Source organism: Dermacentor silvarum, chromosome 4 (assembly GCF_013339745.2).
Source record: "Dermacentor silvarum isolate Dsil-2018 chromosome 4, BIME_Dsil_1.4, whole genome shotgun sequence".
Taxonomy (NCBI): Eukaryota; Metazoa; Arthropoda; class Arachnida; order Ixodida; family Ixodidae; genus Dermacentor; species Dermacentor silvarum.
The window spans coordinates 103,488,721-103,632,899 of record NC_051157.2 but is presented as its reverse complement, the minus strand read 5'-3'; positions in this window follow the sequence as shown (position 1 = coordinate 103,632,899).

The following is a 144,179-nucleotide window of genomic DNA, read 5'->3' as shown; positions in this document are numbered from 1 at the left end:
TATTCAAAGAGCTGAGAAGTCTTTATATAAGGGGTGATTCATTGGCACTCTTAATTTAATCTGCTGCATCAGTGTCTGCAAGTCCAACATGTGGCGGTATCCACTGCAACTTGAGAATGAAATGCCTATTGCTGAGCTCCTTAGCTAACATCAATGACTGTCGGCCGAACTTGCTGCCATACAATACACGGGATAATTGTTGGAGCACCGCTGGCAAATCCGAAAGGATGATAGCGTGCTTAGTTTACGAAGCGCTGCAGTAATGGCGGCTCTTTCCACATTTTCAATAAGACCAACTGATCCAGAGGGCCAGATCACGCAGATCTAATGAAGCGAATCTAATAAAGCTTGCACTTAAGAGGAAGCTTTCGCTCGGGCCCAACTCCGATGCCGCCCATTCAAATACATGTAAAATGCAGAAACGATTTCCTGAGATAACCACTGGGCCGATTTTACTTCAATTTGTTGCACATGAGAGACAAAGGTAAATTCTAGGGACTGTCGGACGCGAAATGTCGATTTCTGGCCTGCATTGTTTAACTGTAATTTTTAAGAATTGGCAAGTTTGAAAAAAATAGAAGCACGAAGTTTACAAATTCGTAGCTCTGCACCTATATAAATGATATCGCAGACCTGTGAACGGCATCTATTAGAGCATTCAAAGCAGACAAATTTGATATGCCAATTTGATTCTTACGTGAATTTGTTACATAGTTTACAAGGTATTTGCACAAGTTCTACACACAAAATAGTAGTCTATTTTAAAGCCATGTAGAATATAGCAATGTTGTACACTTTAGACTTTCTATTCGGTACAGTTTACAAGATTGTGATATCATGTTTCATTGCTGAGTTAGAGTTGTAAACTTGATAGTTTCGTTTTGTGAGGCTCTGCTATTTTGTCAATTTTAGTAAATAGTTGACGACATAAATAAAAAAATCGCAACCAACAGCCACTAGAGTTTCACTTTTCTTTTAACTGCAACAAACGTCATCAAATGTGGTGCAGTGGTTGCAGAGAAAAACGAATTCTCGTTTTACATGTATTTAGATAGGAGCACCCAAGCTAAAGCTTCCTCTTAAGGCGGCGGCCAAACCGCCAGCAACTTTCAACGTATTTCGCTTTACCACCTGTTTGCCACCGCCTCCCACGGACCCACTCCCCATTCTGCTACACTCTACCAACTCGTTCAAAAGAGACGATTTTCAGAAGAGATCTGAAAGCACTAACAAAATATGGGCGCGAATGATGACCCAGTAGCACAATTTACGTCAGAAAGTTAGGCATTCGAGAACTGCGGGCTTGCAATCCTAATACTAGTTTACCAAAACTGCCCTTGTGTCGCAATCATGGCCAAGTTTAGGCAAGTCAGAGGCTAATGGACGTTCTTTTTACCCCGATGTCCCTATTTCTTAGCACCTTGCTGCATCCCAGCGAAGCTCTCATTTCTACCACATATATTGCATTAAAAACAAAATAATGCAAGATGTTTTTTAATGTTCTTTTTCCAGTGTCTGTGGACAGCTGTTTACGAAATTTTGAGAAAAATTAAGGATGGTTTTTTTTTATTTTGATTTTTAAATAGTGCTCATTTTTGTGAATACTTCACATTTGAGGCAAACTGTAAAAATGGAAATTTGTGCTACAGCAACAATATTCAGCACAATCGTTAAACAGGTTAAAGTCTCATAGCTCACCAAATTTTAAAAGGCTACATTAATTAATTTAGTAGATAAAAATTCGTAAATATAGCAATTTTCGAAAAGTGTAGCAAATTAAGAATTTTTTTTTAAGCACTTCCGTTTTGCACAGAAGCCTCGAACAACTCTTGCTGACTCTTCTTTACGTATACGTTTTACACAAGAAAATGCATTCTTTGTAGCCGTAATATTTTGTATTTGACATTGTTGTGAATTTGGGAGAATGCCCGGTGCATGTAAATGGCGCCTGCCACCTGAAGAATTTCGATAATTTTTTTCTCCTAAAGTATCCATTTCTCAAAGAATGCAAGTTCACTTTCGTACTACCGAGTGATATGCCCACAAAATATAAAATATTGAATGAAATCTAAAATATGAATTTTTGGACCCATGTTGATCTCTCGTGGAATCACCCACGAACAACTTCGAGGAGAGTGGACCTGGAGACATTTTGACCATGACTATGCAAACTATATGTGTGGTTTCAGTAATTCGGCATGCGCTGTCAAATCACCCATTTTTCGAAATGGAGCAGGGCAACATTAAAGCCAATTCGCTTTTCTAAAGAGATGCAAAGATGCTTAAATTGTGTGTTTGCGTGAGCCTATACCTAACTTAAGTTGTACGCCTCCCAGAAAAAAAATTGTATTTACTGTATATTGAGGTGAATGTTTTGAGGTAGGTAGCTGGAGCCCAGACCCGGTATTCACATAAAGGTCTCCCTCTAGACTCGTTTGTAAGAGGAGATGCCAGCCATTCGCCAACGGCAAGCAGCACTTACGAAGAAAAAGCTTTCTGAATCCTGTCCTCAGGATTTTAACAGCGGAGTTGTTCAAGCCGGCCGTAATGTGTGCTGCCTGCGACTGCGTTGCCTAGCAACCACTTCGCGGAACGTCGCACGCTATGCTTGAGAGAGAGAGAGAGAAAAACAAATTGTAGCAGCACCGACAAGGCAACGCGCAGAGGTGCTGCCGACGCCATCCACCCTTCTCCGTTTCCCCGCATTAGCGCCGAACGCTCGCGGTGTTCGTGACTGCAGTAGGCGCCTCTGGCGGCGGCTCGGCCGAGCTCCCACCACCTGCGCGCTACAGCGCATGCGCGGTGACGTCTTCCCGGCGTGTGGTCTGCTGAGCGTGCCCGTACACTGTGCATAGCTTTTGCCCCACTTCCCCTACGCGTGCGCGGACTGCAAGTGCTTCGCGAGGCATTCCCCGATGCCACGGACCACGAGGAAATGCTTATACACTTCGTATACCTTAGCATCACTTCGTATAGCCAGGACCAGCTAGGAACCGATGAGCTCCACTGTATCTTTAGCCTTAATTGCGCCACTAGTGCAAGCTACCTCGATTTTTTATTCCGCTTTTTATTTTGCTTGACTTTCAAAAACGTTTCGTTTACTATCAAGCTGTTTATGGCTAGGCTTCCGTGCTTTTTTCGTGGGCGTATGCAAAAGTGTGGGCCGATCCTGGTGATTGCGCAGAAAGGGTCAAAGTGCAATGGCACACGCCCCTGTGGACTCCGGGTGGTGGGCTCTGGGACCTGTAACACGTCCTTGATCTACCCCTGTCACACCTGGGACCTAAAGAAGTCCCAGAGCGAGGGTAACAACAGTACTATGATCAGATTTTAGCCCAAAAGCCGACCCGGGTCGGCCATGTCTACATTCGCATTGCCTTCTCTTTGTCGGTGTTGCAACCACTTGCGCGCCTAGTTTCCTGCCACTCTCCCGGGGAGGCGAAACCGTCAGCGCGTGTACATAAGACAGGGTGCCGTTCTCCATTTTGAATTTTACTTCTCTCGTCGTAATGGGGAGGCCGCATGTAGTACTCACTCCCGACGACGATTGCATTCTTGTCTCTGTTCCTGCCATTGCTCTGCGTAGGCACGTTGCTCCTCGGTAGTCCCGACCATACGCGGCCTCCCCATTCTGTGTCACATCTGTGTCGTGTGCTAAACAGCGTGTGCTAAACCTTCAGAGTGGAATGGCTGATGATTTTTTAAATTCTTTTATTTCGAACACGTGTAGCGTGGTTTTTCCTCTAGTAAAGTTGATCATTGGTGACGGTGGTACGTTGGTGACTTAGTAACTGCTCAGAAGGCGGACGCCTAAGATCCTCCACTAAGTAGATGAATTCGCTGCAGTATAAGAAAATAAACTTAGTTTTTTTCTTTCTTACACAATACAATGAATCCGCTAGGAAAACACATAAATGCCACGGGGTATGACAAATGGTTCAAAGAAAATACTGCTGCTGGTAGGTGCAAACAGTAAACACATAAAATATTTGCCTTCATAGGTTCAGAGACCACAAGATGATGACGTGTAGTCAAAAAAGGCGCAGTTTCGCCCGAAAGGCGAAGCATCGATTGCGATAGCAAACTAGTGGACAGCTGTACGAAGTAAGGATACTAGTTTTGTCGGCCGTGTAAACTTGTAAACATAGGTATACTAACTAAATTAACAAGTATGATGTCACGCTCACACAAGCAAACATGAACGCATCTCACTCGATGACCGCAGAAACTCGCTGTCAAAACGCTGGAGTGAGTAAGCGCGGCTGAGCAGCGAGGGAAATGACCTTCGTGCTTCCGCTCGCATCAACGCGAATTAAGCCACGAAAACACATCGCACGGCGCACTGTGCCCCCGACGCAGATGGCTTTCAAGATACAGAGGCCCAGGCGGGAGCGCGAGGCGTAGTTCGCGTGGCGTAGCCGCCCCCCTCCTTCCTACCCTACCCTCCGGAGCGTTGCGCGCGATCGGAAGACGCGGCGCGCTTCCTTCCCGTTTCCCGCCCTTGTGTGCGCGACATTAAGCCGCGAATGCCGGCTCACCCTCGCACGCTTTCACTCGCACATAGAGTATACGGCACGCGGCGACGATGTTATCGCCCGTGGACTTAATACAGAACCTCACGGCCACGGCGACGACGACGACCATGACGGCGACGCCCACAGCAGAAATGCGCCTGGAGTGTCCATATAATTGCCATCGCAATAAAATCGATTTTGTATAACAACAAATTTAAAGAAATGAGCAATAAAAGTGTACCTTGCTCGCATTTCAAACTATTTTCTTGTGTACTAGAAAAACACAAAGGACGACGTACTTTTAAAAAGACGCCTTGTTATCTTCGAATTATAGGATATTATACGCTAGTGAGGTAAGACCACTGTAGTGCCAAGCATGACGTTTTCTGCTTGTAAACGGAGGGACTATTCCGGCAACAATTTCCGCTTCGGGTCGAACGGAAACGAAAAGATGTTGCGAAAGAAAACGGAGGGTGAAACAGACAGCCTGGAGATAAAACTAGCTTTTTCTCAGTGCTATGTGCTTATCTATTCTGCTTTTAGTTTTCCCTGAAGTGTAGCCTCGAGCGTTCCGACAGGATATTTTTTTTCATGCATTTGCCTTATTCCTACACTATTCTTTCTGTCTTTCATTTCCCCTTACCCTTCCTCCAGCGCAGCGTACTAAACTAAAAGCTGTTCCAAATAACCTCCCTGCCTTTTACAAACTGTTTATCTCTCTCTCTCTCTACGTTGTCCTTGATGCGCAGCCCTTGTGGCTTCGTGCATACTGGGCATTCTCAAAACCTGCTATGAATGTACGTGCTGTTCTACCGCCCTCTTCAGCGCAGTTCATTCTCTTTTCTTTGCTTGCTCTGATCGTGGAATTTTCTTTTCTCCTTCAAATTTTTAGTTTCCTTCGAGTCTCGGTGCCTGTTTTGAAAATGAGCTTCTAAAGTAACGAACTATCTAGCTGTGGGCGTTTACAGAGTAAAATAGAAAAAAAAAACCAACAAGAACAAAATAAAGATGATTCTGATGGCGAATAGCAGCAAGTATGAATATATCGGTAAAAACAGAAAGTGGAAGGAGACGAGAGTGAGGAGAAAATGGGTGTGGCTAACCATTTCCTTCACGCCCGCAAGGCATGACCAAAAGAGAGCGTCCACAGAAAAGTATACATAGAACGTAAAAAAGGGGCAGCGTCAGAAGTGAACTAAGCTAGTGTCTATCCAAGGAACATGAACGTAGAACTAACATTGACTCGCTCAAAAAATATCTAACTAGAGGGGACGCTTTGTTAACACAACTTAGACGGATTGCCGCTCCAACGTGGAAGTCGCCGCATTGTGCTCTGAGAAAGGTGGGTGTTGCTCGTTTCTTTCTTCTATGTAATAGAATTTCCGCGATTTTCTATGCTGCACTGGCGGTGTTGTGCCTGAGCGTAGCTTAACAGGGCAAGTTTACGATGGAAAGGGACAAGTAAAAAAAAAAAAAAAACCTTTCTTCTTTGGCTTTAACTTGAGTCCTTCTTCGGGCTGTAGAAAAAGAACTAGTGGTTCTCATGGTTATGGAAAGTGGTTTTTCCGCCTGGGGGCTTCTTATGTGCTTGCTTTTTTTCGCACCAGCCCAGTTACTGCAGACGCGAAACAACTTGCAAGTGCCGCTTTCAAATATAAGTATGATGTTTGTCGCAAGCGATCTCCACAGAGAGAGCTAAAAGGTAGTCGCTGAAATCGAAGTCACTCTAGTCCTCCGTAAGGTCGTTAGCATTGCAGTCAATACGTCGCGAGAATGCCGTTCTTCTCTTTCTGGTGTACAACAAATTTGATTTTGTTTTTGAAGAGAGGATGAGAGTAGTATTGTTGCTTTCGTGGCAGTAAGCAACACATATGCGGTGAAGAATGTTTTCTAGAGAGTTCTCTTAGTGTCATTTAATACGAATATCGTAAGGCATGATTGTAAACTGCAGAAAGTTCTGCAAAGTACAATCACAAATGTTTAGGCCAACAATGAAAGGTCATGGTTATAACATAAATCGTAAAGACAGAGTCGAAAAGATACATGACACAGGCATTATGACCGCCTTTCAACTAGTCCATTTTTGTGACTATTCAGCTGTGCACAACTTTACGAGCCTGCCTAGCTATATCGCTCCTGAAGTGAACTAAAGTAGGAACACGAAATACTAGAAAAAAAGAAGAGTGGTAAAGAACTATACGCAGAAATGAACACAATGGGCACACTGCCTTTAGACAAGATAAGAGTACACACTACAAGTGTGCTCAACGAAATACTATTGCTGTTATGGTGTTCCTTCCTTACCCACTGCGAAAGAATATTACAAGCTCGGCGGAATAAATGTCCCCTGAAGGCGCGTTAACAAACTTGTAATCATGCCAAGCTTGCATCACGACGGCTTCCAGCAATTTCTTCAATGTGCTAAAACAACGGGAGAAAGTTTCGTGATATTTGTATAGGTTAGCTTTGTGACAGGCCGGGCCCCTGGGCTACGATAGCACACTCGCAAAGTAGTCCGAGGAACCGCACGCGGTGTAATTTGTGGTAGCTAGTTACAACTATAATTATGTAGGAAGAATGCCGTGTACTCATGGAACTTATCGTTAAGGGCCTTGTAGCCTTGTCCATTGTTGCACCGATGGGGATAGAAACATTGATTACTTAAACTCCTTAAAAAAAGGAAAACATTGTTGTTGGTTAATAAAAGAGCACTGCGTTCCCGCGCGGTCCTACGTTATTCCTCATGCTCCTTTACTTTGGTAATACTTGTTTCACTTGTAATTAATACTTGTTTTGTGTATACTTTTGTCACTAGTACTTCCTTATTTTCATTTCTCTTTACCTCTTTCTGGCAGGATGCCAACATTTTCTTTTTCTCAATTCGTTTATTTACTCATGTTGCGCTTTGGAGCCCAAAGAGAAGAGGTAAAAATATAAATAATTGCAGTATACTCCACTTCTTGTTAATTAACACACACTCGTCGCATAATATGCAAGCAGTGTACATGCTTAGCGCCTTTTTAAAATGATGTATAATACAATATTGTGTGCGCAGAAATAAGGATTTCCAGAAATAATACAGCTTCTTCGACTGTAACATATTCCTAATTACTTTTTTCTTATTACTTCATATTGCTTATATGAAATGCACACTCTCCCATATGCTCCTGCTGAACACCTATCAGAGCTGTTGCATTTTTGTAATAGAGCATAGCCTGAAATAAATATGATAGTGGTGTTCGAATGCTCCAGTATCTGCGGGTAATTCGCAAAGGCAAATAACTTTTTTTTAACAAGAGAAAATAAACGTATTCTGTTCTGCGAGTATTGTGTAGCATATATCCTATAATATTTTCGTCCCTCATTTCTTTTTCTCGCAGTTCGTTTGGAAACACGTTGTAATGCTTAGTACACAATGCTTTCGTGATAAATAAAACAAAACTAAAAAAAAAACATCTCGCTGTTTCTGCTACGAAGTAAACACACAATCTACTGTTCTCTGTGAAAACGGGCCACATCAAAGGTGTTTATTGGAGTTCTTTAAATCCCAATGTTCAGCTTGCAGTGACAGTCTGAGGATGACACCGGTTTCAAAATATCCACAGTCAAACTTGCGGTAAAAATGCACTGTCGTTCCACCTAATTTGTTAAGAAAATGATGTTTATGCATTGAAGCACAAAAGTTACTGGAACGCCAATGCATTTCGATCGGACATATTGAAAGTAATATCTCCCACCTGGCCTAGTATTGAGAAATAGTTCTAAGGTGATATGCCTTGCGTGCTCGCTAGCTGTAATTTGTTGACTGAAATATGTGCCCTAAAGTAAATAATCAAAAAGCTTATTCGCCTAATTATGTTGATTTTCAATTACACAATTTCATTTCTCGTAGAATGTAATGGCCGCCTCATCGAGGAGTTCAGATAAGGATTAGAATCGTGCTATCGTACAAAGGGAATTTTTTCGGAAATTTGGTGCAGCTAAGGAAAAACAAAAACACTTTGTGTAAAGAAGGTAAAGATTGCCTCTTTACAAAGAATCTGGCTTTCGAAAATGACTCCTACGAGGCACGTCGAAAGGGAAGTAAATTGGTGCGTAGTGGCTTGCAGTCTCTCAATGATTAATCGATAGATTTCCTAGCTTAAAAATAGATTCTTACGTTGGTGAGATCGTAATAGGTGCAAGCATTCTTCTACACTCCGGACACGAGTTCGGGCGTCAAACGAAGAAAATTAAACGTAGTTCAGTTCGTAAACGTATGCATGCAGCGTCCAACGGAGAGATCGTTCTTCATATGTGCTTACCAGTTTACGTGCATAAAATAATTTGATCACAATACGCGCACTGACACACCTCTTATTGGGATGCGGTTAATGGCCGCGTTGCACGCTTCCTCGTTTATCCGTATACCGTTTTCGTCGGCACGGCCGTGGTGGTGTCGCCTTGGTGTCGTCACGCGCAGTGGTTGCAGCAGGGGCAACGGCAACAGGCCCTCACACAAAACAACGCGGGACTGCGCTGGGGCTAATTAACGAGCGTGGTCCTACGCTGTTAATGAAGCTGGAACACGGCTGGTCGCCTCGCCCCGTCGAGCTGGTGGATAGACCTCACTTGTGAGTGCTGGCCTTTCATAGAAATGTAGCACATTGGGCTTCCCGTAGTTGTATGAGCTATGGGGTATTAGGGTCTGGAAGCTTGCCTCACACGTGACGCCTATTCGTTTGTGTGAGTGGATGTGTTTTGTAATTCTGTGTTGACGGCCTTTACACGCTCGTGTGCCACCTTGTGCTTTAGTGCACCTTTGACAGGAATGAATCGCGTATGTACGGCGATTTGTTCAAAGCAGGCTTGCTTTGTCCAAGAGGCGGCACTACACTCGAGCTCAACAAGATGAAAACTCGCGTTGACGTTCAGTTGCCTCCCGCGCTGACGACAACAGTCATTGAGCTTCGCGGCGCACACCATTTAAAAGGGCAGGAAAGAAAAACTTAGAATCGGGCCCCGAAATAATGCGAATATTTTATTTCTACTATACTCCTGTTCATATTTGGCCATCGTCATGAGCGACGCCTGGCTTGAGTCGTCACCAAAGCTATCTGTTCTGGAGCAGCAGAATAGAAGAATGATATCAACAGAGGCGAAAAGCATTCTTTCTATTTATCAGACTAGTATAGCAGCTTCCCTTCCAACCACCTCAATGGCATTGTGGGTAGGTGTTTTGAGCTGAGCACTGGGTTAGGGGTTCAATTCACGTCCGTTGAGGCCTGCGTTACGCTGGATGATGAATGCAAGAAAAGCCATTGTGTACCAAGCACTGCGCCAATGTTAATTAGGCTAATCCAAAGCCTTCCACTATGGCGTATTTAACAATTTATCCGTTGTTTTGGTACTTTAAGTCTTATTGTCCTAATCAAAAACCCAAGTTCACGTCGCACAGTATACGCGCACGAGGCTATCTGCAAACTTTGTCCAGGGTAACGTGGTCTTCTTCCAGCGGAGAAAACCTAAAAGCGCTGACCGGCTGTCTAGCGTATGTAAAATGATCTTCGTGGGCGGCGTTCGTATTCATAGCTTCTGACACATCGCAATGACATTATACGGAGGTACCGTACCAGCGTTCTCGATGTTTTTTACGGCGAAGCGTTTATAGGCTAGGTTCCGGGAGATTGCGTCCGTAGAAAACCCGAAGTGTTGTGTACAACCATTTTAGGCACGTCACGCCACCTCGTGGAGTCGTATGAAAACGCCGGGTTAGCGGCGTTTTTAAACTTATGACTGTAAAAAAGTGTGTGTATTATACCACGGTTTGCGCCGGATCTTACGTTTGCTTCTTCATTACGTGACGTGGGTCACCCTGACGACCACGTGAGTGCGTTAGCGGCGCTTGTGTGCGTGCCGCGATTGGCGAAGCCGTCTTTAATAAAACGCTTTGACGGTACGGTGATCTCGACTGCGTACGTTCCCCCTGCAACGCCTACGAAAGACGTCGAAACGTTCGTGATAGATATGTTCGGTTGGGTGCATGACGCCCAACGACGATACGCCCATTCTATTCGTGGGGGCAATATTCACTACAGCAGTCCCACCATAGTCGCAGCTTCACTGGCTTCCATTTTTGCAGCAGTGGAAGGGCTCTGAATTTTTGGGCCAAGTTCATTCAACGAGATTTCGGGCAAACTAGTAGTGTTAGACTTCACTCAGAGGACATGGCTCCTAGAAGCGGAGTGTGGGGCTACAGCCCCTGTTAGAGAGTTCTCCTGCAGTACAATGGGTGATGTTACTATAAGTGACGCAAGACTAAAAGATCTGTAGTGTTGGTGGTAATGGGAGGGAGGCAAAAACTGTTTGCTTTTTCCGTTGCCGCTTCCACTGATCCCCAGCGAAGTTCTCCCTTTGAAAGTGCGAAGTTTCAGATGTTTAAAATCATGATGGCACTTTCTCGCGATTTACCTGTTCTTAGTCTTTGAATTCCCACATGCGCATGTCATTTGTTTCTCTGCTATTGCAATATTGTGCTCGGGCAAATAATAAGTACGCAGTGCGACAGCTTTAAGAGGGAATCAAACTTCGGACCTCTCCGATTCATCAGCAGCCAAGACGAAGGCAGGAGTTGCGCACATTCTGAATGTTTACAAAACATGTCATTACAATTCGTTTGAGATATTACGATTAGAGGTCGAAATTATTTAAATGCCAGTCAGCAAGGGCATGAGTTTCGCGGGAGGTTGGTGGAGGAAGATATGAACAATGAGCGTGTCTGAATTAGAAACGCCTGCCACCACGAAAGCACACCTACATTATTTTCTTTATTATTTGGAATGCAAACTAATGATGGCGACCATACTGAAAGATGGAATATGAAGCCGCTGAGTGACAACACCCACCAAAAAGGGAAGTACGCATACAGAATGTGAATGCGATGCTGGGAGTGCGGAAAGACAGAAAACATAAGCGAAGGAAGAAAACTGCAATTATGTTCTTTTTTTTTTGGTTGCTGGGCTAGTGGGTGCGTACTAAAATGCATGATGTAGGCGCAGAGGCACAGCCACAAGGAAGAGACACGCAGAACACAAAGAACACGTCACCGGCGCGTCATGACGCCTGTGACGCGTTTTATGTCTCTCTTCTCTGGGGTTGTGACCTTGCGCTACATCACGTCTTGAAGGAAGTAAGCGTGACAAAATAGAACGAAACCACCTACCGACGTACTGCAGACACTACTAAACCGCTTATTTCTTGATATTGGGAAACTGCAGCAGTATACCAAATTGTTCACTCCTCCAACTCATGTCAACATCTCATTACTGCGATGATATACGCCAGACGTTTCTGTTTCCTCAGCAGGTGATCTACATTAAGTGCACGTAAGCGTGTCTTCCCGTTGCTTGGTGGACTGCCTCGTCTCGCAAAAGTGGCGTAGCCCAAAATGACCTATGATTTTGTCTGTCTTGCGTTGTTATGCAGCAATGCCGCAACGTATTTAACACCAAGTGCGTGGTCATGTGGGCGACCTTTTACCGAAGCCTCAATGATGCCCACAACAGGAAAACGTTGTGTTTGAAGGTCCGGTTACGAAGTTGAGTTACTCCTTATAGCTACGTATTTTAAACTCACAAACGCTGATAAAGGGCTCCACACTATGATACAACTGTTTAACGTTTATTTCGCAGCGAAGCTTGTACTACGAAAACATACTTGTTTTCTACTGCAATAAGTCGAAGATTGAAATGTCACTTTTGAAAGCTGAATTTAGCCCCTTTACTCAGGGGTGTATGAGGTCTAGGTAAGCTCCCCGAATGTTATTGATTGCCACGACTAAATCCCCGGGAAACCCGAGGACACACGGTCGATTAGAAGTTTTAGGCAGCTATAGCAAGGAGCAGGGATCTTCTAGAAGTGTGCTTGGTGACGCCTGCTACGGGTTTTACGTCGAACAGGCGCACATGACCCACACGCTTGATTTAGACCCATCGCGGAACCGAGGGTGCTGTCGACAAGAAAACGCACTTTCAATCTGATAAACTCTGCGCCGCGCAGAAGCAATTGTGCGAGGACGTGCGCGTTAATGGCAGAGTGCGGATCCACGACCACGCCCTACACTTCAAGCACCCCATTCGTTCTCGGCTCCTGGCTTTCTGCTACCTTACCCCAGTCTCGCGCTCTCGACGGGTACTTCGCGCTTTGGCGAGAGTACGGCAATGCGGATGGACTCCCGTGAGGCTATTCATCACTGGCAAAAATTTAGAAGACGAAAGCCACGATCTTTATCTTTCATTGCTTGCCACCCATTGCGTGTTTCGTATTCGCGAACAATCATCGTTGCAAATCACTAAAATCATGAATCACCTTCTTGAAAAATCCCATTCTTGTCGTTAATAAATAGCCCTAGTGAAAGCCGGACAATCACAAATTGCCGTGTATGGCAAGCACAGCGGCCGCTTGCCTTCTTGCTTAGCCGGTCATTAAGTGTAATGCTCGTACGTTTCAAAGACGCGCCGATACAGCTGGTTTCATTTTGCTGAAGGGAACATGTTACCTTCTCTGTGAGCAGGCCTGTGTCTAACCGAACCCGAACTCGAATTGAAAACCATACCTGAACCATAACTTTAGCAGGAACCGAACTAAAACAGACATTCTTAGAACGTGCCTGAACCCGAACCGAATCTTAACCGGAAAAATAATAAAGGTTACTGATTTAGCACGAAATAATTCAAGCACATAGGGCGCTCAAGGGATAAGCGATCATTCGAAATATTTACTTTTTCAATCGGCACACCCCACAAGCAGATTAGCACGGGTCACTAGTGGCGTTGTGTGTGAAAATTATTATTATTATTATTATTATTATTATTATTATTATTATTATTATTATTATTATTATTATTATTATTATTATTATTATTATTATTATTTGGTTTGTACACATATAGACACAAGGACACGAAGGAAACAGGGAGGGAGCAAGCTGACAACTGCCACAGAGAGGGGCACAACATCTGCCTACTGATTCAGGAGGAGGGAATAGAGGAAATGAATACAGGAGGACAGAAAAGAGAAAATAAAGAAATGACGGAGACACAGACAGAACAAAACAAAAACACAAATAATGCCTATAAATGAAAGGCCAAGGCAGTATTCTTCAGAAATATTAGCAGGGCTTGATGGGCCTGGTCACATCGAGCAGCGCACGCCCTTGGAAACAGGCAATCGTCAAGGGTCGCACATTGCAGTTAAATAAGTCTATATTCTTTAATTAGTAATGCGCGCTGCGCAACAAATGCGGGACACTCTAAAACGAGATGTTCAAGTGTCTCACAGGAGCCACAAAACGTACACGACGGGCTGTCCACACGTCCTTGTCGGTATAGGCGTTCACGCACTAAATAAGATCCAACGCTTAACTTGTATAACAGTGCTCTAGCACGACGGGGCAAGCCTCGCTCACGAACACGGGGAGGGAACGATCCGTCTGCAACACGCTTGTCTGGGTTCTGCTTTACGAGGTGTCGGCGTACCAGATGACGAGCGTTTTCAAACATACAAGAAATGTCAGGGCAGTCACATTCGTGGTGTACACAACTTGAAGCGAGGCGATCAGCCTCCATTTCCAGCAATGCCCACGTGCGACGGTATCCACTGGGCTATGAGGGACACTCCACACGAAGTAATTTTGCCGGCAGATTCTTTGATACTGCATAAAATTGGGCTATCGGCATACTGTAAGAAAGACGACCTTCAATACTTTTAATTATTCGTGTACGTACTTCCGAGCAACATTAATCACTGCCAGTTCTGCAGTTGCTGATGAGGTTGGATGAAGTATTCTAAGCACCCGGCTGATGTCAGTCGAAGGGCAGAAGAAAGCCGGAGAAGCGCCTTGGGCGTCGCTGCGTACAGATGCGTCCGTGAATACTTTATTTGTCAAATAGGTGGGACTGGACCAATTGGAATAGTGCGGAAACAGGGCCGGCTAGACTTTTTGGGTATTTCGGGAATTGACAGACAAATGGCGAAGGAACATTTGTTGTGCTTTTTCAGAGTTGAGAAGGAAGTAGTGTCTTCTGAACAGTGAGTAATGTCCACAAACAATGCCGTCATTTCTCCCGTGCGAGAGAAAGGGCGCTGAATCAGCCGATTAATGAGTGCTTGGCCGTCTGATGCTCGGTGCAAACGCTCCATATGGTGTAGCGCTCTATGGTCTGCTTGCAAGCTCAGGGGCAGCTGGTGCGCTTCTGTGAGTAGTGGAAAAGATTGCGCCTCACGAGGTAAGCCAAGCATGACTCGGAGGGCAACCCGGTGGCCCCTTTCCAATTGAGACATCGCGTTTGGCGGCACGTTCAAGACTGGCAAGGCATACATCACGACAGAGAGCACAGATGATTGATATACCTGAAGTGCTGTCGTCTGGTCGCAGCCAGCGCCCCTAGCAGTCGAGGCGGCCACACACTTGAGCAGTGACCGGGATTTGCACCGCGCAGAGGTAATGGCAGTACGCCAAGAGAGGCGATCATCGGTGATTACGCCCAGGTGTTGTGCCCATTCTACTGCACGGTGTCTCTCCGAGGTACAGCCGGCTCATGCTTCCACGAGCGCGTTGCTTTGGATGATACGTGACTGCCGCTGACTTAGCTGGTGAAATCGGCAGACCTGCTTCCTCCAAGTACTCCGAAGTCGTATTCATAGTTCTCTGCAAGATTCCACGAAGACGTGGACCGTGGTGCGAAGGACCGCTGATCCACAGTGCAATGTCATCAGCAGAGATTGCTATGCACATTGGAAAGTCCCGTTCCTTAGGCAATCGGGTTGGAAGTCCAGTGAGTACGCTGCACAAAAAGCACACACAGTTGCACTTTTGAATCCAACCTTGCCAGTCCTGTCACACCGCCGAAACTTTGTTTCAGGGGATCCGCGGAATTACCTTTTGTGTTGACGCTCCGAATTCGGTGCAAAGGGCATCTTGCTATCATTACTAGATAGGCCGTAAAACGCACACACCAGGATACATGGATAGCAAAAATGATTGTGTTCTCGAGAAGAGAAAATAGGAAAACTTACGAGTTCCGAAGTATGGCTTTTGGTAACAATAACATTGAGGTCGCTAATATGAATGCCATAACCTTCTCAGTGTGTAGAAACAACGGCGTCTAACAGCACGGGAAATTATATTTTTGTTACTTGTTTTGATTCAATGTAAGCTTGGCATCTCCGCGCAGATTAGAACGCTCTGCGACTTCTGAAATCTTTTACCGGGGAAAAAGGTGGAATTTTGTGTGCGCTGTTAGCGCAAGAGTCTTCGCCACATGCAACTGCATAAGGAGGAACGTTGTAGTATTTAGCGCAACCTGTCAGTGTTTATCGCTCCGAAACTTCAATTTCCTCACCTACCTTTATTTAGGAAATAATAATAATAATAATAATAATAATAATAATAATAATAATAATAATAATAATAATAATAATATACTAATAAAACAAGAAAAAAACAAAACATCTATTGCTAGCTTCTTTATTGGCGACAGACTACAACTTCGAAGTCGGGATTTATGTAAGATAGTGCGAAGATACTCTCTCTGACAAACAAAACGCACAAAAAATGTAGTGCCCTTCCACTCTGTGAAGAAGGACTACCAGCGAAGCTGTTATGTGTTCTAATAAAATGACGAAATTATATATATATGTACGATTATATATATGCAAAAACGCATTAGTACAAAGACACCCTAATCCATCTTAATCCTCCTTAATCCACCTAATCTACCCTAATCTTCCTTAATACACCTTAATACACCTTATCGACCTTAATACACCTTAATCGACCTTAATACACCTTAATCGACCTTAATCCACCTCAATCTATCCTAGTCCTCCTTCATCCACCTTAATAGACCTCAATCCACCTTAATGCACCCTAGTCCCCCATCATAATCAACCTATATTTTGGTCCACTGCAGGACGAAGGTCTCTCCCTGCGATTTCCACTTACCCCTGTCTTGCGCTAGCTGATTCCAACTTGCGCCTGCAAATTTTCTAACTTCATCACGTCACCTAGATTTCTGCCGTCCTCGACTGCGCTTCCCTTCTCTTGGTATCCATTCTGTAACTCTAATGGTTCACCGGTTATCCATTCTACGCATTGCATGGCCTGCCCAGCTCCGATTTTATTACCTTAATGTTGATTAGAATATATGTGATCCCCGTGTGCTCTCTGATCCACACTGCTCTATTCCTGTCTCTTAACATTAGGCCTAACATTTTTCGTTCCATCGCTATAGTTCTCGAGCTTCTTTGTTAACCTCCAAATTTCTGCCCCATATGTTAGCACCGGTAGAATGCAATGATTGTGCACTTTTCTTTCAATTATAGTCAGGATTTGTCAATGCCTGCCGTTTGCAGTCCCTCAGATTTTTATTATTCTGTAAATTTCCTTCTCATGATCAGGGTCCCCTGTGAGTAATTGACCTAGATAAACGTACTCCTTTACACACTCTAGAGGCTGACTGGCGATCCTGAATTCTAGTTCCCCTGCCAGGCTATTGAACATTATCTTTGTCTTCTGCATATTCATCCTCAACCCAATTCTTACACTTTCTCGATTAAGGTCCTCAATCATTTGTTGTAATTCGTCTCCATCGTTGCTGAATAGGACAATGTCATCTGCAAACCGAAGGTTGCTGAGATATTCGCCGTTGATCCTCACTCCTAAGCCTTCCCAGTCTTAAGCGTTCTAAGCATGCTGTGAATAGCATTGGAGAGATTGTGTCTCCTTGCCTGACCCCTTCCTTGATAGGTAACTTTCTACTTTTCTTGTGGAGAACCAAGGTAGCTGTGGAATTTTTGTAGATATTTGCTAAGATATTCACGTTTGTCTCCTGTACTTCTTGATTACGCAATGCGTCTATAACTGCTGGTATCTCTATTTAATCAAATGCCTTTTCATAATCTCTGGACGCCATATAGAGTGGTTGATTGTACTCCGCAGATTACTCGATTACCTGATTGATGACATGGATATGATCCATCGTAGAATATCCCTTCCTGAAGCCAGCCTGTTCTTTTCGTTGATTGAAGTCAAGTGTTGCCCTGCTTCTTTCTCAAGTTAGCTTGGTGAATATTTTATACAATACTGAAATCAAGCTATTCGGTCTATAATTCTTCAATTCTATAACGTCTCCATTCTTATGGATTAGTATAATGTTGGCGTTCTTCCAGCTCTCTGGTCAACTTGAAGTTGTGAGGCATTGCGTATATAGGGCCGCAAGTTATTCAAGCATCATATCTCCTTTGACCTGCTTAATCCACCTTAATCCTCCTTCATCCACCTAATCGAACTTGACCCACCTTAATCGAACTTGACCCACCTTAGTCGACCTCATTCAGACATAATCCACCCTAATCCACCCTAATCCACGTTAATCCTCCTTCATTCACCTTAATCGGTGGATTGGTGCGTAGACTGTGACGTAATGGTCATCCATCACCGGTTTTCATACGTGTGTTAAGGAACCTACACATATAGGCTACTGTGGATTCAATTTTGTCGAGAGGACTTTTTAACGCGAGAGCGTTAAGGCCCCCTGTCGCAGAAAATCCAGTGTCGGCGTCAGGGGCGTTGCCCGGCCAAGGAAATCATCGCGAACCACCGCAACCACCCAGTCCCTCCGTGTGGTGCAAGACGTTTGTGAACAAAATTGAATTTCTCAAAGTAATATTTGTCAGAAAATCGTAAATAACGACTTAACCATAACCTGCAGACATGGTAGCGACGGTTTGTAATTTGAATGTATGCGAAAACATATTTCTGTTACCGGAAACTCAAACACAAACCAATTTTCCAGCATTTCTAGCATACAACAGCGGCGCCCCCGGTTAAGTTACTTGTTAAAACATCATCCAAATGGCGCTCGCGTCCTCAGCAGGTCAAACTGGGACTTAGCCAGCCTATTGCGTTTTGGACATGCAGGCGCCTCGGGGCGACAGCAAACAGATAATGAAAGAATAAGGTCCTAGGGCCTTCACATTTTGATATAAGACGGCGTATATTGCCCCTGAAAAAGTGTCTTCCCAGCAATGCATTTGTGTTTAAAAATTAAGCTGACTTTAAGGGAATCGGCGTAAGCTTGGTCTTTGTAAGCTGGCTTTCCATGTTGTGTGTTGCAGTGGAGCTTGCTCATAAAGAAAACTGCGATGCGAACAGGGCCCGATAACGCTGTCGCGTTCCACACTCAAAGGCAAAGCTTAAGCATCCTCCAATTTTTTCTACACACCCTGTCGAAGCACGCACTTTTAGTCAGAACCTAGCCATATACAGCTTCGCTATAAAAGTGCACAAAAATACCCTGCATGAAACCACACAGCTGCTGCTGGCGTTGTTGGTGTGTCAACGCCCAGAGCTACGCTGCATCTTCACGGCCAATTCTTATAGTTTCATTGTAATACTATAAGGGACCACGGCGGCCGCATTTGATGGGAGCGAAATTGGAAAACTGCCGTGTACTCAGGTTTAGGTGAACGTCAAAGAGCCCCAGGTCGCCCAAATTACTCCGGAGTCCCCCACTGCGGCGTGCCGAATAATCAGTACATGGTTTTGTCACGTAAAACCCTATAATTTAATTTAAATTTTACTATAAAGGACAAAAACAGTTCTAACAGTATATATGGGAAAAGACTGATACAAATGGAAAGTCATCTGAATGAGTCTGGTTTGGAAGGACCATAGTTTTGTTGCGCAGATGGTTGAGTTCCCGAGGAAACAAAGGAGGAGGTAAATTACGCACAATAATGATACTTCTGCTGTGTGACACGTGCTGCCACCTCTGAGAAACTCGGGGACTTGGTTTCTTTCTTTTTTTGTTATTTTTCTTTAATATGTGTTCTTTAGTGCTCTCGTGTTTGTAGAATCAGGACGATGCTTTTATGGTGGATCCACACGATGGACTAAATCCGTCTTTTCCGAGACGGACGGTGCATCACGTGACTACGCGTCACGGATTCATGCCGTCCGCGCGTCGTCCGCGATCCCCACGGACGGAAAATGCCGAGCTATTTTTGGCATCTGGATTCCGGCAGTCGTATGCTGCGGATTTAGCCTACGATGCTCTAATAAGTCTGGCAACAAGCGCAACTTACAGCCTCTGAGATCTGCCTGGGCCGTCGCAACGTCTTCGAGGCCATGTTCAGCCAATACAGCCACTCTAAGTTTACACGCGAATAACTTGAGCATGGCTCTGGGAAACAGTGCCCAATTGTCACGAATACTTAGCGGTAGAAACTTCTGGACACAAATTTAAAGCAAATACAAGGCGTCAGTTTGAAAATTACAGGCCACATAGAGAACGACGACGACTTGATAGGTTCGAGGCGGACGGCAGCAACTTCGGGCGGTGCCGCCATGTTTATTTTTCCGGTGCGGTTGTCTGCTCGCCCCGTCCGTCGTCAGGATGCGTTTTGCGGCCGGACGGGATTCCGTCCGCGCAACAGATTTTCGCGGAGCCGTCAGTCGTGTGGATCTAAGAGGGGATCATTGACACATGTGCTGATTTATCCTTTTCTCAGGGACTGAATTTCTCCCGCTAACAAGTTACCGCCCAGCGCCAGACGCGCCTGCATAATTTGAAGCTTACTCGAAGGTTATTGCTAATTCTATCTGTTGTGTCTGTTGTCACCGAAGCTCGTGTAATCTGATTGTATACGCAACGCGATTGTGTACTACTTACTGGAAGGCAAGCGGGAACCAGCGATTACGCTGGCATCTTTGACGAATCATGTATAAAATACGACTGGCTTGACCCGCAGAACAGATTTTCGATGATCAGCCGACTGCGCTCGCCGCGGTTGTTGTCCTTGACTTTTACTTGTTTTTCTGGGCACTGGTTCAGCCCAATAATAAGTTAGCCTCGGGATTCGCAGTTCGGTGTTCTTCACCGTCACCAGAAAGGGACAATTGTTACCAGGCCGTAGAGTAAGCATGTCTCGTCTAATGTATTCTATGAATTCGCTATATTAATTTATACAAAGCAAGTTATTATTGTGCAGTGATAAATATGCACGGCCAGCAAACGACGTGAAAGAAGGCGTGCTGTTGAGGGTCGCCCTGCTTGGCCGTTGACCGAACCGCTATTGTGTCACTTGATTATTGTGATTACTGATGCCTTGACCTCAACGTGTACTTGCATTTGGTGGAGGTTTCTGGTTTCTCTCTTCAACCAGTCGATTAATTCCCAACTCTCCTATAATTCTCTAGTTCACTTCTCTTAAACTTCAACATCCACCATCACTCACCACACCGACACCGGCACCCGTGACATTCTGCGCCAGCGCCAGGATCGAGTCTCACACGCAGAACGCCGTGTCATTGATGAACAGTTGAACGATATACTTCACCGTGGTGTGATACAGCCCTCACACAGCCCTTGGGTCTCCGAAGTTGTACTGGGGAAGAAAAAGGACGGTAGCATCAGGTTCTGTGTGGACTATCAGCGCCTTAAAGGGTCCATAAAGAACCCAGAGGTCGAAATGTAGTTGTGATGTTGCAGTTATGCACGAGTCTGCAGCGAACACATAGCCACGAGAATTTTTCAAAATGGTGTCGTAATAGCGGAGTTACACGCGTTTGATGATCGAAACACGGCCCCCGCTCGTTTCGGTCTTTCCTTCGCTACTCTCCGTTCGTCAGCTCGTCTCTCCTCCTCGCCGAGGGCTCCTCGAAATGTCACGTAACATACGTCATTGCCAAGGCGCTTTTCAAGACACTGTTCACTTCCGTTTAACGCACGTCCACGTTAGCGGCAAACATGTGCCGTAGAACGTCTGCCGCGCGAGAGGTGTCCAAAGTAGACGGTAGTTCGGCCGGCGCGCCACCCGTGCATGACTGACGGGCCAATCGACGACCGTGAAGCAGGGCACCTCCACCGACGCAGACATCGGCTGCAGCTTCTGTTCCAAGCAAAATACTTTCAGCTAGATAAAGTGATGCGTAAATTGTACATTTTATGAAAAACGATATCAATTGTCAGACATTAAACACGAACGAGAGCTCCGATACTTGTAGAGCTCAGCAGCAGTGCACGGCTAGCGACTGCAGACGACCGGCTCGGCTGTGCTCGCATTGCAGCCGACGGCACCGCTAATATCGGCGTATTTTCTTCTTTGTGTACAATTATCGCGAAGAGCGACAACAACGGTAAGAAAATATTGCGGCTTGTGAGCGTCGGTGATTCATTCCAAACCGGAGTCCACTTTAGCTTTGAAGTGAACCACCGAAAGCCTAGCGGCGATATCGGCGCCGTCGAGCGGTCACTGGCGGTGAGGCTGCTAGCGGTGCCAGACTGACCATTCGTTGGTCGCTGATTGGCCATTTCGCTGTAAGGCTGCCGCACAAATGGGTCCCGGTCCTATCCTCTCAACGGCAAGAAAATCTCGCCGTTCGTGAGCAAATCCACCGTCGAACGGCGGCCCGCGAATTGAAAACGGCGTGCGGCGAGTTGCCCGACCGCCGATCAGTACGTGGACGGGCCTCAGCCGCGACTCCGCGCTTCTCGGCTACTCGCTATTACTGCCGTGTCGGCCCGTGCTCATGCAAAGCGTGTCGCTATGAACCGTGTGTTGCGCGCACATCTACAAAGACCAACGCAGTCGGACTCTGTTCGCGCAGCTAATCAGACCACTAAGCACTATGCTGGAATGCGAGCGATCAGGCACTTACGTTGCGGGCCGTAGTTACTGCTTGGCAAGTGCGCACAAGTGAGCAACATGACGAGGAAGAGCAGGGAACGCGCATACCTGCTAGCAGACTAACCGGAAGTCGTTGGTTCTTGTTCGACCAATCGACTGCGTCTGCTCCTGGTGACATCGCCAGATTCATGCTGGCGACGTCACGATGACCGCTGGGGATACCGCAAAGCCACAGAGAGGAGCACGGGATTGTTTTTAAATGCGAAGCATTTCTTGCCGGCGGCTCTGTCCATCCCTCCCGCGTCCCACACTCCTACAGCGCATGCGCTTCCCCTCCCCCTCTCTCCTCTCCTACGCTCCCCCTTTCTCTCCTCTAGGAATCCTGTACGGAGCGGCGCCCGCGTGCCACATCCCCACAGCGCATTCGCGTCCCCTCCCCCTTTCTCTCCTCTAGGAATCTGGAGCGGCGCTTGTTTCTTTCATCTACCATCACCTACCCTGTTCTTCACCTTCACACCCTCTTGACATGATATATTTCACATACTAGCTAGCCGAGGAGAAACTGAAGTTTTTTTTTTCTTCACAGGCTAAGGCCAAAGTCCTGTACACACAAGGTGTTTATTATTGCAACTGTCCGCCGCCGCTGTCCAGTCTGCCAGGCACCGGCAGCCGCGGCGCTCTCACTTATACAGCCGAGATTTACAGCGTCGTAAAGCGAGTCCATTGCCGGGAGCAACAGACAGAGGCTCAGAGCGGTATTGAAGAGACAGTCTGGCCTAGTTCCTTTAGCTATGGGACACTTGGGACGTGCCGGCCCGTTTGCCTTCTCTCTTCTCAGCTCGATCTGCCACTGATACTCGCAATTCTGATAGAAACTACACGCATGGTGTTTGCAACATCGAGGGACTGGCCGTGCGAGAAACACGTAGGCCGTCAAAGGAAACCGCATGGCGGTGCTTGTAGTAGGTATCCCGTACCGCTGGCTTCTGTCGGCTTCCCGTAACCCGGAAATCAATATCGGCTAGCGCTGGTGTGAACAATGAAGAGTAACGGCCTCACTGGGGTTCACTGAAGTAGCGAGCCTAGATAGAGGGAGCCCACCTCGGCGTATATTTCGTTCTCTTGATTTTGCTTGAACCCATTTATTCTCCTGAACAGAAGAAAACTGATGACAGTGTAGTTGTAGCAGCCAGAATCAGCAACAAAAAACTTTGTGTGGCTTTTCATAAACATTTAGTTTTCATATGGTTATTATTGTATTCAACAACTGCAGGGGAACGCCCAGGAGTCAAGCGGAGACCTTTCACATGCATATACTTTAGGCGTTCTTGTTGGCTCTCGGTTGCGCACAGGCAGCCTCAAACAAGAAAGCTATATACGAGGCTTATTCTCTACATCTATGTTTCCTGGTCTCTGAAACGCTGCTGACCGAAATTATCTGACTAGGCGAGTCTTTTCCCAGAAAAAAAAACATTCTCAGAAGACTCAGCGCCAGGCATCGTTCCCACTTTTACGCTGCAATAAATCCTCTAGGAGTCCTCGACCTGAAGAGTCAAATATCATTAAATTCTCCAGGACTCCTCAGTCTCAATTAAGAGTCCGAAACGAAGGCAACAAACGGATGCACCCTGGATGCTTGGGGGCGCTATTTTCGAGCTTAATATTCCAGGGTAGCAGCACAAGAGGCCCACTGTCTGGTTCTCGAGCACTCGCACGCAGATTATGCCAACCGCCTCCATGTCTACACGAACGGATTGGTCAGCGTAGCTTCTGATAGCAGTACCGCGACAAATTGGATACCGTTTCTCGCTACTGCATCGTGTGGCCGTTTGGACCACCAAGTCCCTTCGACTAAAGCAGAGAGCATGGCTACTGCTACTGCCCTTCACAAACTGCAGAATGAACCCATCCAGAAAGATGTACAAAATGGGAAGAGAGGTTCCTAAAACCAACGTATCCAACACTTAGTCTTCCCGGAAACACCACGCACAATGCGGAAGGAAGTGTGGCGCATTCTAATCGCATTTCTGCGAGAGACACGAATGATTGACAATGGCCGACATATTGACCTTAAAAAAAGATGCTCAGGTGGAGCAATTGCCGGCCAGGTCCGCCAGGGCTACCCTGTCTGTAGCAACATCACCACCACCCCCACCTATTCTAAGACTGAAGTTTCGAGTCTTCTAATCCAATCCTTTTGTTCACTACCGCGGGGAAATGGTTTTGGTTCCGTCCGTCCGTCCGTCCGTCCGTCCGTCCGTCCCGTCCGTCCGTCCGTCCGTCCGTCCGTCCGTCCGTCCGTCCGTCCGTCCGTCCGTCCGTCCGTCCGTCCGTCCGTCCGTCCGTCCGTCCGTCCGTCCGTCCGTCCGTCCGTCCGTCCGTCCGTCCGTCCGTCCGTCCGTCCGTCCGTCCGTCCGTCCGTCCGTCCGTCCGTCCGTCCGTCCGTCCGTCCGTCCATCCATCCATCCATCCATCCATCCATCCATCCATCCATCCATCCATCCATCCATCCATCCATCCATCCATCCATCCATCCATCCATCCATCCATCCATCCATCCATCCATCCATCCATCCATCCATCCATCTATCTATTGCACAGCAAGTCAGTCAGCTTAACCGTGTACAGTTAACACTCACTGGCAGTATAATTCTCGCACTACGGGGGTACCTCTCGAAGATAATCCACATCAACCATGACGCATCCCACTCCACATTAGAGAAATCAGCTGTGTCAAGCATCCCCTACCAAATGCACCCAGAATACAATAAAGAACGATGCCACAAAAGAGCCATACACCTACAGCCCCAACTATAACGACATGACACATCACTGACGTGCGCTACATGGACGCCGCGAAATACTTGCAACACAACAGCTACACCGACAGTGTAGTCGACGCCCACAGTATAGAGATCACGGCAGTATCCATTGGTGCCCGCAACACCAAGGCAGCGGAATGACCACCGGCACTGAATCAGTCGCAACAGTCTGCCGCAATTACCAGAAGGGTGTCCTCAGCAGCGCCACACTACAAGTAATCATCTCACATCACCAACCGCTACAAGACACGCACATCATCTGGACGCCTGGACACGTGATGATACATAGGGACCAAGCGGTCAATGCCGCAGCTTGTGGCCCCCCCCCCCCCCCCTCACCCCGTCTGTCTGACGCCGGCAACCAAATAGCCAACACCCATACCGAGATCTCCTCGAACACCAACCAAACGAATGGCTGGAACGCCGGTACCACACCACAAGCTCGATCACGAACGCCCCCTCGCACCGCTTACAGACCAACACATGCCATCACGACACTCTACTGCATGCAATAGATCCCGGAGCCTACCAGCAGCATTTTCAATACTGTCAAGATCAGCTGAATACTCGATGGCACATGGTGGTGGACCATTCTCTCAGGCGTAAACCAGCTCCATGCCCTTTACCATCACCATTACCATCCTGGCAGGCCCTTCTCTCTACCCCGACCCTGCAGGTCCAGCTCTGGCCAACCAACAGAGCGATGGAGGCAGCTGACGACCACGGCTTCCTGTACAGAGGAAGCCAGTCAGTACAAATGCAACAACCACTTCAATAAACGTTTATTCAATCAACCAACCTGGTAGCTTGCTGCTTCCTCGTATTTCTTGTCTAATTCAAATGAGCCTTTTCTTCAGTGTGCTGTTAGAATGATCTGTATCCGCAACGACGAGTTCTGATTTGATTACACGAGCGGAAATCTTCTGCAATCCCCCGTTGGAGCGATCCGATAATCAGTCGTTCGGAATAATTTTCGTTTAGTTCCATCATCTCTCTTGAGTCTTTACAACTTTATTTCATTGCATTACTTTTGGAAGAGCTGCAAATGCTAGCTCAGCCCGCATGAGTTCTCAGTAAAAAAATCATTCGCCGGCCTCCTTCATCCCGCAGTGGCAATCTAATTGAAGCAGTCACTGCCACGATGTGTCACAAGCACAGGCCTCGGAACGTAGTGCCTCGCGGGTCTCTGGATTCAGAGCACGCCTCGACCCCGCCTACTGGGATCACATTTACGTTGCCCCTGGGCACCGAAACGAACGCCCAACGCAAAGCCTGCAGTAATGAGGTTGTTCGATTGAAAAATGGTCGACGCATACCCTTTTATTACTCTCCTTTTTCTTTCTAATCCCAGCGTACACGTAGCACTTCCGCCATAGGCTGGAAGCATTCCTCGTTAACCCAGGCAGAAGCAGGGCTGAGATTCCCCCACAAGCGGAGGCGACAAGGGTCGCGGTGGGGCAGGGTTATATGGCGAGAGAGATTGCTTATCTTGTTGTTGCGGCAGTAATGAGAAAATATCTTTTTCTTTGTTGCGGCCTTCGTAAACACTGTCATTTCGCTGACTTTCTAGTTCTTTTTGTTTATCGGGCGTTCGCAGCACTTCGTTTTGCCTCTTAAAGGGCCCCTCAGCAGGTCCGGTCATTTTGAACTGAAAAGCGCAGTGCTTACAATGCGCGCTAACGATCGTGCCTGCAAATTATTACACCGCTAATAGCCGCGCAAAGAGCTGAAATTTTAAACCAAACGCCTTGTACCCTTCTGCTCGCCTGCGCCACGCTCCCAGCCGGAGAATCGACATCAATCGCACAGGTGCGCCAACATAGTATGCAGTGCTGAGGCGTCACTCAAAGTGACACGTGACTTCTAGAATGATTCACGGCAACAGCAGTTATTTGTTTGATCTGTTGACTCAATAACCGAATTAAAGTTGAACGAATAAAGTCGCAGTTTCGCCCTTAAAGGCGAAGCATCGATTTCGATAGCAAATTAGTGGACAGCTTTACAAAGTAAGAATAGTAGTTTCATCAGCCATATAACATAGCATACTAGCTAAATTAACAAGCATGATGTCACGCGTGCGCAATCAATCATGAACGCATCCCACTCGATGACCGCGGAAACTCGCTGCCAGAACGCCGGAGTGAGTCAGCGCGGCAGCAGCAGCTAGCGGATTGAGCTTCGGGCCGGCGCTCGCATCAACACGATCTGAGCCGCGAAAACACAGGAAGGTTGAACTCTACTCTTGCCGCAGATGGCTCTCAAGACACAGCCACGATCGCGGTGAACCCCCTCCCCACCTCCCCCCGGAGCTTTCCAGCCCGGCGGGAGCGCGTGGCCGCAGCAGGGGGGTGGATCTTCCTATACCTCCTATTGGTTCTGATATATAGCAGACGCTCAGCCACGCTAGCGCCAAGGCGCACTTCAGTTAGGCCCTAGCGGATGGATGACGGTACTACGGTGGCGAAAAAAAAAAGAAAAAAAAAAAGCGGCGAGATTTTTTTACCCGCCCCCTTTCGCTATAACACTTTTTTTTCTTCCGTTTTTTTATGATAACGTTGTTCCGCTCGTTTCTCCTTTCCCTCTTGACTTTCACATCCCCCTGCCATGCCTCGCCTCACCCTCCCCTCATGCCTCGCACAATGCTCTTTTGTTATGTCTTTAGCCTTCCGCGGCGCACTCTTCTTCGTTTTTTTTTTTTTTTTTTTTTTTTTGTCGCAGGCGTTATCAGACGACGCACCGCCGGACCGGAGCGCGCGCTCCTTCCTGTCCGGCCGTGCCATTCGTGCATTCGTGCTGCATGCTTGTGCGCAGTGGATTCTTTTTGTGTTTCCATGCACGCAGTCGCGTTCATTCTTACAATCAAGCATGGGCCCAAATTGTATTAAAATATAATTGCATTTACAACACAACAGTTCTTTGGACTCACTTTATTGTGTTCGTTTGCGAAAACCAGAATTGGAGCAGACAGTGCAACCCACTACAGAACGGACCAAAACGCGGTTGGTGTTTCATGTACGCACATGTAAGAAACATTTGTTGTAATTGCTCTAATGGCCAATGCGCAGAATAGCTTCTCACAGCCTGCTTCTCGCTCGGCCCATAAAATCCACCTCCGTGAAGTGCGCCGAGCATATTCTGCGGTTGTTGACCTTGTCTCTGGACAAACCCATTAGGTCCATCCTTCCAGCGTAGATTAACAGTGAACAGTGAAGATCATAAATTATAACATCGCAGTTGGAACATACAAAACTGAGCTCGTTTCGCGTCGCGGCAGAGTACTAGTTGTGATACGTCAACCTAAGAAACGCATTTTTAAACGATGGCGACCCATTAGCTAGAAATAAGTTCAAAGCGCACACCTACACACGTGTTCCTTGCGATACGCACAGGTGGTACTATATTTATAAGGAGCTTTAGGTTTGCTGCGTGTTGACATAACGATTTACTGCATCGTTGTGGTGTTTCCAAATCAGCTAGGTGCTGCCTCACCACCGGACAGCCATGTACGAGTGCGCACAATTACTACCACAAATAAAAACCGGGTAGTAAACTGCACAGTGCTCACCTGTTGTCTTCGATGCGTACTGAATTTCACGCCGCATGGCTCACTTCGTCTTGATGTGCTCGCACACTATTGAACACCACACGAACAGCAACAGCTGTGAGACATTGCGGGGGAAAGCCGACAAAAGTGCAGCGGTAGGGTACCACATGGACCACACTGCTAGCGTGGAAGGCGAAAACCGCAAAACTGACCGCATAATGCCCGAAAAAAAATTGCTGCCGTTTTGGCCGTTATCAGCACGGCCGACGACGAGCGCGGGCCGCGCAGCCGCGCCGCCGATAGTTGAAGGCGAGAGAGAAACGACAAAGTTGAGAGAGGGTTCACAAGAGAAAAAAAAAGGAAAAGCGATTTTGGTTTCGCATCCATCTCATGGATGGCGCTGCAATTCGCGTGGACAAAAAACCAGTGGAGTTTCCGAGGCCTGGCCGCAGTACAGCGCGGCTGTTCCACCTCCCTACCCTCCCTCCGAAGCCTTGAGCGCGATTGGAAGAGTGCTCGCTTCCTTCCCTTCTGCTTCGATCTTCTGTAGACAAAGGTGTGTGATTACACCTTACGTAATCATTTTCTTAAACGACAAATTGGAAGCATACAACAGGTTGACCACGTTACGTGTTTCAGCACTGTTGTAAGCAAAAAAAATTAGAAACACAGAAGCACAAAAGATATAGACATTCAAAAGTGCACTTTTCTTATTCCACTGAGCTACAAGCGTGTCGTACTCTAATTAGTACAAATTTTAACAATGTGATGATCTGTTCTAATGCTTAATCTGTGATGTCAACAGTCAAATACCGATCGCCATAATATATATCACTTTTTTCGAAACTCCGCACATGCAGCGCCGAATCCTTGAATGTCACGAGCATCAGTTCCACGCATGACAACAAATGAACGACTAAGTCAACATCACGTGACGACATGACAATGATGGTGTGGCAATCACGGCACGACGACAACAGAGACACAACGACGGTGGGACGATGACGGTATAAGGACGACGCATTGACCAAAAAGGGGTGACGTCAACAGCATGATGCCGATGAAATGACTACTAAATGATTACGACGACGTAGAATGGGCATGAAGTCCGACTGTATGATAAGGACGGCGGGTCGAAGACGTCACGATGACATTGAATTGACGACGACTGAATAGCAACCAAGGAATGATGACAAGGTAGATGATTGTGCACGTGTGACCCCATGGTTGTTAATTTAGTTAGTGTACTATGTTATACGGCCCATAAAACTACTATCCTTACTTTGTAAAGCTGTCCACTAATTTGCTATTGAATTCGATGCTTCTCCTTTGGGCGACTAGGGGATGACGACGACGGTGTGTTTTGCGTTTGAGGTCACCTCTGCGCTTACATATATCACGTAATTCGTGGGCGGCCTTATTGGTTCGCATGATATCCGGTGCCGGATTACACTAAGTCCGGGACCGGGTTATTGCGCAAGGCTGCTGCCGCCACCACTCAAACTTTTTTTTTGGGGGGGGGGGAAGGGGGGGGGAGAGGCAAATAACTTGAAGTAATTGCTACGCCTCATCACGTTTTATATATATATATATATATATATATATAACATTGGCGTTTTGCTTTGGTCTTCACGCCGTTCGCTCGAACGACTTAATCAAAGACTGGACCATATTTGCATTCGCCTCACCCACTATTCTAGAACATATTGTTGAACATATTGTTGAACATGAACATGTTGTTGCATTTCGCGCTTGTGCCTCTACAAAGATTTGGAATATATTCACAAAACGAAATTTTCCTGCGCAAAAATGGTAATGATAAAGATCTGTATCTATTTTTATTGCGATAGCAATTTTTGGACACTCCGATAGGCGATTTCTGCCGTCGGCGTCATCGTCGCCGTCGCCGTGAGGTTGCGTATGACGTCAACGGCGATGAAATCGTCGCCGCGCTCCGGACGCTCTATGTGTGAGTGAAAGGGCACGAGGGACGCGCGCTTTCACGGGAAGCGAACGCACGTCGCAGAGGAAACGCGCGTTCTGCGCCGTGCTCCCTGAAGGGCTGCAGAATTAAGGGTCTCTTTCCTCCTTTACAATCACCATATATGGAGTGCAAATGCAACTTCTTCTTTCGCGCGAAAGGCGGTGGGGGGACCAGAGGGAGGGAGGGGAGGCGACGTTTAGCTACGGCACCAAATGCGTATTTATATAAAAAAGACACCGCATATCCACGAAGTGAATGAAGATGAGTGGGCGAAGCACCGGGGGATCATTCGGGTAACCGTGAATCCCCCGACGCCAGCAAGCGGACCCAGAGGTGGCGAGAGCGCGGGAAGCGTTCTCTACCTGAGGTTGGTGGCGCCGATGCTCGGTTCAAGCACGATGCCGGCAAGCGGACCCAGAGGCGGCGAGAGCGTGGGAAGCGGTGGCAAAACGCCGGAAGCGTTCTCTACCTGAGGTTGGTAGCGCCGATTCTCGATTCAAGGGCGAGCTTCGCGAGCCCTCAGCTCCGGGTCCGCTTGCCGGCGTTGCCGTACTGCTGCAGCTTCCCGCACCCTAGACTCCGGGTCCCCTTGTTGTCTGCGCCGCCGTGCTGCAGCAGCTTTGCGATCCCTCGACTCCGCTTGCAGTTGAACCGCCACTCTCTCCTTTTCATCAATAGCGGGAGCGCCGTTATCAGAAGCGACCGTTATCATCCATAGCTGAAGAGAGAAAGAGAGCGCGCGTCGGGAACGAACGCCCTTGTGCACCGCAGCGCCCCTAGCGGACTCCATGCAAACCAGAGCTACGGACGACGAGGGAGGGACAAGGCTCGGCCCTAAGGTGCTTCGCCCCTAAAACGTTGCGAGGCGAGAAAGTGGGTAAGATTTCCGACGCTGCTCGACAAGTGTCCCATTCTGATCTCGTCGAAAACCTCCGAGCCGCCCCCAGAGGCATCGGCAACAGTCACCAACGCCGCGCGCGTTCGGTGCGAACGCGGGCAAACCGCCGACGGCGTCGACAACAGTTCTGCGCGTTGCTGGTACTGCTGCATGTCCAAGTTTATACAGCTGATAAAACTACTATCATTACTCCGTATAGCTGTCGACTAATTTGCTATCGCAATTGATGCTTCGGCTTTCGGGTGAAACTGCGACAAATCTTTTTAAAAGCCACTCGCTTCTTGTGATGGTTTTTGAAAGCGCCCTTTGTTATTTTCGTAATTACACGATAAATGCAAAATGTATTTTTTTGAGCCAATTCTTTTTTCTTTGTTGGTTTGAACGATACCTTAACGAACGCACTCACCAGTAAACCGATAGCTTCGCGCATTACAGCGCCCCTCCCCCCTCAATGAAGAAGCTATAAAATATAATTTCCGCCATTTCTTTCTTTGCGTGTTTTTCGGTCTCTTTATTTACTTCCTTTTTTCTTGTTTCAATAGATGATCTGTTCGGGAAAATGCCCAATATATCAGCCTAAATTTCTGTCAATACTTGGTGATAGAAATTAGTGGCTTGGGCCAGAGGCGCACAGAGAACGTTCCAGACAAGCAGCAGGCGTAGTGTCGTTTAATGCACACGCCCATAGCCTTACAAATATATCCGGCAATTGCTACACCCAAGCGCCACTTATTCAATGATGCAGGGCCTGAAAGCCGTCACATTCCATATGGCAACATAACAGCAGTTGGTAACGCATTCAGCATGAAACGGAGTGCAAGAGAAAAACATGTGAATGTTTGCGCCCTTCATATTCCTAAGTATGTGCGTGTAAAGAACATTTTGTTGTTACCGAGGCGTATGCCTTAAACCTTGCCATTCCTATAAACCTTCAATGGGGGTAAAGCTTACGAAGCTGCAGGGTCGGCCTGAGGAGCGCCGTTGTGTACTTCGTAGACAAATTCACTGTACGCATTGTACAGGGTGTTTCAGTTAACTTGGACCAAATTTTAAAAATATGTAAACGGCCATGTAACTGGACAGAACCAAAGTAATGTTGTTTGCCATCGTTTGGAGATACTCGGACAATTTTTTTCCATTCCACCTAATTAGGTATTAGTCATAATTAATTAATCAACCTTACAAATATTACAATTTGATGAAAAGTGTCAATGCGAAAATTGTAGAGCGACATGAGAAACTCCCGATACAGCTTTCTGTTGCTCAATACGTGCTATATAAAAGTGTTTTTACGAGCGCGAAAGAAGCCCGCGAATGCATGCAAAATTGCCGCGCGACTGGCCGCTTGAGGCACTTCGCGTGTATTCGCAGGCATCTTTCACGCTCGGAAAAACACTTTTATGCAGCATGTATTGAGGGACAGAAAGCTGTATCGGGGAGTTTCTCATGTCGCTGTACAATTTTCTCATTGATACTTTTCATCTACTTATAATATTTGTGAAGTTGGTTATTAATATGATTATTATGTAATTAGACGGACTGCAAAAATAGTCTGAGTATCTCCAAGCGACGGCAAACAACATCACCTTGGTTCTGTCCAGTTACGTGGCCATATACATAGTTTTAAACTTTGGCCCAAGTTAACTGAAACACCCTGTATAGGTGCATTATGTAGACGCATCAGCCAGCAACCACTGCAAAGAAGCAGCACGTGTGGTAGGGTCCTACTAAGGTGCGAAGGAACACTTCAATACCATTGCGAACTGTACTTGGTTTTCACAGAAGGAATGTTTTGGAATGGATATTGGTATCAACATATTTTTGTGAAGAACATCCTTTCGAATCAAACAAACACGCACACAGACGCAAGCACGCACACTTGTATAACAATGATTCAGCAAAGTGCCGAGCATATAAGCAGGTGCAAAAACCTTACATTATAGGGAAAGAAATAAAAAAAATCAAGAAATTGGAACTTAAAGTTCCAAAGCAAGGAAATCCAAATCTGTTTGTCAAATTTCCGACACTGCCTCTGACACCAGCCAGAAAGCAAGCCCCAAAATTATGCGAGATAGCACGGAGGGCAGTTTTATGTATGTTTGTTAGATAAAATGTCTTAATAAGCAGTCATCATTAATGCCGGTCATAGGTGGTACTGCATGGCCGAAGCTTTTGGATTCCTTGATGATTAGGGATATTACCGCTTGGAAGATGGGTACCGGTAGGTTTTCGCAACGTACCTGCGAGAAGAAGAAACTCCTGTAGACACCTGACAAACTTAGGCATGGCGAGTAGCGCAACACCACAACGTTCAGCAAGTCTGAACAGCAAAATAATTGTCTCGTTAGCGTTTCCCTATGCGCAATTTAGTGCCTTGCTTTTCGTTTATTTTTGTACTTTGTTTTTACTGAAGTGGAAGGCAATGCTCGATGACGCACTGGGTATCAGGATATGGGAATTCAAATTATGCGCACTTAAAGCACAATATCTGCGGGTGGTGGCAAATCTGAGTATTTGACCTCGGTCCTGGCGGTTATAGGCGAGGAAGTTTCGGCTTCAGGTTTTAAGTGATGCTGACGTTTTGCTCAGCGCGAGTAGACGTATGCATTGAATGATTCAAATGTTCGTGGTGATGATGTATCTAAGAAGCACAAATGACTCCGCATCCAGCCAGTCAAAGCGTGACTGTAGGTTCGGGCACAACCTGAAGGTTTTCATCAAATCTCCCTCTGGCTTTCACTGCCTGACTTTGGCCTATTCCAGCACTCAGACACATGCAGTGAGTAAATATGTGGGTCAAACATAATCCATAAACGTTCCCTTTTTGGGAACACTCGAAGATCGAACGGAGACCAGATCCCCTTTCAGAGGATGGTTTTGAGTCTGTGCATTGTTTGGGTGTTGTACGCTGATAATGCGCCTCTGGCGCTTACTTCGTAGTATCTGGTACTTTCTCGTGCGCTGTTTTCATTTAACGGCGGTTTAGTTTGCTGCAATATGTGCCTGCCACCGGCATGAAGCGTCAGGCGGCTCTGGCGAGATAGGAGATGGGGACACCAGGGCCAACATGGAGATCAGCAACGAATGAAGTGGGAAGAAACAAGGGAATTTGGAATACAGAATACGCCGCGGGCCTGGGGATGGCTTGTCCTTACTGATGATGGATGCGAAGGCAATGCGCTGTTTCCTTGGGGGTCGACGCTATCCGTCCTCCACGCACCATTTCTTCTTTATTTCTGCCTTGTAAACGATGACTGCGAAATGCGCCGCTTTTTTTTTTTTTTTTGCTTGATGTTCCCTTTTTATAGATTAAATCCGGTCTATATGAAAGAAAGGGTTACAACAAGGAAGTACAGAAAGTAAATGACAATAACGCTTACTCGATATTAACTAGACATTTTTTTATCAATATATGTGTTTATTCATTTGCAGTAGTAAAAAAAAAACTAATATAAAAGTGTACCGTGGTACCTATGACTATCCATCTTCATGACTTTGGGTTTGCATGCCCTTGGCTGCTATCCAGTTTTTGGAGTGATCTGACAACCTCACAGCGCAGCAATTTTTTTTCTTCGTTTTTGCTGTGCTTCGGCAACGCATGCGCGCATGCATTACTTGCGCCGTGAAGTGCGTCATAACGGGTATAGTATTTCAGGCGCTGCATTACTTTCTATCAGTCTCTATCAATCCTACATGAGCGACAGTACCTGCGCGAAAGCATTATACGTGTCAGGATGACAGCTTATCGACTTCTTGCGTTGACAGTTAACTAAAGTACGCGTTAGGAAGACAGGGATCAGGAAGCGATTCTTGCACGTCCTGATGTTTTTTTTCCTCGTTGGCGATCCCGTCTTTTTGTCTGTACTGGCTGATTTGAATTCTTTTTCTCGTAATATGTAGATATACAGGGCTGCTCTTGAGTTATTGCAAAAACATTTCGCTTTTCTTCTGCTTCTTGTCGTATTTGGTGGGAGCTTCACAGCACTATTCCATAATGACTTTTTAATCACTCTTGCCAAAGTCATCATCCTTCTTTCGTAACGACAGAGAGCTGCCGTTTCAGGAAGAAAATATTATTGCTAGCACTTATCATACAAGAATAAAATTATTAGCAGCACCACGTGTGCACGAGATCGAACGGGCGACTTCAAGAGAATATGAAAAAAAATTGAAAATGAAGGCAACATCGTTGGTGGTGTCACTGCGGCAAACTATAACATGAAAAATTAAGAACGAAACTACGTGCTGCTATCGCAGGTGGCCGCAGGGTACTGAGAACATGTACGTTTGTTCATCATCATAGACCATGGAACTAATGGCAACGGGGGGAATGGACTACCCCAGTTTCATAGTGGAATCTGTGTCTCATCGTTTCATTACGCCATATTCTTTATTTTCTCTAACGACCCCATCGTTTGGATTGTTGTCCGACGAGACCAGATTTTCCTCTTTTTTTTTTCTTCCATGTTTTTTTTTGTAAACGGAAGTGTTTGATAGGTCGCGATTGAATTGTATGATGCTTGATCATTTCCTGCACGCCACTGCTGAGAAGCTGCTGTCAATTTGCGTCTTAGACTCCATTTGACTTTGACTTTTACAGTTGGCTCCTAATATCTTGCTTTCTAGCTGAAAGCATTAATCGGTGCTCTCAGACAGAGAGCAATCATTTTACTGCCTGTGTACCTTTACATGTGTGCAATGCCTTGCTGACGCTCGTTTTCTGTAGTGACGTGAATACTTTTGAGTTTATTTGAAGTCTCATAAAATAACTGATGCTGGCTTTCCTTTGAAACCTTTTATTTACATGGACTTCATTTAAATATGCAAACACCGTTTATTAAATAACGTACATCCTAAGTAATGTCGGATGAGTATAAGAACTATCACAAAATCAAGTTGCTTTGCATGCGGCATCGTTTCCCAAAGAATGCGGGGAAACGTTGGCAGAAGAAATAGAAAATAGGGGGAGGGATGAAAGCCTCACCAGTCGGTTCTTTTATCACAGCCCTGCTTGCACGGCGATGTTCTCTTCACGTTGGGACCTGTCTTTGAAAAAGTAGCCGCAGTTGGGGGAGAGGGTCGTGTGGGAACACAATTTGCCGCGACCTAGTGCTTACTGAAAGAAGCCGGACTAAAACACGCAAAAGTCGCCTTCAAACTCCACTTCTTTATGAATTGGATATACAGTGTTGTCTATTGCTAAATAAAGCACTTCACTAGAATACCAGCACCAGCTACTCCTCACATTAGCTAAGATGACGTCGGCAGGGATCTTTTACCAATTTTCGTCGACCTAATGCGTCATATCAGCTGGCGAATTTCTTAAAAATGAGAAGTCTTCTTCAATTGATTGCAAATTGGTGTTCTCTTTACAAGTGGGCTGTACTGATCATTTAGAGCAAGCGTTCGTTATTCATTATAGGGTTTCGAACAAGAGTTCTGTATGCACGAAATTGTTTTTTTTTCGTACAACATTCACGAGATATTGGCACGTTTAGGTGGCGCTTACTTCTTTAAACATACGAATACATTTAATCAAAGGCTCAAGAAAGCAAAAAAATAAATGTCACTAAAAGCTTACTAAACTTGAAATCGAACCCATATGAAAAATAGACACTCACTTATTTTTAAAGTCAAGTAACATAGGTGAATGAAGTGCACTCATTCTTGAAGTCATCAACCAATTACGCTATGGACCGAGAATTAAAAATTTTTTAGGGGAGCTATACTGAGCGACAGATTTTTTTTTGAAAGTTCGCCTAACGGCATAAACTATTAAATATAGAAATGTAGGCCGGTTTCGGCGATGAACATCAATAGTGCTCGATGGTTGTTTCCATAGAGCACTATCGACTGAAACATTATGCCACCAAAGCAGAGCACGAAAATATCCTGGTAAAGCTCGTCAAGTCAACCGGCTAACCTTGGTTATATTGCTTTGTTGTATTACGCGTTACCTTTTATCCTCAATTTATATGTCCGACATTTTTTTTCATTCTTTGTTTCAATAGGTTTGCGTTTCACTAGGTTTCAATAGTTAGGACTACGGACGCCACCGTCAATAAACGTATAAGTATTTTTCTGGCCTGGAACTTGATTGCGGTCATTTTAGTTTCACTACACGCCCGTTGGTTCGCTATTCATTCTCCCACGGCTTCATCGTCCCTGAAGGATGCACCAAATCTGGCTCTCATTAATGGCGTTCCGGTAGGACGTTGTAGGAAGGAATAGCGGCTCGGTGGCCTCTTTTTCACGCACGTGGCTTTCCTTCACTTATTGCCCCTATCGTCGTGTTCTTGGAGAGCAGTTCTGGCGCGTTTTCTTCTATTTGCTGCTTTTTTTTGTTAAAGGAAACGATGCCTGTCTTTTTTTTTTCTTTCTTTTGTTCCTTGTGACGCCACACACGCATCCCGTTCCGGTCACTACGTGCCCACACTGGCGGTGTAGGTAATCAAGCAAAGTCGGCTTACTGCCATAGATCATGGTCCAAATGGCTGCGTACGTGACTGTCCCCATGGCTTTGCTGCCAGCATCTCGGAAGTAGCATCATTATCTAGCCGAACCAAAGCGTGGCCTGTGCATGTAATTATAGAAATAATAATAAAAAACTGTGGCCCACATAACGACATTTTTCTTTTGTCTCGCAATGCTGGAACATAAATGGAAAAAAGCGACAAAGAAAACGCTCTCTTTCTCTTTGGATATATATATACATGGTTATACAATGATATGGGGTTTATTAGCGTTTAATCCCAGTCACGTTAGGTCCATCGCAAAGAGCAGCCGAGCAGTTCGAGCCAAACGCCAGCGCGAGGAAACCAGCGACACCGATCCTTTTATCTTTGTCTTCCTCCCTTCAGGAGTCATGAAACCACAGCGATTCTTGTGCTATCTTCGTTCTTCGTCATTACAATGGCCCCACGAGAGAAGACTAGCCATCCTGGCGACTCACGGTGACGACACAATAGAGAGATCATAATACGGTTTAAGCCGGCTGACGTGTACGGTGTCGCGACCACGACGCCGCAGATCGTCAGACGGCGTCAGAGGTTCGACAACATAGTTCACAGCAGATGTACAGGCGATGATCCGATAGGGTGCGTGGTATTGAGTCAGCAGCTTAGACGAAATACCGAGAACGTGAGGCGGAATCCACAGCCAAACGAGGGAGCCGACACGGAAAGTGGTAGTGCTCAGGTCGGTGTCATGTCGATTCCGCTGGTGAGCTTGACCTTCAGTCGTGAAGGTACGGGCAAGTTGGCGGCATTCTTCAGCGTACCTGGCTACTTCTGATATGGGTCGATATTCAGAGGCGTCAGGTTGGTATGGCAATACTGTATCGAGCGTGCACGAGGGTTCTCGTCCATACAATAAAAAGAATGGCGAAAAACCTGTGGTCACTTGAGTCGCGGTATTGTAAGCGTAGGTTACAAAGGGGAGAACCGTGTCCCAGTTGGAGTGGTCCGACGCGACGTATGTAGTGAACATGCCGCCAAGAGTGCGATTGAAGCGTTCAGTTAATCCACTGATTTGAGGATGGTACGTGGTTTATGTACGGTGGACGACATGGTACTCAGCAAGCAGGGCTTCATCCACTTGGGAAAGAAAAGCACGTCTTCTGTCACTGAGGAGTTCTCGAGGAGCACCATGACGAAGCACGAAATTGCGCAGGATGAAGAATGCAATCTCGCTTGCTGTAGTGGCAGGAAGGGCGGCAATCTCAGCATATCGGGTGAGATGGTCAACACCAACGATTATCCACCGGCTTCCAGACGTAGTGCACGGGAGTGGGCCGTAAAGGTCGATGCCAACCCGATCGAAAGTCCGCACAAGGCAAGATAGAGGCTGAAGAGCGCCGGTCGAGCATTGCGGAGGAATCTTGCGTGGTTGGCATGCTTCAAAAGCACGGATATACTTGAGGACAAAGCTGCACATACCGCGCCAGTAGAAGCGTTGGCGCAACCTTGCGTGAGTTTTCAGCGTGCCTGCGTGAGCACTCCGTGGGTCGGCATGAAAAGCAGCGCAGATGTCCGGAGCGCATGTGACGAGGTATTACGAGAAGCCACTTGCGACCATCCGGTATATAGTTGTGGCGGTCGAGCAGGTTGTCTCGCACGGTAAAATGAGAAGCTTGACGGCGGAGCGCGCGGGAGGGTGGATTGGCGGTGGAATTCGACAGAAAGTCGAGACGGTCAACAATCCACGGATCATTCCGTTGCTCCGAATGCATGGACTCGACGTTGAGCACTGAGATAGCGGTGTACTGCACCGAGAGAGACGCTGTATCGTGGGGTAGAGGAGGGCGAGAAAGGGCGTCCGCGTCGAAGTGCTTGCGGCCAGACCTGTACACCACTTGGATATCATACTCTTGTAGGCGGAGGGCCCACCGACCGAGGCGGCCCGAGGAATCTTTCAAAGTCGACAACCAGCAAAGAGCGTGGTGGTCCGTAACGACGTAAAACGGGTGGCCATAAAGGTAGGGTCGGAACTTGGCAAGAGCCCAGACTATAGCCAGACACAATTTCTCAGTGGTTGAATAGTTGGTCTCGGCCTTTGTGAGGGTTCGGCTCGCTAGGCGACGACACTACTCGTTATAGCCAGGCTTAAAGTGCGCAAGCACCGCACCAAGGCCCATGTCGCTTGCATCAGTGTGTACCTCCGTAGGCGCCCAGGGATCGTAGTGCCGGAGAATCGGAGGAGATGTGAGCAGCTGGCGTAGCGTCAGGAATGCGTCATCACATTCCGGAGACCAGTTAGAAATGTCGGTGCCAACGGTGAGAAGTCGCGTCAAAGGTGCGATAACGGTCGCGAAATTGAGCACAAAGCGACGAAAATAAGAACAAAGGCCGATGAAGCTCCGGAGGGTCTTCAGTGTAGTCGGCTTAGGGAAGTCTGCGACAGCTCGAAGTTTTGCAGGATAAGGGAGGACGCCATGTTTGGACACAACGTGGCCCAAGATGGTCAAGGTGCAAGCTGCAAAGCGACACTTTTTGATATTCAGCTGAAGACCAGCGTTCTCAAGACATGTCAAAACTTGGTGGAGACGTGAGAAGTGCGTCGAGAAGTCTGAAGGAAACACGACGATGTCATCAAGGTAGCATAGACAAATGTTCCAGTTGAGACAGCGAAGTATGTCATCCATCATGCGCTCTAAAGTTGCGGGCGCATTGCAGAGCCGAATGGCTTGACGCTAAATTTATATAGCCATCAGGGGTGACAAACGCTGTCTTCGGTCAATCGCATGCGGCCATGAGAACCTGCCAGTAGCCAGATCGTAGGTCCGATGACGAGAAGTACTCAGCGCCTTGTAAACAATCGAGTGCATTGTCAATTCGGGGTAAAGCGTAGACGTCCTTCCGTGTGACTTTGTTCGGGCTGCGGTAATCGACACAGAAACGAATAGAACCGTCTTTTTTTCGCACTAGCACAACTGGAGAAGACCACGGACCCTGCGATGATTGAACGATGCCACGCTCGAGCATGTCATTCACTTGGTCGTTGATTATACGACGTTTCGCCGCTGAAATGCGATAGGGGCGTTGTCTGAGGAGAGGCTGGGACCCGGTGTCGAGGCGGTGGGAATCACTGTTCGTATGACCCAAAACGTGTTCCGTACAGTCGAACGAAGAACGTAAAGTATGTAGGAGAGACAGGAGTTGCTCGCGGTGCTCGAGGGAAAGTTTGGCTTCAACGCACGAATCAAAGACTTTGATAGTCAATCGAGAGCTTTTCGGAAACGGTGTCATAGCTTCGAGCGAAAGACCAGAACAGGAACCAGGCACGTCCAAACACTCAGACATGTCAACAGGCTCGACACAGCCGAGGCACTCGTCACGGAGCACAGTCAGCGGGTATGCGAACGGATTGTCCACTAGCATAATTGTTGCACCAGCGGCTACATCAAGAATGGCGAAGGAAAGTGGTAGAGGTTTGCGGTGAAGAAAAACATATGAAGCCGTGAACAGTATATCGAGGCGTCGGGCGCAGATGGACACAACAAAGCGACTGGTGTTGAAGTGTTTGGCGGCAGATCAGTATCGGCGGCGACAATAATCTTTAATGGGGCGGGAGAGGCGGCCGGTAGATTGGTGTTAACGACAGACAGAGCAACTTCGGCACGGGCGCAGTCAATGACGGCACTGTGGCGCGAGAGAAAGTCCCATCCCAGGATGACATCATGGGAGCATGAAGGCAGAACAAGGAACTAAATTGTGTAAAGTACGTCCTGAATAACGATCCTAACGGTGCATGCGGCTTAAGGTTCGATGGGCTCCGTGGTGGCAGTACGAAGTACAAGGCCAGAAAGTGATGTGGTGACCTTTTTAATCTTATGGCAAAGAGTCTCACGTATGACGGAAACTGCAGCGCCCGTGTCGACGAGTGCGAATACTCCTTCAACCTGTATTTCTATGATTTTTTGCGGTGATAGCGGTGGTCTTGGGCATTTGGACAAGCGTGTAGCTCTTGCCTCCAAAGCTGCAGCATTTAGTTTCCCTCGTTGGAAGGCGGGTGACGACGCATCGGTGATATGGAATGGTAACGCGCTGATGGTGAACGATGGCTGCTGAAGTTCTGACGACCGGACCAGAAGTTCGGCGACGGGTTCGAATCAGCATTCTGGTGGGCTGCAGGTACATGTGACTCAACGACGACGTCCGGACGCGGCAGGTAACGACGACAAAAGCGCGCCACATGTCCCGCGATACCGCAGAAGCCTATTGGCCGATTGTCCCACGTGCGCCAAGGATCTTGCGGCCGGAAGTACTGAGGGCGCATTTGAGGGACAGGAAGAAGCGCTGGGCGCGGTGGCGGCTTCGATTAGGGGAGTGTCGTTGGTCTAGGACGCGACACGACTTCAGCGTGCGTCAATGGTGCAGCAATCTGAGCCTGCTGGTGGGCTGGTGTTAGAGCCTCTGCAACCTGCTGCATGACCTGCTGCACGGCCGAGGACAAAGGTTGGACAGGCTCCTGTGTGAGAGGGAGCAGCAAGAGCTGGCTGGCCACCTCTTCACGAATGGAGGCTTTGATCTGAGGCAGCAGAGATCAGTCATCAGCCTATCCGTGAGCAGTCAAGAAACTGGAAAGGGAGGCCACGTGAGGAACAGTTTGGCGGGCGAGCGCTCGTTGCCGGCGTAATTCATCGAAGCTTTCGCATTATGTGACTACGGCTGCAACGGTGGTAGGATTCTTGGCCATGAGAATTTGAAAAGCGTCGTCGTCAATGCCCTTGAGGATTTTCTTAATCTTATCTTCCTCAGTCATCGTTCGGCTCACGCGGTTGGAGAGATCGATGACGTCCTCGATGTAACTAGTGAAAGTCTCGCCCGGCTGTTGCGCTCGTTGGCGAAGGCGCTGTTTGGCGTGAAGCTTTCGCACGGCAGGACGGCCAAATACCTCCACGAATGCAGTCTCAAAGTCATTCCCTGTCACAACAGTTGCTTCATGGTTGCGGAACCAGATGTGGGCGACATCCGCAAGGTAAAAAATAACGTTGGTGAGCTTTGTCCGATCGTCACATTTGTTGTGGTTGCTCACTCGTTCGTACGACAAAAGCCAGTAGTAGACGTGAGCATCAGCGGTGCCACTGAACACAGCTGGGTCTCGTTGACGAATGGCACCGCAGGTGACTGGCCTAGTTGACGAAGTGGGTCGCTCACTGGCGTCGTCTGGCATGGTCGGGGGGGGGTAGCGGTGAGCTGAGTGCGGCTCCCGAGTTCCAGGGCGAGTCGTTAGGATACCCAGCACTTCCACGAAATGATATGGGTTTTATTGGCGTTTAACCCCAGTCACGTTAGGTCCCGCGCAAAGAGCATCCGAGCAGTTCCAGCCAAACGCCAGCGCGAAGAAACCAGCGACACAGATCCTTTTGTCTTTGTCTTCCTCCCTTCAGGAGCCATGCGACCACAGCGACGCTTGTGTTATATTCGTCATTACAATATATATTCAAAGAGAGAGAAAGAGAGAGTTTTCGAGAAGCACGAGGAGGTCAGTAGGAGGCCTCCGAAATCTTGCAGCTATGATCAGGGCTGATGTACGGAGGATTTGAATGACTGGGCTGACTGGCCTGGCTGGGCCAACTATCGACCAGGGCGCCAGGTTTGTTCCATTAAACTTCATCTGAGAGCTGGCGACTCCACCTTCGAAGAAGAGACGTAGGTCGCACAGAATTCGATCTATTCGATAGCACTGATACCCGGCGACAACTTTCTGTGGTAGCGCAACGAAAACCACGCAGCCGAAGCACACAATTTTTACGGTGCATTTGCACGCAGTGCGCGCATGTAAGTAACTGGAAGCTACGTAGCGTAAAACAACCGTAATTATTATTATTTTCATTTTTCTTCAAGATTGATTTCATTACAATATTTTGCACATTATATGCTTCAAATAGCTTACCGTGGACGTCTAGAGAAATCTGGCGATATGGCTGGGGCAGTCAACTACATCCGGGTACTTCGTCTGAAGAAGAAATAAGGCAACCTATACCCTTTTATGCCATGCTGCTCATCGCGTAGTGGTAAATACCTTGCTTTTATTGCGATACCAATTATATGGACACTCCAAGCGCATTTTTGCCGCCGCCGTCACCATCGTCATCGTCGTGAGGTTCCGTATAAAGTTCGATGGCGACAAAATCGTCGCCGCGTGCCGTATGCTGTGTGTGCGAGTGAAAGCGTGCTAGGGTGAGTCGGCAACCGCCGCTTAATCTCGCGCACGCGAGAGAGGAAGGCGGCCGGAAGCGCGCGCGCTCTTCGTTCGCGTGCGTGGCACGTGGAGGAGGCGACGGAGATGGTGGGGGGTGGAAGGAGGGTGCGTTCTGCTTTTGCGGCTGCTTCTCACGGAGCTGCTGCGCGGGCATCTATCTTGAAAGCGATGTGGCCAAAGTGTGCGCCCGTGGGGGCCTCGTCTTCAAACGATCTGATATGGGTAAAAAGTGCATGCGCCGAGTGCCGGTAGGTTCGTATGCGCTGTGCTTTCGACGGTTCGTTCGAGTTGAAGCCAGAGCCAGCGCGAAGGTCAATTGGCTCGCTGCTGCTGGCGCGTTCCCTCACTCCAGTGTTTTGACAAGTTTCCGCAGGCATTGAGCGAGATGTGTTCATGTTTACCTGTGCGCGCGTGACACCATGGTGGTTTATTTAGTTAGTAAACGAATATTTACAACTGTATACGGCCGATAAAGCTACTAACCTTACTTCGCATAGCTTGTCTACTAATTTGGTATCGCAATCGATGTTTCGCCTTTCGGGCGAAACTGCGACTTTTTATATTAGAATGGCTGCGGCTTAGCTCAGCTTCCCCTGGATATGCAAAGCGATAGCTTGGTTTAGCCTGGGTATGTCTTGGTTTCACTTGGTTAACCTTTGATTTAGCTTTAATATTATGCTTAGTTATACGCTCACTGTTAAGCCAGTTATAAATTATAAGCCGACAAGTCCAAGCGTTTTGCGAGCCGAACGGCTCGCTCTTCCTCAGTCTCCGACGCTAGCTTCGCGGGCTTGGCATTCCGGACCCTCTCCAGTGAAGCAGTTCACCGGGCGATATCCGCAGGGTGGTCAGACGCCGCTTGCTGACGACGGCTAAAAGCCTCCCGCTCCCGCGCAACGCTCAAAGACGGCCCGGCCTCACTCTCATCCGTGGCGAGCGCTGCGTTCCTTTTATCCAGGCGCGCGGCGAGTCACGTGGTCAGGCAGCCCCCAGCTGCGGAGAGCGCATGTGACAAGCCGGCAGTGGCGGCGGCAGCGGCGGAACTCGGCGCGGCGAGTCACGTGATGCGTTGCCAAGGCTACGGTGCAGCTGCGGTCAAATGAAGGTCAAATTGCTGGCGACGGCGAAACTCCGCTCGACTAGCTAGGTTAGTAAAGCTTTTGCTTTAAAAGGAATTGTCTGCTACCCACTAGTACAGCAATCTTTCAGGAGGGGAGAAAGAGGCACACAACTTCATTTGAGAACGGCTTACGGGAGAATGCCGTCATGCCGTTCATGACACGCACCAATGACTCTGAAGTTCGGTGGGTCACTCTAGCTCCTGGTTAATTTAGCGACAGCTGGGGCCCATGTAGAAATGAGGTATTGCGCCGCGAGGGTAATAATGCGGTCCTGCCAAGATTGCCCCAACGGTGTGCGGTAGCATGCGTTTGCACCGTCTAATGCAGTTTGTTGGTGAACGCTATTTCCTTCTAAGGAAGCGTGAGGCAAGACCAGCAACCTTGTGTGCGTGTTTCTCATGACATTCTTCAGCGCTTTCGAACCTAATATTTACATGCTATTATTTTGTTCCGGACTGCGACCTTCATTGCATTCAATATATATTTACATCCCTACTAAAATTATCTAACGCACATATTCATTCATTCAGTACTTGAAGTTGTGTCGGCGTTCTTTCTCAAATGTCATTTATTGCGCAAGAATCATGACAAAAATATAGTGATAGTTGCTGTAGTTAGTCTTACACAGTGAATGAAAGCGCACACCGGGAATCGAGTACACGCCCCACCCATGAAAGGCCGGCAAAGAATCATAGGTGAAAGAATGAAAACAACCCGAGGGGAGGCATTGCAGCGGAGCCCAAACTATATTCTCCACTGACGTGACGCAGAAAGCACCGGTCCGCTAGTCCAACATGCTTTTACTACCTACTTCTGGCCACTCCGTTGTTCCCTCGTTTCCACGAAGGGAATACGTATACAAACAGCCTTCCTTATCTCGTTACCCCCATAACGCAAATAAACGTCCGTCTATTCAGCTGCAGTGGCGGCGCGATAGAGATCGCAGAGAAAGGTCGGGAAGCGAGTGTGCGAAGAGCAAAGGACGAACGAAGGCAAAGGCAGCTTTCTTACGATGTTTAACTTTGTTTGGTAGCTCTTGATTGGAAGCTTTTCGCAATCCATGTGCCTCTGGCGCTGCTATAACGCGTGCAAACGTCAGCGCCTCATTGGTTGGATGTTTACCTTGCTCTCCGGATGTGTGTGCTGTGGAGGCAGTGGTGTTCTATACTGATCCTCGTAAGCTCCTTTTGGGACTCGGCATAAAGCAAAAATCATCCAACTGCACATGTCCTGGGAGAAGGTAATAAGAAAAAAAAAACTAAACAGAGAAGACAGAAGATTCGGTAAGGAGGAGGCTTCTTCTTACTGATAACGAATGCGATGGGGAGTAGTATGACTCTGTATTGCTCTACTTTCGGCGCCTTAGCGCACTTCCACTTTGGTTGCCTAGTCGGGATCATCTGCGATGCCACCAAGTTGGCTCTGTTACCCAGTGGTCCTTCTTGCTGTAAGACTAAGCTCGGATGTTATTCATAAAAAAACTTCTATATAATTAATCTATCAAAGTAAAATGAGACGAAAAGACAGCAACGTATTGCTTGATGCAATAGCTAAAGAAATTACCATTACTGATTTTTGGCTGTCTAAACATAATAATTACGTCTCTTTTTTATTTAATTGTTGGACATCAAAAGAAAGATTTTGTGCAGTCATTCCTTCAATAACGGTAGAAGAAAAAAAAAAGGAAAACGAGAAACGCTTTACTGATGCCAGTGCGAATCACGGACCCGTATTCACGTGAATGAATCTAAGCTAGGACAGTTCTTAAGATCATATGCTAGCCAGTCGTGCTGACGAACACATAGTTAACGAAGGGGACCAACCAGTGCGAGATAGCACTTACGAACTAAAAGAATCGTGAGGTAAGCGCCAAATACGATATTCACAAGAATATTCTTACTCAATATGCATTCACGATTGACCACCTTCGCAGGGATCGAATCATCTTGTCAGGAGGCCGAGAACGTGAGAGACGTTGTGTGAATAGAGGCACACATATCCATTATGATACTAATGTGTAAATTAGGTTCGATAATATTGTACAGCTTCTTTGGTTGTTCGGCTTCATACCTGGTAACTTTTTCAACGGTCATTCATGTTCCATCCTCAAGGCTACTGTTGTCTTTTGTTGTTGTTTCCATTCGTTGCGCCAGGAGTTGTAGTCTTTGCGTGCATAATAGATTGGAGCCCTTGTGTTTTTGTTAGTAGAATAATTGAATCATGTCTTCTTCGTTTATTAGTTACTGTTTATACACTTTGTATAAGTTGAGCCTCTCCGAATTTTCGTGCGCGTTGTCCTGTCCGCGTTTGCTGTAGCATTGTTTTAAACGAAGTACACTAGTGGTGCTCGAAGTATTGAATGCGAATTGCATAGTTTGTGCTATTCGATTCGTATTCGAATCGAGAGTTCACTTTTGCAAGTTGGCGAATTTTTTCCGTTCGAATACTACAAAAGACAGCCACAATTTTCGCAGCCTGTAGGCAGAATGTGGATAGTCTTACGTACGACTCTGCTGTAGGAAAACCACGGATGTTGTGCAGGTGAACCATTTCCTCGGTGAACGCACGTACAAGATCAGTTGTGGACAATAGTTTACAGTCGTAAAATGAGCATGTCTCGCCTTAGGTAGCACACGAGTTAGGGGTTCTGATTTAGCGAAATCAATTTATTATTTAGCCAATAGCATCACACGTAACTTAGACAGACTTAGACACTTTACTGCCTGCATCTGATGACGAGCTTTTCTTTTTTTTATTACTGTCATTCTCAGCGTAAATGCAGGCAATTGCCTATTAAACCCTGAAATACCACCTTCTGGCATCAAGATTGCCAAATTCGACGCCTTCGCTATGCAATTAGCGAATGCAATAGGGTGATTCGCAGGGTTCGTTCTTTTGGGTGTGTGCGTGTGTGTGTGTGTGTTCGTCGCAGTCATACGACGAGGTAGACAATGAAACGAGACAGCGCATATAGGAAGTTATTTCTTAGGTTTAATTTAAATGCATTAATCATATGCTGATTATAGAGAAATGAGGTGGACGAAAATACAACTTTACCCCAGGTGCCGACAGAACGATCATCCGCATTACATGGAGGATGTGAGTTTACGTGGGATATTTCAACATTTCAATTAACATATCGCAAATAACAGTTCCTATAATTTATCTGGTTTCTTTCGAGTAAAAAAATCGAGAACCTCGGATCTCCCTTATTCATCTCGCACCTACAAAAAAAAAAGCTTCATTTGCCATTTGAATAGCGAGAGAAAGTGCACAAATGCTCTCTCAAGCTTTCGGTGATATAAAACGTGCGCACTCATGCCGACGATCCACGCCGCCTTCCGAAAATGAATACTTCAAATAAGAACTCAGGTTCAAGGACCCTTATCTATGGAGGTTATGTAATTGGATTCGTGACTTTCTCTAGCGAAGAGCGGCACGCAACCCAGGTTTCCAATCGCCTACCCCAATATATCGCCCACGTCTCAGCCATCTACTTCTCATGGGAGTAAATGAATTTCTTCTGCCCATTCCAGTCTTGTTTGTTCAAAAAGAAAGTAGCTGTTGGAAGCGCGAAGCGAAATCTTCTACGATGAACTAATAACGTCTGTCGCCAAGATAGAAGTGCATACCGTGCTTTTCAGGCAGTGAGGTCTGACGTATATAGCCGGGCGCTCGAGTATGCTTCTCTACAGCTCTTCGGGGGAGATTAGATAAAGGGTCCTAGCTTTCTGTTGGTGGCAAGGTACGTTAGCGGCCGTGGCGGAGAACGGTTGCGCTTGGCACAACCATTCTGCGCTAGAGTTCTGCGTGCCGGTCGGGGGCTACTGCGGCGATAGCGAGGATAATGACGGCGGCCTATCAAGCGGTGAGCACGCGGTAGTACATGATTCCCTCCGGAATTGAAATTACCGGCCCCATCTGAATCGATCGCTCCCGGGAACCGCTTCTCTCTAGCGCATAAGAGGAGGCTAGCCTAGCACGCATGAAGGCGGTGCTCGGGGATCTCTTCGGGGTGCGCTGGGACTCGAAGAGGTGACCGCAGGTATACCGGTGTAGACGAGAGAACCTAACTCTGGCCTTAAGAAATGCGGTAGTCTGTGGTTGCTTAATCCGCAGCAGATTCGGTGCAAGGCTTTCGCGGAACGAGTAGCTATAGTGTTGGAGGCGCTCCAGATCCCAACTTCTAAGTTGTATATGAGTTTCGATGCATGCAACGGTCTCTACGGTCATACAACGCATGATTGTACAAAATAGGAAAAAAAGAAAACAAAAAGCTACAAGAACTGAAATTCGGTTGAGTTCGTAAGAATTATTACTTGACTCAGAGCGAAACGAGGACACAAGGAGGAGAAGCAGACAGGACGAGCGCTTTTCCGGCGCCGAGATAGGACAACCGTCCTGGTTGTAGAGGCTTTCTACATTAAAGAAAAGTGGTTCCACGTGTGTCCCCCGGACCACACGGAGTCATGCTACAGAGCGATGAAGAAAGAGAGGGACCGAGAGAAGAAAGAAGACGACGCTGAGATAAGGCGACGATCAAAAACACGCCCATGTGCGCTAAGACTTTAGTCAGCCATCTTGACTCTATCCGTATATAGCTTGCAAATACAACTCACATATATTTATGTGAGTTTTCACTTAAATTCTACACCATTTCTAAAATAAATTTGTATTTGAGCAATCTCTATATTAAGGCCACAACCGAGGAGGCTGTTGCGCTTTTAAAGGCTTCATGCTTTAAAGGCTTGACGACTCGTTTTGAAGGCCCCTCCTGGTACTTTCGAATAGGTACCGAGTTCAAACCTTCTACTACAACTGATGACACGAGCGAAACGACGCAGCGCCGCCTATGACATTTGAGCGCTTTCATTTTCTTTGAACATTTCAGTGCTATTATAGGGAGCTCTCGGCATCTATGAATAATATGATCTACTGTTTAAGCTGCTAGGCGGCGTCGCTGGGGCGTTGATGTAGGCTTTGACGTTATCGATGCTTTCGAAGTTGTTTCCCACCAACCATTTTTTCGGCACTGCTTCTCTGTGGGTATGTGCCATTTTTGAGTATTATAACCATCATCATTGTCACAAACGCATTTTTTATGCCACCGAAGTTGTTTTCATGAGCGTGACAACAATGAAATGCATGGCACCGCCATTTTGTCAAGGACAATTTTTAAGCGATGCAGATAATGTAATCTTCTCTGCTACAGTATATCCCGTTCTCGCCTTCGAAATGAATGAATAAATGCCGCTGCTCTCAGAGTCTGTGTGGAGCGCAATATCTTGCACCAATTGCCTGGAAATGTTGTTCCTGGGGAGCTGAGTGGTTACCGCGCTCTACTCCCAAATAAACATTGCTTCAGCTGAAATGCAGTGGAGGCCGTTGTGGAGAAATTTTAGTTTTGTTCACGCTGTGGCAATCGCGAAGATGGTGATGACGAGGTGGCCTGACAACGAAAAATAATTCGCTGATTTTCGTCGACGACGGTGACAGTGGGCGTCATCAGCGTAACCGAATAGATGGACGGACGGACAAGGCACTTCGAGCACTCATGTGCTGTCGCAGTAAAATGTATACTGATGGGAAAGAAAATTTCGTAATGAAAGCAATTGAAAGCAATCTAAATGCAGGCCGAAATGCAATAGGCTTATTGTTACTGTAGCACAGTAAATCGGGAACAATGAAGTCGAAGACGAAGAACCGAGCCATCCTCCTCAAAGTACAAACGACGATGACTTTAAATATCGCTCCAAGCGCACGTCGCACAGAAAGCGCGATGCTTAGGCCACGGCCGCACTTTGAGCCCGGTGCTTCCTACCACGTCTAGCGCATGCGTGCATTGAGAAAGGCGCGACCTAAATGCTTGAACTCTGCTGCCGAAACGCGATAGCGCGCCAGTGCGCACCTATTTAAAGGAGCGCCACCGATGCCGCCAAAGGAACATTCAGCGCTTGGCAGCATGGAGAACTGCACGGCGAGGCAGTCGAAGCTAAATAAGTTCAAAAAAGAAAAGGTTGCTGCCAGAACAGTTTAGGAAAAATAGAAAAGGCAAAATAGCATGCGAATCGCAGGTGCCTCGTTGCCACTACCGGCGCTGCCTGCAAAGCGATACTAGAAGTACGCTTCGCAGGCTTGAGAGGAGAATGTCGGAGAAAAAGGCACCGAAATTCCTGGAATTCGCGTGTTCCACGTTGATAACTTCTTTCGCCGTCTTTGTTCTCACCCTTCTTTTAATCCTGCCAGCCAGCTCCGCCTTTCCCTGCGTTTCTACGGCGGAACAAAGGCGCCTCAAGAGGAAGAGCGAAGAACGCCGACGCACTTGGCATTCGGCTTTGCCGCGCGCCCTTCAGCTTGGCTCGCCTGGTTTTCTGATAGCATGAGCTCACACCTTGCCGTCAAGGTGTAATGCGCGCCGCATGGGTATGGCAGGTAATGCGGCTTATCGCGCTAACATTCTCGCGTCTTCTAACGTCTTGTTTTGTAAATGTTTTCTTTTTTTTCTCTCCTTTCCCACAACACATTGAACGCTGTGCAAGCGCATAGCTCGAAATGCGCATAGCACGTCCTCAAAAGACAAAAAAAAGTCTTTTAATGCTTCTTGACGGACCAACGCATTTGCAGTTTCCAGTTTTTATTACTGAACTAGGATTCTTTGCATTTTTAGTAAGTGGCCTTTCTTTCATTAGGGCATAATGCATTGCTGTCAAGTTGAGTTTTCTGGAAATGAAGCAATCACGGCTTTGCAAGAAATTGAAAGGGAAGGCTATAGTTTGCTTGTTTGAGATAGGTTAGTATTTGCCATACCTATTTTTCTTTTTTCTGTACTATGTTATCGTTTTGCTGTCGATCATTCAAGTGAGAACGTATTACCGTAAGAACAAAACCATAAATAGTAGCAGGATGACTGGTTCCGAAGGCCAGCAAAATTCATGGCTTTCTTGAGCAACCTTCATCACCTAGCTCTAGAATCAGTGCAGGCCGCTTGTCGGCTTCGTGTGCGAATTATTAAATAAAATGAAATAGGAAGAATAGCTTTCATTGATTCTAGCAGTCAGTGACTATAAAGAACTGCACACTGGTAAGCTCCTTGCGGAACAACCTCCCTCGACGTTCCCCATGCCAATAATGTCCTCTTCGGTGTACTTCATTACTGACGCATACAGGGCAAATTGATGATGGCATGTGCATTAATGATGCAAATACAGTCATTATTTACACGGCTGCCAATGGAGAACGTTGTTTATAGTGGCATAGAGTTGCACATAAGCAACCCTGTAACCAATGGTTTATTTTACAATCATTCTGAGGGCATGCGCTTAATTATTTGGTTAAAATGTAGGCAAGTAACAACAAGAATGCAGTCTTGACTGTGGGAGAAGGCTGCTGTTGCTGTAAATGAGTTCAGAGTTGAACGGTATGGTATCTTTTTATTTTTTTTATTTGGCTGCTCTGAACGAATAAATGACAAACCAACATAATAGGCCCACGCTTTCGCTCTGAAGGTAGTTTTCTCCACAATAAAATAGAAAATAAGAAGGCAGCTCTTTAGTACGTACTGGTCGAAGGAAAAGCGCGAAGCCGGAATCGCTGGCATGCCTGAAAGCTTACCGAACGCAATTTATGCTTCAGGATAGACGCGCACGAGGTCGCGGGATCGAATCCCGGCCACGGCGGCCGCATTTCGATGAGGGCGAAATGCGAAAACACTCGTGTACTTAGATTTAGGTGCACGTTAAAGAACCCCAGGTGGTCCAAATTTCCTGAGTCCCCCACTACGGCATGCCTCATAATCAGAACTGGTTTTGGCACGTAAAACCCCATAACTTTTTTTCAGGATAGACGCTGATTTTTCCTCACTCCATCTATTTCGACGAAAATGTATTTGAAGGAATGTTTCATGCACCTATAAATGGAGGCGTCATAGCTTTAATTTTTAATCGAGTCAGCAATTGAGTACTCAAAACTGGGCTTGTTTTGTGCGCCCGCTGGTCCGTTTATTTCAATACGCTGGTGGCAAATAATTTCGTCATCGACTTCACTTTGTCGTTGTTAGGTCACCCTTGTCACCATTTCCGCCATGATTTGAAGTGGCAGCACACCGGCTTATATAAAACGGCGTTTTGACCCACCCACAGGTGTCACTTAGTACATATCTGTTTTGTGTAATGAAACCACAAATCATTACATAATACTGAATAACATGTAGTTGACTCATTGGTTCCTCTAAGGTACACAGACCTGCTAATATAACACCACCTAATTTGGTGCTATACAAGAGGGCCTACCCAAACCTGCACAAAACGCATGGCGATAGGGAAATAACCGCTTAAAACGAAAACTATTACTGTCACTGCCACAGAGATTCGAACTCATGTCGTTGCAGTAATGAGAACTTACTACTGGCCTTTTCACTGGACGCACTGACCACTGTGTTACTGCGCAAGAATAACGCTTGGTAATTTGTGCAAGATTTTCGGTTCCTTGCAGACGCTGTTAGGTGGCCCTAGTGCATGTATTTCGCAGGTGACAACAAATAATACTTTATGGAACGTGGATCGCATTGTGTGCATCGCATTCTATGCATCTCATAGAAGCTGTTCTTTTGAAGATGGCGCCGCGTTGATGGAAATATTTCGGAGAGCAGAATTGTGAGAACGAAGCTGCCGGCAAGAACGGTGCATGGATGACAATGGTGTTCCTAGTTCAACATTGTCTTATGTGCTTGCGCAATGTAATGTTCTGCTTCGTACCTTACTCTGTACAAATGAAGAAATAAAAAAAATGGCGATGACCCGACCCCAGCAATTACATACCCTGAATAGAAAATGCGTCAAGAATCAGATGTTTGGCAGAAAGAAACGTCGATAGCATAGATGAAGTTACGATGATACAACTATGAAGAAGCAAGAAATAAGCATGATGCACTAGTAATACATGAGTCAGTTATTATTTTTTAAAATTCAATGCATATCTGTGCAAGGTAGTCTGTGCATCTACTTGCGATTCTGTATCACAACATACAAGCCCATCACAACATCGCAATACCATATCATAGAGCAACAAAGTTTTGGACTCTACGAAGACTTGAGCGTGGTTTATCCAAACGACACTTTACTTTCTCTATCACAAAACGTGTACCTGTACTTTAACTACTATTTCAAATATTTCATTTCCTAATATTTTTGTGTTAATTAGTACATTATTCTTCAACCGCTCCCTGCCCCTTCCAATCACTCTATAACCGCCGTAAGCGGCAACTAAACGGCATCCCAACACCGAGAAAACTCACGAAGAACAGCGCCGCCATTCTGGTGTAATGGGTGATCGCAGTTACCTGAGGACCAAGCAAACAATATGGCAGTCTCCACTGAGCTGCTGTCCCAGTAATTGAGTTCAGAGTCAAATGATTGTGTGAAGTCCGCTTGTCTTTTTTTCCCGCTTTGATGATTATACTTCGTTCGTAATTGAGTAACGGTAGTTGGTACTCTATATAGCATTGCCAACTCATTGCCACTCATTTTTTATCTATATCTTGGCGTGTTGAACTCTGTGCGCTTCTAGCTGGTGTAACTGTATCACGCAGTGCGGTTCCCATTTTAATTAATTTGTTTGTTTCTTGATGATAACCAGCTCCTGCGACAACTTCGAAGCCGTGTGTGAGTGATATACGCAGAAGCCTGATATTTAGGAGCCGGTAGCTTGCTCACTGCTCGTGACGAGTGACTGTTGGGAAGATTAATTAAAAAATTCCTGCAAAGGCTAAACGTTTGTGTCTACTTTATAATAGTGTTTCTGCCAGGATGGTGGCCTAACGTAAACACGAGTCAGAACAATATTCCATTGTCAATAATTTTAAGTAAACGCTGACACGGGAAAAAACATGGCTGAATAGGGTGCATGTTTCCCTTCCTTCTCCTCTTTTTGCACATGTGTACTGATTGCTGAACTTAATTATTGTACTATCATGAGCAGCCTGGCGTATACCATTCGCCTGGCACAGATTTATTTTATTTTTATGAATCCTTAAGAAAGCGCGGGGCGGTTTGATCCGTTTTTATAAATGGTCGCGTGCCTTGAGCCTCTGTATAGTTCGTCAAGAGGGACGCAGTGAACGCTTTTGCTATTGGTTTCGAAAATGCGTTGCTGCGCTTGTTACCTTATATAGTATTAAACTGGTTGTCAATTGAAAATTAAAAAAAAAAGACACATCATAAATTCATGCCACCATAAAATGTTTCTAGTAAATTAAACATGTCATGGGCTTTGTAAGAAAGCTTGCCGCTGGCGTAATTGCGGCACACAGCCCGGCACAATGACCACCTCCTCCGCTTCCGTCATGGGTGTATGTCGTACCATGCTCGGCAGCAATTTCCGGTCCTTTACCATATATGACGCGCCTAACATGTGCAGAAATCGGAGTCATGGCAGCGGTATCCACGTAGAGGGTATTTGAGAGTCAAAGTTCTCACCCTAGCGTGTCTTTGACAAGCATGTTGAATGAGATGCCCATTTTTTGAAATGGCTGGGACACGCATTTAACTGCTGAGATCAAGTACAGTCATGAGCAGGGCTTGAGGGTTGTGTAGGGGATGCTTGAGATGTTGAAAAATGTATAGTGTTGTGGTAGACCATTGCAGTTCTTCCTGTTCATTAAGAAGGGGCTTCGATAAGTTCTTGGGTTGCATTGTCAATTCCAAGTGTTTCCTGCCGGAGCTTTTGCCAGTTTCGGGATAGCCGTACAGGGATTCGCTTATAGACACTTTCGGAAGAGTCGATCTGCTCTCCTCAGTGGGAGACAGGGGACGAAATATACAAGGTCACTGATGATGAGTGCTTGCAATAGATGCAGGGTGTCTTCCCTCTTTGGGCCAAGCTTCCTTTTGGTGATGCGACTGACCATACAAAAGACCTGCATGGTGGAGTGCTGTATGCGTTGGCGAACATGGCGCGTTACAATATTCGTTTGAAGGCGCGGATTGAGGGTACGGAGTTTGCTCACCCGAGGGATTTCGTTGGTGCCCATGCGGAGTGTAATATTGGTCAGAATCGGGATCGCTTTCCACACGCTTTGTGCATTAGGATCAAGAGCTCCAATTTTTAGGGTGCGCAGTGAAGTACACTGCGTGTAGCGTAGTTTTGTACCTTGCTGACAGCATGCTGTAGGGCGTCTTTTTGTGCAGCTATGGAGCCACCCGCTGTTCATATGGGGATGTCAACCACATATAAGGCTTGCTTGATGCCGGGGATGGCGTTAAGTTGCGGTGAGAGTCCCATCAAAGCGATGTAGAGAAAGTCTGCTGAGAGCACTGCCCCTTCTGTTGTGCCCTTGTTGGGTGTGCAGAGCAATGGCATCCGCAAGTCGTCGATTGACTGTGGCCATGAGTGATCCACCGTTGGTGCTGCTTAGAGTCTGGAGAATGGTATAGTGATTCTCGAGAACTTTGTCAAATGCCAAGGCTTATGCCTTCGCTGTTTCATCGCAGCGGGTGGTCTCGTCTTTCTAAAACATTTTTCTAGGATATCATAAAAATGCATGTAAATTACATGCTTGGAAAAAGAAAATAATGTAGTGCTTTTACGCAGATCATCCTCAAAGCGGCGCAACGGCCGACTACTTCCTCTTGGAAAGATGTCGGATATTACCACCACATTATTTGACCCCTCAGTACTATTGAGTTGTCAGTGCGAGATTCAGTTTTTTCTGATGCACACACTGCAGCACAAATGATAACAAAAGTGGAGGAACCTGGACTGGCGTCCAAAATAGGAGGCCATAGTGTAACCTAGAATTAATGAAATATCAATTATGCTGCATCCTTCGTTGCAGCGTTGTTGCTACAGCGTCTCAATGATTGAACTTAAGGACATTCCTCAATAAAGTTTTCACACAGTTATTGAAATGGCGGTTGCAGATTTGCCGGATGTGCTGTTGGCTTCTAAAGCCGTTTTGATAACTACATTGCTTAAACGTAAAACAAAATAGCGAAGCTCGTATTAAGTACGAAGAAAGAAATAAAGAAATATTCATTAAATAATCGTTTGTCGCTGAGTCATTGTCATTTTTGCCGAGTCATGGGCATGACTATGACTTATACCACCCTACTTTAGTGTTTTCTTCACTTAGTACACACGTCTGAACCCATTTCAGTGGTTTTTGAGTGGTAATCTTTTTTTCACTGAGTCATTGTCATTTTCGTTGAGTCATGCGTATGACTATGAATTCTACCAACATCCTTAGTGTTTCCTTCACTTAGTGCCCACGTACCAACAAATTTCAGTTGTTTTTGAGTGTTAATATTTTCGCTGAGTCATTGTCATTTTTACTGAGTCATGGTCATGACTATAACTTCTACCATCCTCCTTTAGTGTTTCCTTCACTTAGTAGCCACGTCCGAACCCATTTCAGTGGTTTTTGAGCGTTGCTTACACAGCTCGCTGCGTTGCCGCTAATCATTCCAGCGTAGAATTTCACTTCTCTTCTGTCGTCGTAAGGGCGAAGCGTGTGGTATGAGCCATTGCTTAAGAGTGTATGAGCCATTCTGAGCAAAGTGAATTCATGAGCATGAGTGGCTGCGGTGCCAGTTCCTATAGACACTCTATCTAAATGTAACATTTTTTTAAAAATCACCCATGGTTTCTTAGATGCACCTCAAGAGATGTACCATTCCAGGACAGTGGCCTTGGTAAACTCGGCGGTAATGCAGTTTCACTGAACGTGAAAGCAGGGGAAGTGCGAAGCAGTGATTCGTCGGTGTTTTCTTTGTGTTTTCCTTGTGTTTATCTTGTTTTATCCTGTGTTTATCTTGTGTTCAGCAATTCATCATTGGTGTTGACACCTGTGTTAAGGCACAACTGCTGGGAAACCGCTACGCACATGGAGCCAAAGCCTTTGCGGCGCGTGACCACGACGACATGAGATCACATTACAAGATTTGCACAATTTTCATGAGTTTCTGCTAATAATGCGCTTAATGCTTGATTATTCATATCTTTTAAATTATTCTGAATTATGTAGTTTATTTTGAACCGGTTTGATCAATTCTGCACTTGTTTTGACCATGTTTTTGCGCGTGACCACGACATGAGATCACATTAGACGGACACAGCCCAGGCCCCTAAAGTGCTTCGCACTTAAAATACGAGAGCCAGCACACCAACGAAGTCTGAGTATTCACGCACAGGCTTGGGCGAAAAACGCGTGCTCACCTTTGGTGCTGCAGTGTCCTAGGATCAAATCAAGATATGTTGCTATCTGACACCAAATGTGCGTCCACGAACTGGTGGGAGTAAAAAATAAAAATGAAAAGTGGTATAGCACTAAAGAACACACAGTCAAACAACGTGTTCACATAAATGTGTTCTTTTCGTGGAATTAATTACACGCAAATTGAGATTAGCTCATTGCGCAAATACTACGACCACACACATCGACCACCTGGAGGACGCAAAACTTCTTGTGAATCGCACTTAAAAACATTATGCAGACACGATGGACAATGACTGGCAATGTAAGTGAGTAGCCCGAACGAACAGACGAGTCCCCCCCTCCCCTCCCCCTCCTTGCCGCCCATCCCAGCAACTTGGAGGCCAGAGAGCAGGAGCCGTTTCCCTAAGCTCTTTTCCTCGCCTCCTACGAGTTCCGCTTTGACAGACGTGGAAGGTGCAAACGCGTTCCCTTCTTGCTCTTCACAGCTTGTCGGCATGAATGCCGTCAGCGTCCGACGAAGGGTTCACCTGCATCTGCGTTGCGAACATTCGTGGGCGAGCATCCGCTGTGGACTCGACTGCTCCCTCCCCCCTAACCCTCTCGTCTTTCCCAGCGCCCCTCTTCGAAACTTTCTCGCCCGAGAGCGCACGTCCTTTCACTCGGTGCGTTTCCACGCCTTCCCTCGCCCGAGTCCGACCACCATCGTACCACCGACCTACCACGAAAAGTGCCGAAAACACCGAAGAAAACTATTCGATTTAAAGAACTAAACAGATAACTAAGGGGTTCCTCAAAGACAGCGTTGATGCCGGAGGCATCATCCTCAATTATGTCCATTCGAGTAACAGCTCCTCTGCGTGAAGGCGTCGAGGGCGTCAACTTAGCGACAGTGGGGAAGGGTCGAACAATGTTTGCTCAATTACTGTGGCATCTTTCAGAAATACACGAAATTTAAGAAAACCGCGAAGCCAGGAAAGAAAGAATAAAACGAGTGGTGCTGAAAACAGTGCCTGTAGTACCACCATTACCCCACATCCAAGCCGTCTTCCTCTTTTCATTGTATACGACAGCGGGTGAGTTTAATAAGCCCTCAAAGATAATGAGCTCACTCCGTACCAACCTCCCTCGAAGCAACCTCTTCCACCCATTCCTGCCCTCGGGCTTTCACAAAGCTTTTCGCTAGCCCCCTTCTAAGAATTAAAAAAAAAAACCTGAAGGAAGCAAGAACCGCTATGCGCACATCAAATGAATTCTTGAGTCGCTCCTGCTCTTTCATGAAATCTGCCAAGGGATATTAAAAACCGTATCCTCGACGACCCTGCGAAGGGAGCAAGCTGAGCGAAAGTGCATGCCTTACAAAAAATAAAATAAAAGGAAATGTCGACTAAGTGTCAGTGCATGAAAACGTCATGAAAAAGATATGCGTTTACTACCTTGCTTCTAAAGCGCCGATATTTTAGCGTGCTTCTTACTCTGTTCCTGGTCGCTTGACATATCTCTTAATCTTCTCTCGTTTTAAGGCGTCGGTAATTAAGTCAGCCGCCGGAACGCTAGGCCTCTATTTTGGGAGCTGTACACAAGACGGAGCGGAGGCATATCGCCTCTTATTTTCCCCCGAATGATGCACAGGAAAGAGGTCGCTTGCAAGTTTTCTGCTTTCGCGCCTAATGCCATTTTGCATATTCGGTCTCGATGAAGTGCCACGGATATGAATACAAGATGATAGAGTAGGCGCACTGCACTCCAGTCTGACAGCTAACAATAGAAAATATACAAATGTTTTATTTCCCGCAGTTCACAGCACCTCCTCTTGTCGCTCTTTATTTTTTTGTTGTCGAATGTGTGTGCCAGATTATTGCATCATCGAGTAAGAAATTTCATTAATTTCTCCCTGTCTTATGTGTGTGAACTTTTGTCTCACGCCTAATGTTGTGAAATGTGTCTAATGTCTTTGGAACGCAACCGACAAAAGGAAATAGACACTTTAGCAAATTTTGAATATGAACAGACTACTAACATTACAAAGCTGAAATAATGAGCGCATAAGTTGGCATTGTGATCTACAAGGATTCTGGTGCACATCCACATAGTGTCTAAATTCTTCCTTCTATTGGTTATCATACCTACAAGATACACAAGCTCCAGAGTAGTAGTTTTCTGCTTTAGCTGTGCTTAGCGCCGATATAATGAAATTCAGATGTCAATACATGGAGACACATATTACATCGTGACTGGGACACCAAATAATTTCATACAACCATAAGTGTACGCTATGGCTCACTATGAGACAAATCTAACTATAACAGTTCCCCAAGCTGATTCGAGGGAATTAATGGTGTGTGAAGACACATTACGTAAACACTCATGCGCAATAAAGTATGCTGTAGGCCTTATTATCATCGGTCAACTGTAACTGTTAGTGGAAGACAAACTGAACGTTTCGCTCAAAAGAAAACCAGACTGTACATTTAGTGACGAAGATTTGATTGATTACTCTGACAAGTGCCAGAGAACCGTCTCTAGTAGTTACCGATCAGGGTCTCCCATGAAGCACGTATGACATGTGCCAGTTGAAATGAGCCAGTTATCTCATTAGCGAATCATGCTAAGTAGAAGGGGGGCCAGCCAGCTCCGTTCTTGCCGTGGTGAATCAATTGTTCGCCGTGTACTTTAGTTTGTTCCAGAACTGCTTGCAGTAGAACTCCCTAGGCAACTCTTCATCAACCAAAAAACTAAGCGTTTTAAAGTCTTGCATCAGAAGTAGGGAACTCCGTAATGCGCGGTGTAAATATGAGGAGACGAAGTAACTAAGAAGCCCGGAAAGTCTATGTGTGCCGATGACATTTGTACCTATATAACAAAATTAGTCATTATGGCCCATTTGAGTGCAGAAAGTACCAGATAAGGTTTTCTCCGTTATAACTGTACACACTCACGAATGTTCATTTGTAAACAATCATGCCGCACTGTGAGCACTAAAAACTTGCTTTGTACCACCCTACCTACCCTGACAACCGAACACCTATAATGGATGCAACGCTTGGGCAAACTATTTTCTAGCGAGCCACTGAGTCAAGTGTAGCGGCAATCAAAAGCTGGCGAACTTTGTGACCTCAGCTCAGACATCAATGTCGTTGTGTTCGCTTTTGTCTGCTCGTTCCACGCATGTGTGTCTGCATTTTTCGCGCGTAAAACCCCTCGCGCCACGATGCGCAATGTCACGCTAACATAATCTTCCACCGGCTTTCCTACCTACTCTCGTAACAACGCCTCATATGTAAATTGTCTGCAAGGCAGTTTGGTCGCTCAACTTCATAATCCAGCTCGCTCGGTCCGCAAACGGCGACCACTCCATTAAAATCAACCAAACACAATTAGTCGGCCGCCGCCTCTACTGTCCACGCTTAACTCCCGACCTCACTTTACCCTACCCTCTCTGACGCCTGCGATAATGTGGCTTGCTTTGAGCTCATTGGCGAAACGCACGTTGTGCTCCTACGAAATGTAAGCGCACCGCTTTCTGGTTAGAATTTGGTAGATGGATGAGCGCGCAGCCACCACGTCAGTGGCTACAGAAGATTACGACTCGACGAGTTAGAGAGAGAGAGAAAGGGTGCGGGGAAGGAAACTTGTAGGATAGCTAGGGATGTGTGCTGTGTGTTGACAAAATAGCTTCACCGCGAGAGGGCTTAAAAGCCAAATTTGTTATCGCGCAGACTAAGATGGGAGACTGCTCAAGATTAGGATGATCACGGGGAGTTTTTAAATGTTGTAGCCTCGTATCTGCTCGGTTATTCACCCTTGAAGGGTCGCTGCAACTCATGACGAGAACTAATCTATGCCTAATATTTCATGACACTATAGTTCTTTTTGTTATGAAACATATTGGCCTATTTTGAGCCCTTTTGGCTGTACTTGAACAGCCTAAATCTAGAGCTGTTTCATCTCGCGCTCTTTGGCTCCAAGAAGCGTTAATGTATGCCGCTGTGTGTCAGCAGACATGCTTATTTTTTCAAAAAGCAAGTAGCTCTTTTTGTTGGACTCGGCACTGATCTCTTCCACCTTTTGTCGATGGTCCAAGAAACCGTGACCCTTGGCTCTCGTCACGCTTAAGAACACAGAGAGGCATGAAGGCTCATCCATGTTTCGCCGGACTGCGCCACGGCACACTAGACAGTTCTAACAACAACGCCAAAGAACTGAAGCATAACTGTCATAAGCAATACTTGGGCGGTACGCTGTGTATATTGCACAGTTTGCTGAAGTTAGGCCTATGTAAAGTAAAACGCTTTTATAACGAAATACTTCGCACCTACAAAATTCATTACACATGTCACTTCGTTGTAAAGATCACGCACTCACACTAGAGCGGGTTAAGGACGTTAAACTAGATGATGATGATGATAACATGTTTAGCTATACGATTAGCATTTCAGGACACTTCGCGCACTTTCCAAGGGCTATCTATCTATCTATCTATCTATCTATCTATCTATCTATCTATCTATCTATCTATCTATCTATCTATCTATCTATCTATCTATCTATCTATCTATCTATCTATCTATCTATCTATCTATCTATCTATCTATCTATCTATCTATCTATCCAAAACAACGCCATTTTATTCCTTTGGATACAAACATACATACACACATACATACATACTCATATTTGGCTGATCCGCCTAAGCCCAATGCGCTTGTTTGGCAGATCAGGCGGCTCGTAGTTTTAGAGCGAACAGTTCAAGTTTACACGCTGTCAATGAAATAATAAAAATAAATTATAAGCCCTTCCACTACTGTGAAGATGGAAGCCATCGAAGCTGTGACTATGGTGGGTCTGCTGTAGTGAATAATGCCCCCAAGATGAGAATGGGCGTATCGTCGTTGGGCATCACCCAACCGAACATGTTCTGGTTGTTCTGGTTTGTTCTGGTTGAGAAACTCGCGTTGAAACGTGGCCGTTGCACGGAGGAAGTGGGTGCTAGCGTTGCAGAGGCGTGCCCCACGTTGTTGGGTTCCAGGAGGGCAAGACGGCGCTGGCGTTTGGCCTCAACATCGCACTCCCGCAAGTCGGGGTCGGTGGCTCTTCACTGACATTTGGCCTCAACATCGTGGTCCCGCAACTTGCAGTCCGCGGCTCTTCGCTGACGTTTCGCCTGGACTTCGGAAGCCGTCATGATAGAATCGGCACGTTGATGACGAGCCCTTTCCGAGCACGTTCGCGGCGGCGTTGCTCAAACGCGTTACGACACGTCGTCAGTTGCTCATGAATGGCTCATCAAATACTAAGCAATGGCTCATACCTCCGTAAACACGGCCTTCCCATTACGCCGACAGAAGAGAAGCGACATTCTACGCTGGAATGATTAGCAGCAATGCCGCCAGCTGCCGAAAACGACGACGACGAGAAACGCGGGAGCAGTGGCACGAGCGCGTACTCGGCACGGCATCCAATGGCACGAGCGCAAACCGAGGGGCGCCAGCAAGTCAGCTGTGGAAGAAGACGACGACGCTTGAGTCAATGCTGATGATGATAGTTTTTTTCTACGCGTGGACACGATGCTGGCGGAGCTAGCCCTTAACAGATTCGCTGTAAAAAATACTTCGCGCACCATACGTAGCGCAAGCATATAGAAATAAATACAGAGCATACAGAATTTATATGGAACAAGAAAAGCACCACAGATTTTGCCATTTCTGGAAGAAGTTCCGGTAATTTACCCAAAAACAAAACTTGACGCACACCAGTTTTTAATAGTTTTCAACATTTTGTTTTCACCATTAATACAGCAGAGGTCATAATTAAGTTCGGCAAATACAGCTAGAACATAGAAGCTTTGCCTATATATACCGCTTTGCGTAAACAAAAGAAAAAAAAGAGAAAAAAAAAACGCGCTTTGATGTAGCGCTTGGTCTTTCGTAGTGTGACGTCCTTGTTCACTGGGATCTTCTAACTATTGTAGCAATCACGCGTAATTACCGTGACGCGGAAAAGCTCACCTATGGCCAACACTCACAGCACGCTCAGTTTATCTTCTATGGTGGCTGATTGCAAATAAGTGCAATAAGATATTTTGTTAACTATTCTATTTATCACGAAATTCAAAGCCTGAACCTTATAATCCTGGAAATTTCCGTATAGTGTAATTCTATACGTAAGAAGAGGCTCTGCCAATGATTTATAAATTAAAAACCTAAGGTAAAGCGTGGATTTTGCTTTAAGACGGTACATCATTGACGCCATGGCTCTTGCTGTTTTAGAAAGCTGACTAACGCGGTGGTTGCACGTCAAGTGCTGATTCCAGAAAATACCGAGGTACTATTAACTGGTTCCTCTGGCAGACAAACGCAACTACAAAAGTAACAGTTCGGTGAGTGCAAGAATGACTTTAGAGAACGAAATTGCTTATGGGGATTTTTAAAACATGTGTGGTTTGTCTTCTTGATGTCACCAGTTCGAAATATTCGATTTAAATCGTTTAACAGAAGATTTTTCAACACATCGAAGTTACAATGCAAGTTTCTCGCGGTAATTTGTACAAGTTTTCGTAAAAGCTTCATTTGTTGCAATATTTTCAACAATGAAACTTCGGATAATGGTGGTAAGTAAGCCTTATGTGAGCTGGTCCGCTGCGCCTTGTAAGCACCATCATTATCAGCTGTCGTGCTTCGCATCTGCCGAAAGTGTTATTGAATTTATCACACATTTTCTTCGTGCTTGAACCAGGAAAGTTTCTTTGTATCGAGGTGTCCATAGGTGCCTTATTCCTTCTACCTATTAGATCATTCTTCAATTCCCAGGTTTTCTTGCCATAGTGCTTACTAAAGGAAAATCCCCGCATTAAGTAGGATGTTTTCGACTGTCCCATCTTCGACTGTCGTTTCGTAACTGAACAAAGCCTCTGGCTATACCAGTGTTGCGTTCAAGGAGCTGGGGAATGTTTGCATCTGCATTGCCTTCGGCGTCCTCCTTCCCATTGCATTGGACGATAGTCAGCACGTTACTCTTTGGAGGCAACGAGAGGCGATCGTCAGCTACGCGAAGAGCAATGTCACAGTCGTTGTCATTACTTTTCGCTATAGCTTACGTAGTAGCGATGGTCACACTAGACTGTTGCTGGTTGATGATTGCACCGTTCGCCTGAAGGAAATTCATGCCTAGTATAAGGTCCTTTGAGCACTATGGAAGAATAATGAAGTCGCCGATATACGTGAAGCCCCGAATGTGGGCTCGTGCCGGCCACCTAGCAGTGGGAGTTATGAAGTGCCCTCCTGCAGTACTCTGAAATGTAATAATGTCAATTCATATAGCGGAAAAACAAACGTAAAAGTTACATGGAAGAATATCCCTATGAGAAGACATTGAGCCGTCAGCTTTAATAGCTATACTAATTTTGCGACCAATGTAGCAGTTGCAAGTATCTCTCTTTGTGGAGGTCACTGCAAGTAATATTTCACATGTGTTTTCGGATGTAGATATCGCATAGTTTTCAAGCCACGAGGTTTACTGGTGTCTGTGTTATTATTTTGATTCTGCTATTTATGTAATGTTTCTTTATTATAATATTTTTTATCATACGACGTTAGGAGATGTTCACGCCTTTAATTGGCGTCGGCTACTCTTCTTCCCATAGAGATGCGCAAATAATAAAATCCACAAATGTCCAAAAGAAATCACTTAAAATTACAAAGTTCAGTAAAAGCCACACTAAACCAAAAGTGTAGTCCGTAACACAAAGTCCAGTCAAATAAATGCACTAAAGTCAGCACAAAGTTAGGTCACATAACTACACTACAGTCAGGGCACATAAGAAAGCACGGAATAATGTCCCATCAATATCCTTGATGCTCCGGCCAGTTTCCACGCCGAAGATATTGAGGCATGGATGCTTATCACCCTGCTCAAAAGTTGGTGTTCATGAACCGGTGTTACAATATGCTTCGTAAGTTTGGTCGTCGTCTGCACTTTCTTGAAACTTAGGAGTGCCACGGCTGGTAGTGCGTGTATAGGGCGGCTGGTTACGTTTTCGCAACGTTCATTTTCACGCCTCAAAGGCGAGAAGGTTGAGGGGATGGTACCACTTGCTTTGTGTAACCCTTCTGCAACAATAAAAGCAGGACGGAAATTGGCGCTGAAGTTTTTCGTAAACTAGCATGAATATAGAAGCACGAAGAGATAAGAACTGGAGTTGTGCAGACCCAGCCATGGGAGCCTCAAATGATGCTGCATTTCCAACATGTTAGTCGACGATGACTCCAGGCGTACCCGGGCCTTGTAACTGTGTACAATAACTACCGTTTATTCATGCCAGCATGTCTAACTGTGATGCCACAATAAGCCGCGATACGTGGCCGCTTTCTGTATGGGTTCGTAGATGACTGCTAAATTTTCATTCCTCTTCTTCGAGTATAATAACTTTCGTTAAGGTTATTATTCGGCGTAGTTCCTAAAAGCGTGGTGCCCCTGAGTTTCAGTATAGAGCTCACAGCTTATGTCAAATATTTATTAATTGGTGTACAGCTCTGCACGCTTCATTGCACTTCTAAATGTGTTCCCGCGTGTGGCTCGTAACCTAAGAAAAATATTTTCGTGTGTTCAATTGGTCTTTTGTGAGTGAAAGTACGCGAATCGTAAAACGTACACGTGTTCAATTCTTAAAATAACTTTGCAGACGTACGCGCATACTGAACTGCTTTACCATCAAAGAATTCTTCTGTCGCATTCTTTCGTGGTGCTGGATAGGAAATAAATAAATGGAATGCAAAGGAGGGAGGGGGGGGGCGGTATGGGCTCACTGGAAGCGGAAAGAAGAGACCCATTGTTTACAAAGAGACGCACGCACGTAGTTTTGAAGCATGCCGATGCGTCGAGATTTCTGCAAATATTTTGGTACCTGGTACGGATGCCGTCGACGATCGCCTAACGGTATTGCCGGAATTCCGAGCGAAGGAGTCCTCAGTGTGCAGTAATGAAAGAGACACTAGGATCGGCGGCGAAGAAGCGCAGAACAATGCCAAGTATTCACGTGGAACAAAACAATGGTGACAGTCCTGGCTTCCTGTTCGCCCATTGGGGGGACAATTTTCTTTTTCTTCTTCAGTTCTGTATTTTCAAACTAAGAATTCCGCTTCAAAGATAAAAGACAGTTCCTTCATGACTGTCGTAGTGACTGTCCTTAAAACGTTTGTTCGCCTTCTTAACAATTACTGATTCCGAATTCTTCATTACAAGAAAACTTCTCACAGTAAAGTTTCATCGAAGCCAAGAGTTCTTTCTCGAATTTGGAACTCTGTTCGGCGCATTCTTTCACCTGCGCTGCTGTAGTGTCTTGGCCCAATAACACGTACTGAGCAATAAATTATTATAGGAAGTAATGCGGCGAAAACGGCTTTGAAGGCGACAGAAAGCATAACTACAAAAGACCTGCCGCGTTGCAATGAACAGCAATCTCTAGTTATGCATGCCATAAACATTGCCTCCGGTTCATGGCCAAGAAAACTAATTAACTATGCCATAAAGAACATAGCCTCCAGTTCATGTCCACCCAAATTCGAATACAGGAATATTATAGGTTTCACGTGTTTGGCCTGCTTTAAGCCGAGCATGTTGTGAACGATCGAATAATGGCAAGAGATTTATATCTGACCACGAGGAGTGTTGGATTTCTGTGGCCATAGTCACACTATTTTAATTGTAAGGAGTGTTCTGTATTGGACGACAGCATTCGGGCGTGGGGGGGGGGGGGGGAGGGGGCAGTGGCGGCAATAGATACTTCATGACTCACAATTGGTCTGCGACTGTTTTTACGAAGTACCCTAGCGTAGATTGTAGATTAACACACACACACACACACACACACACACACACACACACACACACACACACACACACACACACACACACACACACACACACACACACACACACACACACGCACACGCACACGCACACGCACACGCACACGCACACGCACACACACGCACACACACACATACACACACAATTAGCCGAATATGCATTTCGATTTTTTGAGCAAGTAATGTCCGCCTCTTCGAGTAGACCAGCTCATTAACTAGAATTGTCATTAACTAGAAACTAGAGCCAACGGGGTGGCAAAAGCGAAAGAGGCTTCACTCGTGTTAGCACGAGTCTTTAACGCGGCGCATCAGGCGTGGGGTTATGTGAGACACTCCCCTAAAGGAAGAAATCTACTTCAAGCGGTCCCACGGTTGCGACGTGCATCGGTAATTCGGTGTCGCGGGACACCATACCGGATCTGGCCTCTGTTAAGAACTCCACCAGCGTTAGTTGGCACAATAAGCAAGACAACTTGGGAGGTGAAAACTTTATTGTGGAAATTTCTCTGGAAGTTAGGGCAGCTCCCCTTTGGGCGTTCAGCATATACTAGACTGGGACGCCTTCCGTAAACGCCGGGGCGAGGACTCGGAGCAGTACGAATCCTTCGAAGACCTCTTAAAGAGACTCAATGAGGAGATCAAGGCTGTTACTAAAACAGTCCAAACGGACTTAAAGGTCAACAGGATAGATGCGAACTTGGCGAGCCTGGCAGAGGTCAAAAACTCCTTACGCGCCAGATGGAAAACGCGGAGGCTCACTCGGAGGCTCTGCGTAAAAAAGTAGCGATATTAAATCGTGAAATCGAAGAGTATTGCCAAAAATTGAGCAAGTAGCAATACAATAAGTTTTCCTCGGCAGTCGATGGACAGATGCATAAGGAAGGCAAATGGAACCTCCTGAAGCAACTGTTAGACGACTCACAATCCAAAAGCAGTCAGTGCCTAGCTATTGATAGAATAATCCACGATCTTAAAGGAGAGTGTCTAACAGAAGAAGACATACTTCAGAGCCTAGCAGACAGGTATCTCCCCGTAGGCCCCTCGGGGCACGAGGGCTACCCAGAGTATAAAGGTGAAACCATAAAGGAGCTCGACGCCCCGGTCACTAAAGCAGAAGTCAGAAACATGCTACAGCAGCTAAACGGGCTCGCGGCGCCCGGGACGGATGGCATCTCCAACAGACTTCTGCGCAATCTCGATGAGAAATCATTCGAAAAGCTTACGGGGGAGATCAACCGCACGTGGGAAACTGGCTGGCTTTAGAGGCCTGGAAAACGGCCTCTGTGGTCCTTATCCCGAAACCGGGTAAAGCACTCACACCCGAGAACCTCAGACCAATCTCGCAAGTCTTGCGTGGGCAAGGTGCCTGAGCACGTATGCCACGACAGAGTAACGATATACATCGAGAAACGAGAACTATTCCCGTATAACATGGTAGGATTCAGGCCCTCTCTATCCACGCAGGACGTCATGCTGCTCATCAAAAGGCAGATCATCGACGTGAACACCAGGGATGTCAGAGGTATGTTGGCATTAGATCTCGCCAAAGCCTTTGACAACACCACACAGAGTCATTCTGGAATCCATGTCGGACCTAAACACGGGGAAACGCTTTACCGCGCACGTCAGCTCTTTTTTAAGGAACCATAAGTCCAATGTTAAAATAGGTCAACTAAGATCCAAAGAGTTCAAGTTAGGGGCTAAGGGAACTCAGCAGGGCGCGGTAATCTCACTCCTTGTTTTCAACATAGCGATGAAAGGCCTCTCGGAATGGCTAGCTAGGGTAGAGGGCACGAACCGTGCCCTCTTGACGGACGACATCGCCGTTTGGTGCGGTGGGCCGTCCGACGGAGCCATGGAGCATGCCTTTCAGGAGGATCTGGATGTTACCGAAGAGTACTTAAAAGGGACGGGACTCTGTCTGTCACCGTCAAAATCAGAACTACTGCTTTACAGACGAGATCGCGGGGTCAAGAGACACTCTACCCATGTCGACCAGATTCCCATTAACCTATACGCGAAATCTGGTCAGATGATCCCCAGATTCGAATCGGTCAGGATTCTAGGTCTGATACTAAATGCGAAGGGAAGCAACAATCAAACTCTTGAACACGTCAAGGCAAAGACGGAGAACACGCTCCGATTAATCGCAAGAGTCTCGAACCGCAGAGGCGGCGTCAGTGAGCAATCTCCTTAGGCTGTATCATGCGTTCCTCATGAGCCACATATAAACCACGTTGCATCGGTGGTCAACTGGTCCCGGTTAGAGGAGGCCGAAATTGATGCGCTGATGAGAAAAAGCATCATACGCATACTGGGAATTGCCACTAGCACTAGCACAGAGGAGCTCCTAGAATTAGGGGTTCACAATACCCTCACGGAGGTAATCGGAGCGCAAAAAACGGGGCAAACCGTCCGCCTCTCGTCTTCGAAGGCAGGCAGAAGCCTATTAATGTCCGCAGGTCTAGCCCCCTTGGCCATCGACGAGAATGCCACCATGCTCTCTCACACCATTAGGGAGACCTTTCAGGTTAGCCCTTTACCAAGGAATGTACACCCCCAATATAACGTGGCTAGACTCAAGGCACGAGCCCGCTCTCTCATTGACTTTACGCGCAAAAACCTGCAACTAACTACCCATGTAGATGCTAGCTGCGCGGTATGGGCGCCCATATTCATTTGTCGCAGTTGTAGCTGATCCTCACTGCAAAATCCTAATGCAGCTTTGGTAAGACAGACCACGGTAGCGGCGGCTGAACAGGCTGCCATCACGCTAGCTATGAACGACCCCTCGCGGCCTTACATCTACACTGACTTGACATCAGCCATACACGAGCCTTTCTATCTGACCTCATCTCGAAAGAGGCGGCGACAATAATCAAGCAAAGACCGCCTGATGCTTTTCACACTAATGTATGGTTCCCGGAGCATATGGAAACAAATGTACATCCCAGCAAACCCAACCCGAATGAGCTAGCGCATTACCAAGCGCGAGGTCTAACATTCCGCGAAGGTCCTGATACGCTATACAGTCCGGATTGTGAGCATAACTCTGACCCATTACTCTCTTTTCATGAAATCGTGAAACACTATCAGCTTCGGCGCGCAGGCAATTCCCGCTCCCCCACCCAAAGCTAACTAGACCTTCTACATTGAGAATATTACAAACGGGATCTTTACCGTCGAGAGGAAAGTTTAGCCGCTTTGCTCCGGACATCGACTCACACTGCCCTGAGTGTAATGAAGAGTACTGCTTATCAGCACACATGCTCTGGCCTGTGTGGCTTCTGCGTTACGAAACGCCTCTTTTAATAAATAAGAGGGCTGGGAGGAAGCCCTTAAAAGCAACGATCTCTGGGACCAACTAAGGGCTGTCCAAAGGGCCCGCGAACGGGCGAGGATCATGGTCTTCCAGCCGAAACGTTGGAGCGGCCCGCAACTAAGACTTAGTAGTTCCTTAGGTCCTTAATAAAGTTTGTTGACTGACTGATTGATTTGCCACAGGCAACCTTTAAAAATTTTTTGAAAGTGTTCGCTGAAACACCCGGTATATTGTGTTTGTGCATGGTGTTCACAGTGGAAATTGAAAAAAAAAATCCTGGAGGATGAAAATACAGATTAAGTAGCCGACGGTGGTTCTTCTAATGCGCTCGTCCCCCTATTATGATTTGCAGAAATAAAGCGAAAGAGTGAATTAAAAGCCGTGCACGTCCGCGCCAACAATGATGCAGAAAGCTTCAAGCCATAATAAAATTTTAAGTGAAAAGGTAGAAGCAACTCAAAAGAAACCTCAAATAATGTGGGGAACAGAACCTTGGCAATGTGGTACCTTAACACTTTAGGAGGGGTGGGGGTGGAGGCTTCGGCATCCCCGGGAGGGGGGGGGGGTGCTCTGCCTTTCCCGGATAACTCCGGAGGGGGATCGGGTCACGGAGCCCCCTCATAGTTGGTGACTATGCGTTAGAGTATGCCGTAGTAAGAGGTGGAAGCCAAGAGCCATAGCGACAATTTTAGCGAAGTAGGTAGCGAAGCATGAGCAATTCGTACTAACAAAGGACTTCATTTCCATGACCCTTCATCAATGGATTCAAGAGAAAAAGTTTCGACTGCTCACGAAGTGTGTACTCAATGGTGAAGGAAAGCGCAAATATCGTCTACAGCATCCTTATTAATCAGGCACTTGTTACCGCACCGTTCATACCTTCCGGCCAATTGTACACATTATTTACCAAAATTGTGCTGATCATTTTGTTGGAAGCTCTGCAGGATTACTTGGACCATTCATTACAGCGCACGTGAAGCACCGCCATTCAGCTTCTTCGAAATACAACCTTGAAAGCGCCTTTCGCTACGTTCTGCGTTCATACGCAAACGTATGATGCCGATAGATTTTCATCGAGCAGGGCCTGAGGCCAAAGTATGAAAGGATTACGCGCCACCTCGCCTGCTATCTTCCTACAGTAGAAACACATATTTCTCTATGCTTCATAACTTAAGCACGAAGGCGCACATTTAAACCCACTGCTCGACTACGTCAATCAATTCTCGTGCCGCTGTGAATACACTGACACGAGAAATAACATTGCGATTGGTCAAGCAATCAAACTTTCAGTTGTTAGTCAGCGCTCGAGTGGTACACATTACTCGTCCCTCATATGTGGCACGCTGCACATACACGGAAGAAAGCGATTCAAGACGTCACATGTCCCTATGTCTACGGCAGCTGCACTCACGGCTCTGTGCCGTGCACTTAGATTCATAGACGCAGAGTCCTTGTAATTGAGCTTGGTTTCCCAACACAAAATCGCCTTTGCAGTGTATGCAGTTCTCAGACGGAGAGGCCCCGAACAGCTAACGCACAATATCGCCTTTCTTCCATTGGTGAAAATGATTACGCAGAAAAAGCTGTTCAAGCGCGAAATCTAGAACACCACAGCGATCCCAGTCCTGTTTCCAGGACAGACGCTTCAATGCAGCTTCGCCGCCTGGCACGCACGCTCTCGTTAGCAGAGTGGAACACCCCAAATAAGAGGCGCACCAGGCTACACGAAATAAACCCTTCGCTGCCACTCCGACTACCACCCGGGCTGCATCGATGTGAGACATCGCGTCTGTGTCGACTGTGTTTTGGTGCTGCCTCCAGGAACACTTACACTATAGTAATTGGAATGACTGCGTGCGATCTCTGCGGCAGCGAAGAAAACATCGAACATTTCTTATGCTACTGTTCTCGATATAAACACAAAGACGCACACTTTTCAATGCATTTCTGTCATTGGAATGTCGGCCGCTGTCCATGCCGGCACTCCTATAACACCATGCACATCGCTCATCGGCCCACATGGCACTGAAGGCACTTTTTTGCTGCTTCATGAGGGCGGCTGGCCAGTGTAAACGTCATTCCATTAATGGTGCATTGGACTTTGTAGAACTGCGACTTTCCGCCCCCCTCTCCCATCCCTCTCTTCTTTCTATTCGCCTAGTTTCTTCCCCCCCCCCCCCCCCAAATCGTAGCCAGCCAGATGCTTTTTTGGTTCACATCCCTGCATTCTCTCCCTTATTTCTGGTCCTAAATCGCTAGTATACTACGCGCGTAGCGCAACACAAATGCAACAGTAACATGTTGACGAGGAAAATATGTCGTATACTGACACGTTCTTGGGTAAGCAGAGAAAACGCGATTAGCTATCGATGGCTTGACAAAATAATGATGACTTGGACGTGTATAAATACACGCGAAATAATACCATTAATTACCAATGTTATGAAGACAGCAATAAGAAGTAAAAAAAAGTTTCACAAGGATATACGAAATGGATCACGCGTCTATCGCAGATGCGTAATCTCCATGTTCACTTATACTGCACTTTAGACCATTAGAAATTGTGCATCAGAGGCATGTGCGTTGTGCATCACTTAGGGAAACGTTCAGGGCCCTTGCTCGCGCTGACCAAAATTACCAAATGCTTGTTTGCGTCCTCTAAACGAGTACGTGATCCTTTAGTGACTGGACGCAGAGATTCCACAGAGTAGTGGACTAGCCAATATCGGCTCATAGGAGCCCTAGGGCCACCCGGTGACCTCCGAAACTCGCGTAATAGAAGTTACCACAAAATAATGTCTCGTGACACTCCTGCTGCACAGAGCAGTTCTGTTGGAGACTTAATATATACCGATTTTCACTGAAACGTACGTAGAATCTAGAAGAATGCGGCAGAAGATGCATTCCTCTTTGAGCAAACTTCAGATTTATTTTCGCCATTACCTGTTTGGGGCAATGGCATACTCGACCGGCGCTTGGCGCGCCGTAAATTTCATGTGCACAGATATACTATATTGCGTGAGACCGGAATATGTTGACATAAAAATGAACAACTTCCGCATCCCCGCACTTTTCTGTGTAGATATGCACAGACGTACTGCGGCAATACAGCACAGCATTCTCATCTCCATACATGGTTATTCATCATGCAGCTTAGCTGTGGTAAAACAAAACCTGTGATAGTCGTACAGGGGGAGGGGGGTGGGGTACACTCATTATGCGACAGCAACACACAGGCGTTCCGCTTGTTCTAGCTTCCCTGTCTTCCGTACGCTTTGAATGTCTTTCTGTTCTATGCATTTGTCGGGTTCTAGCGCGAAACAAGGGCATGTGTGGCTTTGTGCGTTTCTGTACCTTCCCATGTCTACATAACCGCTTCCAGCAATGGACCTTTCAATCGGGTCATACACGTGTAGGCGGTGGTATTGTAGCCCACTGCTTGGTATGCTTGTAGACAAGGTAAAGAGAGAGAGAAAAAAGACAAGTTTTGCATCAGTGCTGCGGCTACCTTGAAGTAGTAAAATGCATTACTTTGCCCACTGGAAGTATGGTGCACTGCTTAATTTCTCCCCGGTGAAAAAGTTAAGGCGGTTACCACCTCCTATGGCTTGTCAGGCATGGTTGATGCACTGGCATTACACTGCACGTATCTCGCGGTTATTCATACAAGACAAGTTTTTTAGAATAAGTGTGTTCAGAGCGAGCCTGTGAACAATAGTGGTAAAGCGAAAACGACTCTAATCTGTGCTCTCTTGACACTGTTCGCTTTAGATCTCTCTACCTTTCGCTTTCACTTTTCAGTGCAGGCCACAGAGATCATACGCTACAATTTGTGACTAAACTGACACCGTCGAAAGAGAAAAAGCTGCGCCTTGATTCGACGCCAAGTATAAGTTTCCTTCCATTCTAGAGCCCACGAAGCCGTATGAGTTCATGAAAAACGAGACAGTTGTCTCTGCTGTCACTATAGTCTACAAATACTGAGCTTCTTTTTGATCCAACCGGTCACCTCGTGTAATACGCTACCATAATCAGTGGCTTCGGGCCCTTCGACTTCTTCTAAAGCGAGCAGATTTATCTGACTTTCTCGCCCGTTTTCACGGTGGTCGGCGGCCGGTGCAGAGGCCGCGCTCTCGCGCATTACCTGAGTTTATCGCGCGTTCATCGCCTGACGCTAACTATCTCCTTGAGATGCACGTGCTGTTGTGCGAGAACTTGATGGCGTATGAATGTTCGCTATACTGTGGTCGGTGTTGGCACTCTGTCGCGTTGCTGCGCCGCCTGGGGTGACGGTTACGGAGGCGCAGTCATCGCCAAAGTCCTCTGCGCGTCTCTTAAAGGCCAACTGCAGCGAAATTCCGAACCGTGTAAACCGCATAAGTTAAGATAGTGGTGATAAGAGGAACCTACATGCAAAATTTGTCGTTTTATATACGAGTGGCAGTGTCCCGAAAAGCTCGCGAACATATCTGTTATTGATAGCGAAACTGAAAAAAAGGAAAAAAAAAAACAAAAAAAAAAACGTCACTAGCGAACGCTGGAAGTTACGTATGACATAGAACGCGCGGCTCCTCAGCATGAATTCCGAGAAAAGGCTGCTCCCGCGGCTGGGGCTTGCGGTGCGCTGAAAAATCTTGTTGGCGACATGCTGGGACTTAAATTAAAAATGAGAGATCCATACAATCCTAGGTATTGCTACAAAGGAAACACATACGGGTTCCTCGAAAGAAAAGCTTTGCAGATGAAGAAAAATTCGTCCTGGTCCGGGAGTCGAACCCTAGACCACCGCCTGTGCGGGGAAGCCGCTCTACCATCTGAGCTAACCAGGCGGCGAGCAGATGGCAAGGCGAATTCGAATTTATCAACAACTCGAAGCAAAGGCAAGTAAGTGTTCGACGGAATAGTTCAGCGGAAACCCGCTAGGTGGAGAGAAGTAATTAAATGGAAAATGAGACATCCACCCGATGGTAGCAATTGCTACAAAGGAAACCCATACGGGTTCCTCGAAGGGAAAGCCTCGCAGTTGAAAAACACTCGCCCTGGTCCGGGACTAGCACCGGGGACCACTACCTTTCCGGGGCTGCCCAGTGTGCCTTGCATTTGCTTCGAGTTTTTGATAAATTTGACTGCGCCCTGCCATCAGCTAGCCGCCTGGTTAGCTCAGATGGCAGAGCGGCTGCCCGGAAAGGCGTTGGTCCCTGGTTTGAGTCCCGGACCAGGACAAATTTTTCTTCAACTGCGAGGCTTTTCTTTCGAGGAACCCATATGGGGTTTCCTTTGTAGCAATTGCTACGATTGGGTGGATGTCTCATTTTCCATTCAATTACGTCTTTCCTGCTAGCGGGTTTCCGTTGAACTATCACGTCAAACACATACTGGGACTTATAGCTGCCAACCACCAACTGCACGCGTTGGGGGATTAGTGCTGTTTAAAGGCGGCTGACAAGAAAATTATACCATTACAAGCCCGGCGGTTTTGCCAAGAATGCTTCAGTGCTTTATATGCTACTCGTTTAAAGCCAATTTAGTCAAAGTCAAAGTTCGTTGCAGTTGGCCTATGACGAGATGCGCCGTTTCATCTCGCCGTATCACCACCGCTTGACTTAGACTAAATCTCGCAGTGGGCGGAATCCGCATAATCTCAAAGCGAATGATTTGAGGATTATATGACCTCCGGGGAAATAAACTAGCGGAGGAAAAAGCGCAGGAGCACATGGAGCTGTTGTCTTGCCATTGTCACGCTGTCGCGGTTCCTTTGTCATCGTGCCGTCTTGGTTACGATGGCCTAGTCGTCGCGCTGTTGTCTCCGTCGTCATCATTCCATCATCGTCAATTCGTCGTTTTCGTGCCGCCGCTGTTGTTGTTGTTACGCTCTCAAGCCGTCTGCCAAGACTTGTCGACGATAAGTTGTGCCACCGTCATTAAACAGACTTACCGACGCAAATAGTGTTCCTCGGAGGTATCGATACTATGTCGATCTGACTTCTGAAATCTGCACAAGCTTCTTGCTCACTTTGGCAATTAAACTCGATGGTTTCTGCAACAATGTATCGCTCCTGTCTCACTACGAATTGTTCTTATAGCACAGTTCTTTTCTTTTTGTAGGAACAAAAAAGGGACTGTTCGTACGAATACCGCACGCACGAAGAATTAATCAGTAGATAGACTAGCAGAAAGTGCCGAGTGACCATGGGGAGGAGTTTACGAATTGGAAATCGGTCGAGCAACCTGAATTTGACAAACCACGTATGGTCGAAGTAGGGTCACTATATATATATATATATATATATATATATATATATATATATTTACATGACTATTTGATATATCCTCTTAATTTATTTACGTAGCCATAATTAAGCCTGCGCCCTTCCTTATGTTCGGCTTTTATATATTTAGTTCGTAATGATTGCGAAGGGATTGTTCTTTGTGGTGGAAGTATTACTAAATGTCGGTACTATCACGACATGAGTGTATTTAGAATAATTACGTGGTATATATATTATGGACTTTGATCCAAGAGTACATTAGGTGTCATTTGCTGAATGGAGTGAACAAACTGGCGAATCAATATTACATTGTCAAAAACCTTGCTTCAAATTCTGTGCTACTGTAGAACAACGTATGCTACGGACAGCTTTCCCAGTGAACACGTGCGATCAAGAGCTTTGACTTCATCGTGCAACGTAAAGGTTAAACTTCACATTCACTCATGAAAGAGTTGTGGAAATAATGTGAAGCATCTGAAAATATAAAAATAGGCACATATATTTACAAGGAACGCGGCAGAACACGGTGAATCTCCGCATCATAAATATCAGTAGGCCGACGATGAAAAAATCTGGAAAACGTGGCAGCAAAGAATGAAATCGTAGTGTGGTGACTATAAATTCACATGCAGCCTCTCTGCCACAGCCAGCGCTGACACTTTGGGACCTTTACCATACTATATCATATTATGATATAGTATTTTAGCATGTTTCTTTATAATATTCCTTATCATATTTCTTTGCACATTGAGTTTCCGCAGTGGCAGTTTTAGATACAGGTCGACCAACATGTTTTCGCAGGTGTCAGGGAAAGGCGTCAAGAAAGCCAGACAGTGTTTGTTTAGTAACACAAACAATCGTATGAAAGGAACCATTCCATGGAAATACTGTAAGACTAGCAGGAGATTGCTTTTACAGTTTTGAGGTCTGTGCGTGGGCCTCGCTGGGGCGTTTGCATGTCTAGTTTGTAGGGTCACAACGACCTTGAAAAAAAAACTTTACTAGTTTCGCCTGAAGGCTGAAGCTTCGACCGCGATGGCAAAGTTTACCGTTCCGTTTAAACTCCTCAGACGGTGCACTACGTATATGGAAGGATGGGGATATGTAGTTGCATTGTAGCTGACAACGGGACTGCTGCTGGGCAGAATGAACACTGCACTGGCTGCTAGCAGACATCTCACATCGCTGACAATAAGAGAATCGCCGCTAGTGGCGTTGCAGCCGTTGGGCATCGATGGTGCAAGGACAGCCGTGACTGGTTTTAGAGCCTAGTCATATTACTTTAGCGTTACGTTGGCTGTTAGTTCCGCTCACACCTTAGCTCAGCAGGAACACTGGTGGGCTTATAATGTGCGTGCGCACAACGTTCCTGCCAGCAGCGGAAAGCTGTAACGCTGCCCTGGCAACCCTGGCTCCGCCATCGAGGCGACTAAGTAAAGCGAGACAGTCCGTCAAATTGGCTTAGTTCCTATTCCTGACAAACAAACTGCAAATTCGCACCGATGGTACTGGTGCATGTGCTTGCTTTCGATAAACCGCACCGGTATGGGGACTAGAAGCGTAGGCGTGCCGAGAGAGCGTAGTTCACCTACTTCTCCGCATCATGGCGCAAAAATGGCGCTGCTGTCAGTAGAACGGTGCTCCAGCGTGCATCGTAGTCTGTAAGCAGCGTAAACAAGAGATGTATTTGAGAACATCACCTGTTTTCAGCTATGAGATATGCTTTAAAATTAGTTTTGAGCAGTGAGGCCAAAGCTGGATAGGGAATTCTGTTACTGCCTGAAAAGACGAAACACCGGATTTATTTCTCTAGCTTATATGAAGAAGTTGGTACTTCAGACATAACGGCGTTGAACAAGTGCGGAATTATTTTGGAATTTTAGGCTGTGAACTAGTATGTAGTTCTATTCGTGGATTCGCTGCGCGAAAGTATAGTTTGAATGAAATGAATAATGCTATACGACTTCCAGAGGCAATTTAATACCCAGCTAGGCTACAACAGACGGCGCAGTGGGGCACTCCAGCTTTCATTTTGAACAACTGCGGTTCTTTAATTAGCATGTTAACTTAAGCAAATTACCGTTTATTCCGAATGCAGTTACCACGGCAGGTAAGTGAATCTGTGACCTCATCCTTAGCGGCAAAATAATAACCACTTAGCCATTAAGGCGGGTAAGAACAGTTTGAAACATGCATGTTGAACTGAATTTGGAGCTGAATTATATTGCTCCCATATAATTAAAGGCCCACTGCAACGAAATTTCACCATGGCTAAATTGCCTATATTGCTTAGTATGTACTATGAATGTATTCTTGACAAAGCCCCAGTGCTGGTAATTGTCTACTTTTCTTATTAGCAGGATTTAAACAGCGCTTAAGCAGACGAATCGTGCACCTGGCGGTGAGTGGTAGTGATGCGGATATGGCGAAAGTCCCAGAACCTTGAACGACTGCTCATTCCTCAATTGCGCTCGTTCGCTCGGTTACGGTGGCAACGCCGATGCTCGACGTAGGGACGGGCGTCCAAGAGCTGCCCTTTAAATTAGGCGGAGTGTTGCTGATCAATCCCAGCCGGCATTCCGAGCAGCGTGGGGCGCGTACGATGCGAACCGGCTGACATTTGACATGGAGATGGCAAGGTAGCTACTATACATAGAACCACCTTGCAATACTACCTTCAGACAGGTGTCAAGCATCGTTCTCTAAAACTATCGTCAAGTACAACGACAAACTTCCCTCGGGCTTCACCACTGCATCTAAACCATCCATACCCCCTTGCTGTCTTGTTAGTCCCACAGTACATCCCAGGAATCAGGAAAAAAACTGAGGTGTCTTCCGCCTTTGCTGAAACACCTGTTTCTGCTTCTTTTGCACGAGAGGTATGCGGACAATGTACATATCTATACTGATGGTTTCCACAAACATCCAGTGTTCGTCCGGTGCTGTGTTTGTCCCAGCAAGAGCTATTACCATCAGCTTTAGGACTGACCATCCAACGACATCGACAACTCCGGAACTAGCTGCTCTAGCGTGATGCACTTTGTTTAATTCAAGCGGGAACCACCTCGACAATGGTCAATCTTCAGTGACTCAAAGGCAGCCCTACAATGTGTGCTATCAGCTCTGCGTCGCGCGCCATACGAGCAGCTCAGTATTCGATATTAGATGCCTACTCCATACATCACATGAGAAAGGACACCACGTGACGTTTCAGTGGCTGCCAAGTCACTGCGGCGTCATAGAGAACGAAGACGCCGATAATGCCGCTCGGACAGCTCTTGAAGACACGCAGCAAGAGACCATACCACTTTCACGGTCCGACGCAGCCAGCAGAATTCGAGTGCTTGCACTGGAGATCACGCTCTCTCTATGGTGCACACCAAGCAGCCAGACCAACTGGAGCATTCGTCAATATCCACCTGCACTCTTTGATGCATCTCTGTATGCCAACTGGACTTCGCTGAAGAGAGGACACTCTGCTTTATCGCTTATGACTAGGGGTGGCATTCACGAATCTTATTCATTTCTCATCGCAATTACCGACAACGCTCTTTGCAATGGTGGTCATTGCGAGGAGACGCTAGAACACATTCTATGCGACTGTCCTGAATATAATGTTCAGAGACAGTCCCTGGCGTCCGTTCTAGCCCACCTTGACATTAGACCAATGTCACTTGAAACGATTCTCACATATCGTGGACAGAAGACATCGCAGCTGAAGGCGACGAAGGGACTACTTAGGTTTTTGAAAGAAACGGGCTTGGACAAGCGGCTGTGAAAGTGATGTCACGTACCATGCAAGAGTGTCGTACTGTGACGATGTGTATGCTGTGCTACGTGCTCTCTCTCTCTCTCCTCGCCATCTTTCATTCTCCTCCATCCCACTCCCGTGTGTAGGGTAGCAAACCGGTTGTGCTAAACTGGTTAACCTACCTTCCTTTCCTTCTCCACTCTTTCCTTCCTTCCTTCATATGCGTCTTTGTGAAGTTCCTCCAGCAACGGTGGGGATGAATAATTGATGGATTTAGCCGGCACGTACCGCTGTAAGGAACGTCCGAAAACGAACGATCTTGTAGGAGTCAAGGTCTTTGTTGACATCGTCGTGAGTCATCATTCCAGCCAGCGCTGTGTTACCGTTTAAATGGGGTGCAGAATCGTCTCTGGCATTTGTGACAGCATTTTAGAGCTTCAGGAGATTAGTCGATAATATTATAACCAACTGCAAACTCGCGATCCTAAATCAGGTTAGCATGACGCCTGAAGAAAACTACAGACGGAAGAAGAAAATTTGAGCTCGTTTGCAGGAAATAAAAGCACCGAAAGGACCTTCGCCATGCTGTTCCGGCAAGTCCAAAAGTGCCTTTAGCTACACCGCATCATCGGACTACTCGCATGTGGAGCTCAGCAGCATTCACGGTTCAAACTATACTACGGGGCGCTAGCAGTGCGCACGGGAGCAGACCAATTTTGGCCTCGGATTTGTTGCCGGTCGCCGCTGCCCCATCTCGGCGTGTCTTTCTCTCCGCCGGTCTTGTACTGAGTGCGGGACGAATTTGCTGAGGATACCATGCGCCAAACTCCATCGACACCAGGGCAATTGGGGCGTCCGTATAATTGCTATCACAGTAAACGGAACAGTCGTGCCTATAGGACAGAGAAAAATGACAAAATCATATGCATGTAACAAGGTCGTGATCGGGCATCTGCCATGTTTAAAATGCTGATGGCATGGAGAGTGTGACTGCTCGGCAAAAACACAGGTAAGCTAGCACCCAGAATGTCCCCTTAAGTCAATCTCACCCGGAATTTTCAGAGCGCACCTCATATGTGCCCGTTCCTGCGGCGAGTATCGGCGTCGACGTCGGCGCCCTCGGCGTAACCGAGCCGACGAGCACACTGGAGGATGAAAGAGCGAAAGTGGAGCGCAGCGGGAGATGAAAGACGGCGATAGCGAGGAGAGCGCGAAGAGGCAAGCGGAGGAGTGGTGTATAGCGAAAGCGCGAGAACAAAGGCGTAGTGCCGCGCAAGACGGGCACTGTGACGACGATGGGTACGAGATGGTGCCAGATTAGCGCGCGTCGTCTGTATGGAAAGAAAAGCGCTGCATGAGCGGAGGTCAGTCTGGCGGCGCGTGCTGTGAATTGAACCCACGCATCACCCACGTGCTTCCTGTCGCGATCTCCCGATTAGCGACGCAGTCGCGCCACACTTCGCTCCGTTTGCAATGTGCCGCACGAGAAAGATTGTCCGCGCCAGCCAATATACTGCGAAATGAAATCACGCATAAAGGAGCGCTCAAATTTCGCGTTAGGGACTGTTGTAATCGTGGGAGGAGGAGGAGGAATAAACATTTATTGCGGAAGTAGCACTTTAAGATGGCCGGGCCTAAGCCTCCCATGAGGGGACGTCGAGGGCTTGCCTCGCCGCCGCCTCACGGGTAATCGTGGGTGAATTTTTAGGGGCGAAGCTCCTTAGGGTGTGGGTCTGTCCCTCCGTTGTAGTATGTAGTAGTAGTAGGTAGCCACGTCTACTTCTATGAAAAAAAAATTCCGAAAGTTGTGTCCGTAGCACGGAATCGAACCAGAGACCCCCCGCTTCCGAACGCGCGGCGCTAACCACTACGCCACGAAGCGCACATGGACACACGCACCACGATGACAATAAATACCCAACATTAACGAAAGACTGCGCGTTTCTAACGCGTTTGTGCTAGCGCGTTACGGCCCGTGTAAGAAGCTGGCGTAAGACGCTGTGGCCTCTCCGCCTTACCCCCGTATTCATAAACGCTCCTCGACTTGAACTTGACTTGCCACCGCCTTGGGCAGCGCGTTCGAAACGTGTTGAAGGCGGTGGCAAGTCAAGTTCAAGTCGAGGAGCGTTTATGAATACGGGGGTTATACTCTCTCAGCAGTCATGTGATGGCGTCGGCAAACGCGCTGCACGTTCCGGCATGTGTAAACGGCTGCGTAAGACGCTGTGGCCTCTCCCCCTTACTAGAGAGTACTGCACGTTTCTAACGCGTTTGTGCTAGCGTCCCCTTAAGCGGGAGATGGTGCAATTATAATGAAGGGCGCTGTTATAAAATAGGAATGACGTCACATATGGCGCGTGTCATTGGTGGAAGTAAATCGTTCGATTTAGTGCGGCGAGACTGGGCGAATTACACGGAAGATTCACGGTTGACCGATGATTCCCTCCGGAGCTTCGCCTACTCATCATCATTCACCCTGTGGATATGCGGTGCTTTTTTATTGCGATAGCAATTATATGGACACTTCAACCGGATTTCTGTCGTCGCCGTCACCGTCGCCGTGAGGTTCCCTATAGATAAAATCTTCGCCGCGCGCCGTATGCCCGAGCGGCAGCGTGAGGGGACGCGCGCTATCACGGAGAGCGAACGCACTCAATCTCTCACGCGCAAGCAAGGAAGCGGGAAGCCAGCGCCGGAGGGAGCGCAGGGGGGGGGGGGCGCACTTCCTCTCTGCCAACAACCGCGCTCGTCGCTCGCTCGCACCGTCGCTTATCTCCACACGGCTCTGACCTTTATGCGCCGTGCATTTGCCGCTCAGTTTCCGTTGAAGCGATAGACAGCACGTACCTTCGCCCGTTGGTGCGGCGTATGCGCTTGTTGCCAGCGTTTTGACAGTCGTTGTCTGTAGTCATTCAGTGTGATCTATTCATGTTTGTTTGTGCGCGCTGACACCACGCTTGTTCAATCAGTTAGTAATAGTCGGGCCACATTTTCCAACGCACGCTACACATGCAATGCTGCCCGGGTCGGCAGTGCAGCGCTACAGGTGTGTCCCTTCGCACGCGCTGCCCACGGGAAGCGCTTCTCATCAACACCACCGTTTCCCACGCGCCTTCTCGTGGTCATCGAGTCTCTCTTCATGTCAGTCTACTTACGCCGCAGCACACCTGCTTACTTAATCAGCTCATGTTTACTACAATTCATATTGCTACCAAAGCCGCTCACCTTACTTCGTATGACATTGCTGTGTTGCTATCACATTCATTGCTTCGCCCTTAGGGCGAAACTGTGACATTTTTTAATTGCGAAGCAATTCTTGTCGGCGGCTCTGTCTGTTGTCACGCGTCCGCACCCCCACAGCGCATGCGCGGTCCCTCCCCCTCTCTCTCTTCTCCTACGCTCCCCCTTTCTGTCCTCTAGGAATCCGGAGCGGCGCGCTCGACAGGTGGTGTGACAGCTGCATACTCCGCTGGGGGCGCCACGGTAGTTCCGCGGTATGAAAGTGACGGAGCGCGCGCGCCTCATTCTCTCTCCTGTGGAGCGCCGCGATGAGTGCTCGGGCCGCTGCCGCGAAACCATCTCCCGCTCAAGCTAACCATCTCCTCGCTGCTTCGCATCCTCACACGGTTCCCTTTAGCGGGAGATGAAGTAATTTTTTTTATTCACACCCTTTTTCTCAGATTCTTGTAGGCTAAAGAAAGAAGAAGAACTTAAAAAAACTATGGGCGAGCTGTGCGACGGCGTCTGTTAGCTCCTTCCCTTCGTCTTGGCTAAACCGCATGGGAACTGAGCCATCTGCTAGCGGAAATATGCAATAACCAAAACATATACTGCGTGCCAGTTGAAAAAATGTTTTTGTTCTGAGAAAAGATTGGTGCTTGAATGCTTTTTAATTTTGTGGCGAAAGAGTTTGAATGGCGTCCTGATTGGCTGCTATTTGACATCCCGACATGGCAGACAGACCAATCTCCTAGGCAAATAAATTTTGCTAATGAAAACACTGTTTTATTGCGATAGCAATTATATGGACACTCCAAAGCAGATTTCTGCCGTCGGCGTCGCCGTCGCCGTTGCCGTCGCCGTCGCCGTCGCCGTGAGGTTCCGTATGACGTCAATGGAGATGAAATCGTCGCCGCGCGCCGCCGAACACTGTATGTGCGAGTGAAAGGGCACGAGGGACGCGCGCTTTCACGGGGAGTGAACGCACGGCGGAGAACAAACGCGCGTTCTGTGCCGTGCTCCCTTAAGGGCTGCAGAAGTAGGCGTCTCTTTCCTCCTTTACAATCACCATATACGTATGTAGAGCAAACGCGCCTTCTTCTGACGCACGAAAGGCCGTGGGGGGGAGGGGGAGGGAAGGGAGACGACGTTTAGCTGCGGCACCAAGTGCCTATTTATATCAGAGGCTCCGGCAACAGCCACCAACGCCGCACGCATTTTGTGCGAACGCGGGCAAAACGCCGACGGTGTCGACAACAGTGCTGTGTGTTGCCGGTGCTGCTGCATGTCCAAGTTTGTACAGCGGATAAAACTACTATTCTTACTCCGTATAGCTATCTACTAAGTTGCTATCGCAAGTGATGCTTCGACTTTCGGGTGAAACTGCGACAACTTTTTTTTTCTTCTACAGAGTGCCAGCGCAGCAACCCCGTCCAGCTATGATTATAAGCGTAAACGCTGCTTGAGAGAGTTTCATTTCCAATCCCAAACCACTATCTTCATGTAGATGACACCGCGAGTCTTAAACATATATCTTTAAAAAAAAGTCCGCCTTCCATTTGGACAGGCACTTCGTTAATTTTGGCATGCTTCAATGCCTCGGGCCATGCTCCATTTTACGTCGAGGCTTCATTCAAATTGCATTGACCATAAGTGTTGGAAATAACGCGGTACATTTTATCATTACACGTGCTTGCAATCTATCTTAGAGCTGCTTTTTTTTTAGCTCTGCTTAGCAAGGAGGAGCTGAGTACTTTTTTGTGCAAGAAACGTTTGCCTCATTTCTATCTCTACTGCCGTTATTCTTGACCTTTCTTGACTGAGAGCTTGGCAAAGTAAACTGCTAGTCGTGAGTGTTTCCAGAACGAGCGACTTGCACGCACATCGCTTAAGCTACTGAGCGGACGCAAATACGTGCCGTTCGTATGGAATCTAAGCGACTGCAGCTTTTGTTTTCCCTTGCCTGTTAATGTTCTCAAAGCATCGTAAGAGTTTACGGCTTCCTCGGCACAGCTGTTCGCGTGTTACAACGTACGAAAGAAACGCGAAGAAAATGGAGCAACAGCTGCGCCAGTTTTTTCGTTTCAGGAACAGCTTCTTACATCTTTCGCTTCATCCTGCTGCCTATTTGTCTAACGACGAGGCCGATACACTTAGCTTAACGGCCACTCAAAGCTGAGCGAACAAGGCTCAGGTCATAAACTTCTGTTCTACAAGGATTCTTACAGAAATGACGACGACGGCGAAAGTTTTAAAGCTTTGAGAATTTTCCCACGATTACGACGCCATCGTTGCCGGCTATTTGTAGCAAAGCTCGCGCAGCCGGCAGAAGCAAGATAATCGTTTCTTTTTCTGCCCGAAGGCATTGAAATGAACGCATAATCTCACTGTTTCAAAGCTAAAGGGTTCACTTTATTTTCACTTCTGTGTTACATGTTTCGTTTATTCTACCACGAACATTCTCCACGTTCCTGCAAGTTCGCCGTGACTTAGCGGAGGGAGCAAAAGCACTGGTTGTTCGAGCAGCCATTAAGCTCGTACTCACATGGGAGCCACTTTCCCTAAAATGCATGAAAGCTGCGACAATGCGTTGGGACTGTGACTTCGTTCGCGCAGTTTCTCGCATTCGTGCCACGCAAATGTTTTGGCGGAAGCAGGTATCAATGATTAGTAGCAGAAGCTGCTTTCTTCCACCTCACATCAAGTTAGACGTGCAGGAGCCCGGCGGCTGCCTCGTCGAAGTGGAAGGAATATTGCTGCACTTTTGTTAGTCTTCTATAGCACATTCTACGCCTCATTAGGCTCACTCTGAGCGCATTATTCCTAATTAAATCAGCTGCTCCTAATTACGAACTCCGCTTAAGCAAAACACGAAAGCATGGCAGGCATGATCATTGGGCCTCACCTCTTTTTCGGCACGCACACATTAGATGCGCGATAATCAAGGGCAGTCCTTAGTATTTATAGCACTCATTCCTTCTTTAGCTCTTATTCTCTAGATGTAACTGCCCACTGCTTTGCGCTAAAACAACTGTCAGGTAAACGACCGCATCGTCATTTAAACACCTACTTGCTCCCGGCCGCTGAATCGAAAGCTCGTAGTTTTCAGACAGCGTCCTGCATAGGCAGATATAGTAACAAGGTGGTTTTCGTCAGGTGTGCCAAAACCTTAACTGCAGTTAATAATTAGGGTTCTGCGTTTTCGGATAAATCCGAAAAACTCCTAGACACACGTGCCGGTAAAAATTTTCGGAATTTGGATGTATTCGAAAAACTCAGATATCGAGGGCACATAGCCCTAAAATACTCGAAGGTTGCTTTTGTTCATTGAGCTGGCAAATGCACTACACTGCAAAACCGCAAGCATGACAACTTTATGACAATTGAAATATGCATGTCATAGGCACAAAATTAGAAAAGCTGAAAATTGCCCCGAGAACGATTGGCTGTGCGCACGAGCTGGTCGTAAAGCTAAGATTCTTTAAAAAAATTATCTAACGAATTGTTGACCATTAAAAGCTCATTGAGGAGGAGTCGACTTTGGTCCACCAAGTCTAATCTGTGCTTCCCGTGCGCCTGAACGCTTTGTTCACTGGAGCGATCACACACTAATGAGCTTCGGGGAGTAAGTTAATCAACTTCCTCCCCGAAGCTTGGCGTTGGCGTGCTTAAGCATGGCGTGCTTGATGTTGCTGAGCAGTAAAAGTGGTCTGACGGAGCCGGTTCTTTTAGGAAGTACTACTACAAAGTGGTTGAGAAGTGTAACCGTATACGGCCAAAGAAACATTTCCAGGGAACTGTAGCATAACCGCAATTTATTGCGTGGCTGGGTGCAGATTATAGACCCGTATACGCTAAGACCAATTTTCCCCGGCCATTCGAGGATTACTTGCCATTGTGTGCACTTGTGCTAGATAAGAATGATATCCCCTTATATGCTGGATACAGAAATTTGTATCATCGGGCATATGATGTGAAAAAATTATTCAGCCGATCGTGTTCTAGCGCATGCATGCCCACGAATGGACTCTCCTTTTGCATTGTGATCTGTGTCTCCTATAGCCTTCCTCTACTGCGGACTTCATCTAGTGCGAACACCGAAATGTTGTTCTTTATGTGCCGTGTCCTCAACAACAAGGAGCGTACTACAGTTGCAGGTGCAAACATTGGAATGTATGCTTATTTAAACTAAATATTAACACCAGCGACAAATATTTTGGTACGAGTTGCTCACTAAATCTATTCTAGCATTGACATTGTGTTCTTATCTTCGAGAACAGTTGCCGAAATTTTTAAGCAAATGAATAAAACTGAAAGACTGATTTTGGGGCATGTAACCAAGTGTTAAATTGAAACACCCCGGAACTTCGTTTTTCGTTAAAAAATTAACGACGAGAAACACACTCCAAATTTGCCCTGAAAGAGACTGCAAAAACGCAGAGCCCTAGTAATAATTTATTATTAAGAGCAATTTTTGTATGTCCATATATTTGGTTTTTCACAGCTACTGATTGTGTGTGATGGCGTAAAATAATACTCCCAACGGGTGGATTCAAGACGTTAACTGCGCCCAGCCGAACCTGTGCCCAGCAAAACAAGTAAAACTCAAGCAGAACGATAGCGGCAAGCAATGTCGGCGATCATCGAAATCTGCTCTACGGGTCAAACGCGTCGGCTTTTATACATGACTCGTCGGAGGTTCCAACGTAATCGCTGGTGTCCGCGTGCCTTCCAGAAAGTACTACATAATTCGCGTCGCGCATACAATCAGATTGCACAATGTTCGGTGACAACAGACACAAGATAGAGAATCAACGATAACCTTCGAGTAAGTTCAAAATCATGCAGGTGCGTTTTGCGCTGAGCGATAACATTGAAGTTGTTAGCGGGTGAAATACAGTCCCCTGAAAAAAGGATAAATAAGTACACGTTCTAATATATGCATTACCTTTTTGCAGGTCGCCATGAGGCATCGAGAAGTAGTGTAGCCTGGAGGGCAATGGTGGAACAGGTAAGTTTCAGCCCGCAAACTTTGTGCGACTTGAAACTACGGTCGTTAACCTAATAAAAGGGACCGCTCACTTTTCTGTGTGTGTTTTTTTTCGACAGTTAACTTTGAAGCGGATAATAAACTGCTGGAACCGGCAAAGAGCCAGAGCGTATAAAAGTTGAAATTGCTGTCTCAAGTTGTAGCCCAACGTAACACTACATACATTCGTTCATTATCATCATCATCATCACCATCATATAATTATTATCATCATCATCCTATAATAATGTCCACTGCAGGACGAAGGCCTCTCCCGGCGATCTCCAATTTCCCCTGTCTGGCGCTAGCTGATTCCAACTTGCGCCTGCAAATTTCCTAACTCCATCACCCCACCTAGCTTTCTGCCGTCCTTGACTGCGCTTCCCTTCTCTTGGTATCCATTCTGTAACCCTAATTATCCACCGGTTATCCATCTTACGCATTACGTGGCCTGCCCAGCTCCATTTCTTCCTCTTAATGTCAATTAGAATATCGGCTATCCCCATTTGCTCTCTGATCCACACCGCTCTCTCCTGTCTCTTAACGTTAGGCCTAACAGTTTTCGTTCCATCGCTCTTTGTGCGGTTCTTACCTTTTTCTCGACATTCTTTGTTAACCTCCAAGTTTCTGCCCCATATGTTAGCACCGGTAGAATACAATGATTGTACACTTTTCTTATTAACGACAGTGGTAAGCTCCCTGTCAGGATTTGGTAATGCCTGCCGTATGCAATCCAACCCAATTGTATTCTTCTGTATGTTTCCTTCTCATGATCAGGGTCCTCTGTGAGTAATTGACGTACTCCTTTACAGACTCTAGAGGCTCACTGGCAATCCTGAATTCTTGTTCCCGTACCAGGCTATTGAAGATTATCGTTGTCTTTTTTATATGAATCTTCAACCTCACTCTTACACTTTCTCGGTTAAGGTACGCAATCATTTGTTGTAATTCGTCCCAATGTTTCTGAATAGGACAATGTCATCTGCAAACCGAAGGTTGCTTAGATATTCGCCGTTGATCCTCACTCCTAAGCCTTCCCAGTCTAAGAGCTTGAATACTTCTTCTAAGCTTGCAGTGAATAGCATTGGAGAGATTGTGTCTCCTTGCCTGACCCCTTTCTTTATTGGTGACTTTCTACTTTTCTTGTGGAGAACCAAGGTAGCTGTGGAATACTTGTAGATATTTGCCAAGATATTCACGTATGCCTCCTGTATTCTTTGATGATGCCATCCCTCTATGACTGCTAGTATCTCTTCTGAATCAAATGCCTTTTCATAATCTATGAAAGCCATCTAGAGAGGTTGATTGTACTCCGCAGATTACTCGATTACCTGATTGATGGCATGGACATGATTCATCGATGAATATCCCTTCCTGAAGCCAGCCTGTTCTCTTGGTTGAGTGAAGTCAAGTGTTGCCCTGATTCTACTGTAAATTATCTTGGGGAATATTTTATACAATACTGAAAGCAAGCTAATGGGTCTAACAATTCTTCAATTCTTTAGCGTCTCCCTTCTTATGAATTAGTATAATGTTGGCGTTCTTTCAGCTCTCTGGTACAGTTGAAGTCGTGAGGCATTGCGTATAGAGGGCTGCAAGTTTTTCAAGCATGATATCTCCTCCATCTTTGATTAAATCGACTGTTATTCTTAGTCATAGTCATAGTCGGTTATTCTTAGTCATACCTCCCTCTTAAGTGGCGTGCATTCAACCATCCAGTATTGCTTCGCTGCCCAACTACACGCGGAAATGCAAGTAGTGGGGCAAAGGTCATAGTAATGTGTACGATTCAGAAACGAAACTACGTAGTGAACTTTAAAAAAAAGAAAGAAAAAGAAAACGTGGGCAGCTTGCACTAGTGGTGCAAGGCTGGAGTAAACAGCGGAGCAGGAGATCGATCAAGATTCTTCCAGGTTTTACTCGGCTTGGCTACTTCTTGCTAGGCAATGCTAAGTGCTGCTAGGCATGGTTTTCCAAATTGGCTCGCCGCCGACGCGCCGATTCTCGCTTGGCCCCGCGACGCGCTTCAAGAGCAGTGGCTTCTTCTTCGGGTGTCCGGATCTTTGGTCGGCGCATGTCAAGGCTACATGTACTTGCCACAGAGTGAATGGGAGTTCTGCCGCCGTAGCGGCGGCTCCAAGCTTCATGCCCCGGTGACGTCACGGCCAAGCTGCGCCTCCACACTTGCCGGGGCGTGGCTTGGCGAAAGCTGCCGAGCCGCCGCCAGAGGCGCCTGCTGCAGTCACGGACATGGCGCGCGTTCGGCGCGAACGCGAAGAAATGGGGAAACGCGGAGGGCGTCAGCAGCAGCTCTGCGTATTTTTTAAATTTCGAAAGCTCGCCCTTAGGCATAATACGAAGCATATCAAAAATACACGAACAGACTTGACTCATGCAAAAAAAAAAATCACAGCATATCCACGGGGTGAATGATGATGAGTGGGGCGAAGCTCCTGAGGGGAAATAATCGGTAAAACCGTGACTCTTCAGTGAAAGTTCGCCCATTACATCATCAACAGCGCTGGAGAACGGCAATGGCATTGGCGCGAGCCTGGTCGAGCCTGGTCGTTCTTGATGGAAGATATTGTGACTAGACTGTTTGAGAACCACAATCTGTCGCACACACCACAACTATGGCCGAACGAAACGTCTAGAAAGTCTCGCTTAAACCGCGCGTCGGCACCTTCGGGCTGAGCTCGCCTGATGCGTTTTGCAGACGCCTCACGAGCTCTCACTGCATCGGGGTCTGCCTGCCGATACGCGCGCTTTCTCGCTGCTTCCCGTTCTCTGACGTTCTGCAGATCCTGTTCACGCCGCAGCCGTGCCGCTGCGGCCTCTCTCTCACGTACGGCAGGATCTTGGCGGCGGCGTCGAGCAGCTTCACGGAGCGCTTCTGCCTCGCGGGCTCGCACATCGGGATTCTGTCTGCGAGCGCGCGCTGCCGCTGCCTTGCGCGCTCGCCGCTCTGCAGCCTTGTCCATCCGGCGACTCCGATGATGATGATGATGATTTATTGGCATCCCCTTTGAAACGGGGTGGCGACAAATAGTCACCTAGCCTGCTTGATTTAATCAGGTATACTACAGATGTTCTTTATCTAGCATTTTTGTATACCCCCCCCCCCTCTCATTATCTTTCTTTTTCAAAACTTTAGCTTGTACCGCTGCCTATGATTTTATAAGATCAGGTCGTATCCATCTTTTCGTTGCTTTTTTTCCACCAGTACTCTAATCGTCTCTTGCTGATCTCTACGGCTGATCTGTTTATGTTTCCTTCCACTTTAAACCCAAGCGCTTCTGGGAGTTGCACGTTACCTACGGTTCTCGCTGGGTGGATCCCTTAGCATTCTATTAGGATGTGCTGAGTGGTCTCTTGATCTTTACTGCAGCATACACATGTCTCATCTAGTTCCGAATATTTGTTCCGATATGTTTTCGTCCTTAGGCAACCGGCTCGAGCCTCAAATAGCAAGGCACTGCCCTTTGTGTTATCGTACAGATTTTGCCTTCTAATTTCTTTCTTCTCATTCTTGTAAATCTCCATTGTCCTTTTCGTTTCCATTCTTTGCATCCAATTCACGGTCTCTATTTCTCTCACTTTCTTTCTGATGACCCCTGGTTGTCTATTTACAGTTTCGATTATCCTGTACTTGGTTGCCAACTTCCTTGACCTCTTCCTCCATTCTGTGTCCACGCTTTTCATGTAGAGATACTTGTACACTTTAGCCGCCCATTTATTTTCATCCATGTTCCTGAGCCTTTCTTCAAAAATAATTTTGCTTTGTGCTTCTCTGACTTCAAAAGAGGCCCAACCCATGTCTCCATGCACTGCCTCATTTGTCGTATTACCGTGTGCTCCCAAAGCCAACCGGCCTACTGATCTTTGGTTAACTTCCAAACCCGCCAGTATATCCGATTTTAAGCATATAATGGCATTTGCGAATGTTAGCGCTGGCACCAGATGTTCACTAGATGGCGCCAACAGCGCCATCTCGTAAACACTCCAAGAACTAAACGAGAGGTGGCTACATACAGAGGATGTACAGACCCACGCCTTAAGGAGCTTCGCCCCTAAAAATCTAGAAGCGAACGATGATACGGTCCATGAATCCAACGTTCAAGGTCGGGTGGGCGGCCAGGGCGAAGGCCGGTTGCCCGTAGGTGGCGGAGAAGTCTTAGGTGAAGTCCTGGGCACGTCCATAACAGGTGTGTCACTGTCACATTTTGAATCTTAGTGTGACAAAATGGGCACGATGTATTATAAGCTTTGCGTTTTCTTTCTCGGCAACAGCTCTGCGTTACAATGTGTCTCTCTCGCTCTCATTTATTGTTTCTCCCTCTCGAGCATAGCGCGCGCCGCGCGCATGCTCTCATTCCTTCTGCTTAACGTCACATGTCAAGGCAACATGTGCACGGCACGGAGACGAGGCGAAGCACACGCCGCTCCGCGAGATGGTTGCTAGGCAACGCGCGGTGACGTCCTCGTTCAGCCAAGTTTTTTGTACACGCGTAACGGACAGACGGTTGGCGATAAAGGAACTGCTGGATAGCTTTCTCTTTTTTTTTCTTTAACAGCGGAGCTGTTTAAGCCAACCATCAGTCCGTTACGCCTGTACAAAAAAACTTGGCTGAACGAGGACGTCACCGCGCGTTGCCTAGCAACCACCTCGCGGAGCGGCGTGTGCTTCGCCTCTTCTCCGTGCCGTGCACATGTTGCCTTGACATGTGACGTTAAGGGGAAGGAATGAGAGCATACGCGCGGGCCACTGCACAGTGCAGTACGGCACTGTGCTGGTTTAGTAAGCTTAACTCAATATGTTTCTTGCGATCTATCCTAGAGGAACCAATAGCAGGAGCGCGTACCTTATGCACTATCTGCTATCCGTTTAAATGCGAACGGCGGATTGCATGGTTTTTGTGCAACCTAGCGATACTCAAAGAGCACAAAGCAGTACCACAGGTTGTGCTGTAAGACTTCACGGTTGCCGCACATGCTCGCACCCTTTGGTTGCAGCTAGGTTGTAGAAAAGCCACGCACTACGCTGTTCGCATTTTGACTACCACAGATAGAGCATACTTGCGAAATCCAACCTTCTTACTTTACCAAGTAATGATGCAAGCAATGATATTTTTTTGTTTTAACGAATAACTTTGTTGTGTGGAATAAGTGAACGAAAAATCCGCGCTGAAGCTGTGAATGAGTGCTTTTATCAATTGTTGCCAGCCGATTCTGAGCCTCGATGATACTAGTGTAACTCAAGTTTATTTCTAGCATGCAAAGGGCCAGGGCGAAAGAAGCCCGAGACGTAAAACAGATATAGCAAATGAAATGATAGACGAAATTAGGCCTCATCACTCTGTCTCATCGAAATCTTGAGGTCAACATTGCAGTCCTTGCGCCAAAAGAAATATAGATTTGTTCTGAGACTTTACACTGACGACGCTTAAACTACTTATCATATTCTTCTTTCTGGGGTTTTAAGTGCCAAAACCAGTTCTGATTATGAGGCACGCCGTAGTGGAGGGCTGCGGATTAATTTTCACTACCTGGGGTTCTTTAACGTGCACTACAACGCAAGCACACGGGCGTTTTTGCATTTCGCCTCCATCTAAATGCGGCCGCCGCGGCCGGGATTCGATCCCGCGATCTCGTGCTCAGCAGCGCAAAAACTACTTATCAGCACAACGAATTTTTAACCCATTCCTAAATTCAAGCCATCGGAAACTTGGACGAATTGCCTATTATTTTTTTTAGGGGGGGGGGGGGGGGACTGGCGGAGAGAAAGAGGGCCCGGGAGCTAAAGTTACCGTTGCCTTTCAAAATGCAAAAGAATACAGAACGCCAGCAAAACATTTAGTTGGACTGTCAAGCGGTGGAACGATAACGAGACAAATAACTGTGCTCCCCACGACAGGTAATCAGAGCCACAAAACACAAAACAAAAACGTTACATCTTATTTATATAACAGGCAAACTTCTCTACCATGTCAGAAGTTCGTGGCTGAGACAAGAAACGAGCAGTGTGCCAACGGATACGCGAGAACATTGTGGATCACTACGAAAAAAAACAAAACTATACTACAAACTATACTTGGTTTAGTCATCGGCGTTTGGCGAACGCCAGCAATCACTTTGATTCAGGCGGCAACATCTTTCGGAGCTTGCGAAAAAAGGTGACACTAGTTTGCGACACACAATACTAATTGCGAACCGGACAAAGTTTCACGAACTCCGAAGACGCGGCGAAAACTTTCGTCAAGTAGGTTGTCTTCATTAGTTTTTATTTGTCCTACGCTCACATGCACCTTCTTCTCAGCTGTACTGATTCATATGAGCCTCAGGTTTCTTCTGAAGAACGCTTCATCTAGAACTCTTGGGCTATTTATAATGGTCCCGTAACGCCTATCCGAATGTCACGTAGACACCACAGTGCCCTTTCTGGTTGGGAAGCATCAGTAGGAAGAAATGATCAGAGAAGAAAAAACAGAAAAAAGAAACCCTGGATGGACGAAAGTTTTGCTCGGTAGTTCCTGCGGTTCTTCGGCTTGCTGGTAATGCTGTCGTTGTATGTCGCAATGTTGCCCCACTGTGGTTTATTTTTGTCGGCTTCGCTTCAGTTATATTTGACGCGGAAGAACGGTGTAACGAAGGGAACATCCGACTTAGCGTTTAAGGTATGTGTTGTGCCAAAAGGCAGCCATGCTGGATTTTGCGAGGTACTTCGTCCTTTCGCTGTGTTTGATATTTGGCTGGTGTATGAAAGTACTCGTCCAAACAGACAACGAAATTGCTAGGAAAATTTTCTGGAGAGAAATAACGATACAGAGAGGAAAGCAGGATGATTGGCTTAAAAAGAGAACATTCGCGTATTGTAAAAATTATATGTAAAAATTATAGTAACACCTAGTTTTTTTAGTTTAGGGAACCATAAGTGACATGCAAGGTTATCTTTAAATCTTGAAAAAAGGTTATTGAAAAAGTAAAGTGATGGACACCGTATAGCAAAAGTGATAAAAAGTTTATTGACTCAACACTACTTTATTTCAGCCAAATACAACGTCACTGCTCTGTGCTGCTGAGCAAGTTTCAGAAGCTCTGTCATTTCTCGAACTATGCTCAATTATTATTTTTTATTTCCTAGCAGACCGGCTTCAACTTGGCACGAGGATATCAGTCGCTGTAACGTAATATTTCCCATTTACCGGCATTGAATCTCGTCTGTAGGGCTTACGCTCATTGTGGGATGGTGTTGATGATGACGATGATGATGATGATGATGATGATGATGATGATGCCCCTTTATACCATGGCACATATCAACGGTGTTGTTTTTGTTGTGGTTGTTGCCTTTAACATATGGCATCCAACAGTGCATTGTGCTGTCCTGCGCCTTGCTGTTTCACCTTTCTTTCGCTCCACTTCATCGCAGGCATTGTGATCCTTTAGGGAAAATACTGGTAGCACGTTTCACTTTATATGATATGTGTATGCTGGATATAATCAATCAATCAATCAATCAATCAATCAATCAATTATTTATTTACCGTGTCCAGAAACAACCATCAAGTCTAAGTGCTGGCGCACGCATACATAAAAAAGGGTATGGGAACATAAGTTAAAATGTATAAAAGGATCAATCTTGAAAATAAGAGTGGACATGGAACAAGACGCAAGTTAAACGCAAAAGAAAAAGGCGGAAAAGGGCAATTGAACAATATGTGAAATATTGGCACAACAACGCAAAGCTCGGAAAAGAACAATCACACAGAGTTATGAATAATATCAAGATCATGAAAATAAGCCCTATAAAGCCTCTGCCTACTGCGGAAGCCCGAGTGTTGGTTATGACAGGCAATAACATGGTAATTTCTGTGTTCTCTGGTGATCTTGCGCAGAATGCGAAACATGATACAGCTGACGATTTCGGGGCAGGTGAGGATGCTGTGAAGGCGTTTGAAAAAACATATGTCAGTGCGATTACGTCGGCAGCAAATTAAGGGTAATGACAATAATCCCACAGTGCTATAACACGGTCTAGCACTGGTGGAAATTAGTGTCCGTGTTAGCAAAGCGGGGATGACATATGCTTAGAAACTTTTTCTGGACCGGATCTATAATGGCACTGTTGGACCTAGAAATGTCATTCCAGTCGATGAACGCGTATTCGAGTTGAGGAAGACAGATTGCTTGTTCACAACTTGCGGATCGGTGGGGGGGAATTGAATTCTCTCGACAGTCTACAAACAGAGCCAAGAGAGCGCATAAAGCGAATCGCAACGTGTTTAGTGTAAGCTGAAAATGTAAGGTTGTATAAAAAAGCACACAGAGGTCATTGATCTCGCAGATCTTAAACGATGGTACAGACTCTACAGAATTAGAAATAGAAATGCCTGCTGCCTTGCGCGTGAGAGTCATGACTTTGGTCTTAGCAGCATACAAGGTGAGGTTGTTAAGTGTGCACCATTAAAAAAAAAAGAAGAAATAGGTCAGATTGCAGGATGCGACAGTCATCAACAGTCTGAATTTCATTAAAAATCTTGATGTCGTCGGGATATAGAAGGAATGAAGAATTTTGAATAGCGGAAAAAACGTCAATAATAAAAATTTACAAAAGCAGTGGTGCTCATACTGCTCCTTGAGGGACACCGCTAATTGAAATGTAAGAAGGAAACGTTTGACCATTGACATTAACATAAAAGTATCTATCAAGAAGATAACTGCGCAAGAGATTTAAAATAGACCAGTCAACACCAAAACGCGTAAGCTTGATGAGAAGCAGTAAGTGGCTGACCACATCAAAAGCTTTGCTGATAATAGTAATTATAATATTCAATATATTAATATTGATAATAATAATAAATTATGCAGATTCATCGTGTTGGTATCTATGTGAAGTGAAGTTTTAATTTAGTGTTTAAATATTTGCAGAACAGTGTTGCGTACAACTGCGTTTAATTTCATGCTACGTAGTGTGCAGCCTCATGCAATGTTACGTTTATCCGTCACAAAGGTCATAACTTTAACATCATGCTATTTATGCTTGTTTACTAGAACATTCACAAGCCATGCCGAAATTAAAACACCAAATCAAGCGCACGCGCAGTGCGAGGCGTTTTCGCAGCGATGCCACGAGGACGAAAGCCATGTGCGGCACTCGTCAAGGGAAGAATGGTAAGGACAGGTTTATGCACAGGGATGTACGACGCATACGTCCGACAAAGGATTCTGTACGTCTTGTGTCAACGTGGGGCACACACATTCTGGAGGAACGGCAAAGGGCGGGCACACACCTAATGATAAAAGCCAATTGATCACACAGTAAAAATCAAGTAAATAAACGAATATATTTATTATAATGCACTGTTTCATAAGCAGAGCGGTGTGATTAGAAATACCTATGAGGCGAAATCATTTGTTGAGTTTAGATGTAAGAATTGTTTTTATTACGATAGCAATTATATGGACACTTCAAGCGGATTTCTGCCGTCGGCGTCGCCGTCGCCGTGAGGTTCCGTATAAAGTCCAAGGGCCGTAAAATCGTCATCGCGCGCCGTATGCGCGACAGAAAGCGCGCGTAGACGCGCGCTATCACGGAGAGCGAATGCAAGGCGGAAAGCAAACGCGACTTCTGTCGCTCGAAAGGCCGTGGGAGTATGGGAGGGAGGGAGGCGGGGCGACGCTGTGCTGCGGCACCAAATGCGTATTTTGCAACCGGGCGCAAGGGGAACTGGCCACTCAATCTTCCACGCGAAAGGAGGAAAGCGGGAAGAGAGCGTGGGAGGGGGGGGGGCAGCTTCTACTCTGCCAACAACCGCGCTTGTACTTTACCCGGCTGCGGCAGTAGCCCGCACCATCTCTAAAAGCGACCTCCATGCGGCTCTGACCTTTGTATGCGCTGTGCGTTCGCCGCTTAGTTTCCGTTGAAGTGATAGACCGCATGAACCTTCGCTCACTGCGGCGGCTGCGCTTGCTGCCAGCGTTTTGACAGTAGTTGTCTCCAGTCGTTGAGTGCGATCTATTCATGTTTGCTTCTGTGCGCTGACACCACGCTTGTTAATTCAGTTAGTAAGCGAATGTGTCCAAGTTAAAGCAGCCGATAAAACTACTATCCCTACTCCGAATTGCTCTCTACTAATTTGCTATCGCAATTGATGCTTCACCTTTCGGGCGAAGTGTGACATTTTTCTTACGCAGAACATGAGGTGTGCTTATTCGCACTACTTGGCGGTCAGCGTGCATGGTTATATAAGCCAGTTCGCTGGTACTACCATCCGGTGCAGATAGAAGCTTCGTACTTATATCGACAAACATAACCGCGGAGATACTGACCGATCTCCCAAACAGCAGCCACGCAAGACCCAGGAAAGTGGACCGGAAAAGTATCGCTTTAAACAATGCACTCTAATTGCTGCTTGCTATTACCATACGTGCCAACTCTCCTTAATTATACATAAGGTTTAAAACTATGGGCCTATTCTACTATTTTACGAAGGTTTGGTTAAATGTTACTACAAGTAGATTCTGTTAACTCAACCCAGTTCCACGAAGTGAAAGCTGCTGAACAGCGGAGCATTGGTCGTCCTGTGTTTCGCTGTGTTTTCATGTTCTTCTTGTTGTTTTTGGGTGATTTTGCGTGTTTTACAGTGAGCGTGAGTCGAATCTCTACCAGCTCACAAAGTCAGCGAGGCAGACGTGTTCTAATACTTATGGCCTTGCGTCATATTATGGATTATGTTTTCCTTCCAAACGTGTATGAAAGCGTCGGGAAGGTTCTTTGAGAGTTGCCACTGACGCTTGGCTTGAGCTTCCCTCTCTCGATCCTCGGGGTTAGCGGCTTCCCTCTGCAGACGCTTGGCTTGGGCTTCCCTCGCTCCAAGCTCGGGGTTTGCTTCCCTTCGCTAGCGCTTGGCTTGGGCTTCTCGCTTTCGAAGCTCGGGATTTGAGCGACGTCGGCGCTGCCACTCTGGCGAGGTCGCGCTGAGTGGAGTTCTTCGTGTGAAAGGGCGCACGCCGGCGAAACACCTGCTCTTATACCCTTCGCCGCCTCCCCCTACCCCAGCGTGCACTCTGATTGGTCCGCTCCTCAGCCGGCGCGGCCTCTGATTGGTCCCGGTGGGACTGGCGGGACTGCCATCGATGATGAGGATGATGATGATTTAGTGGCATCCCCTTTGAAACGGGGCGGCGACAATTAGTTACCTAGCCTGCTTGAGTTAATGAGGATGTACTATACATGTTCTTTATCTAGCATTTTTGTATACCTCTCATTAATATTTCTTTTGTTTCGAAAATTCGCCTTTTACCGCTACTATCATTTTAAAAGATTAGGTCGTATCAATCTTTTCCATGCTTTTTTTTCTACCAGTACTTTAATCGTCTCTTGCTCATCTCTACGGCAGATCTGTTGATGCTCATCCTGGCGGGACTGGCGCGCTCTCTGGTGGTGGGTTCCCGAACTTGCCGCTGCGTGACACTGCCGGACAGACAGACGGCGAAGGGTCGACTTAGAACAGCTCCGCTGGTAAAATAGTTTGAAAGGGGTCACAGTACGGGGATGCACAATGTGGCGAGAATAATGCATCCAAGCAAGAAAATGTGATCGCACCTAAGCTGCCCTTTCGTGGCAACGCGAGGCGCTTTATACCGATGACGTACTTGCTCCAGGCAAGCTTCTTCAGACAAGCTTTTGAAGCACGCAAAACTGGCAATAGCAAAGTCGCTTACAATATGTGTGATCTGAGAACAATGCACTGTGTCAAGTTGGTTACTTATAGCGTGCTGCGTCTAAAGGTAAATCATCGTTAATAAAATACATTTGTATCCAACAAAAGGTCTGTGCTCAGGGCAACAACAACAAAAAATAGACCCTCCCCCCGGTGTTTACGTGTTGCTTACTATGTTGCACCCCTTTTCTTGCTTGTAGCATATATTTATAGGAGAAATGTCTGAAGTCACACATGCAGTTTTTTGTGGCGTTTTTAAATGCTGTTAAGCTTACATTGGTCTAATAGTCAAGTAGTGAGGCACAGCAAATTTGATATTATATACTGCGCCAATGGTTGTTTTCTGCCAATTATCTTGGTTAATGTGGGATCTAAAACACATTGTTCATGCTATGTAAGTAATAAGCTACAAGTATTGTTATAACAACGGCATCTTACCTTCACTGCGTCAGCCAGGACTACACATTTTGCAACCTGAAAACAGACTCAGCTGGTCTCGCGTGTTGTTCGAAGAAATTATGGTTTCCGTGTCGTTGAAATAAGGCCTTTCGGATTCTATTGAACATCGGAGTCAAACCTCTGCCACCAAAATAACAGCTGATAGACAGGTGTGTATTTATGGCATAAAACTTGCCTGTGTGGCACTTTACTTTCTCGATAGCCAACCCCTATCTTCCCATTATTTCTGGAAGTTTATTTATCGAATGGGTGTGGTTGTAGAAAGTGGTTGTGTGGATTAGAGATATAAACATGTGTTGCCTGTAAACAAAGTATTTACTTCAATGCGCCTGTCAAAGACACGAGATTATATAAATCTTGTACGGAGGATCTGCCATCTAAATTTTTCCTCTTGCGCCGCTGTAGTTTTTGACCAGTTTGTGTCTCTGTCGCTTACTGGAAAACTTCCATTACCTTCCAAATCGAGGAGATAGAAAAGCTTGTCTGCTCTTCACGTCTGCTGGAAACTAATTATGCGTATGAATTGCGTGCACTTGGCAAGCTGGCATCAATAATAGAAGGACATTCTGGTGAGCAAATGAAAATGGGAGCGGTCACTTATTAGTGCGATAGCAATTATATGGACACTTCAACCGGATTTCTGCCGTCGGCGTCGTCGTCGCCGTCGCCGTCGCCGTGAGGTTCCGTATAGATAAAATCTGCGCCGCGCGCCGTATGCCCCAGCGGAAGCGTGCGGGGACGCGCGCTATCACGGAGAGCGAACGCACTCAATGTCCCACGCGCAAGCAAGGAAGCGGAAAGCCAGCGCAGGAGGGAGCAGGGGGGGGGGGGGCACTTCTCTGCCAACAACCGCGCTCGTCGCTCGTCCGCACAGTCTCTTATCTCTCCCACGCGCAAGCAAGGAAGCGGGAAGCCAGCGCCGGAGGGAGCAGGGGGGGGGGGGGGCGCATTTCTACTCTGCCAACAACCGCGCTCGTCGCTCGACCGCACCGTCTCTTATCTCCACACGGCTCTGACCTTTATGCACTGTGCATTCGCCGCTCAGTTTCTGTTGAAGCGATAAACCGCACGTACCATCGCCCGCTGCAGCGTATGGGGTTGCTGCCAGCGTTTGGACAGTCGTTGTCTGCAGTCATTCAGTGTGATCTATTCATGTTTGTTTGTGCGCGCTCACACCACGCTTGTTCATTCAGTTAGTAATAGTCGGGCCACATTTTCCAACGCACGCTACACATGCAATGCTGCCCGGATCGGCAGTGCAGCGCTACAGGTGTATCCCTTCGCACGCACTGCCCACGGGAAGCGCTTCTCATCAACACCACCGTTTCACACGCGCCTTGATAAGCGCCCGATGAGGTGTTCCGGTCTTGGCAGAAAGAAACGCGCACAATGGATGAGGAGACCAACCGCTTGCTAAAACACTGTGGCCTTTCCTGCATCACCTCTCAGATATTTTTTCATGTCAGCGTGACGAGCCATCTTGTGCTGCCCTCGTTTAATTAACATCAGTTCAAACCACCGAGGATGCTCCCAAGCTATTAGTTCCTCCTTACTATCACGTATTAGTAACCGCTTCCCCCAGGCTTCCTTTGAAAAACTCTGAGCTGAAATGGCCGTTATTTCTGTTAATCTCCATGTGCTGGCTTCTCAATATTCTACGGTGATTCATGAGAAGATAATCTGTTTCTCTATACTTTTTTTGTGTTTCGACCATTTGGATTCTATTTGAAAAATCAAACATGTGCCTTAGCATGTCATGTCACATGGAATGTCCAGACGCGACCGAACAAATATCCACCACAACATCATTAAGATTAACCTGTGGCTGTTCCTTTCATGGCTGTGCCCGCCTCGCATAAAATCTGCGTATATAAGTATTTCGTTCATCCTTCAAAAACTGCTTTGTTCCTGAAAATAATGCTACGCTAAATATTTGCACTGAAAATAACTAACGGGAACATTTACGACAGATCTACTGCTTGTGCCAGCTTCAGCTTTCCATGGCCATGGAACAGAGCATTGCTGCGCCAAACAAGGCCTCAGTTAGCTTCTATCTTCTCTTTTGTTCAATTGTCATGGGCTGGAATGGTGAAACACACTCTATAGATAATTCACGCACCTTCGCATGCAGTGCTTTGAACAGAATTGGAAGAACGATGCGGACAAAAGGCGCCCACGGAAGTGCGTTCTGAAACATTTCTTCATGACTTTACACTTGCGAATAGATGTTTAATAGAAACGCCAAGGCTGACATTGGCGCACAGAGCAAGCGGAATGACATCCTTACATTTACATCCAGCCCGGTGGAGCAACCTAAAGAAAAACGTAATCTCTGACTCAATTTATCGTCCCGAACGGAAACGAGGCACTCGCGAGCGTGTCCCGAACATTGTCTGGGCGAATGCAGTGAGCATGCACTTTTTCGTGTTGGCTGAGCACAATATAAATCTTAATAGAGAGCACTAAGCTCGCTTCTGTTCTACTTAGGCTTAATAGAAGGCAATAGAGCTCGTTGTTGTCATTCAAATAGATTTTTACATCTGAACACGTTCGGCACCTTTTTCTTTTGCTCGTCGGGACAAATGTAAACATCCACGCCAATTCCCAGAACTGTCACTCTGCCATGTGATAATTCGTTTCCAGATAGCCTGCTCGGCAACAAGGCTTTTTGATGCGTATGCAAGACCTGAATAAAGTCAGTGCTTAGTACAGCAGCCAAAGAACGCCAATTAAGAATTTTACAAGGCTGCAATGTCATCTCTCGGCGCCATTCTAGCTAATGAATGACATACTTTCAGCAATAGGGCTGCCACCTGTCGCTTTTCCGCTTCCCAGCCTTTTTGCGCCAGATCCTAGGACTGTTCAGCTGTCTGCAATGAGCACATGACTTGTTTCCTTTTTCGGCAGCGAACAAGTGTCATTTGTCTTGGGGAACACCATTTGTGTTCCTGGAGGTCGTTCTCGAAACGGTGTTCTAAGCGATGGTCAATGGCTCCTGGGCAATAAAGACTGTTTTCGTTCAGTGTAATCAATCATGTCCTCCCACGATACTTTTCTTGGGTCTAGAACTTGGCTCAAAAGCATTTCCACTCCGTCTCCACTGTATGCTAGCTGTCTCATTATATTTTTATGTTAATACGTACGAATAGCATTTTGTGTAAATGTTGATATAGCGATAAAGCTATAAAGAGGTAATGCTTACATATGGAGTCGCCAATGGACTGGCGGTGGTCATATCCATGCCTCGTAATTGATGCAGGCTGTATAACAAAAGCGAGCTTGTCATCTTGCAAAAAAAAAAGTTCAAAACTAATGGTACGTGCGATGAATAATGTATATTCTATTCCCTGAATTGCAGTTCCATATTATTATCATTTTATTATAAATACTCAGCATGCAATCAATATACTCTGGAAACAAGGAAGACAAATCAAACGTCTTTAAGCTTTGAAATCGTATATAAATAACCTGATAACAGCTATAAACGCACATCAAAATGGTCAAATGAATTTTGTGCTGCTTCAACGCACCATCAAGACATTTGTGTTGTCGTCTCTGAAGAAAACAATTTTCTCACCCGACATCGTAGTAATATTGTATTTCTAAAGACACGCCTTTATTGACGCACTCACTCAATAGACCCTATGTTAAAATGCCCTTCTTACATTTGATATTCTGGATTTGAATTTGTTTATGTGTTAGTGTTAACTAATATTTATGGCTGGACATGGTCAAGCATTCGCCTAATTCATTTCTTTCAGAGCAGCGTTCAAGATTCAGTCCTCAGGACGCGCGTTCATGGGATGCTTTTAGCACAAGCCAAACAGGTATACATCCGTCAAGGTGCACAGAAGCAAACTAGCACGGGACATCGTGAACCACTTAAAGTTTTTACGTCTTTTCATCGCCGCGTGCCAGGTGAACGGGGTATCGGCCATACCATTAGTGAAGGCGGCCGGACAATCGCAGCCAGCTTTTACGAGCAAGACGTTTTGTGAATTCGGCCCATGGGTACGAAAGTTGTACGTTCACCGTAGAAAGTGTAACCACATGTCAGGAACTTCGTCTCCAACGTACTGCTCCTCATGCCGTCAAGCAATCTTAAGCATTGAGCAGTTGGGAAGTACCCGGCGTGGTTGCTTATGGCTTTGGCGTTGCACTGCTAAAGGCTCATTCACACTAGGCCCACACGACACTGATTTCGGTCTGTCGACTGTTGGCGACAGCGCGTTCCTTCCTTTAAATCGTTGGCCACAGCATTTTCCGTCCTGGAAACTGCTGTCGCCAACAGTCGGCAGACCGAAGTCGGTGTCATGTCGGCCTAGTGTGAATGAGTCTTAAGCACAAAGTCGCGGGATCAAGTCGCGGCCGTGGCGGCTGCATTTAGATGGAGGCGAAATGACAAAAAACAAAAAAAACAACAAAAAAAAAAACGTACGTGTCCCATGCATTGGCTGCACGTCGAAGAACCCCATGTGGTCAGAAATCCGGAATCTCTTACACACATCATCAAAAAGATAAGATCTATTATCACTCCTTATGCTGGTTCCCAGCACACCTAGGCAATGTAGGCTCACCGTAGTCTTATAAGGCTCACCGTAGTCTTCCCGACTAATAATTTTGACCACCTACAGTGCACAACCGTCTTTGCATTTTGCCATCATGAAAATGCGTGTGCAGCCAGCATAATCGAAAACCCCGATCTTCAGTTCGACAGTGCAATGCCATAGCCACTAATTTACGGCGGTGGCTAGTGTAGTGGTTTAATGAAACCTGCGTTAAAAACATCATCGTACGCAAATACTTCTGCCTTCGAAGGACGGCCTTTGTATTTCAGGTGCTGTATGTAATTTATTATTATTGTACTACTAATGCATCTCTACGAATCCGTTGACATGGAAAAGTTTTATCCCAGTTGACGTTTCAAGTAATTTTACGGGTGACAAGAGGTGCCATATGGTGCGCATTCCATCCATAAAACAGCGAGGTAGCCGCAAACCACGAAAAAGAAGTTGCAACGCTGGGTGGCACCAAGCCCAAATTTTGGGCGATGGTGTTTCATGGGAGTGAATCCTGACGCGAGCCGGGTGGCTGGCAATGTAGCAATATATATATATATTGACAGCCAATCACCAAAACTGTTGGCACCTTTCTCTATAGGTTACGCTTGTTTAGAATAGGCATTTGCACTTTGTCTTTATTTTCGTAACTGCCTGTAATTCAGTGCTGAATATAGGGTGAGGCATAAATTTCCTCCTAAAAACCATTTGTATGCTTCTTTCTTTTGATGTACCCGCTCAGCAATGGCACGGTCTTCTGTACAAGCTCCTCGACATGTTTGTGTTGCCTCACCCTGCCAATGTCCCGTCCTGGTTTGGCTTTGACCGAGGCTGAAATAAAGGAGCGTTTGAATTGCCAAAACAAACTCAACGATCTTTCTTGCTGCATCAACGATGGCGAAACCATGCACTCAAGTACTTTAGCTCAGCGTACGGTGTAGCGTAACTCCCATGGTATTGAACAGCGTGCGGGACATGGCGGTCACATCTATTTTTGTGGTGTTACTGCGCTCGCCCACTAGACTTCCTTCTCTGATCTCTAATTTCTTTTTTTTAATTATCGTTGTGTCGATTCGTTTTCCTTTCTTTTGTATAGACTGTCAATTTTATATTTTTTTAGCTTTTCGCCTGCCTTCGGAGATATTTGTCTTTCTCTCTAGATCACTGAGCTTTCATTATAGTTTTACTCTTTCTTTTCTGTCTGCCTCGCTTCTAATTTCGGACGCTTTGCAATTTTAGTAGCTTTTTGTGATGTCGGTGCGGGAAACTAATTTTCAACTTTCGAAGTTTTCATTTTAACAGCGGAGCTGTTTAAGCTGGCCGTTAGTCCGTTAGTCGTCCGCAAAAAAATATGGGCTGATCCTGGCGGTAGTGCAGAAAGGGTCCAAGAGCAATGGCACATACCCCTGTGAACTGGCGAAGCTGATCCTGGTAAGTCTAGTTAAGCACGCTTGGGACTACTTAAGCTTAGTCAGTCATCAATAGCCAATCAGATAGCCAATCAATAGCTAATTGATAATCGATCAGTAATCAATAAGTTCCGAAAAATGCTGGGGATGACTTGGTAGTGCTTAGCCTAGCCCAAAAGCCATGGCCATAGCTATAGGTGCGCATCAGCTCCGCTGTCTCTTTAGCATTGCGCCTCCAGTGCAAGTTACGCTAATTTTTTTTTCACGGGGTATTCGCCCAAATCCCCGAATAACTCGCCGTACTATCAATAAAGTTATCGTTCTTCTTCTTCCAATAACAATGTTGTTAGCGGTCGTTTTTCTCTTTATCTCGTTTCAGTGATGCTTTTGGCAGTTAGTTGCATTAAATGCATCAACATCGCACTGCTGGTCAGTGAGCTGGTTGCCCAAGCATTATGAATAGATAAACAAAACATAATAACACACGACAGCAAAGAGGAAAAAGGAGGAATTCATCTTGTATGGTTGCTGAAACGTCTCCGGATGGTTCTCAAGTGGCGCAGCACCATCCTGGCAAGCATTTTTCGCTTAGTGGTTCTTCTACTGTTGACTCATTTGTTCTTTCTTTAATGTCACCATTCTTCTCCGAGTGCAGCTACTTTATTGCGGCTTGGTGGTTGGGGTATCTCACTGTTTTAATAGGCCGATCGCGGTGGTAGTAGACTCTAAAATTATGTGCAACAAGGGCGACTGGGTATGCGCACGGTGTATGTGCACTTAGTTTCAGTTTGCTTTGAAACGTATATCTCGCCATTGGAAACATTCTGTATTACTAATTCTAGATATAGACACTACAGCACATAATATCAACAAAACCGTTCGACAAACAGCAGTTACATTATTCATACCACCGTTCTCTACGAATCATGAATGCTTCGCAATACGTAGACGTCAACTACCGTTGAGCCTGCCAATTGCTTTAGCCCTAATTTATAGTTTGTTATTCTTGGTTTGCGGACAAAAAGAGAGGCAGATAGCACTATCTTTATTTTGTGTTTTTCACCGGAATGAAACAAGGGAGTCAGTGGCAACGACAACGTCTGCGGATGAACGCAGTTAAGCAAAAACTACGGGCCCCACAAGCCAACCAGAAACGAAAACTCATTGCATATCTTTGATCTTTAGGAAAAGTTTGCAGGAAGCGAATAATTTATTGCTCCGGTCAATCCGTTGCCGCTCTAATAGATCAGTTTTTTATAGCCTTGTATAGCAGGGGTTAGCCGCGCCGCTACCTTCGACACCAGCCTCCTGCAGCCTGCCTTCTGGCGAAGGCTGCGAGGACTGCAGGAGGCTGGAGAAAATGACTGCACTTACGGTGCGTGTTCGCATGCGGTTGCGTTTTTAGGCGAGTTCTTACCGGATCTACTGAGCGGTATGTACAAATGTTATTAGTCCGGGAGGCACTGTGCCGCCGTTTGCTGCACCAACAACCTGCCAAAGAGGAAGCTGATCATACAAGAGACCTGCGATCGACGTTCACGGAGACACGAGAAGGTTGTGTTTGTGTGGAGTGCATTCGCTGCGCAAGTTTCCTGCAGCGCCTGAGAAACGACCCCACAAGATAATTGCTTTAAACGGTCATGGAGTGCTCAAGCAGGATGTATTAAAACACATTAAAGGGAAGCAGTAACACTAACATGCGAGAGCAAAGAAGTCACTGTGGTACCATATATTCATTGTATCTCGCATAACCTCAGAAAAACATCGAGAAAATCGGGGGTGGACGTGGTTTTCTCTGCCCCTGAGCCACTACAGAAGCTCTGCCAAGCTGGTTATAATTCAGAGAATAACCAGGCGAACGCATTTTCTACTCAACATAGCCAAGAATTTGTATCCTCCACTCATAACATTGTCTATGCCATCCCGCTTTCGTGCAAAACAACGTATGTTGGTCAAACTGGCAGATGTATCAATGAGAGACTACAAGAGCATCAATACAACGTCACCAGAGTAATCTCGGGCCATTTGGCCATTCATTGCCGATCGGCAAACTGTAGTGGCTGCAAACCCATGTTTAAAAATACTTCTGTTTTGTATAGGGCTCACAGCAGGATGACAAGGAAGGTTGTGGGGCCTATGAAATGGCAAAATTAGGAGAAAGGTGCGTGAGGAAGCCTTGCAGTGTCGCTATCTGAGAAAGAGACAAGACTCCTAGGTTTATCGCTGCAATTATTGCAGTGTATGTTTTGATCATGCCTTAGACATGTGTACGGTTCATCGATATGCACCACTGAATGTTCCTTCTTTTCCTTTTTACCTTGTTTGTTTCCGTTTGTTCGGTGTATATTTATCGGTGCGTGCGAAAATAAAAACTATAGTTAAAAGTAGCGCTGTATCTGTATGTCTGTTTCTTTCTACGTCCTCGTTCAGTGGCGCTTACACATTATATCATTGATTCTAAACAACTAGCCCACCAATGTGTTTTTAACAGAAAAGACTTCGTGCCCAGCAAGCTTGCTCGGGTGGGTATTCGTTTTGATGTCGTGAACTATACGCGATAATGTGGGTCTTGGCTTCCCACGCACAGAGCCGCAATAAAAGCGTAATAGTGGCGTTTACGACCTTTCGCCCTCTTTATTTTGCCTGCTCGGTGCACTTCCCACACGGTAAGCACACGGATGTCAGCCTGTACACAAACTGTGTCACATATCCATGAGATTTCTAGGTAAGCAGGTTCTGCTCACTCGAATGCTTTCTTCTTAGCTGAAAGCGCTTGGGGCGCGTGTCGACTTGGTAACTTGCGCAGCAACCGTTCCGTTATGGCAAATTAATTTGAGTGTATGGAAGTTGACTGTTATTGTTTCTTGTGTTTTTCATGGACATAAATAAGCCGCAATCGAATACTCGTGCCCGTCAAAAGAGAAAGCAGCGTATGAATAGCGTGCACAAAAACAGGGCTGCGGACCCGCCGTGGTGGTTCAGTCAGCTAAGGCATTGCGCTGCTGAGCGCGAGGTCGCGGGATCGAATCCCGGTCGTGACGGCAGCATTTCGATGGAGGCGAAGTGCAAAAACGCCCGTGTGCCTGCATTGTTGTGCACGTAAAAGAACCCCAGGTGGTCAAAGTTAATCCGGACCCCTTCACTACGGCGTGCATCATAATCAGAACTGGTTTTGGCACGCAAAACCCAAGAAAGAAGAATAAACAGGGCTTCGGAAGTTCCAATGCCTCACTTGATGTTTTTTCTTTCTTACGCAGAACGTGTGAGGGCTTGAACTGCCATAATATTGCGATGCACATACTCAGCTACAGGAGAAGCATGTTCAGTCATTCCTAATAGAGGTGGTGCCGCCTTCAGCGATTATTGTTATTTCACAAGTGGCTGCGAAGGTGAACATAATAAAGCACGTGTAACTGGCTGCACACGCGCGGTTAAATTTAATGCTTGTATCTCGTACGCACTGCATTGGCTCACTAAGTGGCTATGCTGCTGAGTGTGTCCGTTGGCAGTGCGAAATGCCACTCATACTTGCTTCGTGTCACAGTCTCACATAAACACGCATGAGCTAGAGCTTTATCTGTGGCTGCATGCAGGAACATAGAAATCAACTTTATTGTACTTATATCGATCGTCGTATCATTAGAGCGCACGATGATCGAGATGACAATGCAGGGTAAAAATGCAGCAGACTGTACGGCATTTGCGCGCATCACAAATATGATACTCGTCTTTCAAAAATGAAAGTATTGCCTTCTAAATGTCGTCTAGTATCTTTCGTACAGTGCACAAAGCCCCCCCCCCCCCCCCCCCCAAAAAAAAAAAAAAAAAAAGTCACAGCGCTGTGACTGTGCGGCACACGCAGCACAGTCACAGCGTAAGCTGGTGGAGCGGCTCAAGAGTAGCTCCCATTTGGGCACCACGCACAACAGGGTCTTCGCGGCAGTCTATTCGCCTCGTGCGCCGCGTTTGCAGGCACCCTAACTAGATGGCGCCACCACACTGACGGAGGCTGGGCAGCTCGGGAGCTCGTTGATTGCGTGCCTCGTCTGAATCGCATATCGTCGTTTGCGCCTGCCGACGGTGCGTTTGCAGGCATCTTACTTAGATTGCGCCACCATATTCGCGGAGGCTCGAGTCGTCTCCCCCGGCGTGCTTGCATTAAAAGGGTATTTTCCGCAGCCCGATATAAAGCGCTTGCGTGGCTCAGTGGTAGAGTATCCGGCTCCCACGCAGCGGGCGTGGGTTTGATCCCGGCGGGAATCGGGTACTTTCTTCGAGTTTCCGGCTATAGCGGTTACGCGGCGGGAGCCGCCGGCGGCGGCGTCATTGCGGCCCGAAACGGCTATTGCAATCAGCCCATAACAGCAGGCCGCCTACAGGCGCTGGAAATTCTGGTCTACCCCTTGAGAGTATTATTTTACTATATCTAGCAATTCTGTGAATCCCAAACGATTGTTAGTATAGTGCCTCCTTTCGGTTGTTTTGGTGGCCGGTGTGTTAAGTGATGTCACTGAGCAGACAAGAACCATTGTACACGCACCGTTTCAAAATCATAAATTTAGGATGTTTCAGTATATAGTTTAGAATGTGTGAGTGATTTGGGGACATTGGATAAAATATTTAAGTTTATTCTTCATATTTAGAGTCGTCAACCGTAGTTCGTATTTGCCCGGCCTTCCTAGCGGAATATAATGCGGCACGGAGATTTAATTTGCATGTTAACAGCCTTTGTAGCAAAACTATTCAGGCGCCTGAAAGTATTATAAGCGTATTTTATGAAGAACGTGAAACGTTTTCCCATTGTTCTGTGGAAAAACTGAGAGCGACATAGGGTTGATAGCAGGTGGAAATAGACACCATGCGAGAAGTAACATGCAGGCGTTGTTTAAAATTTGTGGGTTAAATATGAACTTTGCAGTCGACTATTAAGTACTTCCTTTGTCTCTTTTTTCAAGCGCTATAGAAAGTCCGCAATCCCCTTGCCCTCTCAGTAAACCACCATGAAAAAATTCCGCAGTTCCCACGCTCTCTGGGAATCGATGATATGCGAAGCATTTTGGAGGTATGTGGCTTTTTAGCATTGTTTATGACTCTGCAAACCGTTACCAGATGAACTAACTTATTTGTGTAAATTGAAAAGTTGCGTGTGAGGGTCGCAAGCGTACGTGTGGGGCGACAGCAGCAAGACGATGACCTTGTCGAAGACAATTGCATGGCATCAAAGGCTTATCTATGCCGTCCGTCTGACGCGACCTTACGGCATGACGATTGTCGTGTTCTACATGGGCAGTGGACGAGCGTAAGCGAGAGAAACACTGATTGTGATGTCATAAGCAACTACGCGTTATACAATCGTACGCACAGAGGTCAACACACTTCTCTAGAACGCGCTAACCACGTTCTCAGGACTGCGCTGGCGATATCCGAAGATGACATGTGGTACAAAATGTGAGGTTGCGTGACTACATTTAGTTTCCGTTGATTTCTCTCGACCTGTTGTGGTCGGCTGAAGCTTTGGTAGCTGCTTTTGCCCTCACGAATGTGTTCTAGACAAGTGTGTTGGCCGCTGTACCTGTGGTTATGCCACGAGGTGTGTGTTAAAGCGACGATTGTATTTGTACTCCGGCGAATAAATGTTATAACATGGTTAACTTGGGTGATTATGAAGTTGGTGCAACGTGTAGCATAACCTGCTACGTGGAAAGTGCTCGAGAAAGCGGGCCGGTCCAGGCGATAGTTCAGTCTACAAGGGCGCCGCGAAGCGCGAGCTGTCACAAGGAAAGAATGGCGCGTGGCGTACGCGCCTGAGTGTTTCAAAGAGCTGGCTACCTTTGGAACGAGAGAAGGACGCGTTCGACGCTGGCGTCGAAAAAGCCGGCAAGGTGGACTTCATGGTACATGGCTTCATGAAAACGGAGTATATGTACCCTAGAATGCAAATTGTACACTTTGCAACCAACCCGAGACAATAGACGCTGCTTTATTCTATGTCGTGACGCATTCTATTTTTGGGACATTTTACAAAGAACTCACAAAAAAGAAAGATAGCGTAGCTTGCACTGGAGCCGCAATGCTAAAGAGAGAGCGGAGGTGACGGGCACCTAGCTAGTCCTGGCTTTTGGGCTAGGCTAAGCACCACCAAGTCATCCCCAACATTTTCCGAAATTTATTGATTGTTGATCAATTGTCGATTAGCTATTTATTGGCTATCGATTTTCTATCGCTGACTGACTAAGCTCAAGTAGTCCCAACCATGCTTAGCTAGACTTAGCCAATCTCAGCTTCTCTAGTTCACAGGGGTATGTGCCATTGCGCTTGGACCCTTTCTATGCAGCCACCAGGATCGCCCCACATTTTCTGTTCGCATGTTACGCACTAACGCTCGGCTTAAACAGTTCCACTGTTAAAAAATATTCGGAGGCTCTTCCACTCTACGAAGGTGGGTTACCAGCGAAGCTGAACCATGCGGCTCCGGTGTTTATCACTGGGTTATTCCTGAGGGCTGATTAAACTATTTCTCAATTATGAGGTTACACACACGTTCGGCTGCGACGGAGAGAACGTCCCTGACGCCACGCCCGCCGTCCGCCGTTGTCGCTTGCGTCACGAGCACGAGCGCAACCCGAGGGGTGCCAACGAGCCAGCTGCGGAAGAAGACGACTACGCTCGAGCCAATGCTGATGATGATAGTTTTCTGTACACAGGCGATTTCGCCTAGGCATATAAAGCTTCGCTTTAAAAGAACCTTCTCTTACATATTACAGTATCCAGTTCCTTCCTTTCAAAAAGGACAATCAGTAATACATCATATGATTTATTTATGTTGTTAGGACTCCATTCTTTATGGAGAAGCCGCATGAACAACAGACATGCCGAGTCACCCCGTTCGACAAGGTCTGTCTCTCGAGAAGAGGCTGCTCAAGTACTTAATGTGGTTGAAACAGTTGATCACGTTTCCGAGTGGATTTCGCATCCGGATGGTTTTCCTTGTTTGCCCGATTTTTTAACTTTCATTAGACTGCGTAGCATGTGTGCGTTCGTTTTTGGTACGTGTGCCTAAATGCAATGCAAACAATTTTCGCACGACATTACTCATATTTCTATCCAATAAAGAAGAAAAAAATTGGCGTGGTTTAGCTTTGGTTAACACTGGTTGATAGCGAAAGCTTCACTGCCCTGGCTAGGCCCATTGTCGAGCTGTGGCCGAGGTGTGGTTCCTCAATGATATACAGACATGTTTGCAATGAATACAGTGTTCATTCATCATTTTTTACACCTATGAAGACACTGCGGTGATCAGTAAAGTAGTGAGACTTGGTTGCAACTCGCAGCCGGGCCCAACTCTACTCGGGCAACGGCGGCAATGTCTCCTTTCAGGGCTCCGTAAAGGCCTAAATATAGTCCGACGTAGCGGGAACGCGCGCACGCGTTATGTCACGTTGGCGAGAACAGCGGCTATATTTCGACCGATGGTTCGACGTAGTGGCGCCGCCAACCTAACCGGACGCGCCGCCAATGCACTCCGACGTGGCGTCTGATGACGCTCGCCCGCGTGTCGATAACGTCTAAGTATAAACGCGCCTTATCGCTCTCTTGTGGTTTGACCTCTAGCTCTCAAGGTGAAAACTGTTGAGTCGCCGACGGCTGCCTAAGGTAGCGTAATGAAGCTTTCGCTTCAAAATAGTGCAACCGTGGTCCCGTGGTTAGAGCACCGGACTGCTGTGCTTAACTGGAGAGGTTCGATTCCACCATCGGTTACGCATAATTTTCTGTTTAGTAAAACGAGGCGAGAAAGGAACCTACTACCTACCTACTTACCGCAATATGCCACGAATGAGGCAAAGAGTTCTTTACATTAAAAAACCGGAAATTGGCAATCACTGCCAAAATTTGACAATAAAGATCCATCGAGTAATTGCTAGTAGTGATAGCCAGTTTAATTAGAAAACGAAGTAAACCTCGTATGCATGTACATATACATGTATATGTCTATCTTTTGTATATGTATTTATGCTTTTCCTGTTGTTAAGGCTCTGTTCGATTGCCTTTCTTCTTTCTCCTTCAAATTAATAAATTCCAGACGAGGCTATACCTAGGAAGATGGGGCATCACGTGCCTGCCTGCCCCATAGGCGACAGTTAACAACACGCAAGCGCGCATATCACACGGGAATTGTCGCATCTCGGCCGCTGTCAGTTTCAGTAAACTGTCTAAAACTCCTCAACGATGCACAGAAAAACACTCCTAAAACTTAGAGCAGGACATTCTAAAAGAAGGCACCCTCTGCTACGCATTTTTTCTCTATTGATTTGTATCGTTTTTTAAGTCACTTAACGAATACTTTAACTATACCACGCTCATAGTGACCGTTCTTTTTTCAACAACCCGGGCTCATCCAATAGCCTGCATCCTAGCCTTCTGTGTGCGTAATTCCGAGGATCCTCCTCGACGTGCAATGTTTCCTAGAAACATATTACCTGCTTCTGTTTCGTAGTCAAAATATGAGCTCTCTCTTCGTGTTCCCTTCAGCGTGGTCTCTAAGAACGCATACTTTTTTTTTCTTTGGTGAGAACTCAGGTGAAAACGAACGCGTACGTCATCTACCTCGTCACCACTTGATGCATGAGCCAAATACCGCAGGCAACGAGTATTGAATTCCTCCAAACACACTCCAATTTCTTCCTTTTTGCTTTGCCCCACTTTAGCTGCCTCGGAGCCCTGACTGTTCTCTCAGACGACATCGATTTATTGACGCAATTTCGCGCCGCCGACTTGGAGTTCCGACGCGCCGTAGTCGCGACGCCGTAGGAACAAAGGAGAGTTCGGGTAAAAGAAGCGATTTAGGGTACGAGGACGTCATCTTATTATTATTTCTTTTTCGAGAATCCTTGTAAGGTTCATGTGCACGAAGGTAAATGCATTGGAAAAGAAATGAGAGAAATGAAACTGGAACACGAATTGTTCGGAATGTTCAGAAAAATGTCACTCTAATAACCCACGCACTGCCGCTGCCTTCGGAGTGTTAACATTTTTCGCATTCACATAATTTTTAGCATTCGAGTATTCCTCCTCCTCCTTTCATTCCCCTTCAGCTCGGCCTTTCTACACTTCAATTAAAAACTACAAATAATTTCACGTATTCTTTCATTGGCTTCATTATCTGTTGGCTTTACCTGGTCGAGGGAAACAAAAATCGGGACCCTCAGTTCCTCTTCTTCTTGTTCATGCGATAGCTGTTAGTGCGATGAAAGGTGGCGTCTTGCTTTATGGTGAATTAGGCAAAGGCGATTTGTTAGTTATGCGGGGCCACTATGTATGTACTGCTCACTTGTCATGCCGTAAGGTGATCTGGCGCTCCTAATTTTGTATATAGTTGCTGTATATGCATCACCGACACTCTTTGCAGCGTGCGTTCTGTCGGTAGACATTGCTGAATTAACGAGGGCTCTTCTTTCTAACATGAATTGACGTTTGAAAGAAGAGCCCTCGTTGTTCTTAATTTACAAGAAACACCCATCATTATACATCAACACGCGCATTATTTTAACTAGCAGGCTACTTGTCCGACGAAATAACGTTGCATGCGCGTTCCGCGCCAAGAATGGGCTGTTCGCTTTACTGAGACGGACGCATATCAATAAGATACTTTATTTGATTTATGTTCTGCGGTGTGCTTTCAGTAGGGTGGTCAGTCTGTGACGCGCGCACTATGCGTACCATTTAATTTTTCATTATTCCCATATGGAGCAGCGTGCTCCGCGTGCCATTAGGCACACCTCTGAAAGCTTTACTAAAAAGATCAGCTCTTCGTGCCATTTTAACTCAGAGCTATACATATCACTTAAGAAAACAAACAGCTAAGTTATAAGCAAAGCAATCGCGTACACCTCCCAACTGCCCTTTTGTAGCGTGAGCTACACTGGCCGATGTTGAGCAGTTTCGCGTGGCTCCTGGAGAGCCGTGCTGCGCATGTGCGAGGAGCAGTGACGTCACATGGGGCTGACGCGCCGAGCGTTTGCCCGGCGTTTGCGCTGGGCGTTTGCCAGTGTGGTATAGCCATGGAGAAGGAGAGCGAAATTGCTGCTCAGCGGCACAGAAGAGTGGAGAAGCTTAACTCCACGGATCCCTGGCAATTAGCGGTTGAGCGTAGGAAGAACGAATGGAAGAAGGCTAAAAGTGCTGCGGAGACACCGGAGCAAAGGGAGGAACGTCTAGCAAAGCGGCATCGTGAGGACGCTGAGCGACGTGCCCCACCATCTCAGCAGCAGCAGCAACAAGACGCCGTCGATGACGTCAGTTAAGGCTCGCCAATTCACTGACTATACGGTGAAACTTAGCGAAAGCGCCAGTGCGATTCGGACCTTCGAGACGGACTTCGTAAACAATCCGCTTGGATATGTGTGCGACGTGTGTGAAAGACTGTGGCACATGAAAGACTTGACGCCGGTAGGTAGTGCCATGCGTGAAACGTTGAGTTTAGCGGCGCCGCCTGAGTGGGGTGAAACCGTGGCGCCGGTTTGTACAACGTGTGAGAACTTTCTCGTTAAGCAGAAGATTCCACTCTTGAGCGTTACCAATGGGTATCGTTATCCGCCCATGCCACCAGGTTTACCGGTTCTGAACGATGTGGCCGAACGCTACGTATATCATGGCATAGCCGAGCTAAGCCACTGCTAATTTTTTTTGTACTCTCAGGCATTCGCTTATTACACATGTATTAGCTAGTACGAGCCAAGCTCGCGATCTCACTCCTGAGTGCATGCAACTATATATATCACAATTTCCCCGTTATATTAGGTCTATCAGCCCAACAGTCCCGGTCGGTCCACCGACAGAAAATAAACCTAAGATATCCGGGAGGTTGTGCTTCTCATCTTTCTAAATAGGCTTGGCCCAATGCAATAATCCAGTCAATATATATATATATATATATATATATATATATATATATATATAGTAATGATATGCGCTTCAAAGTTCTTTTTATGGTCCTTTCCCTCTCCGACTCTGCGAAAGACCTGATTAACTAGGAGGCTTCAAGGCAGGAGGCTATTTTCTGCCACATTGCGTACCAGAAACAAAGACTACCGTGGCAGCGAGAGACCCACCATAATTTCTTTCATCCAGATGGGGCTTACATTTCCGAAGAACCGACTAGACTATCGCATAGAAAGAGCCAGAACGGTGGAAGAACAAAATAGCAGAGAGCAGTAGCGCGCAGCCCAGTTGACATACGAGGGTTCCCTTGTTATGACAGCTTCCATCGTCGGAGCGTTTCATGGTAGGGGAGAACAAAACTGCTGGTAATAGAAGCCGAGCTGCCTGCGTAGACTCAAATTCATCGCATGCTCCTTGCCGGTTGATTTACGTTGACAGATGCTCAGTTTAGAGGCCGCAGACAGCATGCAAATTTATCTAAACCCCAAAGAGGGCTTGTCTCTATTTTGTACGCTTAGCGCAACTCTAATTATACATTGCTTCATACGTTATTGCCGTAATATCTCGTTGTCAGCCTCGAGGAAAGTAATAACACAGTGCGGAGCACGAGTTGGTCATGGGATCTTCTATAAAGTGCTATCAATAATTCTTTTTCCTTTTTTTTGAAGCCGCCGTTTCGGGGAAGGGGGCGGGCTTCGTTGGCTGGACATGTCCTTTGTATTCAAGCCTAAGTGGATTACTGATAAGAGCGACAGTAGCTAACCCTTGTATTTGTGAACAAATGTACGGCATAAAAGTAGTCATCGGTATATTAGCGTACGATATTACCAATGCTACTCTTGCTTGGTACCGCACTGCTAGCCAGCCAGTTTGAGAGTAAATATTTAGGATGTACTTCCACTATATTAGTTCTACAGATTCTCAAAAGACATTTAAGTGCTACATTGAATCTAGTAGAAGAGCAAGATACAAATTTGAAGGCTGAGAAGAACCTCTACGTACGTATTAAAATGCAGCGGTAAAGGCAGTAACTGACGGTAAGTTTCATAGTGGCATTTACGGAACTTTCGGGTCATTGAAAACAGCTGTGTTGCCTCTCAAAACTGTAACAGGAGGGACAGCAAGGCGGTCTTTAATAAATATTCGAATGCCTGCTGCACACGTTGCTTAAGTTTTGAGCCCGTGCCCGACAATGAAGTTCACGTTAAAGTCTGCTTGCGTAGGTCGACACAAATTTACAGACATACGAGGGTTCCCTTGTTATGACAGCTTCCATCGTCGGAGCGTTTCATGGCAGGCAAGAACAAAACTGCTGGTAAGAGAAGCCGAGCTGCCTGCGTAGACTCAAATTCATCGCATGCTCCTTGCCTATATATATTTTTACCGGCACTATTTTTGACTCATTGCAATCAACGTTGTGTACACGATCACTTACTGTGACAACTGTTAAGAGCCCGAAGTATGGTTTGCCATATTCGTATTTTCGTTACGCCTCATGATCCAAAAATGGCGGCGTGACACCGGGGCCAACGATGACTTCTGGATAACGAGTGCGGCACGATGGCTGCAATGAGGAAGATGACAGCGTGATGATGAAGACAGCGCGCCGACGACACTGGCGTGGTGACAACAGTGGTGGCAACGGTGGGGCCCACAGTGACCATGCGATCGTGATGACGCGATCACAATGACTCGACGAGGTATCAAGATGACGGCACGACGATGAAGATGGCGTTGACGACCATGGTGACCGTTCAATGCCTGAATAATTCTCATCATCTTTAAGGGTGAGAGAGAAATTTAATGAATCCTAGAGAGTTTTGCCTGACGCATGCTTAGAATGCTACTCCAGATGCACATGGAGAAAAATGTAGTGCTTCGCTACTGCTAGCGTAAGATATGACCCTTTGAAGTCCGTGCTTCCTCTGGACTAGGACAGCACCGAGGCCTACGCTGGTGGCATCGGTGTTGATTTCGGTATCGGTGTCTTTGTCGAAGTGGGCGAGTACTGGGGCTGACTGCAGGCGTAGGTTTAATTCTTCAAATGCCTCCACTTGCGGTGTTTCGCACTAAAACTCGATGTCTGATTTCGTGAGAACAGTAAGAGGCGCGGAGATGCGAAATCTTGACAAAGCGCCTATAGTAGGCACACAAACCAAGAAACCTGCACACTGACTTCTTGTCGACGGGCTGCAGAAAGTTTGCACTGGCAACTGTTTTCTGCAAATAAGGAAGGACTCTTGATGTGCTGATCACGTGGCCCAGGACCAGAAGTTATTCGTAAGCAAAGCGGCACTTCTTCGGCTTCAGGGTCAGCACAGATGACTTGACGGCCTCTAGTACTGTTGCAAGGCGCACAATGTGATCGCCGAAGTCTGAGGCAAAGACGACGACGTCATCAAGCTACACTAAACACGTCTGCCATTATATAGACGCTGGTCCAATAGACGCTGGAAAGTTGCCGTTGCTGAGCAAGAGAGAGAGAGAGACAAAACTTTATTTTGATGAGGCACGGAGAAGCGTTCGATCTCCGTGGTGGGTGGAGCCTTCAGTCCAGGGCCCCAGCGGCGGTGGCAGCACTTTCGGCTCTGGCGATAAGCTTTCGCTGATCCTCCAGTGCCGAGCTGGTCAGCACCATCTCCCGAGCAATGACCAAATGGCGTCACCTTTAATCCATAAAGGCGTGATAAAGGTGGTATTGTCTCTATCCCACTCGTCGACTTCGATTTGCCAGTAGCCCGTCTTGAGATCCACCGACAAAACGTTATTTGCATTGCAGAGCCGGTCCAATGCGTCCTTCTTCGTGATTTTGTTCAGGCGACTGTAATTGACGCAGAAACGCAAACACCCGTGTACTTAGATTTAGGTGCACGTTAAAGAACCTCATGTGGTCCAAATTATTCCGGAGTCCCCCACTACGGCGTGCCTCATAATCAGATGGTGATTTTGGCACGTAAAACCCCATAATTTATTTAATTTAGGAAACGCAGAGTTCCATGCTTTTTCTACACTGCAGGGGAGGCTCACGGGCTTTTCGACACCTGAGTAAAGTCGTCGGGCAGCATTTCATCGACTTGTCTTATAACTTCACGCTCTCGCATCTAAACTCGGTTATAACTAATATGCGGGTCAAAAGCATCGGCTTTTATACACGACTCGTCGATGGTTCCAGCCTAATCGCTGGTGGTCGCGTGCTTCGCACTTCGTGTCTCGCCTATAATCTGATTACACAGTGTTCGGTGAGAACATACACAACAGATAGAATCAACGATAACATTAGAGTAAGTGCCAAGTCATGCAGGCACGTCGTGCGCTCAGCGATAACCTAAATAAGCTAGCGGGTGAAATGCCGTCTCCCGAGATAATGCCGCCTATAAAAAAAATGCTCTGGCCCGCTCGTTCCTTGTTCGAGCTCCGGCTCGACCACGCGGCGCGTTGAGCTGCGTTTTTAGGCGCCACTTCGTTGTCGATTAAACGCCGATGGCTTGCCATAGGACAAATACGAGTAGTACACGTGTCAACATAATGCTGGGTGAAAGAAAGATTAACAAAGCATTAAAACGGATAGGCGGGCTAGTTGGTTTGGCATCATAATGAAACTTTTGCGCACACAACACGAAACCACAACGAAGAAGTACACAAGGACTAGCGCAGACTAACAACTGACCTTTATTCACTAAGAAAACACATATATATGGTCGCGACACGCACCTCACAATCACTGCACATGAGCACAAGGGCATTTTGTAATCTATTACATAAAAATAAAACCTTTAACAAAAACATTGCGCTATCACATCTTATTCATCAGGTCAATTTCCTTGTCATTCAATGCTATTGAAGGATGACTGACACATGTGCTTTGTAGTTTAGATATATGCCAAGCTTCCACAATCTCTCTTGTTGTCTGATTAGGATGAACATACAAAATATCAGTTTGATTACACACAGGACTACACATATTCATTGAACACCGTGCACAATGTAATGCCAAATGTGTCAGCTGCTTTCCTTTCAAATTCGCCAAACGTTAGGTTAAAAGAGCACTTGGCGAATTTGAAAGGAAAGCAGCTGACACATTTGGCATTACATTGTGCACGGTGTTCAATGAATATGTGTAGTCCTGTGTGTAATCAAACTGATATTTTGTATGTTCATCCTAATCAGACAACAAGAGAGATTGTGGAAGCTTGGCATATATCTAAACTACAAAGCACATGCGTCAGTCATCCTTCAATAGCATTGAATGACAAGGAAATTGACCTGATGAATAAGATGTGATAGCGCAATGTTTTTGTTAAAGGTTTTATTTTTTATGTAATAGATTACAAAATGCCCTTGTGCTCATGTGCATTGATTGTGAGGTGCGTGTCGCGACCATATATATGGTTTTCTTAGTGAATAAAGGTCAGTTGTTAGTCTGCGCTAGTCCTTGTGTACTTCTTCGTTGGGGTTTCGTGTTGTGTGCGCAAAAGTTTCATTATGATAACAAAGCATGTAATGTATTGCGTTAGGTAGTTACTCGGAATTAAATAATAAGTAAAGTTCGTTTCAAATTACACTGCAGACAGGACGTGGTTTCAGCACGAGATACTGCTCTAGTAAAGGACATTCACTATCTCTTCATGTCCAAATATATCACGCCTCCGTGTGTCTCTTTTATTTAAGTGTTGAATAAATAGATTGCTGTTACATGATCTTGCCTCCCGTTACAATGATTTTCTTCTGCACTTGTGATCTCCTAGCGCAGTTTTGTAATACATAGTTTAGCAATGAAAATTTTTGTATTTGGATTTCTACGTTAAACTATTTCAAAACTCCTGGCTGGTATTCTTATCTAATAACAATTACCTTGACAAAAAGGAGCATCTGTTTGGAGTAATAATAAATATTCACTATGAAATGTTTCTCTAATAAAAATTTGCATTGGAAATAACTTATTGCAGATGCATGTTCCTTTATATTAAAATGCTTGATGAAAAGTATTGTTATTTATATTTTTGTTGCAATAACAGTTTTGTTGCCTTCGAGAAAACAATAACGAAGATCAAAAATGCCCTTTAGCTTAGGCAAGCAGATGTCACGTATCTGAAACAACCACATATTACTTGTTTAGTCGTTCTTCGAGAGGCGATTGCGTTTATGCAAAAGCCGAAAAAAATTCCTTCAGTGGCAGAGAAAGTATACAAACTCACGCGATTTATACGAAGAGCTGACTTCATGCGCGTTTATGAAAGGAGCTTTTTTTGGGTGTGGTGGGGGCTGCAGACTTCTAATCTCTGTGGCATAAACAAATCAAGCCGAGCCATAACACAGCCCTAACCCCATACCAGTAAGTGGTATTTGCTTTTGAAGTATGCCTTGTTTTTGAAGTATGCCTCTTGTCAAAAGGGACCGTGATCGAGCAACATACGCTGTTTGTATATATGTTTCGCCCTTGTCTTGCAAGCGTGGTTGTCTCGCGATGTTTCCCACTCGCATGAAAAAATTTAGGGGACGCTTAAGCTTTACCTTTAAGAGTGAAATGCGATAGCATTAGAAGGTCCCTGGCTGCTTATCAGGCTTTTTTCTCCTATATTCAAATTACAATCCGACGCTATCACGTCTGTAGGTTGTGGTTAAGTCGTACTTTACGATTTTTTAGGCGAATTTTACTTTGACAAATGAAATTTTGTTCACTAACGCCTTGCGCCACGTGGAGGGCCTACGTGGTCGGAGTGGATCGGGATGATTGTTTCCGCCAACGACACAGGCGAGCCCGCGCCGACGCCGACACCGACACCGACGCCGGATTTTCTACGACACGGGGCCCTGAACGCTGTCGCGTTAAAAAAGACTGAAAGGAAGCGCTCCTGAAAATTCGCATGGAGTAGCAAGCGAAAAGAACCGACTGTATCATTGTGAAGAAACAAAAGCTTGTGCAGGCACGCGCATCCAGCTGACGGGTTCCCGCGCCGAGGTTTCTGCGAAAGGACAGCTGTGGGCTCTGACCCTCTTTGTGCCGATGCAGCCGACTCTGGGAAAGTGGTGCCGCCGGCATGGCATGGGAAACTGTCGTTGAGGAGCGAAATATACATGCTTAGGTTGAAGGTGTGGAGGCGGAGAAGAATGCGAAAGACAGCCGCAGGAAAACGGAAAGGTGGCAGTCTTGGAAGTGGTTTCACGCAGAGGTTTCATGTGAATTTGTGTGCGCGTGCGTGCGTGCGTGTGCGTGTGTGTGCGTGTGTGTTTGCGAGTGTGTGTGTGTGCGTGTGCGTGTGTGTGTGTTATTCTGGCTAAAAGAAAAAAAAGAACAAGGGCACGTTTGAATGTTCGCGCTTCTTGATTATAGTTCAAATTGTATCTGACAGTTTGCTACGGTGAGATATATCTGAAATTCAGATAAAAAATGCCAATCACGAGCTGAAGAAGACAGGACAAAGTAGATGACTAGTATCTAGTCTGAAAACATTAAATAGATTGTGAGATGAAGTCACTCGTTTTTGTTCCTTAGAGGTTTCTTGGGCAGAAATGAGTACAACCGTGGTATGATTATGTAAAAGTTATCGTAAACCAGAGCACTCGTAGATGCACTGCCTGCATTTAGGCCCAATGTGGATGAAAACCCGGTTCACACTTTAAACAACCTCGGAAGTTTTCTGCAGCACATCGGAAGCTATAGGCAATCTCCGATTAGTAAGACCTACTGGAGTGCCATTGTCTGTACTTTGTCGCGTGCTTGTCACCAGTGCAGTGTTTTCTTTTAACAGCGAAGCTGTTTAAGCCAGCCGTAATTTGTGGTGCGTGCCAATATACTGCCGCGCCATAGCCATGGCAACCCGAATGAGGAGGAGGAGACCGCGTGCATGCTCACGCGGTCTCCTTCTCGACAGCTCCCTGCCTTCCCGACCCCCACCTCTCTTCTCTCCGCGGCGCGCTGAGCCAGGAGAAAAAAAAATGGTGTGGTTTAGCTTTGCTTAACCCTGGTTGATAGCGAAAGCTTCACTGCCCTGGCTAGGCCCATTGTCGAGCTGTGGCCGAGGTGTGCTTTCGCAATGATATACAGACATGTTTTCAATAAATGGAGTGTTTATTCATCATTTTTATGCCTATGAAAACACTGCGGTGATCAATAAAGTAGTGAGACTTGGTTTCAACTTGCAGCCGGGCCCAACTCTACTCGGGCAACGGCGGCAATGTCTCCTTTCAGGGCTGAACGCGCGCACCCGTTATGTCACGTTGGCGAGAACAACAGCGGCTATAGTTCGACTGATGGTTCGACGTACCGGCGCTGCCAACGTAACCGGACGCGTGGCTAATGCACTCCGACGTGCCCGGCATGTGATGACGCTCGCTCGCTCGCTCGCTCGCTCGCTCGCACGCACGCACGCACGCACGCACGCACACACACACACACACACACACACACACACACACACACACACACACACACACACACACACACACACACACACACACACACACACACACACACACACACACACACACACACACAAAAAAAAAAACTTGAATATGACGCTTCGTTCACTGCGGTAGAAAAAACATTCATAGACTTAAACGCCTTAGTTTACTGATTAACGCTTTTCATTTGCTCCAAGAAGATATCACCATAAAAAAAAATAGCAAGCATTCGCATGTCTCGACGTGATGTGCTACAAGTGCAAGTGAATACAACTTTTTGTATGACGACCTCAAGACACTTTTGCAGAAGCCATGTCCTGGCATTCTCAAAGCTTTCTTTTATTCAGTAAAAGCTGTTCTCGTTGGGCGTTTACTGAACAAAATAAAAGATTGTCTCGTTGTCTCTCCGATCGCTGTCACGAGTGGGATGCGCGCCGAGAGGCTGCGTGCATTTTGCATTCATCAGAGAATAAATTATTGCCTTTAAGAAGATTGCTGGGATGTCCAGTATATGAAGTTTATGTCTGGAGGAAGCTGTTGCATATAATATTCTGCTAAATGGTAATGACTAAGAACGAATGCACGGCGTGAATAAAGAAAGGGTGGCAATTTCTAGATCGCGCCATGGGGCCTCCTCCATATCTTCTCGAGAAGTTCTGACGCCATACACTACAGCTCAGGCGCGAGCTGCTTCCAAGAGATTCCTTTTGAAGCAATGTTCGAGCAAGGAGAACTTACGCAGACTGCCATCGCCGACGAGTATAGTTCTCATTAAGTCATCCCGCTCACTGGAAAATGAATGGAGTTGCTGTTACTCCCACTCGCTAGAGAAAATGAAGACCTTGGCTTTGCGGCTGGGATGCTAAATAATGGCGTATGCTGCAAAAAATACGAATTGCCTTGAAAAATCTTGTGCTCGGTTCCTTACGGGCGTAATTTAGCTATGCTTCTCCGCTTCTTTGGTTTCGAAACCATGAGAAATGAATATAAATGGAGGGTAGGGACCGCAGGGGTCTCGACTTTGCTTTATATAATATACCTTGTGCATTTGCGTTGCCTTTGCGGGAACGGCATTAATAACTCAGACGTGACTTTTTCCGACTGTCGGCAGGAGGCCTTCAGTTTATGTGTGCATAAAAGAGGAGTGTGTGCTGAAACCGCTGTCCATTCAGCTGGGGAAAGCACTGAACAATTCCTTTTGTTTCTTTTCCCCTTCATTGTGCCTGTCTTGCATGTGGACGCAAGGGCGCTCTTGTTTGACGCATGTATATTGCGCTACGGTGCTTACTACAGAAGCTCTTTTCGCAAGCGTCTTTTTTCCTTGCAGGTGTGCCGTGTGCATGGCAAACAACAAAACGAAAACGATAAGAACAAATTTATGTGAAACAGTTTACACGGCGTAGAGTCATAGAATTAAAGAAGACAGAAAGCATAAGAATGAGAAGGCGTCGCGAAACACATGACAGTAACTTAGGCAACCCGGCAACACATGCACGGCTTCTTCGTGACTTTTCATGTAATTCCTTTTGCGCTGTGTTTGTGGTTTTGTGTCTACGCTGTGACTTGATCGATCAATAAAGTTTTCTTGCATCCTGATGCCCAAATTTTTCAATATATGTGTTTTTGGTCCAAGGTTCTGTTTAAGCACTTAGTTTTTTTTTATCCAGCCCTTGGCATAGCTGATTTTTGTTTTGCTTTGTTTCTTCTTGTATGTACTTTTCTCGCTCTGGAAACGGTAGACTTCTCTGAGCGCACGTTTTGCCTGCAGAAAGCAGATGAGGTAGAATGCCAGGTTTTCTATTTCGGAGCTCACTTCGTACTGCTGCTTTCGAAACAAGGCCGCATAGCAGATGAAACAGTTTGATATGTCGTAATCATGATTCGTTGTTCATAATGTTGCCTCGGTGCTATACAAAAGCCGTGGTTGTCCTGCGCACCGTTCGTTGAAGCCACCGTGTTTTAGATGCTGAGTAGTGGAGAGAAAGCGATGCAATACCGTAGCATGACCAAATCGCAACCTCTAAATAACCCATAATTGCGTGCCTCTTCCAAGTTGAGAGTTAATAATACATTAAACAGCGACTTAGCACATTCGCTATTCAAGTTGTAAGGTTTGTGTATCTCGGTAAGTAGGTTCCCTTCGCTAATGTGCTCTTTCCACCGAAGAGTAGCTGTAGCCAAAAAAAAAAAAATGCTGCCACATTCGTACCAGTTCTTACGAGTCCAAGAATTCTTGTCCAACTGGGAAAAAAAGAGCAAGTGAAAATAGCGCACACAGAAAGATAAAGCAGAAAATCATTGTTTTTTTCTCCTACATAAAGATAAAGAAGGGCTACTACTGTCAACCACTCAGCACTACGGACTAAAAAAAAAAAACAAAAAAAATAGGGCGCGAGATGCTTTTTTGCACCTATGAAGGATGTACAGGGTCATGATCTAAAAATTTTCACCTCTCAAAACATTTGGAGCATAACCTTTTCATCACAGGCTGTAGAGAGAGGCGCTGGGCATCGCATCAGGAAAAAAATTGCACAAAAGGTCATTGGTCTCGTTCTCTCCACAGCATTACTCTATCAGCCATCCGAATGAGGAAAGAGCATGTTTTTTGCAAGCGCCACTGTCAGCTGTATGCTGCACAGCAATGCACATTCTATCTCAGCGGATGAGGCTTCTTGATATTCGCACTTCCAATAGACACCTAGAATGACCAAAGAGTAAATAGAAACAGCGTCCGTTGTTGGTAGCGTCTAAGTTGACTCTGTGGGTACACCAGTTCGCTTTGTGATTAAACTGTCTACCGACCATGGATGCAAAAACGACCTGGACAGCAGTGAATATTTGACCAATAGGTTCTTGTTAGTTGTCAAGATATCGTGCGCTTTTTCGAGGCATGGTGAGACATGTTTTGTATTTTTGATACCAACTATTCGTACGTTGTGTGGCGTAGAGCATACAGGCTATAAAAACGTTTTTCGCAAGCCCCATTGCACGACCTATATCTGTACGGATTGATCAGTGACGGCTGGCTGCCAGTTTTGTCACCAATGATGTTATGTGTGACACAATACATCTGAGATATTTTGATGGGATGATGACAGCAACTGTTGGACCCGTAGGTCTAACAGTCGACATAAATTTGCATGCGGTCGCTATAAGCTAGTACAATTATAGCAGTGACAACTGCTTCTTAATGAGAAAGGTATGACTGCTTTTATAATTTCAAGAACAGTATTTTTTTCACGCAGTCTCCACAGCTGAGATGATTTTGACCTTGGTGTAAAACTTCATCGTGTAAGGTTTCGATGAGCGGTGATCAGCATCAGCTGCGATGTTTGTATTTGTAGGTATTTGTTCCAGCAGGATAGCCAAGTGAAAATGAGGATATTTTTTAAACATGGCCTATATGCACCCTGGGCGAGTCCACAGATGTGGAAGTTTAATTGGATGGTCTCATGCAACTCCAAATTGTTGCTGAAGTTGGCCACGCCGAGGTACCTGCGAACACGTAGTATGTATTGCGTCTTTATGTCTACTCTCCCAACCGGGCATTTCAGTTTGGCACATAAACAATGAAAATGCAATGCCTGTGGGCGAGAACCTAAAGCAGCAGCATAGATTACATAGGTGCTGCACGGTAGCCGAAATAAATCTCCTCTTTTAAGCATACCTTTAGTAATTTTTCTGGCAACACACGCTGCCCTTCTGGCGTATGTTTTTCTTCAATACAATGTTTTGTTGTACGCCTTGCATTCGAGAGCACGTCACAACCCAGGTTGTGCTCGTAAATCTCAAATACTTGACCAATATACGGGGAGACCATTTTTAAGTTTTACGGAATTTTAAAGATCATCTGCTGCAGATAGCGTCATTCTTATTTTTGAGCTGGATTGTCCAGAGAGGCAGACACTACTTGCATGAAAAAACGAAATACATATTCAGCTAATTAATAAAATGAACAATTTAACTCCTTAATTCATTACTTTACGGCACAATGCAATTTACGAATTGTAGCCGGTGAATTTGCAAGGCGTATTCAATTAGTATGAATTTCCAGATAACAACAATTTTGAGATATGCGCCATCAAAGTCGCCGTTAAAGAGCGCTGTTGTTGCCCTTACTTTTTTAACAAAACGTTCTTTTATGATCGAAGCATAAGTAACTGGAACGCTCATGTATTTAGTGCCACTCATTAGGAAACAGTGTCTCGAAACTGATGTCGTCCTGGAAATTCCTTACAAATGCATACGTCTTGCAAATTCACTTACTAACTCATTAATTATTCGCTCATGTTACATGATTGATTATTGAGAAATTAGTAAGTGAATTTACGTTATATTAGTTGACTTGTGTTTCGATTTCTCGTGCTAGTTAATGTCCACCTCTTCCAATAATCCAGCTCAAGGACAAGAATTATGCTATCTGCCACAGGTGGTTTCAAAAAATTACGTAAACACTATAAATGATCACCCCGTATATCCTTGAAGGATTCCCATTTCGTGGCCAAAAAAATTCTCAGGATTCAAGAAGTTATGCCTCAGCCACTTTAAGGCCGCAATAAAACATCAGTCCAACCATTCATAAAAATGCATTCGCCATTCACAGGGTAAAACAATCGCAAAATGAAATGAGCAGTGATCGTTCCTGCCAGCTAGGTCTAGAATTCTACTAAGCTATGCACCTAGTTTTGCTACAGGTTGGTGAACCAGATTCAGTAAAGCCAGGATTTTAATTTGTCATGACACATAGTGGATTTGTTTCCACCGTTATTATGCGCCATTTTGCACTGTATAATTGATTCCCAAGTGCTAGCGAACGTTCACATGGCCCTGATAGTTCTATGGTTCAACTCACTTTTTCAGGAAAAGCAGATCGAAAGAGATAGTCCATGGCTTTAGCGAAATCCGACTGTAGGTCTGGTCGGGTACGGCGGAGGTTGTTTTATTGTCCGTCTGTCCTCCGCGTCTCTAGGAGAGACCAGATAAGGAAAGAAAAGCTGCGTTCAAGCAAGGAAGAAAAAACAAAACAAAACAAAAACAAAACGCTAAGTAAGACACAAAGAGAGAGGCAATGAAGATAGCAACCTTGGAACCCTTCGGAGGAGTTCAGCTGGGCTCCCTTAGTCGTAGTTGGCGTCATCAAGGCTGTCGGGGGGGGGGGGGGGGGGGGGGATTGCTAACATCCGGTTGTCGTTTCTTTGGTCTTCCGCTTGTTTGATACGCATTTCCGTTTCCCGTTCTTTCTAGCTTTCTCCTCAGGCACTGATTTGTTGGTGATGTTCCTCTTCTGCGCTGAGTTGCTTCGTTTACTCATCGAACAAAGGCTTTGCTGACTCTTCGCTTCTCCTTATACTAAGTTTTTATCGCCGTGATAATGGAATATCACATCATTTTATGTGCATTTCCGACTTACTGTTCCTGTGGCGCTCTCCAGTCATTTCGCCATGATTGCGACTGCACTGTGATTTCCGTCTACATGTGTCGCGGTTGGTCGCCATTTGAAGCGGAATGTTAAAACGTGAAGACGGTTTTTTTTTCTAGGTCAGCGTGGCTTTCTTTGCTGTAAGACTACTTATTGCACCCAATGCGATAGCCTGTGCACTCCCGCCGAGCCGCCTTAGCGTACCATGTGCTTGGTATTTTACAAGTGCTATACTTTCCTGACATTTTTCCCGTTGCTATGTCGCCATTATCACGGCGAGTTTGATGGCGCGTATCTCCAAACTGGTATCATTCTGGAAATTCGTTCGAAGTGGATACGCCGGACAAGCTCATTGAATATGTGTCGTAAAGTAATTAACTAAGAAGTGTATTACTTAATTTTTGTTAATTATTTGAATATGTGTTTAGATTTCTCGTGCTACTAATGTCCGCCTCATTGAATAACCCAGCTCAACGATAAGAAATATGCTACCGGCCGCAGGCGATCTTTAAAAATTAGGTAAACTTAATTTTGAAAATCCGGTATATACATATACACATAATATATCCAAAAAATTCAGGAATAACCACAACAATGACAAGAGAAAAAAAGAAGAAAATACTAATTACAAACTCAATATATGTTCCATCAAAGCAGATTTGAAAGCACCATTTGTACAAACAGCACTGATATCCCAGAAGTTGTTGGGGTGATATTAAAATGCAGGTATCTGATACTCTACACTCTGCTTACCAAAGTCAATCCTTAGTTCGGGATTTTTTCTGTTTTTCTGTCGCGTTGAGTGATGTGTTTGCTTTGGTGGGGTTCGGAGAGACTCCGGCGCATTTTGTTTAATCCATTGTATAAGTTTGAATTGGTGCAATTGGTTAGCATTGAGCATAGAATAATTTTTAGGGATCGGTCCTATATTTACGTCTAATAAACCCATGGTATTGTTCATGTGTTGTTAACATTCTTTTCTGCACAGCGAATAACTTTCTGGAATTATTTTGCGTGGTTGTACTCCACACCGGAACACAATATGTTAGGCTGGAGTAGAAGAGCCCGTAATATAATTCAGTTTTGAGCCAGTTAAGTAGGAGGGAGCCAGTCTTTTACATACACCCGGCAGTTTTACTCATTTCTGTTACGCGATTTTCTGTCTGCTTACTCCACCTTAATTATTTACTGTATGACACCCCTAAATATCTTTGGCTCTCTACCTGTTCCAGTTTTTAGGTGCGAAGCACCTTATGCGCTCGGGCTGTCGGCGGCTCCTTTTGTCGTTGTCAAGGTAATGTCGGCGTCTCCTGTCGTCGTCGTCACGGTAAAGCAAGCGGCTCGTGCTCGCGCTCGGCACGCGCTCGTGCCATGGCTTCCACGTTCGTCGTCGTCTTCCACAGCTGGCTGCGTTGCCGCTCATCATTCCAGCGTAAAATTTCACTTATTTTCTGTCGTCGTAATGGGCAGGCCACGTTTACGTGGTTACGAGCCATTGCTTAAGGCAGTATGAGCCCATTAGCGGTGCATCACTCCATGCTTCGCACCTCCCCCGGTTCTTGTTCCCACGATCTTATTTTGGGCTGGGACTTCCTTTCCGCTAATAAGGCCATCATCGACTGTTCTCGTGCTGAAGTGGAATTTCAATCGCTGTGCGACGCCCCACTCCTTGACGCTCGTGAACCTGAAGATAAAGTATTTGTTGCCGAAGACGTTACAATTCCACTTCAGTCATCTGCCCTTGCCACAGTGTCATGCAACAGTGTTGCTGATGCCAGCGCAATTTTTACGCCATCTGCTATTTTCGCTCATTGCAAATGTTTCCCGCTGCCTTTCGCTCTTTTGGACGTTCATGCCGGCGTCACCAGACTGCTCGTCTCCAACCAACCTGTCCTCTCACTTTGCTTCGTGGGGAGTGCGTTGGCCGGGTACAGTAAGTCGTACCCAGCTGCCATCATTGACATGCCAAGTGGTTCCATCGCCACTCATGAGGTCGCCGGAATGACCTGTAACCCCCCGCAGGAGCCGACTTCACCCGATGCTCTACATATCTCCATCGCCTACACATTGACTGTTTCCCAACGCCCCCAGCTTCTACGCCTTCTCGACAAGTTCCGTTCGTCTTTCGACTGCCAGCATGCTCCCTTGGGCTGTACGTCAACTGTTTGACATCGCATGGACACGGGTACCAGTGCGCCATTGCGACAAAGATCATATCGTGTATCCGCGACAGAGCGCCGTGTTATCGAAGACCAAGTAGCTGACATGCTCAAGCGCGGCATCATTCAGCCTTCGGATAGCCCCTGGGCATCTCCCGTTGTTCTTGTTAAGAAGATGGGTGGATCGATTCGATTCTGTGTCGAATACTGTCGTCTTAACAAAATAACTCGTAAAGATGTTTACCCTCTTCCTAGAATTGACGACGCCCATGACTGTCTCCAAGGTGCGGAGTTCTTCTCTTCTATCGACTTACGTAGCGGCTATTGGCAAGTCCCCATGGCACCCGAAGACCAACCTAAAACGGCCTTTGTAACACCAGATGGCCTATATGAATTTCGTGTCATGCCTTTCGGGCTTTGCAACGCCACAGCAACATCGGAGCCTATGATGGACAACCTTTTGCGTGGTCTCAAATGGAAAACGTGCCTGTGGTACTTAGATGATGTGGTTATTCTTTCGCGTGATTTTCCTACCCATCTCTGTAGGCTGGAGGAAGTGTTACAGTGCCTAACTGCCGCCGGCCTTCAGCTCAATCTGAAGAAATGCCACTTTGGCGCAAGTCAGCTCACCATCCTTGGCCATGTACTATCTAAACACGGTATTCTTCCTGACGCCACCAAGCTTCGTGCAGTTGCTGATTTTCCCGAACCTTCCTCCGTAAGAGAACTTCGCAGCTTCATTGGCCTCTGTTATTACTTTCGCCGCTTCATTCGGCCTTTTGCGTCCATCTACCCTCCTTTGAATGAGCTTCTACGGAGCGACTTGAACGATTACGCCTAGTCATCCGCTTGTGACGATGCCTTCCAAGAGTTGCGTCGTCTACTGACCTCGCCGCCTATACTGCCTTACTTCGACCCGACAGCTCCGACCGAAGTACACACCGACGCCAGCGGTGTTGAACTCGGCGCTGCGCTCGCGCAGTGCAAATCTGGATTCGACAAGTACGTCGTTGCATAAGCCGCACCCTCACCAGAGCAGAGACGAATTATTCCGTTACGAAGAAGGAATGTTTGACCATAATCTGGGCACTTCGTAAATTTCGACCCTACCTACTATGGCCGCCCCTTCGACGTAATTGCAGATCACCATGCACTTTGTTGGCTGTCCACGTTGAAGGACCCCTCAGGTCGATTAGCTCGCTGGGCTTTGCGGTTACAAGATTTCGACGTGCGCGTTGTCTACAGGTCTGGCTGCCGCCACACCAATGCCGACGCGCTTTCCCGTTCGCCCGTGTCAACCGAAAGCGATGCCTGCCTCTCTGCCGTTGACCAAGTACTTTCGTTCCCAGAAGGCTGCGATATGGCTTCGGAGCAACGCAAGGATGCCTGGATTAGCGCTCTTATCCGCTTCCTTTCAAACCCGTCGACTGTTCCTCCACCTTCTCGAGTTTTCCGCCGTCAAGCTTCTCACTTCGAAATGCGGGATGGACTTCTTTATCGCTGGAATTACGTCTCGGACGTCTGCAAGTGGTTGCTTGTCATACCTCGACATCTTCGTGGTGAACTATGTTCTGCCTTCCACATTGACCCGCAGTGTGCACATGCGGGTGTCTTGAAGACGTACACCCGGTTTCGCTCCAGGTTTTGTTGGCACGGCAAGTATACCTTTGTGCGCAAGTGCATTCTACGGTCGTGCCCTCAATGCCAACGCAGCAAGGTTCCTGCTCAGCATGTCTCTGGTACACTCCAGCCAATCTCGTGTCCTGCCAGGCCCTTCGATCACATTAGCATTGACCTGTATGGACCCCCTCCGAGCATGGCTTCCGGAGACCGTTGGATAGTCGTGGCTATCGATCACTTGACGCGATACGCAGAAACAGCCGTTCTGCCTGCTGCCTCCGCTCGTGAATAGCATCCTTCCAGCTGAAAAACTTTATTCTCCGTCACGGTGCACCTCGCGAATTTTCGAGCGATAGAGGACGTGTGTTCCTCTCAGAAGTTGTAAACGCGCTCCTTACTGAATGTCGCATCGTTCATCGCACCACCACCGCCTACCATCCTGAAACTAATGGTCCGACCGAAAGATTTAACCGCACCCTTGGCGACATACGCTCCAAATACGTCGTCTATGATCACACTGATTGAGACCTCATTTTGCCATTCATCACGTTCGCCTACAACACTGCACCACAGGCGATCACAAACTTCTCCCCATTCTTCCTCTTGCATGGCCGCGAACCTTCGACTACCCTCGGCACCATTCTTCCGTACAGACGCGACTCATCCGAATGTACGCCCATCTTCTGAAGCTGCCCGCCACTCCGAGGAATGTCGTCAGCTCGCCAGTTCCTTTACAGCCGTCGACCAATGGCAACAAAAATCTCGACGTGACGATGATCACCCGCATTGTCACTTTCTTCCGGACTCCCTTGTGTGGCTTTGGGATCCTGCCGTTCCTGCTGGCCTCTCAACCAAGCTTGTCTCCAAATATCAAGGACCCTACCGTGTTGTTGCACAGACATCGCCTGTGAACTATATTGTCGAGCCTGTCCTGCCACCTACGGACCAACGCTGTCGTTGTCGTGTACGACTCAATGATCCTATGCTCACCATGAATCACCAGGATGGCTCCTTTTCTGATGGGGGGCGATTGTAGTAAAAAGCAATGCCCGGCGCTGCAGCGACATCGCCAGTCGTCCGGGAGGCGCGAGCTCGAGATTGCCTGAGCTGTTCTGGTTGAGACACGCTGCCAACGCTGCTTGTTGCCCTCTTGTCCTGTGTTCATATTAGAGAGTACCTATCATATATTTAGTTTTATTAAACATTCATTGGCAACTTATTACACCTTAGCCAATGTGACAGTTTAAATCAACAATCATTTACGTTGTGGGGCACAGCTACGCAATATAATTACAGGAAGTCATTAGTATTGCAAAAGATGTTAAGGACACTCGAAAATACCATGGACTTATGAGAGACTTAAATACAGGACCTCCCTTTAAAAATATTTTATGTTGAAGCCTGACCAGGTGTACTACTTCAAACGTATGCAATGAATTGGAGGAAATTCATCGGAGTGTCTCCAAACCTCGTCAGATCGTACACATTACTCAACACGTCCGAAAAAAGAAAGCCAGAACTAAGGACTAACTTTGAAAAACAGAGTGCAGAGTATGAAATACTTACATTGTCAAATCGCCTAAAGAACCTCAGTGATACGAGTGTCGTGTGTACAAATGATGCTTTCAAATTTGCTTTGATTGAAAATAATGTTGAGTTTGTGTAATTAGACTTTTTTGTCATTGTTTATTTATTTGTATATTTGCAATACTGCTGACTCCAGTGGGAGTCGTTGCAGATAGGGGTAGCAACCGAATGATTACATGACAAGTGTCTTAAACAGAGAGCAGTAAAGGAAGAAAAAGACAGAACATCATGATTACATATATACAAATATGTATACATATATAATAAGAAGAGAAAGAACGCGTACAAAGGCCCTATCAGCTGGTAATGAATTTATGAAAATTTTCGATGTATTCTGTTTCAACCGCGCGCGAGTCATAGTGTTTTTTAAAATGCAGGATAGTTTCAGAAGAAGTTTTGGGCATGACATACAAACGCATTGGCAAACTCCATAAATATATCGTCGACTTGACACCGATTATTTATAGCTGACAATATTGGTAATTTTGCCACCAGCTATCTGTAGAAAATATATGACCTCGTTACGGCCACACCTAGTCACGTGACACAAGAGCGCTTGTTTCGCTCTCTCGGAACAACTTCTGGTAGCTTTAAGATTACCAGCACTAGGGGGTTTTAGTCTAATCGACTGGTGGCTCAAAACAGCATTACCCACTTAGGGAAGGCAGAAACAATTGTCACGTACATGTGAAATTGTAAGAAAATGCAGCGCAGTAGCCAAAGAAAAAAGGTAGTGTGTTTATGTGCACAAATTGAAAGCTCAGTGGCTGAACAGGTGAAGGCTATTACTTGAAATTTAAAGACGCGATTACAAGTATAATTTCACCCAGGAACTCGACAGGGTAAAGTGACCTGAAGCGCTTACAGGAACATTTGTATGGAGCTCAGCTGACAGATTTACAAGAGAAGCCGAGGTAGTAGAAACATTTCTGAAGAGTGCAGCGCGTTCGGCGTTATAACGCCAATGACTGCGCACAGGGTACATGAAATGAACGTTTTGTTGTGCTTTCAAGTCAGCGTGCTCTCAAAATTACCATGAACGACTAGCTCCATATATTGCTATGCTGAATATTGTGTACGGGGCCACACGTGCATCGATGGCACACTTGAGCTGGCATTGTTATAAGGGGTTTGCGCACCTGCTTCAGTTTATCGGCAGGTATTCGTGTCCACATAGTGACCATGCACACACGCATACATTCAGAAGGACGCAGGTACACACGTACACGCGCATGCACCGCACACACCCACGGCATTCACTTTTGAGTTCTTTTTACCACCGACATCGGTTTTTCCATTGGTGTCTTCGCGAAGCACGTTTCCTTCTTTAACATCTCCCCTGTGAACGCCAGCGCAGTCGATCCGATCGGGTGCACACCGGATGTCTCTTCCTTCATTTTTTGCGGTTTCTTTTTTCCCTGTCCAACCACGTTGCAGCCACCGTTAATGTAGGCAGTGACTGCTCGTTCCTCCTAGAAATTCTGCCATCTGCTTCCACCGGTACGGGAACAGGCCGGGCCCGGTCTTGCCCGACATGTTCGCTCGTCGCAGTCATGGCTTCCTCTCCTCGCTTACCACGGTCCGCTGCATATTGAAAAGATCGTCCGGGAACACGGCTTAGGCGGTTCGCGTAGACCCGAAAGATTTCCGGTCTGCTTGCGCACGCATACCAGTGTTGGCAACAACGTTGCAAACTTGTCGCTGCCCTGGTCTGATGCGATCAAAGGCACAACTGGAGTGCGGAGAACGATAGAGCAGAAATGAAAAATAAATAAGAATAATGGTGGAAGGTTCAAGGGGAAGTTTCATCTTGGATATTTTTTTCCTGAGTTCCCCTGATTTAACATTTGCTATTTTCATTGAGGCACTGGTAGTGACTCCATTCTATGCTGATATAAAGGACACAGAGGCAGGTTACATTTTTATATAAGCTTGGTACTCTAGTACGTTCTTTTCATTGTGCAATTTTAAACAATGTGTTAAAAAATTTGTGCGCCGTTAAAAAATAACGTTTCTTAAAGTTACTGAATTCTAAATTTACCTCGTAACTGCAAAGGTATCATCAGATTTGACGCAGTTTATACCGAGCAAAACAATTAAGTTTCCCTTTACCATTAACTCGAAAAAATAAAATAAATGCCGATTTATGCTACATTACAGAATCAAAACCAACCGACCCAGCAGTTACTACGACTAGCGCCTTCCTACTACGACTATGACTACAACTAGCGCCTTCCCCGAACCCCATTGCACACGCGTCAATCTTCTGGAATTCCAGATTTTCCCATTGTTTTCCATAGCTCCCCGTCCGGCAAGGGTGTAGGCACGGTATTGTTGAGAGCAGTGGCGCATGTATACTTATTTGAGAGGAATTTTCACTTAAATTGTTCCTACCTTGTAAAGCACCATACAGGGGCGTGATATCCAGGACACACTACTCTATCATCGCGGACTCTTCCATACAGTTACTTTTTCCCACAGTGAAGTCACTCTGTCCGTGCAGGTCGCTATCGCTCTGCCAGCCATACATGAAAGGATAACTTCTTCTATACCACCGGCGCTCGCCGGTAAAATGTGGTCCGTTAGAATGTGGTAGCTTCGATTGTACCTGCCGTCGGTGGCGACCTTTAGAAGCATACCCCTTTGCTCTACGCACTCTTATACTAACGTTTACGAAATCTGAAAGAGCATTTTTCACGCAAGCTTCAATGTTTCTCGGCACAACGCACGTGCAAAATGTCACGTCAAAATCTCGGGACATTCTCTTCTACACTGACAATCTTAAATAATTTTGCTAGTCGAAATAACGCATTCGGAACATACGTGACACTTAGTCAATTTACGGACTTCCAATTGACCCAAAACTTTCAGGTCTTACTAACAGGTATATCACTACACACACCCTATTGCTACAAATTGCCAACTCCATACACTTCATATACTCCATACGGCAATCGTTTTAATATCCTGGCAAGCTCTGAGGCGCGGCATAAATAGCGCACAATAGACGGCAGTTTATTGTGGCCTCTATCATCCAGCCCGAGAACGCTGAAGTTTCCCCAGCACGTACTGAAACGTATATACTTAAGCAAAATTTTCACCCTACAACCGTGATAGTTATCTCGCAGTGCTTCTAACACCTTCTAGATGGCGCTGGCAATGCGGTGAGACATCGATTTTCAATATAGACATCCGCATGTGCTCCTCACTATGTGTCTCCCGTTTACGATGACAAGTCTGTGTTTACATTTATGTTCTGGAACCATCTTATTCGTAATAACTGCTCTGCGGCTAAATTTTGTAGCTTAAAATGAAGCACGTGCACAGCTAACGCTTCATTTTATGTATATCTAGAAATGCGGAATCTCGTTCTGTATTAACTACAAAGTAATTCTCAAGAACGGTGAAGTAGTGAATAACTTTTTCTTTGATGATGACACATGCTTATTTCCGGCAGTCATGCAAAACTGATTCCTAACCGCTGTGTGTTTACTTCGTTAGCAAAATAGATGACTTGTTCATATATAAATATATTAGTTTACTTTCGGTAACATTCTTCATTCTCAAAATTGAGTTCAGCCATTGTTCAAGGCTCATTTATATCGCACCGAGAAACTACCCCAACATAAACATACGGCTGTCAGATACGTTACCGGGACATACGTTTGTGTTTAATCTATTTTAATAAGGAATTGTTCTCTGCCAGCCTGCAGCGAAAATCTGGGCAATGTACGTACGACACGCATTCACGATCCCGCAAATCCGCGAGAAGGCGATACTTTGCCATTTTGTGCCCACCCAATGTTTATGAAATCAGGCGTAAAAAGGTTTGTATAATTAAAAGGATAGTGGCCTTGAAAACGTATATTTTTGCAACAAGGATATAATGGCAAGTATTCCTTTAATTTACTCTGCCTGCTTTAGTAACGGGACCATGTCTAGCCAATGAAGAAGAACTGTCGGAAAACTTTCTTTCATGCGATTCTGCTGGCTGCTAGCAGAATATCATACATGACCGTGGCTTTCTTCTGTCTTACATGTTTAATGTTTTGACGTGATAGCGTTGAGGGCTCCGCGTCACAGAAAATTCGGCGTCGGCATGGGCGCCCACGGCCGAGAAGATCATCCCCAACCAAGCAGGCCCTCCAAATATATTTAGGTAAGCCTCACCATTCTATCATTAATGTTACTCATACCTTGTCTTGCATTCTTGGCAAAGCTATTCCTCGGAATTTTGAGAATGACAATCAACAAACAAATGCCATGAAACAAAACACCCAGAACGCATTCCTTTTATGTTAAATCTTCTCAGACTGAAATAATAAAAGTACGAAAAAAAACGAAAACCTGATAATTATGCAATTTTTTTGGCGCGGCTGTGCAATATCTCCGGGATCGCCCCACGCAAGAGGCCGCGTTTCTACCAGAAAGCTTAGGGAGCCTACATACGGTGGCTAGATGGGTAGGTGTGCCGACCGAGCGTAGTTCACCATTTCTCCACATCATGACGCAAAATTGGCGCTGCGGACAGTAGAACGGTTCAGCGGCGCGCAACGGCGGCTGCGCTTTGTAGACGAGCTGCGTGTCTGATAGCATCGCTTGCCTCTGATTGTATCTTTGAAGTGCGCGTTGTAATACCTTTCTGAGCAGTGTAGGCCAAGCCAGAATGAGGAACTTGTTGTTGTCGTCTAGTCAGTAAAAACAAAATGCTGAAGTAAATTTTCTAGCTTGGCAATCGGTCACATTTATTGATATAAACGCGGCGCTCCAGCCCATTGCATTAAAGACGTAAATGCATTTTTCCATGCATAAAGCAATACTGCAATGGTTTTATACGGTATGTGGAACCGTGTTCACATGATATTTAGCGAGTTCTAATGTTTCAATTTCGAGAAATCCAGCTATTGTTTTATTGCTGCGTCAGTTACGGTATCTAAATTGGTGCGAGAAGAATTGTGTTGGGAAGTGCATATGGTTCACTGTTTCATTGTAATAAAATAGAGTAATACGTCTTGGGCTAAATTCGTGAATATATTTAAAATACAAGAAACGCTCTCGTAACTTGAGTCAGCAAACGCACCAACATAAATAGAATAGCGCCAGCAAGGCCGCAACGTTGGTCCACCACATCATAACATTATTCACAGCACACGCCTCCACTTCAGGTGATTCCTCTTCTGCCTGTTGCTTTCGCGCGCCATGTTATTGCCCTTGACAAGAAAGTAAACACGTATAATTGAATAGAACTTCACAACATCGTTTGTGAGCTCTTTCTTGTGCCGCTTACAGCCGATCAAATTCGGGGGATTCAGCTGCAGAAAGGATGCAAAGTCGGCGATACACTGTTCCTTCGTAACTCATTTAAACTGAAGCACAGCTTGAAGGCGTGTTCGAGCGATGCTACCAGTTTTTTTAGTGCTTCAGAAGGGAGCAACAGCCCTGACCTACTCATTCTCTTGAATTTAGTAATGTCCCTGAGCAATCGGAGCACTTGGTTCTTTGCAGGAACTTTCTTGCTACATAGCCTGCTATATAGAATATCAGCCTAGAATCACTTTTCTTTTCCCTGTAGCAGCGCAGCGGTGCTCGATGTCGCAGGCGCTGAGCACCTCATGTGCGGCTTGAAAATTTCCAACGTCGAGGAGCTCATGGACGTACGCTTTTCGGTGTGCCGCTTGCTCATTAACGTCGCCGATACAATCTAGCCACCGTACCGATACTGAGCAAGCTACTGAGCAGCTCGGGGTGAACATTTCCGCTGTCAGACAGTGGAACAATTCAGCTGTCTTTGTCACAAATTTAGAGCCCGACTTGCAGTTCGGAGCGAAGCAGTAGGTCTCCTTGGTGGTATTGGTGGAGCAACGCCGTCGCTAATCTCGCCGGTCATTTTTCCGACCTGGAACATTCCACATCGCTTAGGAACTTACAAACAGTACGAGAGACGCGGAGCTCTTCACCTTTGAAACTGACACGAACAGACAACATACAACTATTCCAATACGGGCTTTATTATTATTATTATTTTTTGCTCGCCGCCAGTCCGCCAGCCCCCTGTAGCAGACGACGCGCCCTGCGGAACCGTTCTACTGACCGTAGCGCCAATTTTGCGTCATGACGCGGAGAAGCGGTGAACTACGCTCCAGAGGCGCCGGTCGGCATACCTACCCATCTAGCCACCGTAGCCTACATGCAAGCGCTGTTTTAGGGTGGTGACAACCATTGTAAGGGTACTTGCCGCCGCCAGCTAAATTGGCGGGTAATATTTTCCGCCAAATATAGCATGTGGGAATCAAAATGGCGAAAAGACCAGCCGACATACCACGTTTCCCGCACCCTTTAAACACCCTTTAAATAGTGTGTACAAGTGGAACGCAACGACAATTTTTAATGCAGTTAACATTCTTGGCGTGAGAAAAAAAAATGTTTGATGTGTTAAAATAAAAGGAACAGGCAACTAGTTTATTAAAGAAGTATGGAGGTTTCGTGTGCGCATTGTTGGAAAACTAACTTAAAGAAATTCATTAGATCGCGTGCTAAAATTGGTACATCAAAGCGTGACAAAAATAATGCAGGGATGCGCCGCGACTTCTACCGAAATTGAGAATCAAAATGGCTACTCACCAAATTTGGCGGTAAAAAGCGCTCAAAATTTTGGAGTTGTCACCAACCTAAAACAGCGCTTGCATGTAGCTCCCTAAGAAAGCTCGCCTTCATGCATAGCGTTTGTCGCCAGTGTTTCCCGGTAACCACATAGAGATTTTTTTCTTTCTCTATGGTAACCATTACGATTGCTTAAGCTGCAGTTGTCGGGTAGCGTGAGAAGCAGTCAGGGATCTTTGAATGCTATCATGTCCCACTTTTAAAAGCGATGTTTAAGCGTCCTCCCAATTTTTAGGAGCGAAGCTCCTTATAGCGGCACCCGTTCCGTCCCCGTCGTCGTAGTAGTAGTGTGTAACCTGTCTGAGAAAAATGTGAAAAAAGTTG